Source organism: Salvelinus namaycush, chromosome 3 (assembly GCF_016432855.1).
Source record: "Salvelinus namaycush isolate Seneca chromosome 3, SaNama_1.0, whole genome shotgun sequence".
NCBI lineage: Eukaryota > Metazoa > Chordata > Actinopteri > Salmoniformes > Salmonidae > Salvelinus > Salvelinus namaycush.
Window position 1 is genome coordinate 4626183 of NC_052309.1, and position 127461 is coordinate 4753643.

At 45.8% G+C, this 127461-nt stretch overlaps 3 protein-coding genes across 4 annotated transcripts; 1 reads left to right on the plus strand and 2 right to left on the minus strand.

Moving 5' to 3' along the window:
- Nucleotides 1-18097: 18097 nt before the first annotated feature.
- Nucleotides 18098-20975, minus strand: LOC120044179 (G-protein coupled receptor family C group 5 member B-like). Its single transcript, XM_038988771.1, has 3 exons — nucleotides 19949-20975; nucleotides 19522-19634; nucleotides 18098-18274 (listed from the first exon to the last, which is right to left on the minus strand). Exons 1-3 carry the CDS (start codon nucleotides 20973-20975, stop codon nucleotides 18230-18232), a joined length of 1185 nt encoding a protein of 394 aa, XP_038844699.1. The 3' UTR covers nucleotides 18098-18229.
- Nucleotides 20976-62725: 41750 nt separating this feature from the next.
- LOC120044868 (coagulation factor X-like) lies at nucleotides 62726-72579 on the minus strand. 2 transcript variants are annotated; one of them, XM_038989563.1, is made up of 9 exons: nucleotides 72478-72579; nucleotides 71450-71759; nucleotides 66827-66996; nucleotides 66105-66129; nucleotides 65744-65857; nucleotides 65341-65475; nucleotides 65001-65116; nucleotides 64653-64770; nucleotides 62726-64386 (listed from the first exon to the last, which is right to left on the minus strand). In XM_038989563.1, exons 2-9 carry the CDS (start codon nucleotides 71538-71540, stop codon nucleotides 63851-63853), a joined length of 1305 nt encoding a protein of 434 aa, XP_038845491.1. In that variant the 5' UTR covers nucleotides 71541-71759; nucleotides 72478-72579; the 3' UTR covers nucleotides 62726-63850. The 2 variants fall into 2 exon arrangements, with proteins under 2 accessions (XP_038845491.1, XP_038845492.1); XM_038989564.1 differs by having other exon boundaries at nucleotides 71450-71632; nucleotides 72478-72548.
- A 10100-nt stretch (nucleotides 72580-82679) lies between these two features.
- On the plus strand, nucleotides 82680-105449 carry LOC120044180 (probable G-protein coupled receptor 139). The gene is made up of 2 exons (XM_038988772.1): nucleotides 82680-82830; nucleotides 104470-105449. Exons 1-2 carry the CDS (start codon nucleotides 82680-82682, stop codon nucleotides 105447-105449), a joined length of 1131 nt encoding a protein of 376 aa, XP_038844700.1.
- Nucleotides 105450-127461: the final 22012 nt, after the last annotated feature.

Genomic DNA, 127461 nt, shown 5'->3' on the forward strand with positions numbered 1-127461 from the left:
ACCCCTACATTCCTCCATGGCCCGGCTATGCTGTAGATGAATCAAATAAAATCACATTTTATTTGTCACATGCACCGAATACAACAGGTGTAGGTAGACCTTACTGTGAAATGCTTACTTACAAGCCCTTAACCAACAATGCAGTTCAAGAAGTAGGGTTCAGAAAATATTTGCTAAATAAACTAAAGTAAAAAATGTCATAAAAAGTAACACAATAAGATGACATAACAATAACGAGGCTATGTACAGGGGGTACCTGTACCGAGTCAATGTGGGGGGGTACAGGTTAGTCGAGGTAATATGTACATGTAGGTAGGGGTAAAGTGACAATGCATAGATAACTGACTATGCATAGCAGCAGTGTGAAAACATATGTAACTAGTCCGGGTGGCCATTTGATGAATTGTTCAGCAGTCTTATGGCTTAGGGGTTGAAGCTGATCAGGAGCCTTTTGGACCTAGACTTGGTGCTCTGGTACCACTTGCCATGCGGTAGCAGAGGAAACAGTCTATGACTTGGGTGACTGGAGTCTTTGACAATTCTTTGGGCTTTCCTCTGACACTGCCTATTATATAGGTCCTGGCTGGCAGGAAGCTTGGCCCCAGTGATGTATTGGGCCGTACGCACTACCCTCTGTAGTGACTTACGGTTGGATGCCGAGCAGTTGTCCTACCAGGCAGTGATGCAACCGGTCAGGACACTCTCGATGGTGCAGCTGTATAACAATCTGGGGACCCATGCTAAATCTTTTCAGTCTCCTGAGGGGGAAAAGGCGTTGTCGTGCCCTCTTCACGACTGTCTTGGTGTGTTTGAACCATGATAGTTTGTTGGTGATGTGGACACCAAGGAACTTGAAACTCTCAACCCGTTGATGTTAATGGGGGCGTGTCCGGCCCGCCTTTTCCTGTAGTCCATGATCAGATCCTTTGTCTTGCTCACGTTGATGGAGAGGTTGTTGTCCTGGCATCACACTGCCAGTTCTCTGACCTCCTCCTTATAGGCTGTCTCATCGTTGTCAGTGATCAGGCCGACCACTGTCGTCGTCAGAAAACGTAATGATGGTGTTGGAGTCGTGCTTGGCCACATATTCGTGGGTCAACAGGGAGTACAGGAGGGGACTAAGCATGCAACCCTGAGGGGCCCCGGTGTTGAGGATCAGCGTGGCAGATGTGTTGTTACCTACCCTTAACACATGGGGGCGGCCCGTCAGGAAGTCCAGGATCCAGTTGCAGAGGGAGGTGTTTAGTCCCAGGGTTCTTAGCTTAGTGAGTGATGAGCTTTGTGGGCATTATGACCAGCCGTTCAAAGCACTTCATGACTACTGACATGTGTGCTATGGGGTGGTAGTCATTTAGGCAGGTTACCTTGGCATTCTTGGGCACAGGGACTATGGTGGTCTGCTTGAAACATGTTGGTAGTACAGACTGGGTCAGGGAGAGGTTGAACATGTCAGTGAAGACACTTGCCAGTTGGTGTGAGTACACGCCCTGGTAATCTGTCTGCCCCGTGGCCTTGTGAATGTTGACCTGTTTGAAGGTCGGCTACGGAAAGCATGATCACACAGTCGTCCGGAACAGCTGGTGCTCTCATGCATGCTTCAGTGTTCAGGATGAAGTAAAGTCTCTGATCTCACTCTAACCCCCTTTCCTCTCCGCTTTATTCTTCTCCTCTCTTCTCCTCCCTTTTCTCCCACAGACTTGGACAAGAGCTCTGTCTCAGCTAGACCACCTGACAGAGAATGACACTTGGAATACGTGTGTGTGTGTGTGTGTGTGTGTGTGTGTGTGTGTGTGTGCATCTGTGTATCTTTGTGTCAGGTATTTATGTGGGTGTTTGTGGTTTTGTGTGTGTGTGTGCATGCGTGTGTACGTGTGTGCGTGTGTGTGTGCGCGCACGTGTGTGTGTGAACAGGTTTTCTTGGGAAGACTTTGACTTGGAGCGAGGATGCCAGTGGGGATTAAGTTGGATGGGGTCTCACTGTGCTTTTGGTGCTTATGCTGTGTGTGTGTGTGCGTGCTGTTTCACTCATTTATATAATCACGTTTGAAATGCCCATCCTTCACACATACCCAGGGTAGGGACAACTCATTCACGTGTTCAACTAAAATACACACAGACACACATACCCAGTGTAGAGACAACTCACTCACGTGTTCAACTAAAATACACACAGACACACACATACATCCTGACGTGCACACCAAAGTACACAATACACACATACTCAAAAGATTATTAGGAAAGGCGCACTAATGGTTTTTTGACACACAAAAACACTCATCCGTATGTAATGAAACAGACACGTGTACAGACAGACATGATGCAGTGCAAAACTGAATCCTTGATGCACTTCAGACATAACAAACCTCACCCTGGTTAACTAGCTATCTGCATTGATTTACACTCCCATCACCCATCCCCTTTCTTTCTCAAGTGCCATACTGACACACACACACGAACACGCACGCACGCATGCACACGTACGTACACAAACAACAGACTGCCCCCCTTCTGACACTCACCCCTCATTTCCATCTCTATGGTATCTCCCGTCAGCAGAGGGGGTTGTGCTGTGTTCTGACACCCACTGAATAAACCATGGCTCCCCCTCCCCTACCCCCCTCCACCCCAATGCCATGGTACGGCCTTACGTAACAGGCCCACTTTCACAGCCACACACTCCCATTTAGACTGCAGCTAGCTACGGCTAACCACTAACTAAGGCTATACTGGGGAGAGAGATGGAGGAGGGGAGAGACCGGGGGGAGGGGAGGCTGAGGAACAGGAGTGAGATGAAGGAATGGGAGCAAGGAGTGGGAGGGTGAGAGGAGGCAAAGAAGTAGAGAGAGGGGAGGGTAGAGAGAGTGAAAGGAGGGATGATGGGAGGAGGGGAGAGAGATGTAAAAGGGACACACTGGGGAGAGGGAGATAGAAATGGGAGCAAGGGGGAAGGGTGAAATGCGGGAGGGAGAGGCAAGAAGTGAGGTGGAGAAGAGAGAGGAAAGATGGGAGAGAGAGGAGGAGAGGAAGGAGAATTGTATAAAAGAAAAGGACAGATGGGAACAAGGAGAGGAGGTAAGAGAGTGGCAAACAGAAGTGTGTGTGGGATAGAAAGAAGACATGAACAAAAAGACAGACAGACAGACAGACAGACAGACAGACAGACAGACAGACAGACAGACAGACAGACAGACAGACAGACAGACAGACAGACAGACAGACAGACAGACAGACAGACAGACAGTAGGAGGGGTGAGAGGAGAATAGAGAGCAGGAGAAAACGGGTGAAGAGGGACTCTGAGACATAAAGATCTAGTCAGAGTGTAGGAAAGAGGGGGGCTGGGAGAGAGGAGGATTCAGGGACATGTTCTATTCAGCTACCCTGCAGCAGCTATTTGGAACCTCATTGAAAGCTTTGAGGCCACACAGAAACACAGGGAAAGGCCTCTGAAAGGCTCCAGGAAAAACATGCTCTCTCAGTATTCTGGATTTAGGCCCACCATCCACATCATCATCTGCATTATTATCCACATGATCATCAACATACAATAGCTGAAAGACCTGGCACTGCCACTGCCTTCAGTTTACTGCCAAACACGTTGTTTTATCAACACAGGAATCCTCATGAATATTAGTACTGCTAAACTACCCATCCTATTGCCTGCAGCGTACAATACACACACACACACACACTGCTGTATGGTATTCTGGAGGAAGGAATCTATATTCAGGTGTGCCAGCCCAGTGTGTTTCTCCTCCAGCTGCTTCAGATTAAAACACAGTAGGATTCTACCAGAGAGGATCTGGACCATCTAGGATACTGCCTGTTTTAGTTTGATTGACAATGTGGATTCAATCAAGGTCAAACACAAGAATAGACATTACAACTGTGTGTTTGTGTGTTTGTGTTTGTGTGTGTGTGTGTGTGTGTGTGTGTGTGTGTGTGTGTGTGTGTGTGTGTGTGTGTGTGTGTGTGTGTGTGTGTGTGTGTGTGTGTGTGTGTGTGTGTGTGTGTGTGTGTGTGTAGGTGCGGGCCCGTGCAGATGTGCAGGAGCTGCGCCAGTGGCAGAGGGAGCTTAGAGAGGATAACCGTGACATCACCAAAACGGTCCAAGAATTCTGGGCTCACCAGGAGAGCCGGGGTGAGTGAACACACACAGATAACTGACAAAATAATGGAAACAATTGAGTAAATGAGGTAGGGATGTGCACGGTTATTCAGATGTTCAAATGTCCGAATGGACAATTTTACGTCTATTTTAACAATGAAAAGGCTTTGTCTAAATGTAATTGTCTATCTGACATTGCTACACACAAGGATATGCCATGACATTTGAAATACTTAATTCAATAAAACTATCTTTTGAATGTAGTTTTATTGACATAAAGTACATACCATAGTAGCCTACACGGGTTTCATGTGTTTGTTATTGTCGGCCAATCAAAGTGGCACCGTCTACAGTCAGTGGCTCCATGTGTAGTAAGCAACGTGGGAGATCTCTAATCAATGCAAAATGGAATTAAAATGACAGAATTAAGTTAAATGAGAAGGAGTAGGCTACAACTACGAGCAACCATCAGGTAAGCTGTTGTTTAATCTGAATGGAGTTGCTGCTGAGGAGAGAGCGAGAGAGAGGGAAGGAGAGGGAGAGAATGAGAGCAGGAGAGGGAGGGGGAAGAAATATGGGAAGTGAAGGAGACAGAAGAGAAAATGTCTGCAGGGTTCAGGATGTCTTTGTGACACAGAGGAAAGAAGGAGAAAGAGAATGAGGGAGATGAAAATGTCAGCGCGGGTGTGTGTGTGTGTGTGTGTGTGTGTGTGTGTGTGTGTGTGTGTGTGTGTGTGTGTGTGTGTGTGTGTGTGTGTGTATATATATAGTGTAGAGCAGCTGGGAATGTAGGCCCTATTCCAGAGAGAAAACCCTGAGCCCTTAATGGTTGACTGGCTGGCATTCCTGGGAGAACGACACAGCTATGTCCTTGACAACACACACACACTTTACAAATATGCACACACACAAACATAACCACATGCTCAATACATACAGAAGCACAGATTACAATGCACATACATGCACAGAATATCTCTGTCACATACATACAAACAGATATGCTTAGACATACATACATACAAAAAGGCAGATGTTTTAACCGCCCTGCACGTCTACATTTTGTTTTAGACACACAGACACTCCACTCACACAGGCACATCGGTCTTTTCCACATGACCACCACATTGAGGCACGCATTCCAGAACAACAAAGGCACACACACACACACACACACACACACACACACACACACACACACACACACACACACACACACACACACACACACACACACACACACACACACACACACACATCCAAATAGCTGTGGAGCAGCGAACATTCTTACACGTCCTGGTACACGACACTCCTGCTGCGTGAAGCGAGTGCTGACCTGACATTCCAGCAGGGGGCCTGGGGAGGCTGTGGGAGCACAGAAACACACCTGACCTTATGTTCTCAATGGAGATGGAGAGGGACCTCTCTATCTCTCAGCATCAGCACCTGTTGTCAATGGAGACCTCTCTCTACTCTCTACCTCTCAACAGCAGCACCTGAATACAGTATTCTCAATGGGGAGGTACTTCTCTCTATACCTGACTATTGTGTTGTCAATGCAGACCTCTCTACTTCTTCAACATAAGCACCTGACTACTGTGTTCTCAATAGAGAGCCCTCTCTCAACATCAGTACCACAGCACTGTACAGTACTTGTGTGTGAGAGAGAGACAGAGAGATGCATATAGAAAGATAGGGGAAAGGGAGGAAGGGGTAGATGGTAGAGACAGAGAGAGACCTTGCTGGGCTGTTTTTGCTGAAGTTGCGGTTTGTTTTGTTGTTTTTGGGCGTAATGAACCGAGAGCAGAGCAGCATACAGTGCAGAGTGACGGATGACACAAACCACAGGACAGAGAGAGAAGAGGGGGAGTGTGAGAGAGATGGAGAAGAGAGACAGAAAGACCTGAAAGAGAGGCAGAGGAAAAGAGAGAAATTGAGATCGGAGGGAGAGAGGAAGAGGGAGACATGAAATGAGAAAATAAATGTTAACTTTGTGATACAGCAGCTGCTGCCAGGCTGATCTCATCTGACCCAGTACCATACCATACCCATTCACCATTACACACTTCACAGGCTGAAACACAAGCACTGGAAATGGCCTAAAAACCTCACAGGCTGAAACATTTAATGACCTCGCCATTACGGCTGTGACGGTCATGGAATGTTGGATGAGAGTTATTGGTCAGCCAAATGGCCGTGGTCACGTTATAATCATTTGAATAGCACATCTTCTCCTCTACTCCGCTCCTGACTGCTGCTGCAGTGAGGGGGACTCGTTTGCTACAACAAAGTTTCATCACGTTGTAAAGAGTCCATGTTACCACGGAAATGCCCGACCAGTCAGCTGTTCGTTCCACACACACACGTACACAAAATGGTTATGGTGGTTATGGAAATTACTTTTAAAAACTTCACCGTCTGAAACATAAGCCCTAGAAATGACTTAGATTGAAACATTATCACTGGAAATGGACTTAAAGACATTCTGAAACATAAGCACTGGAAACAAGCAGGAAAAACATTCATACTGAGGCGGTCTCATCTCTTGGTCTCGACAGGGTTCTCAGACATGGCCGCCACAGGTCAGGTCAGGCCTGGAGGTCAAGCGTCAGCTGACAGGTGCAGAGCTCAGCACCACATTAATCTATCTCCTCATGTCCTTGACCTCGTTTATCATGTGAGGAATGTATCTCTGATGACGGTTCAGTGAACACGTCAACATAACAAAGCTAGCTATCCCATAGCTCGGTAACTCAACAACAGGGTTGGGGTGAATTCCATTTACATTCAGGATGTAAACTGATATTCCAATTCGAAATAAAACATTTTCCAATACTTTTTGGGGTAACATTTTCATTTGCGTCCTGTTTACTTGATTGAATTGAAATTGACCCCAAACACCGTCATTAACCAACGTAAACATAGCAAACCATCATACCCAACATTGTGTCTGTGACGTCTACAACACAAATTCGTTTTTCTCTCTCTCTTTGTTTGAGTATTGTAACTGGTCAAATATAAAGAACTCAATTCTATTCAAGAAATCTTTGCATCTATGATGTCACGTCTATTGTCTATTACTGAGGCTAACAATAGAACTGGCAGCTGTCACCATGAGCTAGTCTACAAACCTCTGAATCGTGTGTGTGTGTGTGTGTGTGTGTGTGTGTGTGTGTGTGTGTGTGTGTGTGTGTGTGTGTGTGTGTGTGTGTGTGTGTGTGTGTGTGTGTGTGTGTGTGTGTGTGTGTGTGTGTGGATAAACTGTATGTTTGGTTTATTTTGTTTTATTCTTCCCTAGTGAGCTCGGCCCTCAATGACCTCAGGGGGGACTCCACCACCCCTCAGACCCCTCAGCCCGGCAGTGGGTACTCCAACTCAGACGTGTCCATCCAGGTGGTCTCCCCCACCCCCCAGAGCACCATGGTACACACCCCCACCTCCCAGATGAGTCCTGAGAGCACCGAGTCGCTGCCCCCCAGCCTGCAGGGAGTAGAGGAGCTGACCAGGCAGGAGAGGACACTAACTGACTCACTGACCCTGCCCGAGGCTGCTGCTGCTGCCGTCGCTGCTTTAGCCACCGCTATGGATACCTTTTCCCCATCCTTAGGAAAACACTGAAAGGCCATAGAGGCTGAGGCAATCTGTGTCCCAAATGGCACCCTATTCCCTATACCAGAGCTGCCAAATCCTGGTCCTGGAGGGCTGAAATACAGTGGCTTGCGAAAGTATTCACCCCCCTTGGCATTTTTCTTATTTTGTTGCCTTACAACCTGGAATTAAAATAGATTTTTGGGGGGGTTTGTATCATTTGATTTACACAACATGCCTACCACTTTGAAGATGCAAAATATTTTTTATTCTGAAACAAACTTGAGCGTGCATAACTATTCACCGCCCCAAAGTCAATACTTTGTAGATCTTTCTTGGTGTATGTCTCTATAAGCTTGGTACATCTAGCCACTGGGATTTTTCCCATTCTTCAAGGCAAAACTGCTCCAGCTCCTTCAAGTTGGATGGGTTCCGCTGGTGTACAGCAATCTTTAAGTCATACCACAGATTCTGAATTAGATTGAGGTCTGGGCTTTGACCAGGCCATTCCAAGACATTTAAATGTTTCCCCTTAAACCACTCGAGTGTTGCTTTAGCAGTATGCTTAGGGTCATTGTCCTGTGGAAGATGAACCTCTGTCCCAGTCTTAAATCTCTGGAAGACTGAAACAGGTTACCCTCAAGAAATACTTTCTATTTAGCCCTATCCATCATTCCTTCAATTCTGACCAGTTTCCCAGTCCCTGCCGATGACAAACATCCCCACAGCATGATGCTGCCACCACCGTGCTTCACTGTGGGGATGGTGTTCTCGGTGTGATGAGAGGTGTTGGGTTTACACCAGACATAGCGTTTTCCTTGATGGCCAAAAAGCTCAATTTTAGTCTCACCTGACCAGAGTACCTTCTTCCATATGTTTGGAGAGTCTCCCACATGCCTTTTGGCGAACACCAAACGTGTTTGCTTATTTATTTTTTTAAGCAATGGCTTTTTTCTGGACACTTCCATAAAGCCCAGCTCTGTGGAGGCTTAAAGTAGTCCTATGGACAGATACTCCAATCTCCGCTGTGGAGCTTTGCAGCTCCTTCAGGGTTATCTTTGGTCTCTTTGTTGCCTCTCTGATTAATGCCCTCCTTGCCTGGTCCGTGAGTTTTGGTGGGCGGCCCTCTCTTGGCAGGTTTACTGTGGTGCCATATTCTTTCATTTTTTTATAATGGATGTAATGGTGCTCCAACCCTGATCTGTACATTTCCACAACTTTGTTCCTGGCCTGTTTTGGAGAGCTCCTTGGTCTTCATGGTGTCTCTTGCTTGGTGGTTCCCCTTGCTTAGTGGTGTTGCAGACTCTGGGGCCTTTCAGAACAGAACATATACTGAGATCATGTGACAGATCATGTGACACTTAGATTGCACACAGGTGGACTTTATTTAACTAATTATGTGACTTCTGAAGGTAAGTGGTTGCACCAGATCATATTTAGGAGCTTCATAGCGAAGGGGGTGAATACATATGCACACACCACTTTTCCGTTTTTTTTAATTTATCTTTTGAAACAAGTAATTTTTTAAATTTCACTTCACCAATTTGGACTATTTTCTGTATGTCCATTACATGAAATACAAATAAAAATCCATTCAAATTACAGGTTGTAATGCAACAAAATAGGAAAAATGCCAAAGGGGATGAATACTTTTTAAGGCACTGTACTTGTGGTTTTCAGGACTAATTCAGACCTGGGACACCAGGTGTGTGCAACAAACTACCAGGTAGAAACTAAAACCAGAAATGTTTCGTGTTCCAGGATTGGGCCTGCCCTATATAGTGCACTACTTGACCAACTACCTGTCCCTCCATATTGTTTGTGTGGCTAGGGATCTTACCGACTACGCCAACTGGTCAAAAGTAATACATCTTACATGGTGCTATGGCAGAGCATGACATGTACATCATCAATATTATATCAACATCACCACCTCAGAGAATACACGTTTACACACTATTACTGACACACTACTGATGAAGAGCATAGGTTACACACTAATATTAGAAACCACATCGATACGTACTGTAAAGATGACTAGACACTCTGGTAGTCACTAGCACAATGGCTTTGCTTCTAATCACCTCTCCTCCATAGCGCATAGAAAGTTCCAAATATTTCCTGTATTTGTCACTTCCTTTTTCCACGAACAAGGTGATAATAATGCTTTGGCTCATGAAACAGACAAATGTTCCCACTCAAAACAGGAATTTAGGGCAGAGAAAATTATAAGAGCAGATGAACAGCACATTCTTTTTCCACCTTAGCCTTGTGTCCTGCAAGTCAGGAAGCTGAATGACCCTGTTGATGGAAAGAGGAAGAGAAAGTGAGATCTGAGAAGAGTGATCTCTGTGACTGAGAGCAAGCTGATAAACAGGACAGCAATAAAACACTGAGAATGACAAGATAGAGTGTGCTGTACTTTACTCCCTCGTGGACCTTAGAGACCATTGACATTCCATTGGTTTTGAGAGTGCAATTCAGTGTATTGGCATTATATCCACTGTTATATGTCTGAGGGACTTACCTGCAGAGACCCTGCTCATGAAGGCCTCACAGTTTTCAATTGGACCAAATCACAGAGCAGAACAGCGGGTTGGCCCTGTGATGGACAGCTGCTGGGCCAATCCTGACGCAGCAGCCTCCAGAAGGCCCAGGCCAGGGAAGGGAGAGAGATGTATCTCAGTCAGTAGGTAATTGGATGCCCGGGGCACAGCTGCCACTGGGTTAGGGTGAGGCGATAAAACAGCTCATTTCATTTCGAGGACATTTGATAGGCCTGAGCAACCAGCACTCCACAGTAGAGCTTGGCTGGCTGGCCGGAAGCAGTGGGTCCTGTTGCATGGTGAAACTGGATCACATTGCAGTGGGTAGGTAGCATTAGCCCAGCAGTTAGCAGGACTGCTCTACTAGTTTCAATGTTACTGCATGCACTGGCATGAAAGCTTTAGCTTGATCTCACATCTGTATGTGCTTTTGTCAACTCTGACTGGCTGAGGAGTAATCTGGGGAGAAGGTACATCTAGTTGAGGAGAGTCTGGGGTGAAGGTAACTCTGGCTGAGGAGTAGTCTTTGGAGAAGGTAACTGGCTGAGGAGTAGTCTTGGGAGAAGGGAGAAGGTAACTGGCTGAGGAGTAGTCTGGGGAGGAGGTAACTGGCTGGGGAGTAGTCTTGGGAGAAGGTAACTGGCTGGGGAGTAGTCTGGGGAGAAAGTAACTGGCTGAGGAGTAGTCTGGGGAGAAGGTAACTGGCTGAGGAGTAGTCTGGGGAGAAAGTAACTGGCTGAGGAGTAGTCTGGGGAGAAGGTAACTGGCTGAGGAGTAGTCTGGGGAGAAAGTAACTGGCTGAGGAGTAGTCTGGGGAGAAGGTAACTGGCTGAGGAGTAGTCTGGGGAGAAGGGAACTCTGGCTGAGGAGTAGTCTGGGGAGAAGGTAACTGGCTGAGGAGTAGTCTGGGGAGAAGGGAACTGGCTGAGGAGTAGTCTGGGGAGAAGGTAACTGGCTGAGGAGTAGTCTGGGGAGAAGGGAACTCTGGCTGGGGAGTAGTCTGTGGAGAAGGTAACTGGCTGAGGAGTAGTCTGGGGAGAAAGTAACTGGTTGAGGAGTAGTCTGGGGAGAAAGTAACTGGCTGAGGAGTAGTCTGGGGAGAAAGTAACTGGCTGAGGAGTAGTCTGGGGAGAAGGGAACTCTGGCTGGGGAGTAGTCTGGGGAGAAGGGAACTCTGGCTGGGGAGTAGTCTGGGGAGAAGGGAACTCTGGCTGGGGAGTAGTCTGGGGAGAAAGTAACTGTCTGGGGAGTAGTCTGGGGAGAAGGGAACTGGCTGGGGAGTAGTCTGGGGAGAAGGGAACTCTGGCTGGGGAGTAGTCTGGGGAGAAGGGAACTGTCTGGGGAGTAGTCTGGGGAGAAGGGAACTCTGGCTGGGGAGTAGTCTGGGGAGAAAGTAACTGTCTGGGGAGTAGTCTGGGGAGAAGGGAACTCTGGCTGAGGAGTAGTCTGGGGAGAAAGTAACTGTCTGGGGAGTAGTCTGGGGAGAAGGGAACTCTGGCTGGGGAGTAGTCTGGGGAGAAGGTAACTGGCTGAGGAGTAGTCTGGGGAGAAGGGAACTCTGGCTGGGGAGTAGTCTGGGGAGAAAGTAACTGTCTGGGGAGAAGGTAACTGGCTGAGGAGTAGTCTGGGGAGAAGGCGGAAGCATATACAGACCAGGCTATGACATCTTGGGGATCGGTCACAAACTAGGAAACTTTTTTCTTCTTCTAATCAAGGCCTCAACTATTATGGATATTAGTTCTTCTATACTGGGGATGTGAACGGGTGGAGGGTACTACTGCACTACTCTGAACATCTGTATTTCAACTTGGCCTATATATCTGTCAATGTCACCTCCCAGTGATGTCTTGACAAACCAACTGAACAGCTTTAACCCTTCCATGTTCAATGTCTGGAACAGAGAGTAAGGAGCAATGGACAAATCAGTCTCGATACCTGTCACTTTAGGGTCCCAGTAATTCACTTTGGACTCTATAGTGGTCGTAAATTACCACGGATGTGTCCCAAATGGCACTCGCACCCTATTCTATATATAGTGCACTACTTTTGACCAGACCTCTATGTAGGGAATAGGGTGCCCTTTGGGATGCCTTCGGACAGAGTTCCAGTGGGCCTGTTCTTGTTTAGAAATAAAAACATGATCCATCGAAAGGCGTTAACTACAAACATGACACTTTATTGAACGTTTGCCTGAATCGGTTACAGAAACTGAGAATTAACTGTTTGTTCTTCTAATCAGGGGAAACATAGTTCTATACATAGGCATGCTGCGTCACTGCACAGTCACAGCTGTGAAAACCAATAGCACCCCCGTCGGATGCCCCGGATGGAACAGTGTGAAGGCAAGCCAATTCAGGAGTGGACAAGTCAAGGACATGTCAAACCCAGACAGGAGGGGTGTTTACAAATGGGGCTGCCCAGGGGGGGAAAACTAACTTGACGGAACAGTAGTATGTGTAAAATCTCACCCTAATTTGTTCATAGCATCTTTATAAACACAGACATGAAGATCTAGATTTTTAGTCATTTCATATAGATTTCCTTCCAAACTGGCAGGGGGTACAGTATTTGGGTAATCTGATGATGTCACAAGCAAATCCGATAGGTTATTTGTGGGCCCTTTGGCCTGTTTTGGCCCCTATCCCCTGACATCCCCTACAGTTCTCCACCGTGTCTCTCTTTTACAACCGTCTTTATCTCTCTCTCGTGTTCAAGAAAGCACAGACATAAAACTGTCATCTGATATACGCTAAAAAATATGATTTGTCACATGACCTTCACAAATATAATTAGTATGTAACAGTACGTCTGAGAGAAAGGTACTTACATGTATATAAATGGTGATGAGCATGCACAGATAGGTAGTCATCGACGAGTGCAAAAATCTACTAAGTAACAGCTTTTGACTTTTTTTTGTACTCCACATTGAGTGAAAACATCACAAGATTGAAGAATTGAAACCCGCCCCTCTTCGGTTCTGGGAGGGTGAATCTCCACAGTTGTTCCTTGCTTGTTGTCCACCCACAGCCCTGAGGACAGGACCCGTATTCACAAAGCGTCTTAGGGTAGGAGTGCTGATCTAGGATCAGGTCTCTCCTGTCCATATAATCTTATTCATTATTATCTAAAAGGCAGAACTGATCCTGAGCCAGCACTCTGAGGCCTGTAGCCTGTCCCACTGGAGCCTGGCACAGTGCAGTCAGAACGGGCCTGGGTCTGGCCCGGAGAGGCCCGAACAAAGCCTGCCTTGGCATGCAGCGCTGTGGGTTAGGGCCATATACAGAATAACCAATCTAGTAATTATATTTCTATGGTTAGGCCTACATGTAGTGCCTGCCTACATACCCACCAGTGGAGGCTGGTGGGAGGAGCTATAGGAGGACAGGCTCATTGTAATGGCTGGAATGCAATACATGGAATGGTATCAAACACATCAAACATATGGAAACCACGTTTGACTTTGTTCTATTAATTCCATTCCAGACATTACACTGAGCCTGTCCTCCTATAGCTCCTCCCACCAGCCTCCACTGCTACCCACCCCCAGTGAAGAGACATCCTGTAACCCAATGACCCAGGATTACACCAAAAGACCCTTGGGGTCATACCATCTCTGGCCATTGGCAGGGGTCATAGATCAGAGGTCATTCTACCATCACTGCTCTACTCTCTGCATCACTCTATTATATCACAGACACAGTAGTCATTATCTATCAAGTGCAAAACAACAAGTCTTTTTGATTAGCATTATGCAACGAATGTCATATCTCTGAAAAATGTATTACGTTTCCCCATATAATATAACTGTTACAGCAGACAGTGAAACATGTTTTGACAGAGGATACTGTATAGGAGATTTCCAAGGTTGTCGCAAGTAGGAAAATCCACACCCAGAGTTAGCTAGATCCCTCACAGACAGATCGTTGTGTTTTTCAACGTTAATAATCTAATCAAATGAAATTAAAAACATGGCTAGCATCTTGAAATATGTTTTAAAATACAAATTAAAAAGAACAAAGAAAGACACCAGCAAAGAGCAAAATAAAAAAAATGAAATAATAACAACAAAATCAATCCAGTCACAAATCTGATCAAATGAAAATCAAAGCATTACTACACTAGTCAGATGCCCCGTGGTTTATATAATAATATATTAGGCTGGTGTCTAAAACAAATCATCCTCTACAGTCAAAAAGAAATCTAACCAAAGCAAGCTATACAGCACTACTATATACAGTACACAGCATGTCTCTCTCGTAAGGGGAGAGCTGGTAAGTATGTAAGGGAGAGGGAGACTGAAAACAGACACCTTGCTGTAACACAAGAGTCTTTCTTGGCACAGAAAACAGTAGTTACCAGCACAGACGGACGAGAGGAGGGAGAGAGGCTTCTCAGATAAGGAGGACAGCACAGGGCAGTGCTGCCTTCCCCACACACACAGACACAGACACACACACACACACACTGGGGAAAGAGCCATTTTGTCACACAGATACGTTTTCTGATTGGGAGGAAGCCGTCACATAGACTATTGTAACCCCTCAGGACAGACTCCTCCCTTCCTCTCTCTAGCCACCCATCCCCCTTTTCTTCTCCAGTCCTCCCCACAGGCTTATAGCTGATCTCACAGTATACTATATCTGATCATTCACAGGGGCCAGGACAGGCAGTTCCAGACCCCAGTCAGGGCTTGTCTATATATAGGCTGACAGTATGGGGTTATGTATCTGGAGCTGACCAAGATGTCTGGTACTCTGGATCCATTTCTCAGGCTCACTGGAAACCAGTCTGGAGGAAATGGGAGAGGCACAGCCAGGACTGGAACAGGACTGGAGCTGTGTATTGCACAGTTGTTGTATATCCTCCCAACACTGATCAAATCAATAACACACACACACGCACAAGCGTGTGCACACACACACACACACACACACAAACAGATAGAACATGTTTTTTTTATCTCTATGCACACACGCACACACACTTTTGAAAAAACAAAACAGTAAAAGGGAAGTCCATCTCCTCCCCGCCGACCCATTTCTCTCTGATATAAAGGGACAGTTGGTTCAGTCCTGCTGGTTCAGAAAGTCTCTGTGGTCACAGGAGAACGTGATGGGAAAACGCAGCCTGTCTGACCTACATACACAGTCCCTGTCTGACACCCTGTCTGTCCAATCAAGATCCCCTCCTCACTGACTGACATCCTGTCCATCCAATCAGGTTCCCCGGATTCTCCCGGTTCCTACTGTTCGTCCAGAAGAAGCTTAGCTCTGTCCGCCAGGTGCTAGGTGAGCTGGATAGGTGTATAGTAGTTTGCGGTCATATTGTCATTATGGTTAGTTGGACCGCAGTCTGAGTGGGTTCACAGTTTGGGGTTAGACAAGTGGAAAGGAAAGACAAGATGAGTAGAAGTGAGTCCATGTTACTCAGTAGAAGTGAGTCCATGTTACTCAGTAGAGGTGAGTCCATGTTACTCAGTAGAGGTGAGTCCATGTTACTCAGTAGAGGTGAGTCCATGTTACTCAGTAGAAGTGAGTCCATGTTACTCAGTAGAGGTGAGTCCATGTTACTCAGTAGAGGTGAGTCCATGTTACTCGGTAGAGGTGAGTCCATGTTACTCAGTAGAGGTGAGTCCATGTTACTCAGTAGAGGTGAGTCCATGTTACTCAGTAGAGGTGAGTCCAGGTTATTCAGTAAAGGTGAGTCCAGGTTACTCAGTAGTAGTGATTCCAGGTTACTCAGTAAAAGTCAGTCCAGGTTACTCAGTAGTAGTGATTCCAGGTTACTCAGTAAAAGTCAGTCCAGGTTACTCAGAGGGGGGGGGGGGGGGGGGGGGGGGGGGTTGGTGAAGCAGAACACAGTGTTTAAACAAGGAGTATTTTGTTTTTTGGGGTCCAGAGTCTTGGAGTAGAGCCAATATAGATGAGGTACACACACACATATATACACAGGTAACTGACAAAATAATGGAAACACTTGAGTAAATGAGGTAGGGATGGGCACGGTTATTCAGATATTCAAATATCCGAATGGACTTTAGTATTTGAATACTTGTGAGAGTATTAATTTGTTGTCTATTTTAACAATGAAAAGGCTTTGTCTAAATGTAATTGTCTATCTGACATTGCTACACACAAGGATATGCCATGACATTTGAAATACTTAATTCAATAAAACTATCTTTTGAATGTAGTTTTATTGACATAAAGTACATACCATAGTAGCCTACACGGGTTTCATGTGTTTGTTATTGTCGGCCAATCAAAGTGGCACCGTCTACAGTCAGTGGCTCCATGTGTAGTAAGCAACGTGGGAGATCTCTAATCAATGCAAAATGGAATTAAAATGACAGAATTAAGTTAAATGAGAAGGAGTAGGCTACAACTACGAGCAACCATCAGGTAAGCTGTTGTTTAATCTGAATGGAGTTGTTGTAGACAAGGACGGGAAGCACAGCAAAATAACCTTAAGTACTTTTAGCCTAGCTAGCTGGCTAACATAGCTAGCTTCTTTAGATTGATTTGATGCATACAAGACAGGCACTACCAGATGGGATGATGGATGACCTATGGAATCTACAAATTTGTTTAACTAGTCTGTATGGCTACTCTCTCTCTCTCATAAAACTCACTGGCACCTGCCAATCACACTGCTGCAAGCAACCGGGATGCAAGCAGCACAGGCTGCACAGCAATCTAATTCCCAAGTTTAAACAACTCGACTATCCAGATATACCCCACAAAAATCATGATATTATTCGAATAGTGAAATTATTTCAAATGCCCATCCCTAAAATTAGATATTGAAAGCAGGTGCTTCTACACAGGTGTTGTTCCTGGGTTAATTAAGCAATTAACATCCCATCATTCTTAGAGTCATGTACAAAAATGCTGAGCAGGCCATTATTTTGGCGACCATAACTATGCCCCCTTAGGATGACAATTCCCCCATCCACAGGGCACGAGTGGTCACTGAATGGTTTGATGAGCATGAAAACGATGTAAACCATAAGCCATGTCTGTCTCAGTCACCAGATCTCAAACCAATTGAATACTTATGGGAGATTCTGGAGCGGTGCCTGAGACGGCGTTTTCCACCACCATCAACAAAACAACAAATTATGGAATTTCTCATGGAAGAAAGGTGTCGCATCCCTCCAATAGAGTTCCAGACACTTGTAGAATCTATGTCAAGGTGCATTGAAGCTGTTCTCATGGTGGCCCAACGCCCTATTAAGACACTTTATGTTGTGTTTCCTTTATTTTGGCAGTTACCTGTAGGCACACACTGGCTAGAGAGGTTGGAGTTTAAGCCATACTTGTCCGTGTGTTATTCTATTGTGTGCTGTGTGATGGGCTGTGGTGAGGTACAGGGCTGTAAGGTGTCTGTACCATACCTACAGGAGGATGGAGGACAGAGCAAAACATTCTGATTTAGAAGACTTTCTCCCAAAATAAACAACAAAAGAGCAAATATCTCAAAAGGGAGAGAGGTTTCACAGTTTTTCAGAAGTTATACAGTGGCTTAGTAGTCTCATGGGAGTAAACTTGACTCATACAAAAGAAACCTGACTGTCAACATTTCAAATCTCACATCTCCCAGATGAAAATGGTCTCCACAGCATTTGCAACCAAAATAGGGTTATTTTTAAGTTGAATATCTCCTACAGTGATTTAACTTCAAAACTACCCGTAATGTGTTGATCTGTCCTCCATACCTGCTCTCCCCCTCAGTCACACTCATTCAGTGGTTGGTTGGTGTATTTGATTAACACAGGGTGGGTGGTGTGTGTAAGCCCTCAGTAAGTTATCTGTTCAACTGTCTGTCCCCATACACACATAGAGATCGGTGGGGGGGGGGGGGGGGGGGGTTCCTGATGGTGTCCATGTTATAGTTATCCTCACTGGGTTATTCCTCTGTCCAAGGACCCATCCTCCCTTCTTCATCACCCCATTCTTCCTTCCTCTTCTTCTTCATTTCTGTCCTTCACCACAGCTGCCGCCCCGTATAGGTCGGGGGTGCGGAGGGGACCTGTGAAAAGGAGGAGAGAGAGAAAGAGATGGAACGTCAGTTTGGTAATATACAGTGTTTGAAGTTGAGAGACACCCATGTAAACACACACACACCGCACACACACACCACACCACACCACACACACCACACCACACGGTCCTGATAAGAGGTTACATTTTGAATGTTGCCTGTATCACATCTTCTAAAACCCCTTCTTTCCTCCTCTCTCTTTCTCCTCCCTCTTCCCCTTCTCTCTTCCCCTCTCTCTTCCTCCTCCCTCTTCCTCCTCCCTCTTCCTCCTCCCTCTTCCTCCTCCCTCTTCCTCCTCCCTCTTCCCCTTTTCTCTTCCCCTCTCTCTTCCTCCTCCCTCTTCCCCTCTCTCTTCCCCTCTCTCTTCCTCCTCTCTCTTCCTCCTCTCTCTTTCTCTTTCTCCTCCCTCTTCCCCCTCTCTCTTCCTCCTCTCTCTTCCTCCTCTCTCTTCCTCCTCTCTCCCCTTTTGTCTCTTGATTCAGTCTCAACAGCTAATCCTGCTCTGTGCAGGAGAGAGCATCATTTCCAGACCTCCCCTCCCCTTTCCTTCCCCTACTCCCTACTAAAGTACAGTAATACCACTCTGATGTAGGTGGCAGGTCTATGAGCATAATACTAGGAAGGAGACCATTTGGTTCACAGGTAAACGTTCCCAGAACGTAAGCTGAAAGTTGGCTCAGCGATTTTCTGGACGCGTGGCTCCAGATTCTGCCAGGTCAGCAGCGTTTATTTATAGCGAGGTGATTGGAGGTTAGTCACATGCGCTAGGGAGCTCACCCATCCATCCTGGGGCTAAAAAGGGCGTGACTGGGCCAGGGACACAGCTGCATCACTCACACTGGAGAGATGGCTCTAGTCTGCAGCCCAGGGAACCCACTCCCTCATTCACACACACACATGCACGCACGCACGCACGCACGCACACGCACACACACACGTATGCAAGGTGTGTATATGTGTTGTGTATATGTGGCTTTATACCTAATATGTGTGGCTTTCTTGCGCAGAATAATAATTTGAGTTTGTATACCTGTGAATGGTAGTGTGTGACAGGGGTGTAAACGTGGGTGTAAATGTGTGTGTGCTCACTGCCCAGGTGAGTGACAGTATGTTTCTATATATGTGTAAGTGTCTACACTGCTTTCTTGCTCAGGATCATAATCAGAGTTTTAATAGAGTTTGTGAATGGATGTGAAGCGTGGTCGGATGTGTAAACGTACAATATGAGAACTCACCGCTCCCCCATTCAGGATCATGGTCATCTCAGTGGGCTGGTACACGTTGCTGCGGAAGGGGGCACTGGGTCTGGGCGCTGTGTTACCATTATGATTACCTGCACTTCTCAGACCTGGCACAGCAGAGGAACAACGTTATTCTCTTATGCAAACACATTCATTCATGCATTTTACATTAAGATCGACACAGGAACAGATGCCTAATCTGTACTTTTAACACACATGCTGTACAGGTACTGTTTGTACCACTACAAGAACCACTGCTCTTATGTAGTTATTTTTAGCCCAGTACGGTAATATCACTGAGTCACTATGTTCTACATCCAACCCCATACACAGAAACATGCATGTAAAACCTCAGTAGCGCTGTACTGAGCTTGTAAGCATGAATTTTAATACACATTTGAAAGTCAAAGTCTCTCGTTACCTGCAGTGTTTTCGTCAAAGCCGTAGCTCTGGTTCTCCGGAAACTGCCTGTGTGAGAGGGGGATGTCCTCGTCGAAGCTGGTCTCCCTCATGCGGGACGGGGCCTGGGACGTGTCAAAATAGTCAGGGGCGGAGGGTTGTGGCGGGGAGCAGAGACAGGAGTGTGCCTCGGGCACGGCGTGGAACAGGAGGAGGAGCCAACCCTGTGCCACCAGTGCTATAGCCAATGCTGGATCGTCCCAGTCCGGGGACCGCCCCAGCCAGGCGTTACCGTAGAGATAGAAGCCCACCCAGGCAACCCAGAGGAGGAGGGACAACAGACAGGCGGAGAGGAGCCAGATCGCGTTACAGCGCCACTGCCGGGTCTTCCCACAGAGAGCGAAGGAGGCCGCCCCCAGCGCGGCTAGCAGTAGCGCAAGCACATAGCTACAGGCTAAGGAGAAGTCCAGAGGCAGGTACTGGCAGGCCGCTCTGCCCTCCCTGAGCACCGTGAGCAGGAGCCACTCGGCGGCGATGATCCCCTGGACGGCGCTCAGCCCCAGGGCCAGGCCGGTCAGAGCACAGCCCCCCGGGCTCCGGCGCTCTCGGCCCAACCTCCGGAGCCGCACACCCTGCACCAGCAGGCAGGAGAAGCACAGGGCGAAGAGCAGGCCCCAGAGGGCACGGCGCAGAAGACACAGCTGTTCGTCACGCTCGATGAGGTAGGCGAAACTGAGGCCGAACAGGCCCAGGATGCCCAGAAGCAGGAGGAGAATGGGTCCCACGCCGCTGCGCTTCTCGGCCTCGCTCACGTGGTGTAGTCGGCAGAGGATGATCAGGCCCAGTAAAATGGCAGCCAGGGCTCCGCTGGCCGCTGCAGATTCGACCGCCACGCCCCAAACAGAGTCCAGGTCGCAGAGGAGGGTGTAGGGGCGCACCAGGCCCCAGCCACACCCCCGGGGCACTGCCAACGAGTCCTCATCAGGGTCCTGGGAGGAACCACGATGGAGCACGGAGAGGAGGAGGAGGAGGACAGGGAAGAACGCCATCTCTAAGAGGAGGAGGGAGGAGAGAGAAACAGTGAGTCATTTCTGGATCAAAATGTGCAAAGTGAAACAAAATGTGACTAGTAAATCGTCTACTGTAAATCTGGCTGTGTTTTTTTATGAAACACAAGTGATCACTGTGTGAGTGACAGTGTATGTACATGGAAGCGTTATCCAATGGCACGCACGCACCCACACCCACACTTCCTGTATCCGCAACAACAGGAGCACAGTGACTCTCTCCTTCCATCCTGTAAATGGCCAGAGGTCAACACACAGCCAAGAGGCTCCTTACCAACATCACACACTGATAGCTTCAACATACATACACATACACTGACTACACCAATGCATGCATGCACACACACCCACACAAATGCATATAGACACACACAAAATGATGAGCATCAACTAGATACTTCCTGAACAAGAGCAGAACAAGTAAACAAACCATTCATATGGCTTTACCATGAAGCTGAGAGTCGGAGGTTGGAAATGTACTTTGAGTTACCGGTAGTCTTTATAACATCAGTATCCACAGACAGAGTCATACTCAGAGAAAACACTGCTGACTGTCTGAGCGGACACAGGAAGGCATGTAGAATCATATTAGTGGAGGCTGGTGGGAGGAGCTATAGGAGGACAGGCTCATTGTAATCGCTAGAATGGAATTAATGGAACGGAGTCAAACATCAATCAAATTTCAAATCAAATGTATTTACATCAGCAGATGTCACAAAGTGCTATACAGAAACCCAGCCAAAAAACCCAAACCCCAAGCAATGCAGGTGTAGAAGCATGTGGTTTCTATAAGTTTGATGTGTTTGACTCTGTTCCATTGATCCATTCCAGCCATAACAATGAGCCCGTCCTCCTATAGCTCCTCCCACCAGCCTCCACAGGATCATATATATAACAGGAATATAAGAACAGGGATCCTCCTGTCCAGACACAGGAGCTGACAGCATCATGTTGTTGAGGTAAGACACTGAGACGAGGCATATTGCATAGGTAAACACACACACACACACACACACACACACACACACACACACACACACACACACACACACACACACACACACACACACACACACACACACACACACACACACACACACACACACACACACTTTTAAAGTGAAGAGCTTCAGAAAGCACTGACAGCCAGAGTAAGGCTACTGAGGAAATCAATATTACCTCATAGTGACTGTCTGTTTCTCCATCACATTAACTCCCTATCCCATTCTATCCTATCCCATCTCATCCTATCCCATTCTACTCTATCCCATCATATCCTATCCCATCCTATCCCATCCTACCCTATCCCATCCTATCCCATCCTACCCCATCCTATCCTATCCCGTCCCATCCTATCCTATCCCATCCTACCCTATCCTATCCGACCCTATCCCATCCTATCCCATTCTACTCTATCCCATCCTATCCCATCCTACCCTATCCCATCATATCCTATCCCATCCTATCCCATCCTACCCTATCCCATCATATCCTATCCCATCCTATCCCATCCTACCCCATCCCATCATATCCTATCCCATCCTATCCCATCCTACCCTATCCCATCATATCCTATCCCATCCTATCCCATCCTACCCTATCCCATCATATCCTATCCCATCCTACCCTATCCCATCATATCCTATCCCATCCTAGCACATCCCACCCCATCCTATCCCATCCTACCCTATCCCACCCTATCCCATCCTACCCTATCCCATCCCATCCTATCCCATCCCACCCTATCCCATCCTACCCCATCCCATCCTATCCCGTCCCATCCTATCCTATCCCATCCTATCCCATCCTACCCTATCCCATCCTACCCTATCCCATCATATCCTATCCCATCCTATCCCATCCTACCCTATCCCATCATATCCTATCCCATCCTATCCCATCCTACCCTATCCCATCATATCCTATCCCATCCTATCCCATCCTACCCTATCCCATCCTATCCCATCCTAGCACATCCCACCCCATCCTATCCCATCCTACCCTATCCCATCCTATCCCATCCTAGCACATCCCACCCCATCCTATCCCATCCCACCCTATCCCATCCGACCCTATCCCATCCTATCCCATTCTACTCTATCCCATCCTATCCCATCCTACCCTATCCCATCCGACCCTATCCCATCCTATCCCATTCTACTCTATCCCATCCTATCCCATCCTACCCTATCCCATCATATCCAATCCCATCCTATCCCATCCTACCCTATCCCATCCTACCCCATCCCATCCTATCCCGTCCCATCCTATCCTATCCCATCCTACCCTATCCCATCATATCCAATCCCATCCTATCCCATCCTACCCTATCCCATCCTACCCCATCCCATCCTATCCCATCCTACCCTATCCCATCCTACCCTATCCCATCCGACCCTATCCCATCCTATCCCATTCTACTCTATCCCATCCTATCCCATCCTACCCTATCCCATCATATCCTATCCCATCCTATCCCATCCTACCCTATCCTATCCCATCCTACCCTATCCCATCATATCCTATCCCATCCTATCCCATCCTACCCTATCCCATCCTATCCCATCCTACCCTATCCCATCATATCCTATCCCATCCTACCCTATCCCATCATATCCTATCCCATCCTACCCTATCCCATCATATCCTATCCCATCCTATCCCATCCTACCCTATCCCATCATATCCTATCCCATCCTATCCCATCCTACCCTATCCCATCCTACCCTATCCCATCCTACCCTATCCCATCCTAACAAAACAAACACACATAAACAAAACAAACACAAACAAGACGATCCCTCATAAGCCTCTAAAGAGACAACGAACACACTGTAGGATCAGTATCTAAGGCTGTATCTAAACTCACAAACACACACACACACATTCACACTGACACACCAGCCTGTTTTTAAACCAGCCTAGTAACAGTCAACAACAACTGTCCGGTCCCTTCACAACACGTCACACACTGACCTTTCAGACATACTTTCCTATCTGCCTCATACAGTCAATAGCACTGCATTCATTTAAACCATCACCACACGCCACTCTAATACACACAACCACACAAATACAACACAGACCCACACAACCCTTTCACCCTGTTCACACTATCATGCCCACCCAAACCAAACTGTGCTGGTTGACATAACAACACAGACCCTACACTACCCTTTCACCCTGTTCACACTATCATGCCCACACAAACCAAACTGTGCTGCCTGACATAACAACACAGACCCTACACAACCCTTTCACTCTGTTCACACTATCATGCCCACCCAAACCAAACTGTGCTGCCTGACATAACAACACAGACCCTACACAACCCTTTCACCCTGTTCACACTATCATGCCCACCCAAACCAAACTGTGTTGCCTGACATAACAACACAGACCCTACACTACCCTTTCACCCTGTTCACACTATCATGCCCACCCAAACCAAACTGTGCTGCCTGACATAACAACACAGACCCTACACAACCCTTTCACCCTGTTCACACTATCATGCCCACCCAAACCAAACTGTGTTGCCTGACATAACAACACAGACCCTACACAACCCTTTCACCCTGTTCACACTATCATGCCCACCCAAACCAAACTGTGTTGCCTGACATAACAACACAGACTCTACACTACCCTTTCACCCTGTTCACACTATCATGCCCACACAAACCAAACTGTGCTGGTTGACATAACAACACAGACCCTACACAACCCTTTCACCCTGTTCACACTATCATGCCCACCCAAACCAAACTGTGTTGCCTGACATAACAACACAGACCCTACACAACCCTTTCACTCTGTTCACACTATCATGCCCACCCAAACCAAACTGTGTTGCCTGACATAACAACACAGACCCTACACTACCCTTTCACCCTGTTCACACTATCATGCCCACACAAACCAAACTGTGCTGGTTGACATAACAACACAGACCCTACACAACCCTTTCACTCTGTTCACACTATCATGCCCACACAAACCAAACTGTGTTGGCTGACATAACAACACAGACCCTACACAACCCTTTCACCCTGTTCACACTATCATGCCCACCCAAACCAAACTGTGTTGCCTGACATAACAACACAGACCCTACACTACCCTTTCACCCTGTTCACACTATCATGCCCACCCAAACCAAACTGTGTTGCCTGACATAACAACACAGACCCTACACAACCCTTTCACCCTGTTCACACTATCATGCCCACACAAACCAAACTGTGTTGGCTGACATAACAACACAGACCCTACACAACCCTTTCACCCTGTTCACACTATCATGCCCACCCAAACCAAACTGTGCTGGCTGACATATTGTCTTTGCACATTGTCCTTTTCAGCATGGTTCCTGCAACTACAGAATGTTGGATGTGTACACAACCCAGCTCAGTACAGTTTGGTTAGGCTCAGTAATGGGAAAAGCCCTGTGGTTAGCCTTAATTAGGTCTGGCTCATGGAAATAACCTGGGGGTCGCTGATAGTGGTAGTGGGATCCAAAAGAGAAAAAGACCCAATTTTGGATTCATGAATGTTGGCATTAAACCCCTCCATCATGGTGTTGGTTCGCTCCAAGGCAGCTTAGACTAATTCAGATTACAGACAGCTTTATGAGTGTGTCGAGGATATCTGGTGCAGCAAGGCTTCCAGCCATCGTCTTTATCTGTGCTATGCTATATCTGTGCTGTGCTATATCTGTGCTATGCTATATCTGAGCTATGCTATATCTGTGCTGTGCTATATCTGTGCTGTGCTATATCTGAGCTATGCTATATCTGTGCTATGCTATATCTGGTTCTAGGTGCCATTAATAGAGAGTTACATAATATTTACATCAGTGGCAGTCGGTGCCATTTAAGATTAGGGAGGACAATTTATTGGCCTTATTTATATTACAGCATATTGGATGACTGTCATTCATATTCTATTCACCCAGCTCAATGTAACAGCAATAGGTTTAGGCTACTAGCCTACATAACTCACATTTCCCTATACCCATCATGAGGTTGCTACATCCTAGCTCATGAATGAAAGTTTACAATGTAGATGCACAGGTTGATAGACAAATTGGAGTAATCAAGGTGACAGACACACACATTCAATACCACCTTGCGCGCTCTTGCCTGCATCTAGCTGATCTAGGGTGGAATCATTCGTCCAAACAGTTGCCAACAAGAGTTTCTATTGGACAAATTCCGGTAGCTTTATCCTCATTTCATTCCGTTTTCTTCCATTTAAGAAATGTTTTTCAACAGAATCGGCAGAATGAATACACCCCTGATCACACAGTTCACCTTCATAGCAGCCACATACAAACAGCAACATCACTTGCTTGTTGTTGTATAATTCCTTCTCGCATCAACACGCTCTCCTCCTCTCACCTTTTCCCTTCGCTTGTGCACATCAGTGCACAGCACGTCAGCTGTCTGTCGCCAGGCGAAAAAATCTTTCCAAGCTAAACCTTCCTACCATAACCGCTCCATACAGCCTACATCGTTGTCAATGTTACCATATTAGCTAACGTCGTAGGCAACATAGCTACTAGAACTAACATGTTAGTAAACCCGCTACAATCATGCAGTACAGTGTCCAACAAGAAGTTTAGCAGTTACACCGGCGGGCCCTGGTGGCAATAAATTAATACAACCGAAAGCTTACCTTGACGTGGAAGAGTTCCTGTGTTGGCTAGCCTTAGCCAGCTAGCTAACACAAATAGCATTCCTCTCTTTGAGCCCGGTGTTGAGTAGGCTAAATTATCTAGCTAAGTAAGTGAAAGTGGAAAAAATACAGCTATCTCTCCCTCTCTCTGCTGCTTCTCCTTAATTTTTTAAGAAATTAATTTGTTCAAAACTATTGTCTTTCTCTCTATTTGAGTCAACTACTCACCACATTGAATGCACTGCACTGCAGTGCTAGCTAGCTGTAGCTTGTGCTTTCAGTACTAGATTCATTCTAGTACTGATTTGATTAACACTAATGGGAGATTCTGGAGAGGCGCTTGACAGCGTTTTCCACCACAATCAACAAAACACCAAATGATGGAATTTCTCGTGAAATGGTGTTGCATCCCTCCAATAGAGTTGCAGACACTTGTAGTGTCACGATCGTCGTATGAGAGAGACCAAGGCGCAGCGTGGTATGCGTACATTCTCTTTAATGAATGAACACTGAACAAAAACAACAAACTCAACGAACAAAATGTGAAGCTATACAAATAGTGCAGACAGGCAACTAAACATAGACAAGATCCCACAAACACAAAAGGGAAATGGCTGCCTAAATATGATCCCCAATCAGAGACAACGATAAACAGCTGCCTCTGATTGGGAACCATATCAGGCCACCATAGACATACAAATTCACCTAGATAACCCACCCAAGTCACCATCACACCCCAACCAACACAGAGAGAAACAGCTTACTATGTTCAGGGCGTGACAGTACCCCCCCCCCCCAAAAGTGCGGACTCCGACCGCAAAACCTGACTCAATATGGGAGGGTCCGGGTGGGCATCTAGGATGGATGATGCAGGGCGCCGGGGGCAGCTCCGGTGCGGGGCGCATCGCCGGAAACTCCGGACAGTGGATCGTCGCCGGAGGAACCGGACCGTGGATCGTCGCCGGAGGAACCGGACCGTGGATCGTCGCCGGAGGCTCCGGACCGTGGATCGTCGCCGGAGGAACCGGACCGTAGATCTTTGCAGGAGGCTCAGTACTGAGAACACCTGCTGAAGGCTCCGGACCGCCGACCGTCGCTGGAGGCTCCGGACCGCAGACCGTCTCAGAAGGTTCCGGACCACCGACCGTCTCAGGAGGTTCCGGACCGCCGACCGTCTCAGGAGGTTCCGGACCGCCGACCGTCTCAGGAGGTTCCGGACCGCCGACCGTCTCAGGAGGTTCCGGACCGCCGACCGTCTCAGGAGGTTCCGGACCGCCGACCGTCTCAGGAGGTTCCGGACCGCCGACCGTCTCAGGAGGTTCCGGACCGCGGACCGTCTCAGGAGGTTCCGGACCGCGGACCGTCTCAGGAGGTTCCGGACCGCGGACCGTCTCAGGAGGTTCCGGACCGCGGACCGTCTCAGGAGGTTCCGGACCGCGGACCGTCTCAGGAGGTTCCGGACCGTGGACTGTCGTCGGAGGTTCCGAACCGTGGACCGTCGTCAGAGGTTCCGGACCGTGGCCGTCGTCGGAAGCTCCGGACTGAAACGTCGCCGGAAGCTCCGGACTGTGAAACGTAGCCGGAAGCTCCGGACTGTGAAACGTCGCCGGAAGCTCCGGACTGTGAAACGTCGCCGGAAGCTCCGGACTGTGAAACGTCGCCGGAAGCTCTGGACTGTGAAACGTCGCGGAAGCTCTGGACTGTGAAACGTCGCCGGGAGCTCTGGACTGGGAACTGTCGCCGGAAGCTCTGAACTGGGAACTGTTGCCGGAAGCTCTGGACTGGGAACTGTTGCCGGAAGCTCTGGACTGGGAACTGTCGCCGGAAGCTCTGGACTGTGGAGGCGCACTGGAGGCCTGATGCATGGGACCGGTACAAGTGGCACCGGGCTGATGACACGCACCTCAGGGCGAGTGCGGAGAGGAGGCACAGGACGTACTGGACTGTGGAGGCGTACTGGAGGTCTAGAGCACAGAGCTGGCACAACCCTTCCTGACTGGATGCTTACTCCAGCCCAGCAAGTGCGGGAAGCTAGCACAGGACGCGCTGGGCTGTGAAGGTGCACTGGAGACCTGATGCGTGGGACCGGTACAGGTGGCACCGGGCTGATGACACGCACCCCAGCACGCCCGCTCTGCAGCGCTCTCAATGCCAGCACCTCTCACCGGAATCTTGCGTCGAGCTCCTCATCCGACTCCCTGACTGGCTCTGGTTCACTCCTCGGCTCCGCCGACTGCTCCATGTGCCCCCCCCCAAAAAAATGTATTGGGGTTGCTTCTTGTGCTTGCTCCGTTGAGCTATCACCTCGTATCGTCGCCGTTCCGCTTTCGCTGCCTCTATCTCCTCCTTAGTACGGCGATACTCCCCGGCCTGCGTCCAGGGTCCTTTGCCATCCAGGATCTCCTCCCAAATCCACTCCTTTACACGCTGCTTGGTCCATTTTTGGTGGAGTCTTCTGTCACGATCGTCGTATGAGAGAGACCAAGGCGCAGCGTGGTATGCGTACGTTCTCTTTAATGAATGAACACTGAACAAAAACAACAAAATCAACGAACGAAGCGTGAAGCTATACAAATAGTGCAGACAGGCAACTAAACATAGACAAGATCCCACAAACACAAAAGGGAAATGGCTGCCTAAATATGATCCCCAATCAGAGACAACGATTAACAGCTGCCTCTGATTGGGAACCATATCAGGCCACCATAGACATACAAATTCACCTAGATAACCCACCCAAGTCACCATCACGCCCCAACCAACACAGAGAAAAAACAGCTTACTATGTTCAGGGCGTGACATGTAGACTCTATGCCAAGGTGCATTGAAGCTGTTCTCACGGTGGCCCAACGTCTTATTAAAACACTTTATGTTGGTGTTTCCTTTATTTGGAAGTTACCTGTAGGTAGAAGTTGTTCCTAACCACCCATTCATGGTCAATGTTATCGTTCATCAATTGGTTAAGGTTAGGAGTGGGGGCTGGGTTAAGGTTAGGAGTGGGGACTGGGGATACTTCTACCTTGAGCCCTCTCTTGCAGGCAGGCACATTTCAAACCAAGGTCGAGTGTGTGAGGGACAGGAGGCGTGCTTGAGGTAAATCCTGGGCTCAAGGCCCACAGGGGTCACTGGGGTCAGGGGTGAGAAGTCATGCCTTGACACCCGGCCTGCAGCTCTGACTGATTGGCTTGAGATACAAGTTGCAGCTTAACCACAGATCTAGGATCAGATTACCTAACCTCCAATCCTGACCTTAACCATTAGGAGGGTGAGGAATAGATAGATCAGTGGGTACCTCACCTGTAGCCCTGAGTGTCTGGGCAACAACAGCCCATATGTTTGCCATAGTGTAGGCCTAGTAGGTAGTTCTCCAGCTCACACATTTTAGTTCCCAAAACATTCAGGGAACATTGTTTTTAGGCTGTGGGAATGTTCTATGTTAGCTGGGCTAATGTCCCAAGAGGCATTCCAATCAGAAATGGTAGTTCTCAGAACATTTTGGGTAAAAATATGTTGGTTGTGGAAACGTTCTGTGTTAGCTGGGTGAACGTCTCAAGAGGGTTCACAGTCATTATTTAAGCAATGCTATTTTTGCATTTTTAAAAACACAGGACTTGTTTACGACTTTGGTGCATTGTGATTTGCCAAGTATACCCAGGGCTCAGAGAGTACAGGTGAAACCTGAAATCCCTTTATTTTCCGCCGCTGGTTACCACTGGTTTACATTAACAGCAATCAGCGCTTCCACAAGGATGAGTCAACTAAGCATGGCGTTAGCTCTATTCGCACGCACGCACGCACACACACACACACACACACACACACACACACACACACACACACACAGACACGCACATGCAGGCAAACACACACACCCCTAAACACGTTGCTAACTCTATTCATACACACGCATGCATGCACACACACGTACGGATATAAGGACACACAGACAGCTCTGGGTGTTGTGTTCAGTCCTCACACAATGTTTTGTTCTGGCAGAGCCTCTGATAACCATGGTTACGCCCCATCTCTGAAAAGACAGGAGCGAGAGAGGGAGGGCGGATAGGACAGAGGGGGTTCACTCATCCCCACACAACCCTGCAGACTGCTGTTTCCTCTCTCTCTCTCTCTCTCTCTGGCTCTGCTTTGTGACAGGGAATGGAAACCACATTGCGTAGCTGCAGTGTGGAGTACAGACTCAGAACATAGAGTAGCAGACAGGTAGTGACGCTGAGTTTCAACACACATACAGTACTGGAGAGATATCAAGAGTGCCTCATCACCATGCTCACTCCAGTCATCCATCTATCAATTCATCCATTCATTCATTCATTGACCTGCTCAACCAACCATCTATACAATCAGTCTTTCAGTCGCTTCCTCTCTCACTTTCTCAGTCCCTCACTCACCTCCACACTCAGTCCCTCTCTTGTCCGTTCACTCACTCACTCATTCCCTCACTTACTTACTTACTTACTCACTCAATCTGGCACAGATGGCTTCCACTCTGTGTAGGGGGACTGTCTGATAGGCTGGAGATGGTACACAGAGTACTGACAGAGACAACCACCCAAACACTCTCTCTCCCTCCCTCCCTCCCTCCCTCCCTCCCTCCCTCCCTCCCTCCCTCCCTCCCTCCCTCCCTCCCTCATATGAGTAATGTGAAGTAGAGCCCCCCAGCTTCCCTCACTCTCTCTCTCTCTCTCTCTCTCTCTCTCCCTCCCTCCCTCCCTCCCTCCCTCCCTCCCTCCCTCATATGAGTAATGTGAAGTAGAGCCCCCCAGCCTTCCTTCCTCTATAGCAGAAAATAATCTTCAGTGTCTTCATCCCTTTTATCTCTCTATATCCGTCTATTTATCTCTCTCTGCCCCCTCTCTATATCCGTCTATTTATCTCTCTCTCTGCCCCCTCTCTATATCCGTCTATTTATCTCTCTCTCTGCCCCCTCTCTATATCTGTCTATTTCCCTCTCTCTCTGCCCCCTCTCTATATCTGTCTATTTATCTCTCTCTCTGCCCCCTCTCTATATCCGTCTATTTATCTCTCTCTCTCTGCCCCCTCTCTATATCTGTCTATTTCCCTCTCTCTCTGCCCCCTCTCTATATCCGTCTATTTATCTCTCTCTCTGCCCCCTCTCTATATCTGTCTATTTATCTCTCTCTCTGCCCCCTCTCTATATCCGTCTATTTCCCTCTCTCTGCCCCCTCTCTATTTCCCTCTCCTTGCCCCCTCTAAATCCATCTATTTCCCTCTCTCTGCCCCCTCTCTATATCCGTCTATTTCCCTCTCCTTGCCCCCTCTAAATCCATCTATTTCCCTCTCTCTGCCCCCTCTCTATATCGTCCATTTCCTCTCTCTGCCCCCTCTCTATATCGTCCATTTCCCTCTCTCTGCCCCCTCTCTTGCTCTCCCTTAGCTGCCACTCCTCTCTCTATTTCTCTCTCTCCATCCTTCTTGTCTTTCGCTCCCTTTGCCCCCTCTTATCTCTCTGTTTCTCTACCTCTGCCTCTCTCTCTGTGTAGCCATTTCTGTCCTCCCCTCAGTTGAAATCTTCTATTTATGTTGAATCTGCTCTCCCTTCCCTGCTGTAAAGAGAGTAGCATTTTCATCTCTCTGCCACATTTGAAGATGGGATGTGAACCATGTGCCTTACCCCCTCCCTGGCACTCTCTCTCTCTTCCTCCCTCTCAACACCCAACCACACGGTACTGCAAATCCCCTTCCTTACCCTACATCCCTCTCTTTCTTTACTCACTCGCACTACCTCCCTCTTCCCTTTCTCAGCTCTCTCCCTCCCTGTCTCCCTCTTTCACCCAACACCCGATCATATGGTGCAGCAAAACCCCTGCCTTACCCCACATCTCTCTCTACCTTCCTCCCTCTTTCCTTTCCCCTCTTATGCTCTCCCTGCGCTCTCTACCTACTTCTCTCCCTCTTTCTCACCATCTCCTCACGCTCTGTTTGATTTTCTTCTACCCCTCTATCTCTCCCTCTCTCTTATGTAATGGGGAAGGAGGGATCCAGAATCCAGCTATTGCCAGTTCTGCTGCACTGCCTGCACTGTCTGCCTGCTTAGGCATCCTGATCCTCCTCACAGTTACAGACAGGGAGGCAAGAGCTGCAGCTGAGGGATCTATGGTACACAGTGTTGTTATGTGTGAATAACAATGACTACTGTTCCCACAATGCATCTCATTCTCTTTACCTATGCACACTAAATATTTGTTACCCTAAATGTTTAGTGTATGTATGTAAAGATAAGTGTGTGTCAATGTATAATGCACAGTGTCAAAACACACATTGTGCATTCAGAAAATATTTAGACCCCTTGACTTTTTCCACATTTTGTTATGTTAAAGCCTTATTCTAAAATTGATAAAATAAATGTTTTTTCTCATCAATCTACAGACAATACCCCATAATGACAAATGACATTTTTAGAAATAACTTATTTACATAAGTATTCAGACCCTTTGCTATGAGACTCGAAATTGAGCTCAGGCTTTATTTAGACAGCTCAATTTGGATATTTTTTTCCCACTAATTGTTTTTTTGACCAATCACATCAGCTCTTTTCACATCATGTCTTTTTCAGAGCTGGTTTGATTGGTCAGCTCTCAAAAACAACTGTTCTGCCTGTGTAAACGCAGCCTTACTATCTTACTCCCCAATAGCTCTCACTGCACACGGGTTCTATGCACCATGTATGTACACACCAATGTATCATTTACATACATAGTATACAACTTCACATCAATGTTACAAAATACTACACTACAATTAATACCAACACATTGCAACTGCATTTATAAGGCCTACACATAATGCAATTGCTCATGGCTACGACAGCAAGAACCATCTTCAGTTCCTCAAGTCAAAGACAGAAACCTACAGAGCAATCCTCTACAATTATCCTCCTCTACAATTACCCTAGACAGTGCACTACCAGATGCTGTGTAATTACCATAACCATAATTGGGTAGATGATCACATTTTCTGACTAGGATCTCTCTCAACTCACTCTCCTCTCCTCAGTCTTTTAGCAATTTTGTCATTTATTCGATATGGATAGAGATGATAAATAATCGATTTTGTGTGTTTGTTTGTGGAGGGGGGGTGTGCATATGTGCATGCGTTTAGATGTGTGTGTGTATATATATATATATGTATGTATGTGTGTGTGCATGTGTGTGTTTCTAAAAATCTGTTTTTACTTTGTCATTATAGGTTTGTGTGTAGATTGATGAGGAAATGTTTTTATTTAATCCATTTTGGAATAAGGCTGTAACATAACAAAATGTGGAAAAAGTCAAGGGGTCTGAATACTTTCCAAATGCTCTGTATATGTGTGTGTATATGTGTGTGCACATGCATGTGTGTGTGTCCTAACCCTAGCCCGTGCAGGGCTCCAGATGTGGAGATAGACAGATGTTTTTGGGGTCAGCAGGTCAAATCGGGGAGATGGACCAAAGCTTGCCTCACATCTGCCTGTTCTGTTCTGGTCCATGCCACATTAGTCATCATGTCGTAAGGTAGCCATAATAATTCATTACTAATTAGCCTTCCTGAAGTACTGTCGCCCCCGACCAATGCTGTAATGTTGTCTACAAAATCGGGGAGGGGACTGTGAATCTCTCTCTGTCTGTTCGTTCATACATTAGTCACAAGCGATATCTCAGATTTTGACGAAACTTGGATGAACGATGTGTCTTGCCATAGAGACCCGGCATTTACTAAATGACACTGATTGGCCCAAGGCGGGAGCTGTAGTCATTAACTGAAATGAATTGTCCCAGGGGGAGGGACGCTGCATCATTTGTAGGGGACGACATGTTTACATAAATTGATTCATTTATTGAATATTTTTGAGGATCAGCAGCAGTACTGTAATGAAGGTGTTTCATTAAGAACAAGATACTGTTGTTAGCATTGCATCGACCATTTTGCATCGACCATTTTGCATCGACCACGAAAGTTGGTAACTAATCACCATATTGGATGACACTTAAAAATACTTTTTTGTATGATTCTCTCTCAATGCATTTAAAGGCATTGGACTTGTGCAAGCATGGCTGGCCAAGTATCAACAATATTCCTTGACCTGTCTATTTCTTTTAAATCCATGAGGGGGGGTTTACGAGTGTACACTTGGGGAAAAGTGGAAGAATGACAACGCAGCCAGAGCCCAAGGGCAAATGAAGGGGTCAGAGGAGAGATGGAGAGGTCAGGGAAGGATGGGGACCTTGGGGGGCTTTAATCTGTCTTCAGAAGAGATGCTAGACTGGCAGGTTGGCAGGACTCCATACTACATCATCTAACTCTCTTTAAAGACCTGTTTTCTAGACTGGCAGGTTGGCAGGACTCCATACTACATCATCTAACTCTCTTTAAAGACCTGTTTTCTAGACTGGCAGGTTGGCAGGACTCCATACTACATCATCTAACTCTCTTTAAAGACCTGTTTTCTAGACTGGCAGGTTGGCAGGACTCCATACTACATCATCTAACTCTCTTTAAAGACCTGTTTTCTAGACTGGCAGGTTGGCAGGACTCCATACTACATCATCTAACTCTCTTTAAAGACCTGTTTTCTAGACTGGCAGGTTGTCAGGCCTCCATACTACATCATCTAACTCTCTTTAAAGACCTGTTTTCTAGACTGGCAGGTTGGCAGGACTCCATACTACATCATCTAACTCTCTTTAAAGACCTGTTTTCTAGACTGGCTAGTTGGCAGGACTCCATACTACATCATCTAACTCTCTTTAAAGACCTGTTTTCTAGACTGGCAGGTTGGCAGGACTCCATACTACATCATCTAACTCTCTTTAAAGACCTGTTTTCTAGACTGGCAGGTTGTCAGGACTCCATACTAGCTCTTTTTAAAGACTGGCAGGTTGTCAGGACTCCATACTAGCTCTTTTTAAAGACTGGCAGGTTGGCAGGACTCCATACTAGCTCTTTTTAAAGACTGGCAGGTTGTCAGGACTCCATACTAGCTCTTTTTAAAGACTGGCAGGTTGTCAGGACTCCATACTTGCTCTTTTTATACCTGTTTTCTAGACTGGCAGGTTGTCAGGACTCCATACTAGCTCTTTTTAAAGACTGGCAGGTTGTCAGGACTCCATACTAGCTCTTTTTAAAGACTGGCAGGTTGTCAGGACTCCATACTAGCTCTTTTTATACCTGTTTTCTAGACTGGCATGTTGGCAGGACTATACTAGTTCTTTTTGAATATCTGTTTTCTAGACAGGCAGGTTGGCAGGCTCCATTCTAGCTCTTTTTAAAGACCTGTTTTCTAGACAGGCAGGTTGGCAGGCTCCATTCTAGCTCTTTTTAAAGACCTGTTTTCTAGACAGGCGGGTTGGCAGGCTCCATTCTAGCTCTTTTTAAGGACCTGTTTTCTAGACTGGCTGGATGGCAGGCCTCCATACTAGCTCTTTTTAAAGACTCGTTTTTCAGAACGGCTAGTTAGCAGGACTCCATACTAGCTATTTTTAAAGACTTGTTTTCTAGACTGGCAAGTTGGCAGGACCATACTAGTTATTTTTGAATATCTGTTTTCTAGACTGGCAGGTTGGCAGGACTCCATACTAGCTCTTTTTAAAGACCTGTTTTCTAGACTGGCAGGTTGGCAGGACTCCATACTAGCTCTTTTTAAAGACCTATTTTCTTTCCTCCATCTCACAATAACACCATGTTCCTTCATTGACGTCATCGGTCTTCCACAGCTGTGTGTCAGATAAATGGAGGGAGTGACAGAGAATAAGATAGAGAAAGACTGAGGAAGAGAGAGGAGACCGGTGGAATAGAGAGAGTGAGAGAGCAGTGAGAGAGAAAGAGAGAGGGTTGTGGAGAGAGAGAAAGAACGAGATGGAGATAAATAAATAAAGACTATGCCAGAGAGACAGAAAGAGATGGAGATAAATACATAAAGACTATGCCTGCGAGACAGAGAGAGATAAATAAATAAAGACTATGCCAGAGAGACAGAGAGAGATAAATAAATACAGACTATGCCAGAGAGACAGAGAGAGATAAATAAATAAAGACTATGCCAGAGAGACAGAGAGAGATAAATAAATAAAGACTATGCCAGAGAGACAGAGAGAGATAAATAATTACAGACTATGCCAGAGAGACAGAGAGAGATAAATAAATAAAGACTATGCCAGAGAGACAGAGAGAGATAAATAAATAAAGACTATGCCAGAGAGACAGAGAGAGATAAATAAATAAAGACTATGCCAGAGAGACAGAGAGAGATAAATAAATACAGACTATGCCAGAGAGACAGAGAGAGATAAATAAATACAGACTATGCCAGAGAGACAGAGAGAGATAAATAAATAAAGACTATGCCAGAGAGACAGAGAGAGATAAATAAATAAAGACTATGCCAGAGAGACAGAGAGAGATAAATAAATAAAGACTATGCCAGAGAGACAGAGAGAGATAAATAAATAAAGACTATGCCAGAGAGACAGAGAGAGATAAATAAATACAGACTATGCCAGAGAGACAGAGAGAGATAAATAAATACAGACTATGCCAGAGAGACAGAGAGAGAGAAATAAATAAAGACTATGCCAGAGAGAGATTGAATGGAGTGATTGAAGAGAGACTGTCCTCTCTGAGGTCTGGTGTGTCAGTGCAAACAGCCTGCCAGGCAGACAGAAAGGCATCCATCCAGCCAGGCAGCTAGACTGACTGGCCACACAGACTGGCTGATAATCAGACAGACACACTGATGATCAGACAGACACACTGATGATCAGACAGACAGACAGACAGACAGACAGACAGACAGACAGACAGACAGACAGACAGACAGACAGACAGACAGACAGACAGACAGACAGACAGACAGACAGACAGACAGATGATCAGACTGATGATCAGACAGACTGATAAACTGATGATCAGACAGACAGACAGGGACAGTTCTGTGCCTCCCTCCATGGTCCCCAGACCTCTCCAGGCATCCCAGGCCTGGATAATTAGGCCTCATTAACATGTGACTGGGTCTCACAGCATGACCATATGCTAATTGACTTGGCAATTAAGTCAGATTTTTTTATGATCAGAGAGAGTGAGAGAGAGTCAGAGAGCATGTCGGGGTTACATGATAATAATCAGAGAGAGAGTCAGAGTGCATAACTGGGTTACATTATAATGATCAGAGAGAGAGTCAGAGAGCATGTCTGGGTTACATGATAATGATCAGAGAGAGAGTCAGAGATCATGTCTGGGTTACATGATAATGATCAGAGAGAGAGTCAGAGAGCATGTTTGGGTTACATGATAATGATCAGAGAGAGTCAGAGAGCATGTCTGGGTTACATGATAATGATCAGAGAGAGAGTCAGCGAGCATGTCTGGGTTACATGATGACGATCAGAGAGAGAGTCAGAGAGCATGTCTGGGTTACATGATAATGATCAGAGAGAGGGTCAGAGAGCATGTCTGGGTTACATGATAATGATCAGAGAGAGAGAGTCAGAGAGAATGTCTGGGTTACATGATGACGATCAGAGAGAGAGAGAGAGTCAGAGAGCATGTCTGGGTTACATGATGACGATCAGAGAGAGAGAGTCAGAGAGCATGTCTGGGTTACATGATGATGATCAGAGAGAGAGTCAGAGAGCATGTCTGGGTTACATGAAGACGATCAGAAGAAGAATTAGTGGGGTGGGTTGTGCTGGGGAGTGGAATGGAGAGAAGATAAGAGAAGAGGACCAGAGAGCAGGATGTGCGGAGGAAGCTGTAGCGTGGAAGGGATTGTTGTGTGATGAATCAAGCTGTTGCCTCTGAGCACAGACACACGTGCACACAAGAGGAAACGCAGGCGTTGATGAAGATATGACATGCTCATACGTTCTCTCTCTTTTTCTCTGTCATACACACAGCTCTACCAGATATACACATGGTTGGCATAAGGTACATATGGTTGAGAGAGAGGAAGGCCAGAGCGTAAAACATCAGGTGTTAGAGGTTTGAATGATGACTAACTCACTCTGTGACACCAAAGACAGGACCTCAGAATAATATTGCATGTTTGTATGTAGTCTACTTCTCCATTGCAGTTCATGTCCAGCTATACACTCTTAGAAAAAAGGGTTCCAAAAGGGTTCTGCAGTTGTCCCCATAGGAGAACCCTTTTTGGTTCCAGGTAGAACTATTTTGGGTTCCATGTAGAACCCTCTGTGGAAAGGGTTTAAAATGGAACCCAAAAGGGTTCTATCTGGAATCATTATTGGGGACTGCCGCAGAAGCGTTTAAGGCTCTAGATAGCACCTTTTTTTCTAAGAGTCTATTGCCCCTTGTAGGATAAACAAAGTAGGCATTTTGAATGTAATTTAAACCGTCCCTGATCTGTTTCATTAAGTACATTCTAGAACACAGAACACACTCAGAGACACCCATGGGCTTTCTAACCACGTACAAGTAGGGATGGGCGATATATCAAATTCATTTTAATTTATGTTTTTGCACGATATTTCAAATGCCAGTATCGCAAGAATGTAGTTTTTACTGTTTACATTTTTTCCAGAGCATTTATGTTCTCTTATTCTCATGTTGTCTTTTTGGTCTCGTCTCCTTCTCTCCTTTTGCTGTGACCAACCCATCGAGCCCCTCCCCCACCCACAGAGCCCCTCCCCCATCCACAGAGCCCCTCTCCCACCCATCGAGCCCCTCTCCCACACACAGAGCCCCTCCCCCATCCACAGAGCCTCTCCCCCAGACACAGAGCCCCTCCCCCAGACACAGAGCCCCTCCCCCACACATAGAGCCCCTCCCCCACACACAGAGCCCCTCCCCCACACACAGAGCCCCTCCCCTACACACAGAGCCCCTGCCCCACATACAGAGCCCCTGCCCCACACACAGAGCCCCTGCCCCCCACACAGAGCCCCTCTCCCACACAGAGCCCCCCCACACCGAGCCCCTCCCCCACCCACAGCGCCCCTCCCCCCCACACCGAGCCCCTCCCCCACCCATCGAGCCCCTCTCCCACACACAGAGCCCCTCCCCCACACACAGGGCCCCTCCCCAACCCATCGAGCCCCTCCCCCACCCACAGAGCCCCTCCCCCATCCACAGAGCCCCTCTCCCACCCATCGAGCCCCTCTCCCACACACAGAGCCCCTCCCCCATCCACAGAGCCTCTCCCCCAGACACAGAGCCCCTCCCCCACACACAGAGCCCCTCCCCCACACACAGAGCCCCTCCCCCACACACAGAGCCCCTCCCCTACACACAGAGCCCCTGCCCCACACACAGAGCCCCTGCCCCCCACACAGAGCCCCTGCCCCACACACAGAGCCCCTGCCCCACACACAGAGCCCCTCCCCCACACACAGAGCCCCTCCCCCAGACACGGAGCCCCTCCCCCTTTCTAACCCTTTATATGTCTCAAATCCTCAGATTGTGCGCAGAGCAGACACTACCAAAACAGGAGTATCAATTTTAAGTTTAGTTTAATTTATTTGCACAAAGAAAACAAGTGATAAACAACAGTACAGATTGTAAAATAATAATAATAATATGGTTTGCAGGTGTGGTTGGAAGTCCAAGGGCTTATATGAAGACCACACCAGAAAAATACCAGATACAATACATAAGTAGAAAAATAAAAAGAGTTTGTTAAAACAGATAACAAAACCTACTAATATATAATGTAATGAACATTGATTCTGGAAAATTCATGCTCAGTTTGTCACGCGTGGTGCCACATAACGCTAGTTGCATTTTAGCCAAAGACTGTTATACTAGCTGTCTATTCTGTGTTTTATAAATGTGCAATAAGCATCAAACACAATTATTTAAGGAATTGGCAACTCGTTTTCATTCTGAGAAATAAGGTAGGCCACTTGATTTCAACATTTGAACAAAGTGGACAGGCTAACATGCTGTTTAAACAGTTGGAGACGGACATAACAATTCAACTGTTCTAATTGTTAGCTAGCAAATAGATACACGTTGGCTCAACTTGAAATATAAATATTAGCTGGCTACTCACTAACACGTGGGCTTGTGCTTGAGAGATTGTTTCTGAGTACTGTGTTCATTTTCTATAAGGCCTGCTGCAAGATGTTCACGACAAGCATCTCGCTACACTCGCATTAACATCTGCTAAACATGTGTGTGTGACCAATACAATCTGATTAGAAGTCAGTCATTATTAGTGAATGTGCATTATGCTTGGTTCTGGTTCTGGTTACATTGGAACAAAAAGGGCACTTTCATAGACAGACTTGAAAGTCAAATCAGTGATTATTGTTAAAAAGCAGGTTAAACTGAAAGCAGGTTAAATCATTGAATGATTAGTGTGTCTTATGGTTGTGGAAGGCTTGAATTTAGTCTAGGTATAATTTCACAAGCCCTGAATTCATTAGATTATTGCAGACTGTTTGAAATGCAGTGTGTTAGACCTTTAATTGTACAACAAAGCTAATGTATATATATATGTTTTATTTATTTATATGATTTTTTAAAATCAAATATATTGTGAATCGCCCATAAGTTAAAACAAATAAATAAATAGAGACAGTATTTTTAGGCCATATCGCCCAGCCCTACGTACAATCATCAACATGACTACACCACAGCACCAGAGAGACCAAGTACGGGTAGGTAGACCAAATAACTTTCTCGTCTGACACCGTTCACTCACTGCCAATGACACAACAAAGTTCAAGGCAAGGAAGAGCATGTTCTGTACATGTATGCTGGAAGAATCCCTCTCTCATGTTCCACAACAAAGTTACATTGATTCAGTCGTTATGACCTAGTAATAAAGTGCATCATCATTGATGTATGAACAGTCAGCAGTGGTCACTTACCCAGTATAGTAGAATCGTAGCCCTGGTTAGGTCAGTGTTCTGGCTAGAGGCCAAAAATACTCTGGTCCTAAGTGTTGCTGGCCTTGCCTTGAACTTTTTCACTGACCAAGTCCCTGCTTTAGGCAGATACCTATTTAGAGAATGTTCTTTTTACAGGCTCAGTCCCCCCCTCTCCCTTAAACAATACTGACCACATGGGAGGGTCCGCAGGGGTTTCCAGAAAGGATTGTTAGTGGGGGGACCCGGGCCCACCCATTGTTAGCTTGGCGGGGGTGATCTCAATTCCTAAATAAAGAATATAATCTCACCTTGAATGTTTCCAAATATAGAGAAGGGAGGGTGTTTGAGGATGAGAGAAAATCAGTGCCTCCCCTAAGATTTTGTTCAGCAGCTGAGGTTTCTCAGATGATCTGATGTTTTAACTCTGGTGGGTGGGGGGGGGGGGGGGGGGGGGGGGGGGGGGGAGTTCAGTGGCTGCAACATTTGCAGCGTATAGGGGAAACACAGAACATCCATGGATATGATTGGAAATGTGCATTTACATGAAATCCCAAAATGGTGTCAACCACCATGGAGACCTTGCTGCTCATATTATACACTGTGAGCTATGACATCAATGGCAGAGCACAGAAGAGGCATCATTCGTGTACAATGACTGGGTTGACATATGATTCTGATGTAAACAGAATCTAACTCAAGATTAGATGTTGTTCTTGATGTTATGCTTGGTCAAGTGGCAGGTGGTCCTTTTCATCAATTACCCTTGAGGTCAAGGCCACGAGCATCCCATTGGTTCAAGCATGAAATGTGGGTGAGGGAAACTGTCTACCGGTGTACAGCTAGCTACCATTGTCGCCCCCAACCCTTCTTGTTGGGTTTATTGGCGGTTGGCATCCAACGTTATTGTGCATTACTGCCACCTACTGTACTGGAATGCCCCCGCCTCTCCTAGTTAAAAAATGAACCAATGTAAGTATATTGAGGGGTTCCTGCAAATGCAGGAATGCCCACATGCAGGAACGGCCCGAATTGCGGCAGCAATTGCACTCTTCTCAATGACAGACAGCCTTCCCAACAACGTGCCCAACGACAAAATACCAGACCACCGGGCACGTTTACACATTAGAACCCCGCATCTGGTGCAGCCACATAACCAGCACTCACACAACACTGTTAAGGGGGCCACTTCTATCCCTGTGAATGACGAACCCTACAGTAGCCAGTGTCCAGTGTAACCACCGACACCGCACTAGCTGATGAATTCGAAGCATCAATAGTGTCGTGCTAAAACTACCAATTGGCCTTTGACAATGATTAAACCACGTTCACAGAAAACCATGCACGTATACCAATCGAATCTCTCTTGAATCACTCCCCTCCCTCTCTCGTTTATATCGATCGATACTCGAGGGGAAATCGAGGGAACTTACCTTGAGCGACGTAAACAAATCCGATGGAAACGATTGCAGAATGCACGTGTCACTTGTATAGCGGGGGTGTATTGGAAAAAGTCACATTTTAGGGTTGAAGCCCTCCTGCTTCGTTTGCGTTTACACTCTCCACCCACATTCCCACGGCTGTGGACCAGCTCTGCGTCCCCGACCGAATTATTCAACCCTCTCCTGGGTTAGGAACCAGAGAGAGAAAACTCTGTGTTCAACCCTCTCCCGGGTTAGGAACCAAACAGAGAACACCCTGCATTCAACCGTACTTGTTCTCTTCTGGTAACGGTCCCGATTTGACACGCCAGCAGGGAGACGCACTCGGAATGGCAGAATTGGGTTACAGTTGTCGTTTCTCCTAGAATCCTTTGTTCAACGGTGCGTTTCCCCAACGAACCCCCTTCTGCGATGAATAAATTAGGAATAATCTTAATAAATAAAAGACATGAATGCAACTTTAATATCCCCGCTGTTCACAAAATATCGTGCGTTAAATCCAGTCACTGCTGCGCACCTTTACAATGTCCACTGCCCAGGTCGAGGCTCAGCTCCCCCTGCTGCACATCTCCCGACTGACTGCATCAACGTGTATGACAGCTTGGAGCTCTGCATAACATGCGTAATTGTAATCCCTCTTTGAACAGCCAGCGAACATGACAGCTCTACGTGGAGCAACGGGAGAAACCACAATCTACTCACTTCACTGCACTCCGTCCTCCCTCTCTCTCTAACTCTCTCCAGTCCGCTTCTGCTCTGTAGCCAGTCCTATATTCTCCCCTCCAATAAATTGGTGTGTTGACCGCGGGTTTGCCCGTCAATTCCTCTTTAGCACCACGTCCATACACCTTTCACCCAAATCTGTCTATTGGCCGGAGATTCAGTACACTCTATTTCGGTTTAAAATTGAAATGATAATCAGTGGTTCATTTACGGTTCTTGGCATCAAGGTCTTCCCTTCCACATTCGGTCTGTGGTTGGTTCGGAGCTATGAGTAAAACGGTGTTGTGATGCTGGTTTCTCCTTCTGCTTGAACACCCGCGTCCTCAGCCCTTCGATTCGATCTATTCAGGGAGGCGTGGAGTGAGTGACACATAACTCGCCCCGTGCCAGACCTGCGCGGCCTACTATGGGCGCAATCAACCCACTAGGATTGGGGGGTGATTTGTTGTTGTTACCCCTCTACACCGCCTGAAATTGTATCCAACTGCTTCTGCTCGGGATATTGCCTCTTCACCGATATCCCACGTAACCAGCGGGTTAGTCGGATACCGCTGCTCTGTTTCCGAGGACAATTTGAGTGACAGTCACATTGATTTCTGTCCAGAGAGTCGCGCCTTCGTAATCCTCGTAATCACAGTCTATCTGTCAATATCCCCATGTCATTGCCACACAGACAGAAGATAAAAGAGAAACGCTGCCTTCGTCAAAGCATGGAGCCTTTGTTGTCTGCTCTAATGTTCCAGTGGGATTGTATTTAATCTGAGATTTGGAGTATTAGTACAGGAAACTCTTTGGCGTCCTGACCTGGCCCCAGGCCAAATCCTTTAGCATGACCATGGAGGTAATGGACATAATGACAGCACAGACACAGATCTGACACACTGACATACACACACTTAGACACCTAAATGCAGACACACTCGCACACACACGGGCATAATGTACGTACACACACATTCACACACACACACCATTAACATGTGCATTGCATGTTAAACAAATGCTCAGAGCTATAACACACCTGAACTCTTTATGCAAACTCATATAGGCTACATACAGATGCAATGCATTCTCTCTCTCGCTGATTGATGTGACAATAGAGTGACCTCATTGTGTTAACGAGGCAGCCATGTGCACCACACACACATGAGTATGCACATTGAGGCAATCATATGGAGCTGTGGCTGAAGACAGGGGCCTAACCTGACAGTCTGGGAGAGTGACAGGAGGGAGAGAAGAGGGGGGGGGGGGTAATAGAGGGAGAGGTGAACGTTTCACCCCTCAGAGAGGGGCTCACTGCAGCCTGAGGTGAAAAGGAGTACTCTCAGATTACAGACTTTACCCTCAGTTAAATGTCACTCATATTCATTACCATCATCTGGGGTGTATTCATTAGGAACCAAACAGAAGAAAATGGACTGAAACAGAGAGGGACTATCAGGACTTGTGCAATAAGATACATTCCTTTTGATTTTCTGTTGCAAAACATTTTAAAACGTAAGGCACTAATTAATAACCCTAATTTGCTCCAGGGGCGCCACACTACTACAGTATGACTGACCCTGTAAAACAACACATTTCACTGCACCAATCCGATGTATGTGACAATAATTATAAAATATATATAATAATAATATAAAATAAATAAATATGACCCCCTTTGTTATAGCGTTCCCTCCCAGTCAAATTACTTAAAAAATATCAAATATGATATACACTGAGTGTACAAAACATTAGGAACACCTGCTCTTTCCATGGCATAGACTGACCAGGTGAATCCAGGTGAAAGCTATGATCCTTTATTGATGTCACTTGTTAAATCCACTTCAATCAGTATAGATGAAGGGGAGTAGATTGGTTAAAGAAAGATTTTTAAGCCTTGAGACAATTGAGACATGGATTGTGTATGTGTACCATTCAGAGGGTGATGGGCAAGACAAAAGATTGAAGTGCCTTTGAATGGGGTATGGTAGTAGGTGCCAAGCGCACCGGTTTGAATGTGTCAAGAACTACATACTGTTGGGTTTTTCATGCTCAACCGTTTACTGTGTATATCAAGAATGGTCCACCACCCAATGGATATCCAGCCAACTTGACACAACTGTGAGAAGCATTGTAGTCAATATGGGCCAGCATCCCTGTGGAATGCTTTCGACACCTTGTAGCGTCCAATCCCGACGAATTGAGGCTGTTCTGAGGGCCAAAGGGATTGCAACTCAATATTAGGAAGGTGTTCCTAATGTTTTGTACACTCACTGTATTATTTCATCACTTCAACATTGCAAATTAGTATGTCTATAAGTCATATAGATACAGATATTGCTCAGTGTAAGAAGAGGTTGTGTAATACTGTAAAATTCTATGTGGTTCTTGGAAGTGCATGGTGCAGCAGCGTCTCGCTGGTTAGGTGTCCATATGGCGCCCTGCATTAGGTGATTAAAGGTGTTAGAGTCAGCAAGCTCTCACAGTCTCTCGTCAGAATTAGACATTCATCCATTACCACTTTAAGAATCATTCTTTTTTTAGGCTTTGCCAATGCATTGATATTCAAATTATTATTACATTCTAAAATATGTGAGAATAATGTGGACATTGCCTGACTAAATAGATTAGACGCAGGCAATTTATAAATTGTCTGGCTGGGCTGATGAGACAGTGGATTGCGCAGTGAGATGGAACAACATCATAGCTTTAGCCAGTGGTAAATTGTGGATTATACAACAGGTGGGTCTAATACTGAATGCTGATTGATTAAAACCGCAATCCAGCTGGTGTCTATTCGCCAAGTTACCACCTTAAAATGCCTATTTCCTCTGACTGCGCAATCCATTGTCTCATCAGCCCAGCCAGGCAATTTATAAACTTGATCTCCACAATAAAAAGCATATAGACATTATCTCAAGTGAAATTGCGTCTCATTAGCTCATTGTTATGGATGTATCCAAATAAATGTCACTAGAAAACAGCTTAAACAAATGGAAATGCAGCTACTTTGTTGTTATTCTGGCTGCACTGTTTGACATGACAAAGTTAGCCGTAGTTGGCTAGCTAGCAAACAAGGGATAAGAACTTTGCCAGCCAGTATGGTAATAGAACATTTAGAACAAACAACTAGGTCACGTCCACAGATACAGAACAAAAAGACCTAACAACACCCGTGCCAATATATCCTCCAAACTGGCATTATCACTTAAAGAGACACTGGCTGGAATGCAGTTTTAACCAATCAGCGGCCAGGATCAGACCCACCCGTTGTACATCCTAAGGAAATAAGGGCCGACGCAGTGGTTCTAGGCGGAGCCCCACCTGCCCTAAATGACTGGTCGCCATTAACTTCAAAGAATGAACTCCGCGCTGTGGCTGGGGCTCAGCTCTGCCTCGTCCCGCTGCGTCGGCCATTATTTGAGCCCCACAATTTTAACACAAAAAAAATATATATATATCACACTTTTTGGGGGGGCTTGCCTGTTTTGCATGTTATTTTGGTATTAATACGTGTCACATATCAGTTTGCAAACAATAAAAAAAAATATATATATAATTGAGTTAATAAAGCCACATACAAACATGGTCTCTTTTTTGTTTTCTTGAGTAAGGCAGCTCCAAAATGTAGGTGTTTCATCCTAGCTCAGTGCTTTCTGTGGTGGTGGGGCAAGCCAGCTGAAAATACGGAGCGCTGCGCCGTGATTGGCTCAGTGTTCTGTCACTCATGGGGACACTATGTCACCGCCAAGTCTAAGGGTAGACTTGGGTATGCTGCCATAGAGTTACGTTAGAAGTGCCCATCCAAGAAGGTTCAAGGCCATTGGCCACAGATAAAATTACGTCAAATCATGTTATATGTACAGTAGCTTTGATTGGACTGATCATGTGAACATTCTTTCAATATCTTAGCAAGCAGTCATGATCATGAATCAAGTTGACAATCTATTGGCAAATCATTTTTAATCCTTGTCATATGAAGAGAAGTAATGCAGAGAAATTATAGATAAAATGTATCAGTGCTCATCGACCATTGGACATTACACAACAAGTTGGAAATCGCAAATTCCACAATGAGTGGTTTGTAAGGAATCAGTGACAGTAGCTAAATGCAAGCATTACAAAGCAATCACTAGCCTGCTATTCAGTGGAGTGGCTTTGTGGTCCCAAATCTGGGATTAAGGGGCTATTTTCCAAGTTTAAAATTATAAACATTGAAGCATGATTTGTGCCATGCTGAAAACAACTGTTAACTCAGAACTGCGAAAACTTGACTTCAGTGAGTTCAAGACAATTGGGAAGTCAGGAATAAATGAGCTCCGACTGGGAAAATACGTTTTGAACGGTCATCCAACTCAGAATTGTAAATCCGGCCTCTTTCTAGAGCTACGACCTGAAGATCAACGACGTCATCATGATTCAACCTTGTTTTTTTTCAGAATTCCCAGTTGTTTTGAAAGCACCATAAATCCAGAGAATGCCACATTTTGATGGCAACATTTTCCCACGAAGGACCGCCGCACCACCTTCCTGTTCAAGTGAGCACAGCACAACAAGGTGAGTCCAAAAATGTATTGTATTCTGCTGCATAAATTATGTAATATGCCAGGGAGATATGTATACTGTAGCTAAGAAAGTAATACTAAGTGAATGTTGTGTAGTAAGATGTTAGTAGCCCAGTAACCCTAATGATTTGGTCTATTTACCCCTCTTAATTTTGACAACTGTTCTGACTTGGTGGTGCACATGTAGCCTATAACCTGTTTTAGATAAATGTAATCATCGAATATTGTAAGAGCTTTTGTTGTCTGTTTATATGCCTCCTTTATTTATCCTACGGTTCTGACTTAAGTGTACAGGGAGAACACTGTAAGAATGGCTCATGCTCTGAATTCTGTCGCTGTACATAATGGCACCGGAGGAGATGGCTGCCGTTTACCAATTGCTTTATTGTGTGAGTTTTTTTTGCTTTGTTTGTAACTTATTTTGTACATAATGTTTCTGCCACTGTCTCTTATGACCGAAAAGAGCTTCTAGATATCAGGACAGCGATTACTCACCTCTTACTGGGCGAAGATTTTTTCTTTAACGAGTCGGACGCAAAGGATTTACTTCAGAAATCCGACAAGGCCCAAATCCCTGTGATTCGCATGAGAAAGAGACGGAGAAATCGGGGACGTAGGGCGGTGTAACTTGTAAGAATCTGACGGCGAGTGGGTAATCTGCCTCTACCATCAGTCCTATTAGCCAACGTACAGTCATCGGATAAGAAAATAGACAAACTACGATCATGAATATTCTATCAACGGGACATTAAAAACTGTAATATCTTATGTTTCACTGAGTCGTGGCTGAGCGACGACATGAATAACATACAGCTGGCGGGTTTTATACTGCATCGGCAAGATAGAACAGCCGCCTCCGGTAAGACAAGGGGTGGCGGTTTGTAAACAACCTATTTGTAAACAACAACTGGTGCACAAAATCTAATAGTAAGGAATTCTCAAGGTTTTGCTCGCCTGAGGTAGAGTATCTCATGATAAACTGTAGACCACACTATTAACCAAGAGTTTTCATCTACATTCTTTGTAGCTGTCTATTTACCATCACAAACCGATGCTGGCACGAAGACTGCACTCAATGAGCTGTATAAGGCCATAAGCAAACGGGAAAACACTCATCCAGAGGCGGTGCTCTTAGTGGCCGGGGACTTTAATGCAGGGAAACTTAAATCCGTTTTACCTAATTTACACCAGCATGTTAAATGTGCAACCAGAGGAAAAATAACTATAGACCACCTTTACTTCACACACATAGACGCGTACAAATCAAATCAAATGTATTTATATAGCCCTTTGTACATCAGCTGATATCTCAAAGTGCTGTACAGAAACCCAGCCTAAAACCCCAAACAGCAAGCAATGCAGGTGTAGAAGCACGGTGGCTAGGAAAAACTCTAGGCTAGGAAACACTTTTTGCAGCAAGTGATTTCCATTTTTACAATTGACCATCGTGTTCAACTATTTGCAATGCTTCAATGCAACAATGTTATCATATCTGGCCAAAAGTGATCACACCAATGCACTTCTCCTCAACTTTCCCCAAATGCATTTTCTATGCCGTAGGTTGTATCAATAGTTTCTGCGTTTTGCTTCCATGTTTTAAAATAATTGGAGAATTAGGTGAATATGGTCTGATACACCACGGCTTTCAGCCAATCAGCATTCAGGGCTCAAACCACCCTGTTTATAATTCTAGATCTGTGATGCCTGTGATCATAACATTACAGTCCGTTTACTAAAGGAAGAAACCAGTAAATTGTGTATACTGTACAGTACATTTATGTCTTAAAGCTGATTATTCTTTCCTAACACAACGCAGACTGTATTGCAATTTAAATATAAGCAGCATATGCCTTGTATAATATAAGCCATTTAGCAGACATTTTTATCCAAAGTGACTTACAGTCATGCGTGCATACATTTTGGGTTTGGGTGGCCCCGGGAATTAAACCCACAATCCTGGCATTGCAGCGCCATGCTCTACTAACCAAGCCCTACCTTGTGCAGGCGTTCTTTCTTTATTCATAAAATCTGTTATATATGGTCCTCTCAAAGACACTTTGGTGACACTATACCTCCCTATACCTCTCTCAAGACACTATACCTCTCATTTTAATATGTGCCCCCTCTCTCTCTCTCTCGCTCTCTCGCTCTCTCGCTCTCTCGCTCTCTCTCTCTCTCGGTCTCTCCATTCAGCCTCTAAGCTCATTTCCTCTGACACCTCCACCTGGCAGTCAGGGCTCTCCCTGTCACCCTGCTGTTCCCCAGGCTGGCACTGCCATCCATTCCTATGCCACCCTCCAACCCCTCCCCTTGGAGGACTCCTCACCACTCCAGGACATGGCCGGGCTTCCTCTCCACAGGATGCTGGCTCCATCGCTGTGATACACTGAGACGGTTCCCCCAGTCCTGTGAAACACTGAGACAGTTCCCCCCAGTCCTGTGTTACACAGACTATTTCCACAGTCCTGTGTTACACTGAAATGGTTCCCTCAGTCCTGTGTTACACTGAGACTGTTTCATTTACATTTACATTTAAGTCATTTAGCAGACGCTCTTATCCAGAGCGACTTACAAATTGGTGCATTCACCTTATGACATCCAGTGGAACAGCCACTTTACAATAGTGCATCTAAATCTTTTAAGGGGGGGGGGGGGGGGGGGGTCAGAAGGATTACTTTATCCTATCCTAGGTATTCCTTAAAGAGGTGGGGTTTCAGGTGTCTCCGGAAGGTGGTGATTGACTCCGCTGTCCTGGCGTCGTGAGGGAGTTTGTTCCACCATTGGGGTGCCAGAGCGGCGAACAGTTTTGACTGGGCTGAGCGGGAACTGTACTTCCTCAGTGGTAGGGAGGCGAGCAGGCCAGAGGTGGATGAACGCAGTGCCCTTGTTTGGGTGTAGGGCCTGATCAGAGCCTGAAGGTACTGAGGTGCCGTTCCCCTCACAGCTCCGTAGGCAAGCACCATGGTCTTGTAGCGGATGCGAGCTTCAATTGGAAGCCAGTGGAGAGAGCGGAGGAGCGGGGTGACGTGAGAGAACTTGGGAAGGTTGAACACCAGACGGGCTGCGGCGTTCTGGATGAGTTGTAGGGGTTTAATGGCACAGGCAGGGAGCCCAGCCAACAGCGAGTTGCAGTAGTCCAGACGGGAGATGACAAGTGCCTGGATTAGGACCTGCGCCGCTTCCTGTGTGAGGCAGGGTCGTACTCTGCGGATGTTGTAGAGCATGAACCTACAGGAACGGGCCACCGCCTTGATGTTATTTGAGAACGACAGGGTGTTGTCCAGGATCACGCCAAGGTTCTTAGCGCTCTGGGAGGAGGACACAATGGAGTTGTCAACCGTGATGGCGAGATCATGGAACGGGCAGTCCTTCCCCGGGAGGAAGAGCAGCTCCGTCTTGCCGAGGTTCAGCTTGAGGTGGTGATCCGTCATCCACACTGATATGTCTGCCAGACATGCAGAGATGCGATTCGCCACCTGGTCATCAGAAGGGGGAAAGGAGAAGATTAATTGTGTGTCGTCTGCATAGCAATGATAGGAGAGACCATGTGAGGTTATGACAGAGCCAAGTGACTTGGTGTATAGCGAGAATAGGAGAGGGCCTAGAACAGAGCCCTGGGGGACACCAGTGGTGAGAGCACGTGGTGAGGAGACAGATTCTCGCCACGCCACCTGGTAGGAGCGACCTGTCAGGTAGGACGCAATCCAGGCGTGGGCCGCGCCGGAGATGCCCAACTCGGAGAGGGTGGAGAGGAGGATCTGATGGTTCACAGTATCGAAGGCAGCCGATAGGTCTAGAAGGATGAGAGCAGAGGAGAGAGAGTTAGCTTTAGCAGTGCGGAGCGCCTCTGTGATACAGAGAAGAGCAGTCTCAGTTGAATGACTAGTCTTGAAACCTGACTGATTTGGATCAAGAAGGTCATTCTGAGAGAGATAGCAGGAGAGCTGGCCAAGGACGGCACGTTCAAGAGTTTTGGAGAGAAAAGAAAGAAGGGATACTGGTCTGTAGTTGTTGACATCGGAGGGATCGAGTGTAGGTTTTTTCAGAAGGGGTGCAACTCTCGCTCTCTTGAAGACGGAAGGGACGTAGCCAGCGGTCAGGGATGAGTTGATGAGCGAGGTGAGGTAAGGGAGAAGGTCTCCGGAAATGGTCTGGAGAAGAGAGGAGGGGATAGGGTCAAGCGGGCAGGTTGTTGGGCGGCCGGCCGTCACAAGACGCGAGATTTCATCTGGAGAGAGAGGGGAGAAAGAGGTCAGAGCACAGGGTAGGGCAGTGTGAGCAGAACCAGCGGTGTCGTTTGACTTAGCAAACGAGGATCGGATGTCGTCGACCTTCTTTTCAAAATGGTTGACGAAGTCATCTGCAGAGAGGGAGGAGGGGGGGGGGAGGGGGAGGAGGATTCAGGAGGGAGGAGAAGGTGGCAAAGAGCTTCCTAGGGTTAGAGGCAGATGCTTGGAATTTAGAGTGGTAGAAAGTGGCTTTAGCAGCAGAGACAGAAGAGGAAAATGTAGAGAGGAGGGAGTGAAAGGATGCCAGGTCCGCAGGGAGGCGAGTTTTCCTCCATTTCCGCTCGGCTGCCCGGAGCCCTGTTCTGTGAACTCGCAATGAGTCGTCGAGCCACGGAGCAGGAGGGGAGGACCGAGCCGGCCTGGAGGATAGGGGACATAGAGAGTCAAAGGATGCAGAAAGGGAGGAGAGGAGGGTTGAGGAGGCAGAGTCAGGAGATAGGTTAGAGAAGGTTTGAGCAGAGGGAAGAGATGATAGGATGGAAGAGGAGAGAGTAGCGGGGGAGAGAGAGCGAAGGTTGGGACGGCGCGATACCATCCGAGTAGGGGCAGTGTGGGAAGTGTTGGATGAGAGCGAGAGGGAAAAGGATACAAGGTAGTGGTCGGAGACTTGGAGGGGAGTTGCGATGAGGTTAGTGGAAGAACAGCATCTAGTAAAGATGAGGTCAAGCGTATTGCCTGCCTTGTGAGTAGGGGGGGAAGGTGAGAGGGTGAGGTCAAAAGAGGAGAGGAGTGGAAAGAAGGAGGCAGAAAGGAATGAGTCAAAGGTAGACGTGGGGAGGTTAAAGTCACCCAGAACTGTGAGAGGTGAGCCGTCCTCAGGAAAGGAGCTTATCAAGGCATCAAGCTCATTGATGAACTCTCCGAGGGAACCTGGAGGGCGATAAATGATAAGGATGTTAAGCTTGAAAGGGCTGGTAACTGTGACAGCATGGAATTCAAAGGAGGCGATAGACAGATGGGTAAGGGGAGAAAGAGAGAATGACCACTTGGGAGAGATGAGGATCCCGGTGCCACCACCCCGCTGACCAGAAGCTCTCGGGGTGTGCGAGAACACGTGGGCAGACGAGGAGAGAGCAGTAGGAGTGGCAGTGTTATCTGTGGTGATCCATGTTTCCGTCAGTGCCAAGAAGTCGAGGGACTGGAGGGAAGCATAGGCTGAGATGAACTCTGCCTTGTTGGCCGCAGATCGGCAGTTCCAGAGGCTGCCGGAGACCTGGAACTCCACGTGGGTCGTGCGCGCTGGGACCACCAGGTTAGGGTGGCCGCGGCCACGCGGTGTGAAGCGTTTGTATGGTCTGTGCAGAGAGGAGAGAACAGGGATAGACAGACACATAGTTGACAGGCTACAGAAGAGGCTACGCTAATGCAAAGGAGATTGGAATGACAAGTGGACTACACGTCTCGAATGTTCAGAAAGTTAAGCTTACGTTGCAAAAATCTTATTGACTAAAGTGATTAAAATGATACAGTACTGCTGAAGTAGGCTAGCTAGCAGTGGCTGCGTTGTTGACTTTGTTAGAAAGTGTAGCTGGCTAGGTAACCTCGATAGCTAGCTAGGTAACCTCGGTAACTGGCTAGATAATTAGTCTAAACTACACAATTGTCTTAGATACAAGGACAGCAAAGACAACTATGTAGCTAGCTAACACTACACTAATCAAATCGTTCCATTGTAATGTAATAGTTTCTACCGTGCTGCTATTCGGTAGAAGTTGGCTAGCTAGCAGTGTGACTAGGTAGGAGAACGGCAGCGCGGCGGACGAAAATAGCTGGCTAGCTAACCGATAATTACTCTAGACTACGAATGTAATAGTTTCTACAGTGCTGCTAACACTACACTAATCAAGTCGTTCCGTTGTTCCGTTGAATGTAATAGTTTCTACAGTGCTGCTATTCGGTGGCTAGCTGGCTAGCTAGCTAGCAGTGTTGACTACGTTACGTTACGTCAAAAGAACGAAAATAGCTGGCTAGCTAACCGAAACTGGCTAGCTAACGCAACTATCTTAGATACAAAGACAGCAAAGACAACTATGTAGCTAGCTAACACTACACTAATCAAGTCGTTCCGTTGTTCCGTTGAATGTAATAGTTTCTACAGTGCTGCTATTCGGTGGCTAGCTGGCTAGCTAGCTAGCAGTGTTGACTACGTTACGTTACGTTAAAAGAACGAAAATAGCTGGCTAGCTAACCGAAATTAGTCTAAACTACACAATTATCTTTGATACAAAGACGGCTATGTAGCTAGCTAAGATCAAGCAAATCAAACCGTTGTACTGTAATGAAATGAAATGAAATGTGATACTACCTGTGGAGCGAAGCGGAATGCGACCGGACAGCAAGGTGGAATCAGGGGCAGACTGTTTCCACAGTCCTGTGTTACACTGAGATGGTTCCCTCAGTCCTGTGGTACACTGAGACTGTTTCCACAGTCCTGTGTTACACTGAGATGGTTCCCTCAGTCCTGTGTTACACTGAGACTGTTTCCACAGTCCTGTGTTACACTGAGATGGTTCCCTCAGTCCTGTGTTACACTGAGACTGTTTCCACAGTCCTGTGTTACACTGAGATGGTTCCCCCAGTCCTGTGTTACACTGAGACTATTTCCACAGTCCTGTGTTACACTGAGATGGTTCCCTCAGTCCTGTGTTACACTGAGACTATTTCCACAGTCCTGTGTTACACTGAGATGGTTCCCTCAGTCCTGTGTTACACTGAGACTATTTCCACAGTCCTGTGTTACACTGAGATGGTTCCCCCCGTCCTGTGATACACTGAGAAGGTTCACTAGTACTTATTGCTGCTGCTATACAGTATGTTGACTGTGTGGTTACTATCCACTGCAAGTCCAGCAACAGTTATGTCACTTGGGGATAAATATAATTTATTGAATTGAACTGAATTGAACAGTGCACTGCTCGATGAGACAGCCTAATTAAGAGCTACCCATGACACGTGTTCAGAGAGTCAGAGACAAACAGTGGAAGGGTTATATCCAGAGGATGATAGCCAATCCTGGGTTGTATTCATTAGGTAACAAACGGAAGAAAACAGGCTGAAACAGGGAGGGATCTGATCTGGTGAGGACAGACGAGCACACCGGTCGCACGCCTGAGCTGTCCTTATTACGAATGTCCTGATGCGAGTCCATGACCTCACATAGGAAGTAATCACTATGACAGGATGCAGGTGTGTAAGGCTAGCAGGACAGGAAGAGAGCTAATTTTAAGACTGAATGGTGAGTGGAAGGACACGACATCAACACTCCTCTTAAACACAGTGGAATTATATGACATCCCCTCTCCTCCTTAATACAGTGGAAGGACATGACATCCCCACCCCTCCTAAACACAGTGGAAGGACATGACATCCCCACCCCTCTTAAACACAGTGGAAGGACATGACATCCCCACCCCTCCTAAACACAGTGGAAGGACATGACATCCCCACCCCTCCTAAACACAGTGGAAGGACATGACATCCCCACCCCTCTTATTAAACACAGTGGAAGAACATGACATCCCCACCCCTCCTAAACACAGTGGAAGGACATGACATCCCCACCCCTCCTAAACACAGTGGAAGGACATGTCTTCCTCACTCCTCCTAAACACAGTGGAAGGACATGACATCCCCACCCCTCCTAAACACAGTGGAAGGACATGTCTTCCTCACTCCTCCTAAACACAGTGGAAGGACATGACATCCCCACCCCTCCTAAACACAGTGGAAGGACATGACATCCCCACCCCTCCTAAAGACAGTGGAAGGACATGACATCCCCACCCCTCCTTAACAAAGTGGAAGGACATGACATCCCCACTCCTCCTAAACACAGTGGAAGGACATGTCTTCCTCACTCCTCTTAAACACAGTGGAAGGACATGACATCCCCACCCCTCCTAAACACAGTGGAAGGACATGACATCCCCACCCCTCCTAAACACAGTGGAAGGACATGTCTTCCTCACTCCTCCTAAACACAGTGGAAGGACATGACATCCCCACCCCTCCTTAACACAGTGGAAGGACATGACATCCCCACTCCTCCTTAACAAAGTGGAATGACATGACTTCCTCACTCCTCAACACAGTGGAAGGACATGACTTCCTCACTCCTCAACACAGTGGAAGGACTTGTCTTCCTCACTCCTCCTAAACACAGTGGAAGGACATGACATCCCCACTCCTCCTTAACACAGTGGAAGGACATGACATCCCCACTCCTCCTTAACAAAGTGGAAGGACATGTCTTCCTCACTCCTCCTAAGCACAGTGGAAGGACATGACATCCCCACTCCTCCTTAACACAGTGGAAGGACATGACATCCCCACTCCTCCTTAACAAAGTGGAAGGACATGTCTTCCTCACTCCTCCTAAGCACAGTGGAAGGACATGACATCCCCACTCCTCCTTAACACAGTGGAATGACATGACTTCCTCACTCCTCAACACAGTGGAAGGACATGACTTCCCCACTCCTCCTTAACACAGTGGAAGGACATGACATCCCCACTCCTCCTTTACACAGTGGAAGTACATGACTTCCTCACTCCTCCTTAACACAGTGGAAGGACATTAATTCCTCACTCCTCCTTAACACAGTGGAATGATATGACATCCCCTCTCCTCCTTAACACAGTGGAATGATATGACATCCCCTCTCCTCCTTAACACAGTGGAAGGACATGGAAGATGGGCTGTTATGGCACTCTGGCTGTTATGGCACTCTGGCAAGAAGGAAAGTTACACACATTAACAGTTTCATTCTATGTTATGGAATATGAAATAATTGTATTGTCCTTATATATATATATATATATATATATATATATATATATATATATATATATATATATAAATATATATATATATATATATAGATATATATATATATAATATATACTATATACAGTGGGGAGAACAAGTATTTGATACACTGCCGATTTTGCAGGTTTTCCTACTTACAAAGCATGTAGAGGTCTGTAAAAATCCAGAAAATCACATTGTATGATTTTTAAGTAATTAATTTGCATTTTATTGCATGACATAAGTATTTGATCACCTACCAACCAGTAAGAATTCCGGCTCTCACAGACCTGTTTGTTTTTCTTTAAGAAGCCCTCCTGTTCTCCACTCATTACCTGTATTAACTGCACCTGTTTGAACTCGTTACCTGTATAAAAGACACCTGTCCACACACTCAATCAAACAGACTCCAACCTCTCCACAATGGCCAAGACCAGAGAGCTGTGTAAGGACATCAGGGCTAAAATTGTAGATCTGCACAAGGCTGGAATGGGCTACAGGACAATAGGCAAGCAGCTTGGTGAGAAGGCAACAACTGTTGGCGCAATTATGACGGCCAATCACCCTCGGTCTGGGGCTCCATGCAAGATCTCACCTCGTGGGGCATCAATGATCATGAGGAAGGTGAGGGATCAGCCCAGAACTACACGGCAGGACCTGGTCAATGACCTGAAGAGAGCTGGGACCACAGTCTCAAAGAAAACCATTAGTAACACACTACGCCGTCATGGATTAAAATCCTGCAGCGCACGCAAGGTCCCCCTGCTCAAGCCAGCGCATGTCCAGGCCCGTCTGAAGTTTGCCAATGACCATCTGGATGATCCAGAGGAGGAATTGGAGAAGGTCATGTGGTCTGATGAGACAAAAATAGAGCTTTTTGGTCTAAACTCCACTCGCCGTGTTTGGAGGAAGAAGAAGGATGAGGTCAACCCCAAGAACACCATCCCAACCGTGAAGCATGGAGGTGGAAACATCATTCTTTGGGGATGCTTTTCTGCAAAGGGGACAGGACGACTGCACCGTATTGAGGGGAGGATGGATGGGGCCATGTATCGCGAGATTTTGGCCAACAACCTCCTTCCCTCAGTAAGAGCATTGAAGATGGGTCGTGGCTGGGTCTTTCAGCATGACAACGACCCGAAACACACAGCCAGGGCAACTAAGGAGTGGCTCCGTAAGAAGCATCTCAAGGTCAAAATCAAGGTCAAAATCCCTGCTGCAGTGTGTGCAAACCTGGTCAAGAACTACAGGAAACGTATGATCTCTGTAATTGCAAACAAAGGTTTCTGTACCAAATATTAAGTTCTGCTTTTCTGATGTGATATGTCATTCAATAAAATGCAAATTAATTACTTAAAAATCATACAATGTGATTATCTGGATTTTTGTTTTAGATTCAGTCTCTCACAGTTGAAGTGTACCTATGATAAAAAATTACAGACCTCTACATGCTTTGTAAGTAGGAAAACCTGCAAAATCGGCAGTGTATCAAATACTTGTTCTCCCCACTGTATATACACACACACACACACACACACACACACACACACACACACACACACACACACACACACACACACACACACACACACACACACACACACACACACACACACACACACACACACACACAGCGTCCTGTCCTGGTATTCTCTCCTTCTCCCTGCTGGTGAAATGTGCTGACTTGCTGATTGAGGTAAGTAACGTAACCCAGGCTACAGGGTAAGAACAGGGGTTATCCTGACATCAGCTGTCTGTGCAGCTCCAGCCCATTCTACAGGCCTTATTGCCATGGTGACTTAAGCCCTCCGGCTGTCGAGAGGTCATGACCTTTAGACATTTAGGGGAGGCCTGCCCTCTGATGCTAATGGCATACACTAAAGGTCAGCTGAGCGTGACCTCATTATGTGCCAATGTACAGGTAACTACTAAAATAAAGGAAACACTTGAGTAAATGAGGGATACAAAGTATATTGAAATCAGGTGCTTCCACATAGGTGTGGTTCCTGAGTTAGTTAAGGAATTAACATCCCATTATGCTTATTTTGGCTACCATGGCTAGAATAAGGGATCTCCGTTACTTTGAAAGAGGGGTCTCTAAGGAGCGTAAGGTTTTAACGTGTGTGTGTGTGTGTTTGTGTGTGTGTGTGTGTTTGTGTGTGTGCATGTGTCTCAGTCACCAGATCTAAACCCAATTGAACACCAATGGGAGATTCTGGAGAGATGCCTGAGACAGTGTTTTCCACCACCATCAACAAAACACCAAATTATGGAATTTATCATGGAAGAAAGGTGTCGCATCCCTCCAATAGAGTTCCAGACACTTGTAGAATCTATGTCAAGGTGCATTGAAGCTGTTCTCATGGTGGCCCAACGCCCTATTAAGACACTTTATGTTGGTGTTTCCTTTATTTTGGCAGTTACCTGTAGATCTACACACAGGCAGGGAGTAACACACACACACACACACACACACACACACACACACACACACACACACACACACACACACACACACACACACACACACAGTACATACAACCTTAATCTGTCCCTCTTCAAAAGCAGCCACATGGACCCCATTACATTCTATCTTCCTTCACAGAGCCTTGAAGAAGGTTATCTGTTAACTGCTCAGGTTGCTCTATGGGGCTGAAGGGGTCTTAACCCATTAACCCTTTGTGGGTTATGGACAGGTTAGCAGAACAAAGGCCAACTCAGGATTTACTGTTCAATGTCATCCAAACAGAGGCCTGGATAGGGACAGGTAACAACACTGTTTTGATGTATCCTCCTGAGTGATTGGATTGCGTGCTTCATGTTGGGTAGGATCAATTATAGACTTGACTTGAATGTGATCAATCATTATATACTGAAGATCTGGGCATGTGTGTGTGTTGTGGTTTGTGTGACTGTGTGACTAACCGATTGATTTATGACTAATGTAAAAGTCTAGTAGGCCTGCATAAACAACATCAACGACTGCTCTGTCTCTTTCTCTCTCTCTCTCGTTCTCTCTCTTTCTTTTTCTGTAAAGGAGAAGCCTTCATCTGCGTCTGCAGTTTAAAAAATATTTTATTTATAAATTTTCTGTTTTCAAACAGCTATTGCTTCTGCAGTTTTGAAATAAAAACTGTCCCCCAACCCAACCTCAGACCCAGGCAGTGGCCCCTGGAGGAGCAGGGTTACCTCCACACTGCTGCACCATTACCCAGCCAAGTGAAGTCTGACGCTGTCTGAAGCTCAGCCTGCACCACCCAGCTCAGTGGAGAGCATCATCTCTGGGCCAAGAGTGAGAAGTCTGGGCTGGGGGCTGGGTGGGTGGAGCATGAACGGAGAGAAAGAGAGAGGTGATATCAGATGGGGATTATGGTATAATCATAGATATGCCATCATAGACTACTGCCCTTCCATTATAACACATGCACAATAGCGCGCGCACACACACACACACACACACACACACACACACACACACACACACACACACACACACACTTTCACTCTCTGACATATGACCTCATACACAGGCTCAGACATATTGCAGACAGATAATCCTTACAAAGACAGGGTCATTTGATGTTACCCCGAGCCCCCCAACACACACACACACACACACACAATCATATCCTCAGCAGGAGACATGGTGGATTTGAGGTCACAGCATGTGGCTAGTATAGGGGGTTATGGGGTAGCTAGTGGATTACAGTTTTGTAGGGCAGCAGTCCGATTTATAGTTAAGTACACCGACAGGATCGACCACCAACCTACACATCCCCCCTAAACTCTCTCTCTCTCTCTGAAGATGAGTACAGCTATGTAGATACTGGCTTTGTCCTGAAATGACACCCTATTCCTTTTACAGTGCACTACTTTTACAGACCCTGGTCAAAAATAGTGCACTACTTAGGGAATAGGGTGCCATTTGGGGCGTAATCACTGTAAACTATATTCCCCAGCTGTCTCTATCACATTGCAATGTTTTTTTCTGTCAGCTCAAAGTGAGAGCACTTTATATTAACTTCTCTCTGTCACATCAATAACAGGCTCTCTCATGTTCCTCCATTCTCACCTTTTCATCAAACCCAGTGAGTCTCATTCCCTTCCTAAACCGCTCTCTCTCTCTCCACCTCCTTGTTTCATTCTCTACATTAGAGTTGTCATATTGGGGTATTTTTTTCCATCTTACAATTTGACTACTTTGGCTGTGTTTACAGCCCAATTCTGATATTTTTTCCACTAATTGGTCTTTTGACCAATCATATCAGATTTCTTTCACATCAGATCTTTCTCAGAGCTAATATGATTGTTCAAAAGACCAATTAGTGAAAAAAATATCATAATTGGGCTGCCTGTGTGAACGCTGCCTTATAGTAGATTTGGTGGGAATTTTGCTCAGTTTCTGTGTGAATGTGTCAATTAAATCTGGCAACACTGCTGTGTATCCACCTGAAGTGTCCTCGTTGTTTTCTACATATTGCCCATTTCCCTGCAGGGCTGGGCAGTACTGGTGTGCTTGTCTCAGGACTGCGGTGCGAAAGGATGTGGCAGGGCCAGCACACGGGGCCAGGCACAGGAAGGAAGGAGCTCCACTCAAATGCATCTCTATTGGACAGAGGCTAAAGGAGCTGGGAGCATATTTTGGAGCCAGGAGACATCTCCTAGGAGAATGCCATGGCAACCAGGGCCCCAAAGCGGCGAGGGCCCCCAGGCTTTGGCAGGGGTGTTCCGACTCCCTTTTCAAGTGCCCGATCAAAAGTGTCAGGAAAGGTTCTGTTATTGGCAATTTGGCATCTCTCCTTTCTTTTCTTTGTCTTTCTTCCCTTGCTCCGCCTCTCTTTCTTGGGTTACACAGGAGGCTGGGAGCTGTCCCGGACCAGGCCGAGGTCGCCAAGGAGGCTGGGAGAAGTTGGAGAGTAGTGTCTTTGCAATGGATTGTGGGAAAATGTTGCCAAACAACACTAGGGGGGAATGTGGCTGTGATGGTAGCTTGATATTGGACACAATAGTGAAATGATGTAGCGTCTGTTGCAGTGGGAGTAGAAGTGATCATTCTAGACTCAAATGCCAGCTATTACAGATAAGATCCCCACATCTGTGTGTGAGTCTCCTGCTTCTTGCTCTCGGCATGCCAGTGAAAGTCATTTACACCACCAGGAAAAGCAGTGGTTCTGATCCATATAACAGCTTTGAGAAGGTGCTGGAGATCAAAGTAGGCTACAGTTGACGGCATTACAAAGTCATAGACGGCTTCACTCGTCGTCATTGTGACACATTTACTTTGACGCAGATGCTCCTTAATGCACTGCAGAACAGAGAGTCTACCTGTAGTCTTCCCTCTCTTCTGTTCTTCCTTCTCTTCAATTGACCCATATTCCTCAGAAATTAATTAAACTGACACCAGATCAGAGGTGAACTTTTATTAATACATTCTTAGTAAAGTGATTAACATTAAAAGGTATACAGTGCAATTACCAACCCTTCTCTCCAAAAAAAGAACATCAATTAAGAGTAAGACAAGAGCAACAGAACACGCATGCTGCATTATTTAATGTTCCCCTAGTCTATCTGCAGTCAGCCAGGTACTATATTTGGTAGGACATGATACAATAGTATTTGAATGAAAAGACCGCCACCTTGTGGGATAAACAGAGAACTACACAGATGTGGGTTGTGTTCATTAGGGCAGTGGTTCCCAACCTTTTTCGCTAACTGTACCATCAACAGAATTTTACTTTGCCTAGAGAACCCCTGAAATACCCCTGCATGTACATTTTACCAGTAAGCCTATGGTCTCATGAGTCTTCTCAAGTACCCCCAACTCATATACTATACGATAGGTGGAATTCAATTTATAGGCCTAATTATATATATTTTTTAATTAAACGACAACGGATAATTTAAGCAAAAGACATCAGTCATATGGACAACCAGACCCTTCCAATGAAAAAAGACCTAAGATAAGAGTAAGGTATGTTACACAAACAGAATGCATCTCAATTTCCCCCTTTTTCTCTGGCCCTCCCTTTACGTTGTGTTTTCCCTTCATCATGCTCCCTGTTCAGATTTCTTCCCTCCCTCCTCTTCTCCTCCCACATGACCCCTATCCCTTTCCACCTCTATCCAATATTACAATATCCTCCATTTATTTATTTCCTTGACAGTGTCACCTCCGTTCTCCCTGTCTTGTCTTCCCTAATTCCTATCCATTTAAGCATTTGTCCAATACCATCAACCCTCACAATTATTCTCCTAACCCACTCAACCTCTCACTCTCTTCCCTGTACCCTCCCTCCCCCTGATCACTACCCCTGAATCCCAAACCCCTAGTCCCTAGCCACGAAGCACTTACATAGATCTGAGAGGATTGGACCGGTATAAGCAATATGGTGGTAGCTCCATCTGGCCTTCAGATAGGCCAGACGGGAATTGGCGCCATATAGCTTAAAGGACATCTTTCCAATCCTCTCAGATCTACCCTACTGCATAGGGGGTGGGGGCTAGGGGTTGATTTGGGATTCAGTGCCCCCTTAGCGTGAGTCCATGAGGGGCTGCAGCCAGAGCAGGAAACGGGACACCTTCTGGTAGATGTAACCCTGACTACAGTCTGCCCCTGCTGGTCTGGAGACTACCCCGGTCAGATAGAACACCTCCCTGTGGAGAGATAGGATGGGACTCCCCGGCCCCAGGATGCAGTCACCCTTGGGTCTCACCGTCGTACAGCCCATCTTGTTGGTGACCAACCCTGGGTGCCTCTCCACACACTGGGGCAGACGCTCATACGCCAGATGGTTGAGAGTGAGCGGGCCTTGGACCTCCGTGGCGTCTACGGGGTCCTTCCAGCCAGTGACCACGGCCGGATACTCGCCAGTCATCAGGACGACCTCTGCAAAGTCGCGTTCGGGCAGGCAGGCAGCAACCACGTGTTTCTTATAGACGATGCGCTCGCGGAGCTCGAGGACGGCCAGGTCGTTGTCAGGGCGACCAGGTACGTAGCGGGGGTGGACGTGGACGACTTGGACATAGATTGTCTGTTCGCCATCTTCAGATGCGGTTTGGCGCTTGCCTGGGAGGGGAGGGACGAAGTACTCAAAATTAATGAAGGAACACATACTGTAAAGCAAATCAAAAACATACCCTCGCACACACACACACACACACACACACACACACACACACACACACACACACACACACACACACACACACACACACACACACACACACACACACACACACACACACACACACACACACACACACACACACACACACACACCAGTGGAGCCTGAGCCCGTAGACTGGACATGATGCTCCATGATGAGCACTCACCAACAGCCACCTGGAAGTTGACGTATTTCTGGGCACACTGGGCTGTAGTTAGAACCAGGTTCTCCTTCAGAATGACACCACTACAGAACCCTACAGACTCTGTACTCTTCAGAATGGCCTGCACAATGACAACACAACAGTTACAATAAACAGCAGAAATGACACAGCAAAATACATTATCACAACTATGGGAATGTTGGGTTAATGTGCTGTAGCTTTGATAGTGAGGGGTTGACTTCATGAGAAAAATGAATGGAAGAGCATCATAGCGCCTGTCAGTGGACAGTGTGTACCTAGTTTGAATTGTGTGTGTGTGTGTGTACCTCATAGTGGTGTGTGTTTTCCTACCTGCCAGGGACACTCTCCAGAGTTGCAGGCTAGTCCCTCAAAGTTGCTGGCGATGTTGGCTGACTGTCTCTTTGTCCACTGGCTTAGGCTGTTCACCTTCCCACAGGGGAATGTCACTGAGAGAGGGATGGAGGGAGAGAGAATTACTGAGTATAGTTTAGTATCTAGTATAGCATAGCATTAGCCTCGTACGAACCATCCTGATCTAGTAAGCTTACATTCTGTTTCACTATCCGCTAGCGAGATCAGGATGAGGCTAGAATAGCATAGTACAGTACAGAATCGCTTAACATATAGGATAGCATAGTATAGTGTAGCATAGTAGTATATGGTCACTGACCTGCAGGAATACACTTCACCCTCTCCTTCTCCTCTAGTTTCCAGCCACGGGCACAGGAACACTCATAGGACTGGTATCCTGGCTTACAGAACTGACTGCAGCCCTTGGTCTTATCCAACATACACACTGTCTGATCTACAATCACACAGAGAGAGAGAGACAGAGAGGGTGAGAGAGAAAGGGGGAGACAGGAGGGAGAGATGAGAGGATTAAGATTAGGCATATTTCAAATTTCGACAGCACAGTTAGTGGATCCATAGAAAGATTAGAAATAATTACGGATTTGTTGAATTTGTTATTTTGAAACTTAATTTAAAAAACATGTAGGCTTCTTCACTGTTGATGTTTTTTTTACAACATGAGTTCCCCATCAACTCGGTGTTGGGTCCTTCACGTCTCTCACCTGTCTCGCAGTGGACTCCAAAGAAGCCTGACTTGCAGACACAGTCATATCCCCCCACGCTGTCTGAGCACATGGCTCCATTCTTACACGGCTTCTCTGCACACTGGTCCCCATCTGTACACACACAGGGTTAACAACACAGCCTGTCAAATGGTACATTTACTAACACACATGTTCTTGGGTGAAGCTATTTTAACTGTCACACCAAATCACATGGATTTCAACTGAGTGGTAACCTAAAAGACTAAGTACTCTGATATGTTCCAAGAGAACGTCAGTCAAAATCTTTACACTTACCTATGTAGACTGACCAGAATCATTACACTTACCTATGTAGACTGACCAGAATCATTACACTTACCTATGTAGACTGACCAGAAGATATCCTGAAAGATCAAAACAAAGTCCACTGTCAGTTTGATTCAACATGTCTACAGAATCATCAGGAGTCCACTGTCAGTTTGATTCAACATGTCTACAGAATCATCAGGAGTCCACTGTCAGTTTGATTCAACATGTCTACAGAATCATCAGGAGTCCACTGTCAGTTTGATTCAACATGTCTACAGAATCATCAGGAGTCCACTGTCAGTTTGATTCAACATGTCTACAGAATCATCAGGAGTCCACTGTCAGTTTGATTCAACATGTCTACAGAATCATCAGGAGTCCACTGTCAGTTTGATTCAACATGTCTACAGAATCATCAGGAGTCCACTGTCAGTTTGATTCAAAATGTCTACAGAATCATCAGGAGTCCACTGTCAGTTTGATTCAACATGTCTACAGAATCATCAGGAGTCCACTGTCAGTTTGATTCAACATGTCTACAGAATCATCAGGAGTCCACTGTCAGTTTGATTCAACATGTCTACAGAATCATCAGAAGCAAGAAGAGAGATTAAAAAAAGGAGATGAGTGGAGAGAGACAAGGAAAGGAGGAAGGTTTGGAGGTTGTTAAAGAGGACGTCTGAGGTGAGAAAAGGAAGGATGAGCTGAAGGAGGTGAGGAAAGAAGGGAGTCTAATAGAGGGAGGTGTGAGGAAAGAAATCTGCTCAGTGGGAAGAGGGAGCATTGGCCCACCGTGCGGTAGGAGTCCTGGAAGATCTCTCTGGCCTCCTCGTAGTTGCAGACCTCCTCCAGACACTCCCTCTCCAGGTTGGCAGGGAGCAGGCTCTCCTCGTTGCCCACGTTGGCCCTCTTCTGGCGGGACAGGGTGATCACTTCACTGGCCTCCTGCTTGTCCAGGAACACTGGGGGGGGGGGGTGTTTAGTCGTTGTACTTTCGACACTCATTCACAAAAAAAACTTTTTTTTATCTCAATGGATAGTCTATTTTTCATATAACCTGATTCCACTTTGAAAATAGTTTAATACAGATTCTCGGCCTAAATCTGTCGAATCTATGTAGTAGAGTACAATAGTAACACTCTTTGTTACTAATTAACTAAGGCCTAAACCCAGTGCCAAAAAAGCACAGAACTACACCAATAGACCTAAACACTCTTCACACAGTACCTTTGACTCTACGGATCCCCACTCCCAAAAAAGGGTCTCAGATTCCATTAAGAATGTAGCCTAATGGCTCCATGACAAACTCTCCTTGTCTAATGTCATCCTGCCCCTTCCCATGTCCTGGTGTCCTGTCTACTGGATAAACAAGCCCCTTACCATGTCCTGGTGTCCTGTCTACTGGATAAACAGGCCACATCCCTGTCTTAGTGTCCTGTCTAGTGGATAAACAGGCCCCTTCCCTGTCCTTGTGTCCTGTCTAGTGGATAAACAGGCCCCTTCCATGTCTTGGTGTCCTGTCTACTGGATAAACAGGCCCCTTCCCTGTCCTGGTGTCCTGTCTAGTGGATAAACAGGCCCCTTCTCTGTCCTGGTATCCTGTCTAGTGGATAAACAGGCTCCTTCCTTGTCTTGGTGTCCTGTCTAGAGGATAAACAGGCCCATTCCTTGTCTTTGTGTCCTGTCTAGTGGATAAACAGGCCCCTTCCCTGTCTTAGTGTCCTGTCTAGTGGATAAACAGGCCCCTTCCATGTCTTGGTGTCCTGTCTACTGGATAAACAGGCCCCTTCCCTGTCCTGGTGTCCTGTCTAGTGGATAAACAGGCCCCTTCCCTGTCCTGGTGCCCTGTCTAGTGGATAAACAGGCCCCTTCCCTGTCCTGGTGTCCTGTCTAGTGGATAAACAGGCCCCTTCCTTGTCCTTGTGTCCTGTCTACTGGATAAACAGGCCCCTTCCCTGTCCTGGTGTCCTGTCTAGTGGATAAACAGGCCCCTTCTCTGTCCTGGTGTCCTGTCTAGTGGATAAACAGGCTCCTTCCTTGTCTTGGTGTCCTGTCTAGTGGATAAACAGGCCCCTTCCTTGTCTTTGTGTCCTGTCTAGTGGATAAACAGGCCCCTTCCCTGTCTTGGTGTCCTATCTAGTGGATAAACAGGTCCCCTTCCTTGTCTTTGTGTCCTGTCTAGTGGATAAACAGGCCCCTTCCCTGTCTTGGTGTCCTGTCTAGTGGATAAACAGGCCCCTTCTCTGTCCTGGTGTCCTGTCTAGTGGATAAACAGGTCCCCTTCCCTGTCCTGGTGTCCTGTCTAGTGGATAAACAGGCCCCTTCCCTGTCTTGGTGTCCCGTCTAGTGGATAAACAGGCCCCTTCTCTGTCCTGGTGTCCTGTCTAGTGGATAAACAGGCCCCTTCCCTGTCCTGGTGTCCTGTCTAGTGGATAAACAGGCCCCTTCCCTGTCCTGGTGCCCTGTCTAGTGGATAAACAGGCCCCTTCCCTGTCCTGGTGCCCTGTCTAGTGGATAAACAGGCCCCTTCCCTGTCTTGGTGTCCTGTCTACTGGATAAACAGGCCCCTCCCCTGTCCTGGTGTCCTGTCTAGTGGATAAACAGGCCCCTTCCCTGTCCTGGTGTCCTGTCTAGTGGATAAACAGGCCCCTTCTCTGTCCTGGTGTCCTGTCTAGTGGATAAACAGGCCCCTTCCCTGTCCTGGTGTCCTGTCTAGTGGATAAACAGGCCCCTTCCCTGTCCTGGTGTCCTGTCTAGTGGATAAACAGGCCCCTTCCCTGTCCTGGTGCCCTGTCTAGTGGATAAACAGGCCCCTTCCCTGTCTTGGTGTCCTGTCTAGTGGATAAACAGGCCCCTTCCCTGTCCTGGTGCCCTGTCTAGTGGATAAACAGGCCCCTTCCCTGTCCTGGTGCCCTGTCTAGTGGATAAACAGGCCCCTTCTCTGTCCTGGTGTCCTGTCTAGTGGATAAACAGGCCCCTTCTCTGTCCTGGTGTCCTGTCTAGTGGATAAACAGGCCCCTTCCCTGTCTTGGTGTCCCGTCTAGTGGATAAACAGGCCCCTTCCCTGTCCTGGTGTCCTGTCTAGTGGATAAACAGGCCCCTTCCCTGTCTTGGTGTCCCGTCTAGTGGATAAACAGGCCCCTTCCATGTCTTGGTGTCCTGTCTAGTGGATAAACAGGCCCCTTCCCTGTCCTGGTGCCCTGTCTAGTGGATAAACAGGCCCCTTCTCTGTCCTGGTGTCCTGTCTAGTGGATAAACAGGCCCCTTCTCTGTCCTGGTGTCCTGTCTAGTGGATAAACAGGCCCCTTCTCTGTCCTGGTGTCCTGTCTAGTGGATAAACAGGTCCCCTTCCCTGTCCTGGTGTCCTGTCTAGTGGATAAACAGGCCCCTTCCCTGTCTTGGTGTCCCGTCTAGTGGATAAACAGGCCCCTTCTCTGTCCTGGTGTCCTGTCTAGTGGATAAACAGGCCCCTTCCCTGTCCTGGTGTCCTGTCTAGTGGATAAACAGGCCCCTTCCCTGTCCTGGTGCCCTGTCTAGTGGATAAACAGGCCCCTTCCCTGTCTTGGTGTCCTGTCTAGTGGATAAACAGGCCCCTTCCCTGTCCTGGTGTCCTGTCTAGTGGATAAACAGGCCCCTTCCCTGTCCTGGTGTCCTGTCTAGTGGATAAACAGGCCCCTTCTCTGTCCTGGTGTCCTGTCTAGTGGATAAACAGGCCCCTTCCCTGTCCTGGTGTCCTGTCTAGTGTATAAACAGGCCCCTTCCCTGTCCTGGTGCCCTGTCTAGTGGATAAACAGGCCCCTTCCCTGTCCTGGTGCCCTGTCTAGTGGATAAACAGGCCCCTTCTCTGTCCTGGTGTCCTGTCTAGTGGATAAACAGGCCCCTTCTCTGTCCTGGTGTCCTGTCTAGTGGATAAACAGGCCCCTTCCCTGTCTTGGTGTCCCGTCTAGTGGATAAACAGGCCCCTTCCCTGTCCTGGTGTCCTGTCTAGTGGATAAACAAGCCCCTTCCCTGTCTTGGTGTCCCGTCTAGTGGATAAACAGGCCCCTTCCATGTCTTGGTGTCCTGTCTAGTGGATAAACAGGCCCCTTCCCTGTCCTGGTGCCCTGTCTAGTGGATAAACAGGCCCCTTCTCTGTCCTGGTGTCCTGTCTAGTGGATAAACAGGCCCCTTCTCTGTCCTGGTGTCCTGTCTAGTGGATAAACAGGCCCCTTCTCTGTCCTGGTGTCCTGTCTAGTGGATAAACAGGTCCCCTTCCCTGTCCTGGTGTCCTGTCTAGTGGATAAACAGGCCCCTTCCCTGTCTTGGTGTCCCGTCTAGTGGATAAACAGGCCCCTTCTCTGTCCTGGTGTCCTGTCTAGTGGATAAACAGGCCCCTTCCCTGTCCTGGTGTCCTGTCTAGTGGATAAACAGGCCCCTTCCCTGTCCTGGTGCCCTGTCTAGTGGATAAACAGGCCCCTTCCCTGTCTTGGTGTCCTGTCTAGTGGATAAACAGGCCCCTTCCCTGTCCTGGTGTCCTGTCTAGTGGATAAACAGGTCCCCTTCCCTGTCCTGGTGTCCTGTCTAGTGGATAAACAGGCCCCTTCTCTGTCCTGGTGTCCTGTCTAGTGGATAAACAGGCCCCTTCCCTGTCCTGGTGTCCTGTCTAGTGTATAAACAGGCCCCTTCCCTGTCCTGGTGTCCTGTCTAGTGGATAAACAGGCCCCTTCCCTGTCCTGGTGTCCTGTCTAGTGGATAAACAGGTCCCCTTCCCTGTCCTGGTGTCCTGTCTAGTGGATAAACAGGCCCCTTCCCTGTCCTGGTGTCCTGTCTAGTGGATAAACAGGCCCCTTCTCTGTCCTGGTGTCCTGTCTAGTGGATAAACAGGCCCCTTCCCTGTCCTGGTGTCCTGTCTAGTGGATAAACAGGCCCCTTCCCTGTCCTGGTGCCCTGTCTAGTGGATAAACAGGCCCCTTCCCTGTCTTGGTGTCCTGTCTAGTGGATAAACAGGCCCCTTCCCTGTCCTGGTGTCCTGTCTACTGGATAAACAGGCCCCTTCCCTGACCTGGTGTCCTGTCTAGTGGATGTGAGTTCCTCCTTTCAATGTTAAGTGCTTTGAAACCCAGTGAGCCCTCTAAATAATCCGTTTTCATTACTGGCTGGATTGGCCATCCAGGGAAAATAACCATCCAAGGAAAGTCCCTCTGTGCCCTTTTGTTGTGGGCGGCAGGAAGCCTAATGGTTAAGTGAGTTGGGCCAGAAACCTAAAGGTCGCTGGTTTGAATCCCCGAGCCAACTAGGTGAAAGTGCCCTATGGCAAGGTACATAACCCTACTGTAATTACTCCTGTAAGTCACTCTGGATAAGAGCATCTGCTAAATGACTAAAATATCAAATGTGTTGCTCAGGGCCATCAGCCAGCAGCACCTGGTCCCTTACCTGTCTTGGTGTTTTTAGTGTCCAGTCTGGCCGTCACAGCTCCCAGTAGCAGTAAGGAAAGCAGGGTGGCAGTGGTGGCTAGGTAGCCCATGGTGGCAGCTAGAGGATAGTCTGTCTGAGTCTGTCTGGCTGTATGTCTGTCTAATCCTGTCAGCTCACCTCAGCAGAGTTCAAAGTTCACAACTAAAAACAACAAGGACCAGAGTTCAGAGATTCCCACATTCTGACATAGACATCACAAATGACATAACTTTCTGCCAGGATGAGCTTCAAAGAGACCGGGTCATTTTATGTGCAGGATCAGAGTAACCTACAAAACAAGAGGATGAAGACTAATTGTTGTTAAAAGCTTTTGGATCTTGGGATCATCATTAAAATCTTAAACTTCAGTCTTGCAGCTTCCTCTCTCTCTATGTAAAAATACCTCAAAATCAACAACCTGTTTGTTTAATAGAGTTAAGACATCAAATGATCCCATCAGAACAGTGACAACGCATTTCCTAAAGAACCCCTGGACTTGGTTACAATGCTGCCATCGTGTGGTACTATACCCAGTTTATTGTTGTTTCATCCATTTACAATCATAAACAACAAAGAGGGATAACATCAAACACCCAAAAACAAACCACGTTCATTGGTATTTAGCCTAATCACGTAGTTATTTTAATAGATTGACTGTAACAGAACAAACAACACAAAACAGGCCTGTGTGTTTATATTTAGTCCAACATGAATATGAACTGGTTGATGTTGTGGATGATGCTGCTGTCGGCTATAAAACAACATATGACACGACCAGACTAATCTGACATGATGCTGGAAAAGCTTGGGCTACCACAAACTGCTAAAAACATAGGAATGTATGGATCTTAAACGACACTTAAAAATATAGAGGCCTATCATGCATCCACGCTATATTATGCTACCTAAATCGCAACGCGTATCCCATTATTGGAGAGATGGACCGCTATTCAGGGCGCGGCAAAACGCATGATGATTAGAACGGTAAAAAATGCACGGTAACCTACCGCGTCGGACTTCAACCGGGGCTTTGGCGGAATGAGAAGGATGACAGATGCCTGTTCGGTTGGTTCTCTCTCTGGTCCCGACACGCAGTTCACCGTGTGGATCCTCGGCTCTGAGATCGCAATAGAGGTTGACAGCATCACACTCCAATGTTGCTTTTTCAGGCCACTGCGACGTGTGTAATCAACCACGTGAGGGCGGTCTTGGATACTTTATTCAAAGCCATTAATACAAATACTGTATGTAGGCTACTATATACTGTATTGGTCCGTTCTACTGTAACCCGTTCTACTGTAACCCGACCATGGATTGTTGATGCTACTGTATGTACTGGCCATTGAGAGTACCATATTGGTACTCCAATATGCAGTTCTCCAATGCTTCAAGGACAAAATTACATGCATTCGTTGTTTTTTTTCTAGTTGGGACAGTAACATTATTACTCTCTAAAAAAAATACTTTATTTGTATGTTTAGTTCACATAATATAATGTAAAAGTATGCATTAAGGTGTCTGTAGTAGAATATACATGGCAAAAATGAATGTAAACGTTAATACATGCATTTCTATAGCTTCCAAAATCTTATTTTTTTACACTGGAGGAGAAATACTAATTTTACACTGGAGGAGAAATACTAATTTTACACTGGAGGAGAAATACTAATTTTACACTGGAGGAGAAATACTAAAATGGATTCGTAGTCGCTTCAAAACAGCGCCCCCTGTCAGTCATCCAGTGTTTATACACATCGTTAATATTATCCTATGGTTCTATGTAGGCTTCTTCACTGTTGATGTTGAGACTGGTGTTTTGCGGGTACTATTTAATGAAGCTGCCAGTTGAGGACTTGTGAAGCGTCTGTTTCTCAAACTAGACACACTAATGTACTTGTCCTCTTGCTCAGTTGTGCACCGGGGCCTCTCACTCTTTCTTTCTATTCTGGTTAGAGCCAGTTTGAGCTGTTCTGTGAAGGGAGTAGCACACAGCGTTGTACGAGATCTTCAGTTTCTTGACAATTTCTCGCATGGAATAGCCTTCATGTCTCAGAACAAGAATAGACTGACGAGTTTCAGAAGAAAGTGCTTTGTTTCTGGCCATTTTGAGCCTGTTATCGAACCCACAAATGCTGATGCTCCAGATACTAAACTAGTCTAAAGAAGGCCAGTTTAATTCCTTCTTTAATCAGCACAAAATGATAAACTTGGATTAGCTAACACAATGTGCCATTGGAACGCAGGAGTGATGGTTGCTGATAATGGGCCTCTGTACGCCTATGTAGATATTCCATAAAAAAAATCTGCCATTTCCAGCTACAATAGTAATTTACAACATTAACAATGTCTACACTGAATTTCTGATCAATTTGATGTTATTTTAATGGACAAAAAATGTGCTTTCTTTCAAAAACAAGGACATTTCTAAGTGACCCCCACTTTTGAACAGGAGTGTATATGGTTGACAATGTTTAGCTTTCAACATGACTTTTGAAATTAAGCATCACTTCCATGAATCCTCGACCTTGTCCTCAGTAACACACACCCTTTGGTGTTGAATTCTCCAGTCATTGGTTGAATGCCCAAACGACACAGGGTTTTCAAGCCTTGATTGGTTAATCACTGCGGTGGTTACCTTGCTGTCTTCTCCCCCTCTCTCTTCATCAGGGTTGGGGAATAACTGATAACATGTTATGGAGTAACTGATTACTGTTTTATCTTTTCTTTTATATGTAATGTAAGTGCCTTGATGTGTTTGGACCCCAAGTAGAGTAGCTGCTGCCTAAGGCACAGTTTTAAGTTTGTTCCACCTGAGTGAGTCTGACCACAAGTCAGAGACCACTATGATGACACACCAAATGCGTTAATTACTTTTGTCTTCTTCTAATAATGCCTCTTAAAGGGAAAGTAATCCAAAAGTTATCAGATTACGTTATTGTGTTTGGGTAATCCAAAAGTTATGTTACTGATTACAGTTTTGGACATAACTAGTAACTATAATCGATTACATTTAGAAAGTAACACACCCAACCATTCTCTCTATCCCCTCCCTCCCTCGCCTCTTCCTTCCTGCATCTCATAATATATAAACATATATTTAGCCGAGGTTTTTATCCAAATAAACTTACAGCCATGCATTTTACGTATTGGCGGTCCTGTGAATCAAACCCACTATTCTGGAGTTATAAGCTCAATGTCTACCAAATGAGATAGAAAGGACATCAGGACAACTCTCCCTCTTTGCCTCCTTCTCTATCTCCCTGCCTCCCACCCTCCCTTTGTCCCATTAGTTTGCCCTCTGTGTTAGGGAGCTCTCCGTTCCCCCACCCCACCTCTACCCCAGCCCACCCTGACCTTCTCTCCCGACTCTCCCTGGTGCCAATGATAATTCCATTTTACTTCGCCGGTGTGATCGGAATCATAATCACAGCGGCTTTGAAGTCGGGCATCAAACGAGATGGAAATCCGTCCATTATAGATCAATGTGAGAGGGCAAATGCACACAGACCCAGACAGCAGCAGCAACAACAAGAACACCAAGGGAGAGAGGAAGGGCGAGATAGAGAGGGAATAAGAGAAGAGAGGGAGAGGCAGGAAGGAAGAGGAGAGGGAAGGCAGGCAGGTGGAAGAGGAGAGGAGGAAGGAAAGAGAGAGAGAGAATATTAGTAGGGAGATGTTTGATCACTTGTCAGCTTGGACAAAAGTTCTAACTTAAACAGGCGACATGGCAAACAAGAATTGAATCTCAAACCAGAAGGACTTCACCTTTATCTGTATGAGTGTGTGTGTATGCACACGTGTGAGTGTGTGCAGTATTTTAGGACCTCAGGGCTATAGGGCTGCAGACTGCAATGTTAAGTGTTGATCTACTTCCTCCAGTCCAATAACAGAGGCATTATAAAGGCCTGCTTCACCAGCTGATCCCCAGAGCTGGCCTGGTCTGCCAAGCTAGTTTAGCCCAGAGAGGGTCACTGTGGCTGGGGAGGGGGAGAGGGAACGTGCCCCGGCCTGCTGGATCTGGAGGTGGTGGTGGATATACAAATTATCAGGATATGGAGATTTCCCATCGGACGGCGTTCTGATTAGAAATATGTATAAATAAATAACTAGTTATAATACAGTACCAGTCAAAAGTTTGGACACACCTACTCATTGCAGGGTTTTTATTTGTTTTTACTAGTATCTACATTGTAGAATAATAGTGAAGACATCAAAACTATAAAATAACACATATGGAATCATGTAGTAAACAAAAAAGTGTAAAACAAATCAAAATATATTTTATATTTGAGATTCTTCAAAGTAGCCACCCTTTGCTTTGATGACAGCTTTACACACTCTTGGCATTCTCTCAACCAGCTTCATGGGGTAGTTACCTGGAATGATTTTCAATTAACAGGTGTGCCTTTTTAAAAGTTAATTTGTGGATTTTTTCCCTTAATGCGTTTGAGCTAGTCAGTTTTGTTGTGACAAGGTAGGGGTGGTATACAGAAGATGGCCCTATTTGGTAAAAGACCAAGTCCATATTATGGCAAGAACAGCTCAAATAAGCAAAGAGAAACGACAGTCCATCATTACTTTAAGACATGAAGGTTAGTCAAAACGGAACATTTCAAGAACTTTGACAGTTTCTTCAAGGGCAGAAGCAAAAACCATCAAGCACTATGATGAAACTGGCTCTCATGAGGACCGCCACAGGAAAGCAAGACCCAGAGTTACCTCTGCTGCAGAGGATAAGTTCATAAGAGTTACCAGCCTCAGAAATTGCAGCCCAAATAAATGCTTCACAGAGTTCAAGTAACAGACACATCTCAACATCAACTGTTCATAGGAGACTGCATGAATGAGGCTTTCATGGTCGAATTGCTGCAAAGAAACCACGACTAAAGGACACCAGTAAGAAGAAGAGACTTGCTTGGGCCAAGAAACACGAGCAATAGACATTAGACAGGTGGAAATCTGCCCTTTGGTCTGATGAGTCCAAATTTGAGATTTTTGGTTCCAACCGCCGTGTCTTTGTGAGACGCAGAGTAGGTGAACGGATGATCTCCCATGTGTGGTTCCCACTGTGAAGCATGGAGGAGGTGGGATGGTGTTGGGTGCTTTGCTGGTGACACTGTCTGTGATTTATTTAACCAGCATGGCTACCACAGCATTCTGCACTGATATGCCATCCCATCTGGTTTGTGCATAGTGGGACTGTCATTTGTTTTTCAACAGGACAATGACACAACACACCTCCAGGCTGTGTAAGGGCTATTTGACCAACAAAGAGAGTGATGGAGTGCTGCATCAGACGACCTGGCCTCCACAATCACCCGACCTATTGAGATGGTTTAGGTTGAGTTGCACTGCAGAGTGAAGGAAAAGCAGCCAACATGTGCTCAGCATATGTGGGAACTCCTTCAAAACTGTTGGAAAAGCATTCCAGGTGAAGCTGGTTGAGAGAATGCCAAGAGTGTGCAAAGCTGTCATAAAGGGGGGTATAGGTGTGTGTGTGTGGGGGGTGTTTGATTGAGAGAGAGAGAGAGAGAGAGAGAGAGAGAGAGAGAGAGAGAGAGAGAGAGAGAGAGAGAGAGAGAGAGAGAGAGAGAGAGAGAGAGAGAAGGGCAGTAACACAGTAAATGGACATGACATGCAGGGTAAATGGTGTGTTTCATCTTTAATGATCCATTTCCTTCCCTGCTTTCTGTTTCTTTAAAGATGTCCGCTCAGAGGGGCACCTCTCTCTCATCTTCTGTTTCGATGAGAATGAGAAGAAAAGAGGTGGAGAGCAGGGTAAGGAGGGGAATTGAGTGGGAGGGAGGGAGGGAAGAAGGAGTGGAAGAAGAAAAGGAGAAGGAGCAGGAGAAGAAAAACAAAGAGAGAGAGAGAATAATAGAGAGAGACCTGGGTCCCCCTGCATCAGTGAATCAAGCAGCTGATTATGCCTGCATACCAAACCAAAGGCTATTATACTGAACATCCATCATAAATACAGCCTGTCGCTCACGGCAACGCTGATGGATAGAACACAACAGGCTGCAGAGGGAAGGGATCCCTGGGTCTCCCTCCATCTCCCCATCTCTCCCCCATACCTCCAGCTCACTCACTCACTCTGTTATTTTCCTTCTCCTATGTTCCCTTACTCCTCAAACATCATTATCATCCCTCTCGTTCCCTCTATCCCTCTCCAAGATTCCTTCTCCCTCTCGTTCCCTCTCTCCCTCTCGTTCCCTCTCTCCTCTCCCAGACTCCTTCTCCCTCTCGTTCCATCTCTCCCTCTCCAAGAATCCTTCTCCCTCTCGTTCCCTCTCTCCCTCTACCTCTCCCTCTCCCAAACTCCTTCTCCCTCTCGTTCCCTCTCTCCCTCTCCCAGACTCCTTCTCCCTCTCGTTCCCTCTCTCCCTCTCTCCCTCTCTCCCTCTCTCCCTCTCCTAGACTCCTTCTCCCTCTCGTTCTCCCTCTTTCCCTCTCTCCCTCTCCCAGACTCCTTCTCCCTCTCGTTCCCTCTCTCCCTCTCTCCCTCTCCTAGACTCCTTCTCCCTCTCATTCCCTCTTGTTCCCTCTCTCCCTCTCCCAGACTCCTTCTCCCTCTCGTTCCCTCTCTCCCTCTCTCCCTCTCCTAGACTCCTTCTCCCTCTCGTTCCCTCTTGTTCCCTCTCTCCCTCTCCCAGACTCCTTCTCCCTCTCCTTCCCTCTCTCCCTCTCCTAGACTCCTTCTCCCTCTCGTTCCCTCTGTCCCTCTCTTCCTCCCACAGACTCCTTCTCCCTCTCTCCCTCTCTCCCTCTCACAGACTCCTTCTCCCTCTCCTTCCCTCTCTCCCTCTCTCCCTCTCACAGACTCCTTCTCCCTTCCCATTTTGATTCCCTCACTCTCACTCCTTTATTTTTCCTGTTCCAACTGTGACAGCATTGTACGTGTGTGTGCACTATCCCATAGGAATGTGTGCACTATCCCATAGGAATGTGTGCACTATCCCATAGGAATGTGTGCACTATCCCATAGGAATGTGTGCACATGTGACACTTGATGAGACTTGTGGTGAGTTAGGCCATAATGTCCATCCCAATCTGTGCCTGTGTTAAGTACCTGAGTATACCTACATATGTCAGTGTGCCTGGGTAAGTCTGACAGTGATACTGTGCATATATGTGTGTGGGTGTGTGAGTCTACCTGTGTGTGTGTCTGTGTGCGAGCCTGCGTAAGAGTGTGTGTGTGTACCTCTCCTAATGGCGTGGGTAATGAGGATGTAGCAGGTGTGTTAACGACACAGACAGTGGGAAGATAGATGTCACTGCAGCCCTGGGGAGACCTATCGATAGGCCAGCCTGTCAGGCAGGCAGGCAGCCAGGCTGTCACTACAGGGGCCAGAAGAGGTAGTGGCAGCCGATAGGGACCACACAGTGACACAGAGTCTCTTAATGCCCTGCCCTGACACACCACCACCAGCCGTCACGACTGACGAGAGATGCCGTAATACCTCCCAGGATGTGTTGAGGTCAACGGTGTGATAATGATGTGTGTAGTATTTTTATGCAGGGTGTAATGGACATCACGCTGCTTTCTTAGTCGTACCACTTGGTCCTGCTCCAGCTCACAGCAGGACTAGAACCTGGGACCACTGCCTCGCAAACACACCTGACCGGCACCCTGAAATGTTCTTACCCAGTTGCACCACCGAAAAGCTAGCAATTTGGCTCTTTGAGTGAAGACATTTCAGGCTGATAGGGTTGAGTGTGTAATGATGATGTCTATAACACTATAGACCAGAGTGCTCCTGACCCTCTGGCTGTTCCAGAGCTCTGCTAGCTGCTGAGAGTATTACATTACCTTCCTCTCCCTCTCCCCATCCGTCTTTACCCTCTCTCCATATCTCTCTCTCTCTCTCTTTCTCAATTTCTCTCTCTCCCTCTCTCTCTCCCAGCTCCCTCTCTCTCTCCATCCACTTCTCCCCATCTTTCTCCATGATCAATTAACATCTTCTAGTCTATATTTTATTTAACATTTCATTGTGCTGTTGGTGCGGCCCCCACCCTAACTCCTCCTGCCTTTGTAAATGTTCCATGTTGGAGAAGAGAATTAAGGGCATGTGAACCACACCCCTTCTCTTCCTCAATCCATTTATCTCTTATCCATCCCTCCATCCTCACTTTCTCCACCCCTTCATTATTATAAATCAGCTGATTATGCTGGCATACTAAACAAACAGCCTGGCTATTACACTAAACATCCATAATTAATACAACCTTTCACTCAGCGCAAATCTGATGGATAGAACACAACAGGCTACACCTCTCCATCCCTCCCTCCATCTCTCCGTTCATCTCTCCGTTCATCCCTCGCTCCATCTCTCCCTCCATCTCTCCGTTCATCCCTCGCTCCATCTCTCCCTCCATCTCTCCGTTCATCCCTCGCTCCATCCCTCCCTCCATCTCTCCGTTCATCCCTCGCTCCATCTCTCCCTCCATCTCTCCGTTCATCCCTCGCTCCATCCCTCCCTCCATCTCTCCGTTCATCCCTCGCTCCATCTCTCCCTCCATCTCTCCGTTCATCCCTCGCTCCATCCCTCCCTTCATCTCTCCGTTCATCCCTCGCTCCATCCCTCCCTGATTCCTACCATGTTCCTTTTCCCTTCAGCCTCTCATCATCTGTGCTGAGTCCCCCCCTCCCAAACATCATCTTCTCTCTCTCTCTCTCTCTCTCTCTCTCTCTCTCTCTCTCTCTCTCTCTCTCTCTCTCTCTCTCTCTCTCTCTCTCTCTCTCTCTCTCTCTCTCTCTCTCTCTCTACTCTCCCTTGTTTTATTCCTCCCCTCTTTCCCCTTTCTCCTTCTCTCTTCTTCTCTCTCTCCCTGTCTTTTCCCTCCCACTCATCTCTCCTTCTCTCTCTCCTTCTCCTCCAGCTCTTCTCTCTCTCTACACCTCCCTCCCTCCCGCCCGCCCCCTCCCTCCTCTCTCTCTCTCCTTCCCTCTCTCCCCTGCCCATAGGTTCCATTCTGTGAAAGCTTGGCGGGTGAGTGAGTGTTATATTTTATTCAGCAGTGAGCCAGCCTCCCCCTGTATAATGGATGCGTCCCAAATTACACATTATTCACTACATTGTGCACTACTTGACCAGGGCCCATAGGAACATAGGGTGCCAATTGGGATGCATACAGTGTTATCCATTTAATCAGGGCAGTGGGGGCCTAACCCCTAGCACACGAAACCACTCTTGTGCAAAGTCATGCCTGATATCACTGAACATTGATTTTATGTCCACACCTGCAACTACAGTGAATATATTATGTTTGTCATATGTTCTGTATGTATTCAGTTCAGCTGACAACAATGTGAATCGATTGTATTCTGTAATTCAATGTACACATTGTTATGAACAAATTTTCACTATTCACTCACGATGTAGGACCCGCAAACAATGTAGTGCTAAGATGTTATTCAAATGTAGAGAAAGAGGATTTGTATGCAGAGGATTAAGCATAGAAATAGAATGAATAGATTGTATTTGTATGCAGAGGATTAAGCATAGAAATAGAATGAATAGATTGTTCTATGGAATCAAGCAAAGGTATGAAGTAGAGCAACACATACGTGTTATGAACAAACAAATACCTTCCACCCATAGGACCCTAGTACAACAATGTCCTTCAATGTAGAGACAAAGGATTTATTGCACTAGATTAAGCATAGAAATAGAATGAATAGACTATATTCCCATGGGATTAAGTAGGGCAGTAGAGGCACATAGGGATCAACAGGCACAGATGCTGAGGGGTGAACACTTTGTACGTGTCACAATGACACTGATTCACTGACTCACTGATTTACACAGATTACTTCACAGTTTACACTGTAGGCAATCAGGATATCTAGTTAACCATGCGCACAGGTGTTCCCACACATGTACACAACACGTGTACACATGCATGACCATTGAACTTGTTGGCACACAAGCAATCACACACAATCACACACGAGATGACAGATGGGAGTTCAATGGTGTGTGTACATGTGTGAGAACACCTGTGCGCACACACAACTGTTGAACTTGTTGGCACACAAGCAATCACACACAATCACATGCACACACACACACACACACACACACACACACACACACACACACACACACACACACACACACACACACACACACACACACACACACACACACACACACACACACACACACACACACACACACACACACACACTACTCCCATCTGTCATCTCGTCTTCCCCCCAATTTGATATGTTCTTTGTGTAGACTATACTAAAACATAACCACTCCTCCTCCTTCCTCCTTTCTCTGCTCCCTCACTCTCACTGCCTTCCTGTCTTTTCCTCACTCACACATATCCAAATAATCTTTATCCCTCTCTCCTCTCTCCTCTCCTTCCCGTCTGCTTTTCCCTCTTTTGCTCCCTCACTTCTCCTTACTCACTCCTATAGTGTGCCCTGGCTCTCTCTCTACCCCCTCCCTCCTGTCTCACTCACACCATCTCTCTCTTTCAATTTCTCTCTCTCTCTCTCTCTCTCTCTCTCTCTCTCTCTCTCTCTCTCTCTCTCTCTCTCTCTCTCTCTCTACCTCTCTCTCTTAACCCCCTCCCTCTTTAAATCTCTCTTTTTCTCTCTCTCCATCCTCTCTGTCTTAACCCCCTCCCTCTTTAAATCTCTCTTTTTCTCTCTCTCCATCCTCTCTGTCTCTGTCTTTCTCTCGGTTCATTCTGATTCTCTCTCAATCACACATGCATGCAGCATCTTCCCTCCCCACATACTTTCTCTCTCAACTCTCCCTCCTCCTCTCTCCCTCTGTCACACACACATATCACCTCTTATCTTCCCGTCTGTGTCGTCTGTGTCTCAACATCTGTCTCTCTCACACAGACACTTACAGCCTCTTCTCCCCTCTCTGTCTCCCTCTCTCTTCTTCTCTCTCTCACTCAGACACGCACAAACGCTCGCGCAACCCCAGCTTCAACACATACCACACACTCATGCCGACTGGCACCCAAGGACAGAGCACCCTCTCTCTCTCTCCCTCTCTCTCTCCCTCTCTCCCTCCCTCCCTCCCTTTCTATCTCTCTCTCTCTCTCTCTCCCTTTCTCTGTCTCAGTCCTGCTGTCTGGGTCTGTGAGAGTGTGTGTGTTTCTGGGCTTCCCCGACTCCGAGCCGAGCTCACACACTCCTGAGCATTTGAGGACGAGGACCAGGAGGAAGAGGAGGGCCATGGAGCACAGCCACATCTTCACCCTCCTTTCCCCCCCCAACAGCAGTGCCTGGAGCCCGGGGCAGCAGCCGGCCGACACTCCCCAGGGTTGCCCCCTTGGACCACTGCCCGTCATCTACTACAGCGCCCTGCTCTGCCTCGGCCTGCCCGGTAAGAGGGACAGGGGGGAGAGGATGGATTAGAGAGAGTGTGTGTGTGTGTGTGACTGTGTGTGCATTGTTTGTGTGTGTGTGTGTTGTTCCTGTCTTACTATGTATATGTATTTTTTGTGAATATGTATTTGTTTGTGTTTGTATGACAGTGTGTGTGTGTTTGCTCTACTCTAAGTGAGTGTGTGTTTGTGTTGGAAGTCTGTGTTTTGTGCTCAGCTGCTCTAGTCATTAATTTATATCTCACATTGACCTTGTCTTATCTGTGTGCTCGAGTGTGTGTGCATGTGTCTGTGCCAGTGTGTGTGTGTGTGCCCATGCCGCACACACAAACACAGAACTACTTGTGTGTGTGTGTGTGTGTGTGTGTGTGTGTGTGTGTGTGTGTGCGCGCCTGCACGTCGGTCTGTTGGATCAACAGAGATAAAAAGCCAGACAAATGAAAAAAAGGGATGAAATGTTATTTTCTGTTACTCAGCTCAAATTTCACCTCTTTTAAATCATCCGGCTTCTATTCACCCAGTGAATTACAATGATGTGAAGGATTTATCCAGGTGATGACTGGTCCTGAAATGTGACTATTTCCTACGTAGACGTGACCTCTAGGACATAATGTAGGACTGTCTTTCGTACGCAGATGCCAACTCTAGGACATAATGTGGGATTGTCTTTCCTACACAGACACGGCTCTCTGACCTCTAGGACATACTGTGTGTTAACCGGCTCTCTGACCTCTAGGACATACTGTGTGTTAACCGGCTCTCTGACCTCTAGGACATACTGTGTGTTAACCGGCTCTCTGACCTCTAGGACATACTGTGTGTTAACCGGCTCTCTGACCTCTAGGACATACTGTGTGTTAACCGGCTCTCTGACCTCTAGGACATACTGTGTGTTAACCGGCTCTCTGACCTCTAGGACATACTGTGTGTTAACCGGCTCTCTGACCTCTAGGACATACTGTGTGTTAACCGGCTCTCTGACCTCTAGGACATACTGTGTGTTAACCGGCTCTCTGGCCTCTAGGACATACTGTGTGTTAACCGGCTCTCTGGCCTCTAGGACATACTGTGTGTTAACCGGCTCTCTGACCTCTAGGACATACTGTGTGTTAACCGGCTCTCTGACCTCTAGGACATACTGTGTGTTAACCGGCTCTCTGACCTCTGAAAGGTATTGATGCATCCCAGTCATGTCTGATCCAAAGACGTATGTGACAGTTCAGACCTGGGCAGATAGCTTGACTGTAATATGTGTTTAGAGTAAAACACATTGTGCCTGGAGAACTACTTGTCTGTGTTATAGCTGCGGGTAGACACACTTAAATGAACACACTGTACCATTAGTCTGGACTGAGACTGCCGTGGCTTTCAGCTGCATAGCCTACGAGCCATCGTGTTGTTGGGTTACTTACAGTACTTCATCGTTTCTGTAAAGACTTATTGGTGAGTTCATTCACAAGACAGATTTTATATGTCTGCTTCCCTACTGTGTGGTCTATGGATGGACACTTACCCAGTCTGGGCAACAGGGTCTCATTAGAATGTGTCAAAATAGTGACATGTAACCACTGTAATTACAGTGCATTCGGAAAGTATTCAGACCTCTTGACTTTTTCCACATTTTGTTATGTTATTATTTTAAAATGTATTTAAAAAAATCCTCATCAATCTACTCACAATACCCCATAATGACAAAGCAAAAACATGTTTTAAGAAATTGTTGTAAATGTATTAATAAAAGTATTCAGACCCTTTACTCAGTACTTTGTTAAAGCACCTTTGGCAGCGATTACAGCCTCAAGTCTTCTTGGGTATGACGCTACAAGCTTGGCACACCTGTATTTGTGGAGTTTTTCCCATTCTTCTCTGCAGATCCTCTCAAGCTCTGTCGGGTTGGATGGGGAACGTCGCTGCACAGCTATTTCCAGGTCTCTCCAGAGATGTTCGATCCGGTTCAAGTCCGGGCTCTGGCTGGGTCACTCAAGAACATTCAGAGACTTGTTCCAAAGCCACTCCTGTGTTGTCTTGGCTGTGTGCTTAGGGTTGTTGTCCTGTTGGAATGTGAACCTTCGCCCCAGTCTGAAGTCCTGAGCACTCTGGAGCAGGTTTTCATCAAGGATCTCTCTGAACTTTGCTCCGCTGAAAAAAACATCCCCACAGCATGATGCTGCCACCACCATGCTTCACCGTAGGGATGGTGCCAGGTTTCCTCCAGACGTGACGCTTGACATTCATGCTAAAGAGTTCAATCTTGGTTTCATCAGACCAGAGAATCTTGTTTCTCATGGTCTGAGAGTCCTTTAGGTGCCCTTTGGCAATCTTCAAGCGGGCTGTCATGTACCTTTTACTGAGGAGTGGCTTCGGTCTGGCCACTCTACCATAAAGGCCTGATTGGTGGAGTGCTGCAGAGATGGTTGTCCATCTGGAAGGTTCTGCCATCTCCACAGAGGAACTGTGGAGCTCGATCAGAGTGACCATCGGGTTCTTGGTCACCTCCCTGACCAAGGCCCTTCTCCCCCGATTGCTCAGTTTGGCCGGGCGGCCAGCTCTAGGAAGATTCTTGGTGGTTCCAAACTTCTTCCGTTTAAGAATGATCGAGGCCACCGTGTTCTTGGGGACCTTCAATGCTGCAGACATTTTTGGTACCCTTCCCCAGGTCTGTGTCTCGACACAATTCTGTCTCGGCGCACTACAGACAATTCCTTCGACCTAATGGCTTGGTTTTTGCTATGACAACTGTGGGACCTTATATAGACAGGTTTGTGCCTTTCCAAATCATGTCCAATCAATTTAATTTACTACAGGTGGACTACCATCAAGTTGTAGAAACATCTCAATAATGATCAATGGAAACAGGATGCACCTGAGCTCAATTTTGAGTCTCATAGCAAAGGGTCTGAATACTTATGTAAATAAAATATTTTTAATACATTTGCAACAATTTCTAAAAACCTGTTTTCGCTTCATCATTATGGGGTATTGTGTGTAGATCGATGAGGGAAAAAATGTGAGAATAAGGCCGTAACGTAACAAAATGTGGAAAAAGTGAAGGGGTCTGAATACTTTCCGAATGCACTGTATATGTCACATATTACCTCTGGTCTGGTTCTATGTGTTGTGGCGGCTACAGAGCGAGAGGGAGAGAGAGGCTAGGGGTCAGGACAAATGCTGATGTCCAATCTATGATTAAAGTCTATGTTCTGCCCTTGAGGCGATAGCAGATATATTCACTCTGCTTCAGCTGCAGACCAGAACTTCACCTCAATTTGTTTCAACAGGGGAAAAAGATTGTAACCCTCAATTCTAAAGCTATTACCCTACGTTCTTTAATGTATTATATTGCAGTTTTATTTTCAACATTGCATGTTTTAAATGCGTTCACTAAAAGAGGTTATTGCACTCAGTGCTAGTTTTAAGTAGAGTGTGGAGTGAATTGACTGGCCCTTATTCTGAGCAGAAATACTGTGATCTGTGTTTGATAAGACTTTCATAAGGGATGTCCTACTTTCTATTACAATGGATCAGGAGTAAGAGATTTCAAGATGTACACTCTGTTCTCAATAAGGGAATCTGCAATGCAAAGTAATACAAGTGCTTTGTATGCCAAACTATCATAAAAATGGTTCCTGCACGTCTCCTGCTGTCTTGAAGAAAGAAAGCCCCCTTTACCTTCTCAGGCTCCATCTTTCTGTTGGAAGGTAAATCTATACTATAGTAGCTGACCGCAATCAGTTATGTTTGCAGCCCTGCATGCTGAATCCTTGGAGGATGGAAGGAGTTGGAATATTCTGATTTTTAAATGCTTGATTTGTACTTGTTCTACTACAGTAGTTTTGCTGACATATCATTCCACCTGACCTGGACTGATGCTTGACTGTGATGTTCACTAGGAGTAATAGTATTGCTGCCTAGATACCTATTTGTCTGTGTTGTAGCTTGGGGTTAGTCACACTCCCACTGAACACAGATGTCAATTCAACATCTATTCCACGTTGGTTCAACGTAATTTTGTTGAAATGACATGGAAACAATATTGATTCAACCAGTGTTTTCCCAGTGGGATGTAATGAACACACTGGGCCATTAGTCTGTTCTGACACTGCTGTGGGCTTTGGGTACGTATGTAAATCATCTGGTCTTCAGGTTACTTACAGTGACCTCGATGTAGAAAGACATAAAGAGAGAGGGATGGATAGATTTGAAGATGGAGGTAGAGAGAGAGTGCATGATGAGACGATGTGAGAAAGAGAATGTTATTTCTAGGACAAAGAGAAGAAGTGTTGAGGAAAAGATGTGCAAGTGACTTGAGGGTGAAACGTGAAACCGAGAATGAGAGAGATAACGAGGAAGAAGTTTAAAGAGAGAGGAAGATCAGGAGAGAAAGAGATGTGAGAAGGGAGAGAGAGGTAGATCAGGAGAGAGAGGTGAAGAGCCAGAGAAGGAGAGTGAGAGAAAGAGAAAGAGAGAGATGAAGAAGGAGAGAGAGGTGAAGTTGGAGGGAAAGAGAGAGAAAGGGGTGAAGAGGGAGAGGGAGAATGACAGAGCGATAGAACGACGTAGTGAGAGAACGACAGAGCGATATAACGACGGAGTGAGAGAACGACAGAGCGAGAGAGGTGAACATGGAGAGCAAAAAGAGAGAAGTGAAAAAAAATGGATAGAGAAATTAGAAGAGAAAGAGAGAAGTGAAGAGAGAGAACGACAGAGAGAGGGAGAGAGATTAATAACAGCGGAGTCAGTGAAGTGGCACCCTGAGACCTGAGTGAGGAAGCCAGGCGACAAAGCTATGACGAATTGCCACCTATTTAATTAATCGCTCACCCGTTCTTAACGGGCGCTCTCTCTCTCTCTGCCTCACGAGGCTGCTGCTCTATGGGAACAAAACCAGCGTCTTCGGGTTGTCGTGTTCAGGCTGCAGCAAACATCACAGTACCCTACAGTACCACAACACTGGGCCGGGGAAGTGTTATAGTCTGTGTCTATGCTTATGTGTGACTAACAGGAATGAAACTTTTCTGTTGTTGTATTGAAGTTATGGTTTGTAGCCTAGGCAAAGCAATGAAACACACACATAAGTCTAGGTATAGTTACAGCATAGTTAGGTGTCATAAAAATTATTCAGGACTTTTATTATTCAGGACTTTCCACAACCACCACTTTTTGTGGTGGTTGTGGAAATGAAATAATGTCTTCTTATACCATAGATAGTTTGACCGTCTCTACTGCATGTTATTGAGAGGGCATCATTTTTGGGGGATTCGTGTTTATGGTTGGTGTTACCTAGCCTGGCTAGACCACACAAAAGCACAATGTTCAGTCCTGGTGTAGCCAGGCTAGGTCATACCATGAGGAATATCTGAAACAGTGTTCAGTCCTGGTGTAGCCAGGCTAGGTCATACCATGAGGAATATCTGAAACAGTGTTCAGTCCTGGTGTAGCCAGGCTAGGTCATACCATGAGGAATATCTGAAACAGTGTTATACTAGGTCCTACAGCTATACACTCTTAGAAGAAAGGGTTCCAAAAGGGTTCTTCAGCTGTCCCCATAGGAGAACCATTTTGGGCTCCAGGTACAACTCTTTTTGGATCCAGGTAGAACATTTTTGGTTCTAAAAGGGTTCTTCAAAGGGTCATCCTATAGGAACAGCTGAAGAACCCTTTAAGGTTTTTTAAAGAGTTTATGCATGCACCATTGCAGCTGTTCTACTGCTGTTGCTCTCCAATGCCAATAACTCTTTATTCACAACCAATTAACCAACGTCTCACCAGGGAGCAGCTCCTGTGCTTACTGTTAACAGAGTCCTGATGCATGTGTGTAGTCACTAGTTAGGTTGCCTACAATCTTGTATACTGTATGTATACTGTATGTAGTCAGGGAGTTTGGTGTATGTATACTGTATGTAGTCAGAGAGTTTGGTGTGTGTATACTGTATGTAGTCAGGGAGTTTGGTGTATGTATACTGTATGTAGTCAGGGAGTTTGGTGTATGTATTCTGTATGTAGTCAGGGAGTTTGGTGTATGTATACTGTATGTGGTCAGAGAGTTTGGTGTATGTATACTGTATGTAGTCAGAGAGTTTGGTGTATGTATACTGTATGTGGTCAGGGAGTTTGGTGTATGTATACTGTATGTAGTCAGGGAGTTTGGTGTATGTATACTGTATGTAGTCAGGGAGTTTGGTGTATGTATACTGTATGTAGTCAGGGAGTTTGGTGTATGTATACTGTATGTAGTCAGGGAGTTTGGTGTGTGTATACTGTATGTAGTCAGGGAGTTTGGTGTATGTATACTGTATGTAGTCAGGGAGTTTTGTGTATGTATACTGTATTTAGTGAGGGAGTTTGGTGTATGTATACTGTATGTAGTCAGGGAGTTTGGTGTATGTATACTGTATGTAGTCAGGGAGTTTGGTGTATGTATACTGTATGTAGTCAGGGAGTTTGGTGTGTGTATACTGTATGTAGTCAGGGAGTTTGGTGTATGTATACTGTATGTAGTCAGGGAGTTTTGTGTATGTATACTGTATTTAGTGAGGGAGTTTGGTGTATGTATACTGTATGTAGTCAGGGAGTTTGGTGTATGTATACTGTATGTAGTGAGGGAGTTTGGTGTGTGTATACTGTATGTAGTCAGGGAGTTTGGTGTATGTATACTGTATGTAGTCAGGGAGTTTGGTGTATGTACTGTATACTGTATGTAGTCAGGGAGTTTGGTGTATGTATACTGTATGTAGTCAGGGAGTTTGGTGTATGTATACTGTATGTAGTCAGGGAGTTTTGTGTATGTATACTGTATGTAGTCAGGGAGTTTGGTGTATGTATACTGTATGTAGTCAGGGAGTTTGGTGTATGTATACTGTATGTAGTGAGGGAGTTTGGTGTATGTATACTGTATGTAGTCAGGGAGTTTGGTGTATGTATACTGTATGTAGTGAGGGAGTTTGGTGTGTGTATACTGTATGTAGTCAGGGAGTTTGGTGTGTGTATACTGTATGTAGTCAGGGAGTTTGGTGTATTTTTACTGTATGTAGTCAGGGAGTTTGGTGTATTTTTACTATATGTAGTCAGAGAGTTTGGTGTGTGTATACTGTATGTAGTCAGGGAGTTTGGTGTGTGTATACTGTATGTAGTCAGGGAATTTGGTGTATGTATACTGTATGTAGTCAGAGAGTTTGGTGTGTGTATACTGTATGTAGTGAGGGAGTTTGGTGTGTGTATACTGTATGTAGTCAGGGAGTTTTGTGTATGTATACTGTATTTAGTCAGGGAGTTTGGTGTGTGTATACTGTATGTAGTGAGGGAGTTTGGTGTGTGTATACTGTATGTAGTCAGGGAGTTTTGTGTATGTATACTGTATTTAGTCAGGGAGTTTGGTGTATTTTTACTGTATGTAGTCAGGGAGTTTGGTGTATTTTTACTGTATGTAGTCAGGGAGTTTGGTGTGTGTATACTGTATGTAGTCAGGGAGTTTGGTGTATGTATACTGTATGTAGTGAGGGAGTTTGGTGTATGTACTATATACTGCATGTAGTCAGGGAGTTTGGTGTATGTATACCGTATGTAGTCAGGGAGTTTGGTGTATGTATACTGTATGTAGTCAGGGAGTTTGGTGTATGTATACTGTATGTAGTCAGGGAGTTTGGTGTATGTATACTGTTTGTAGCCAGGGAGTTTGTGTATGTATACTGTATGTAGTCAGGGAGTTTGATGTGTGTATACTGTATGTAGTCAGGGAGTTTGGTGTATGTATACTGTTTGTAGCCAGGGAGTTTGGTGTATGTACTGTATACTGTATGTAGTCAGGGAGTTTGGTGTATGTACTGTATACTGTATGTAGTCAGGGAGTTTGGTGTATGTATACTGTATTTAGTCAGGGAGTTTGGTGTGTGTATACTGTATGTAGTCAGAGAGTTTGGTGTGTGTACACTGTATGTAGTGAGGGAGTTTGGTGTATGTATACTGTTTGTAGCCAGGGAGTTTGGTGTATGTATACTGTATGTAGTCAGGGAGTTTGGTGTATGTACTGTATACTGTATGTAGTCAGGGAGTTTGGTGTATGTATACTGTATGTAGTCAGGGAGTTTGGTGTATGTATACTGTATGTAGTCAGGGAGTTTGGTGTATGTACTGTATACTGTATGTAGTCAGGGATTGTGGTGAATGTATGTATCTCTAATAAAGAGATTTTATATTTGGGTCATTGATCTGCTTGCCCCACTGGGTAGGTGTGCGTTGTTTGTGTGTGCTTGTGTGCGTGTGTGTGCCTGTGTATTTATGTGTGTGTCTGTGTGTGCATGACTGCGTGTGTGACAGGGAGAGAGGAGGATATGATGGAGGGAGAGAGAATGATAGGATGGAGGGATAGAGTAGGATAGGATTTAGAAAGAGAGGAGGATAGGATGGAGGGAGGGAGGAGGATAGGATGGTGGGAAGCGACGGTCATAGTGGATGAAGAACAAAGGGAAGGAAAAGTGACAGAAGGGATATCAGACGGGAGGGAGAAGACTCTCTTGTGTACTGCTGAAATGAAGAGAATGGAGGGAAGGAGGAGGAAAGGAGGATGTAGGGACCGGAGTTGACAGAGGGAAGGGACAGTGGCTTTGGGGACGGTCTCAGGAAGGGAGGGAAAGAGGTGAGGCGTTGTCTGGGGAAATGATGGAGGGAGGAAGAGGAGGAGGAAATAACCAGTGTTATATCCACCAGGCAGCGGCCTGTCAGGGAGGAGATGAGCCAGAGATGACAGGGGAGGAGGGAGGAGGGAGAGAGGGAAGAGAGAGGTGGGAAGATAGGTGTTTTTAATGCTGTTGACACAGTGACAGTTCTGACTGGTGTCGAAAGTGTATCCGTTACCCACATAAAAAACAACTAGGCAGTGTTAAGCTGTGAGAAACACTGAGGAAGGTGTACAGTATCCTTAAGGCTCGTTCAATACTGCACAGCACTGTTTAATAAAGGAGGACTTAGATCTCATTTGTCAATGTTTATGACTTAGAACTAATCATTAGGTAGTTGTGGAAAAGCTCTCAGGAACTGACATTCATCTCCCAATCTGCCGGCCATACCCCTCCTCTCATCCTACTCCTCCCATTATTATCCTCTCTTTACATTCTCCCTCTCCCCCCTCTTCTTGTTGTTTACTTCCTGGTTTCTCCCTCATCCTCCCCTACAAAACTCTGTCTCCCTCTCTGGTTCTATCATCTCCTATCCATCTTCTTGGTCTCTCTCTCTCTCTCTCTCTCTCTCTCTCTCTCTCTCTCTCTCTCTCTCTCTCTCTCTCTCTCTCTCTCTCTCTCTCTCTCTCTCTCTCTCTCTCTCTCTCTCTCCTCATCTCCAGGTTGCTATAGAGCTTCTATAGACAGTGGGAGCAGAGCAGGAGTTGAACAACAAGGTTTGGTTCAATAGACTGTGCTCTGAGGAATCTAAAGGTCTCATCAGGCAGTAGCACAACACTGCAGTGGCATCAATACAAACCTGGCCCAGCATCTCTTTCTCTGTCTACTCTCTCCTCTTCTCTCTTATTTGCTTTCTCTCTGTTTCTCTCTCTACAATTATTCTTAGCTTTTTTTCTCGCTCTCTGCCTCTTCTCACCCTCCCTCTCTCTCTCTCTTTCTTTCTCTCTCTCTCTCTCTCTCTCTCTCTCTCTCTCTCTCTCTCTCTCTCTCTCTCTCTCTCTCTCTCTCTCTCTCTCTCTCTCTCTCTCTCTCTCTCTCTCTCTCTCTCTCTTTCTCTTTCTCTCTATCCTAGCCCCCTCTCTCTCGCTCTCTCTCTCTCTCTCTCTCTCTCTAACTATCCTAGCCCTCTCTCTCTCTCTTTCTAGTTTGCCCTCTCTATCTCTACCTCTATTGTCACTCTCTTTTTCATTCAGTATCTCTGTCTTCACCCTCTCTCTCCTACTCTAAAATATTTATATTCTCCACCTCCATATCTCTCTAAGTGTATAGCCAAGATTGGATTGTAGATGTACAACATAAATAGACTGAATGGATTGGTGGATTGGTTGCTCAGTCTAATCAGACTCTTTGATAAGACAAAAGGGCAAATGTTTGTCATAAGGTTCATAAGGTTCATAAGGTGCGTGTGACCTTTGAAACTGCCTTTTGATATTTCAATCATGCCTCTCTTTTCCTCCCACTCCCTTACCTCCTCCATCACTACCTCTCTTTTCCTCCCACTCCCTTACCTCCTCCATCACTACCTCTCTTTTCCTCCCACTCCCTTACCTCCTCCATCACTACCTCTCTTTTCCTCCCACTCCCTTACCTCCTCCATCACTACCTCTCTTTTCCTCCCACTCCCTTACCTCCTCCATCACTACCTCTCTTTTCCTCCCACTCCCTTACCTCCTCCATCACTACCTCTCTTTTCCTCCCACTCCCCTACCTCCTCCATCACTACCTCTCTTTTCCTCCCACTCCCTTACCTCCTCCATCACTACCTCTCTTTTCCTCCCACTCCCCTACCTCCTCCATCACTACCTCTCTTTTCCTCCCACTCCCTTACCTCCTCCATCACTACCTCTCTTTTCCTCCCACTCCCTTACCTCCTCCATCACTACCTCTCTTTTCCTCCCACACCCTTACCTCCTCCATCACTACCTCTCTTTTCCTCCCACTCCTCCATCACTACCTCTCTTTTCATTCACATCTTCTCTCTCTCCATTAAACTATCTGCCTCTCCTCTCCCCTTTGCTCTCAATCAACCTCTCACCTAACCTTTACCTACCTCATCTTACACTCCTTCAACTTCCTCTCCTACTTTCTTTCTAACCTTCTCTCTATTCTGCCCCTCCCCTCTTATTTCTCCCTCTCTCTCCTTCTCTCCTTCTCTCTCTCTCTCTCTCTCTCTCTCTCTCTCTCTCTCCCTCTCTCTCCTTCTCTCCTTCTCTCCTTCTATCTCTCTCTCTCTTTCTCCCTCTCTCTCTCTCTCTCTCTCTCTCTCTCTCTCTCTCTCTCTCTCTCTCTCTCTCTCTCTCTCTCTCTCTCTCTCTCTCTCACACACACACACAACACGTCCACCAGACTGATTAAGCTGACTCCCTCAGATATGCAGCCTGAGTCAAACTTCAATTTCCTCATCATCCCAAAAATGTAATTGCAAGTCTTTTCTCTCATTTCATTTCTCTTCATTTTCTTCATTCCTTTCTCTTTTCAAATTTTGACTCTCTTTTTCTGTGTAGCAATACCAGGCCCGGGGTGTAGATTGCGACATCTGTCTGACAGAAGACTGCATGAAATAGGGTGCTATTTGGGAGGCAGCCATAGTGTGGCATCACCTAATGTATTTACCTCTTCTTTCTGCGGGGTTAAACTGTGCCTCTCCTGTCTTCTCCTCCGCCGGACCAAGGGGGGTTGTTTCTACACCTCCTTTTTAGGGGGGATGACTCAGCATCATTACACACCTCGGGGAGCACTATGTGTCTCAGTCTGGGTGTGTGTGTGTGTGTGCATGTCAGTGTGTGCATCAAAGTAGGTTTGTGTATCAGAGTGTGTGTGTATCGTTCCCCCCCTCCTCCTCCCCCAACTATGTCATTGGCCTCGTCCCCTGTTATATTAAAGAAGCAGCAGAGTAGAGAGACGCACAAACACATGTGGCAACAGCCCCCATTCTCTCTCTCTCCCTTTCTCTCTCTCCCATTCTCTCTCCCCCATTCTCTCTCTCCCATTCTCCCCCCCCCCCCCCCCCCCCCCACACACACAGGTCATTCTAATCCCAACTCAGTTGGAGACAGCCCAAGCTGCCCTCATCTCCAGCCTATTTCTCCCAACGTCATGGTTACACATCAGGGGAGATGCGACAGAGGGAAGAGAAAGGTGAAAAGGGAGAGAGACAGAGACATAGAGAGAGAGAGGCAATTGTTCTTAGATTTTTATTTGATTTTAATATTTTGAGAGAGTTTGAATTTGAGAATTTGAGAGAGAGAGAGAACCACAGAAAGAGACACCGTGGGAGAGAGAGAAAGAAAGAAAGGACAGGGGAAGCACTTTGTGGTTGTTGTCTGTTTTATTCCCAGTCTGTCATCATCCCTCCCTCCCCTGGTAGAGATGGTTCCCTCCTGGACCGAGCCGCATGTCGAGTAGAGCCACCCTGCTGCCCAACCCTGCTGCCCAACCCTGCTGCCCAACCCTGCTGCCCAACCCTGCTGCCCAACCCTGCCTGCCCAACCCTGCTGCCCAACCCTGCTGCCCAACCCTGCTGCCCAACCCTGCTGCCTAACCCTGCTGCCCAACCCTGCTGCCCAACCCTGCTGCCCAACCCTGCTGCCCAACCCCAGCTCCATATGCACAGGCTGCATCCCAAATGGCACAGGGCCCCGTTCTAAAGTAGTGCACTATACAGGGGATAGGGTGCCATTTGGGATGTACACAGAGACAGAGAGCAGCAGTCAATTGAAATGAATGGGCCGTCCAGTGGAGGCTGGCTGTGGCTAAATGGAAATGTCAAGCGCACATCCGATTCCCTTTGTCCGTCTGTTCAAGTCCCTGTCTCACTAGGGAGTGCCTGTCTTTTCACTGAATAATACCATGGCCATGGAAAAACACCCCATTTCAATTCCGCATATGGTCATCCCTCTTTAGAGGTAGATGGAGAAAGAGGGCTGGAGAGAGAGAGAGAGGGAGATAGATGAAGAAAGAGGGCTGGATAGAGAGAGAGAGGGAGATAGATGGAGAAAGAGGGCTGGATGGAGAGAGAGAGAGGGAGATAGATGAAGAAAGAGGGCTGGATAGAGAGAGGGAGAGGGAGAGGGAGATAGATGAAGAAAGAGGGCTGATAGAGAGAGGGAGAGGGAGATAGATGAAGAAAGAGGGCTGGATAGAGAGAGAGAGGGGGAGATGGAGATAGATGAAGAAAGAGGGCTGGATAGAGAGAGAGAGGGAGAAGGAGATAGATGGAGAAAGAGGGCTGGATAGAGAAAGAGAGGGAGAAGGAGTTGGATGGAGAAAGAGGGCTGGATAGAGAAAGAGAGGGAAAAGGAGCTGGATGGAGAAAGAGGGCTGGATAGAGAGAGAGAGAGGGAGAAGGAGATAGATGGAGAGGGAGAGGTTAGAGGATTATTATGTGAGGAATCCATTGCGTGGGATTTGCTGGCATCTTCTAATGTCTCTCCCCAGGTGGCTCAAGGCTTAGCGACACACTTTGATACACATAAACACACAGAGACTCAGAGACACACAGGAGCAAGGAGAGGAACCACCTGGTTATGCTTTCAGGTACTACAGACAGACAGACAGACAGACAGACAGACAGACAGACAGACAGACAGACAGACAGACAGACAGACAGACAGACAGACAGACAGACAGACAGACAGACAGACAGACAGACAGACAGACAGACAGACAGACAGACAGACAGACAGAACACACACATACACAGAGAGTGTAGGATGAGATAGTAGAGCGAGAGACAGACAGACAGACAGACAGACAGACAGACAGACAGACAGACAGACAGACAGACAGACAGACAGACAGACAGACAGACAGACAGACAGACAGACAGACAGACAGTACACACACATACACAGAGAGTGTAGGATGAGATAGTAGAGCGACAGACAGACAGACAGACAGACAGACAGACAGACAGACAGACAGACAGACAGACAGACAGACAGACAGACAGACAGACAGACAGACAGACAGACAGACAGACAGACAGACAGTACACACACATACACAGAGAGTGTAGGATGAGATAGTAGAGCGAGAGACAGACAGACAGACAGACAGACAGACAGACAGACAGACAGACAGACAGACAGACAGACAGACAGACAGACAGACAGACAGACAGACAGACAGACAGACAGACAGACAGACAGTACACACACATACACAGAGAGTGTAGGATGAGATAGTAGAGCGAGAGACAGACAGACAGTACACACACATACACAGAGAGTGTAGGATGAGATAGTAGAGCGAGAGACAGACAGACAGTACACACACATACATACACAGAGAGTGTAGGATGAGATAGTAGAGCGAGAGACAGACAGACAGTACACACACATACACAGAGAGTGTAGGATGAGATAGTAGAGCGAGAGACAGACAGACAGTACACACACATACACAGAGAGTGTAGGATGAGATAGTAGAGCGAGAGACATTTAACTTTCCACTCTGGAACAACATACGTAGCATAATCAAGTGAAGTTCAACAACAAAAACAATTGAGTGGCTAGATGATTGTCCGGGAGGCTGACTGGTGAGTGATCAGCAGCACACAGGATGGGATCAGCTGGATTATCCCATTACACTTGGAGAGGAGAGAGAACCTGAAATGCTGCAAAGCAAACTGATCTCTCTCCTTCTATCTCTCTCCCCCCACCTCTCTCTCTCCCTCTGTCTCTCTCCTTCTATCTCTCTCTCCCCCTCTCTCTTTCTCCCAGTCTGTCTGGTAATAGACGTGGGATTGGATTAAAGATGGCAGCTCAGAGTCTGGTCCATCACATGTCACACCTCTCTGCTATCAGCTGATTACTAATGACAAAGCAGGCTCCAGATAATGACTAAAGATGTCCTTGTCAGATGCAGGCGGAGATGCCCAGGCACATGAGCATGCGGGCACACACACACACATATGCATACACACACACACACACACACACACACACACACACACACACACACACACACACACACACACACACACACACACACACACACACACACACACACACACACACACACACACACACACACACACACACACACACACACATACACACAGTTGGTTTTGCCTTAGTAACAGCAGGCTAAATCATATTGACCCCTTTGTGTCCACGTTTCTCCTACTACTGGCAGAGAGTCCCAGGAAGAGGGGAGGGAGGGAGGGAATAATAGAAAACTGTGATTGTCCCAGCACGACAGAGGGAGGGAGGGATGCAGGGAGGGAGAGATGGAGGGAGGGAGAGAGGTAGAGAGAGAGGGAGGGGGCCGAAGTTATAGAAAACTGTGATTATCCCCCACATCTTGCTCATGAACAATTCACCATGGCCCAGCACGACCCTTAGGAAGGGTGGGAGGCAGGGAGTGAGACTGGGAGAAAATTATAGAAAACTGTGATTGTCCCTCCATGTCCCCTGAGTCATTCCCCATGCTCCATCAAGGACAGAAGGGAGGGACAGAAGGAGAGAGGAAATAAGGAATGTGAGGGAGGGAAGAAAGAGGCGAATGAGGAGGGAAGGAGAAGTGAAAAGGGAGAGAAAAGATGGAAGAAGAAGCAAGGAAATGTCACGCCTTGACCTTAGAGATCCTTTTGATTGTCTATTTGGTTAGGTCAGGGTGTGACTAGGGTGGGCAATCTATGTTTTCTATTTCTTTGTTGGCCTGGTATGGTTCCCAATCAGAGGCAGCTGTCTATCATTGTCTCTGATTGGGGATTATACTTAGGCAGCCTTTTTCCACCTGTAGAGTGTGGGATTTTGTTTTTGTACTGTTGCTTTCCAGCCCTACAGAACTGTGCGGTTCGTTTTGTATTTGTTGTTTTTTTTCGGTGTCATCAATAAAAGAAAGATGTACGCCTACGGCGCTGCACCTTGGTCCGATCCTTCCATCGACGAGCGTAACAGGAAAATAAAAGAAAGAGTGAAGGTGTGAGGAGAGGAGGAAGAATCAAGAGGGGGATGACAATACAGAGGGAGAGAGAGGGTGGTGTCCTTGGACTGTTTATCTGGGCCAGCCGGAGCCTCAACGACTCAGCAAGGCCGTGACGGTGCGCTGTCATTGTTCCCTGGTTTTGTTGTGGCACCGTATATTATTATTTAATCGGGCTAACTAACAGACCCGCAAGTGCCACCTTGCAACTCAGCAGGTGGAGGGTGGAGGAGGTGAAGGATATGGGGAGAAATGGATGGAGGGAGGGAGCGAAGGATGAGGTTGAAAGGGGGAAGGGAGGAGGGAGGGAGAGAGGAGAGGAGAGGAGAGGAGAGGAGAGGAGAGGAGAGGAGAGGAGAGGAGAGGAGAGGAGAGGAGAGGAGAGGAGAGGAGAGGAGAGGAGAGGAGAGGGAAAAATGGTCACAGGCAATATTTTACCACATATTGAGTGTCTTGGTCTTGTCTTGGTGTCGGATACATTTGTACTCATCATTTCTTCCAGAGACCAGCTGAGACCAGCGGAGTAAAAAACTCCTAATTATCAGCTTCCATTCAGTCAGTGCATAAAACCACTTCAGGCCAAATATATACACTCCTTCCTTGAAACATGAATATCTTTTATTAACTATAATCTATATCTATAATAGACATGTTTGCGTAGTGGTGAACCTATAGGCCTTCAGTGTGTGACAGGTTTGTGATTCTGACAGGACAGCAACTGTAATACCAGAGCTCTCATGTAGGAGAGTGCACTTTTTGTAAAACACAAAGGGCCAGTGGTGTACTGGAGGGTAAATGCAGGTATAAGCATATACTCACTTCTTAATCCCTACTGATACAACGTATCAATTATGTAGTACAATAGAGAAATCCTGCACAAAGTAGCCTACACAATCGCAAAGGACGTGAAATATATTCACAGGCGTGCTGCACACATAGCCTAGTTTATGTGGAATATATTCACAGGCGTGCTGCACACACAGCCTAGTTTATGTGGAATATATTCACAGGCGTGCTGCACACATAGCCTAGTTTATGTGGAATATATTCACAGGCGTGCTGCACACACAGCCTAGTTTATGTGGAATATATTCACAGGCGTGCTGCACACACAGCCTAGTTTATGTGGAATATATTCACAGGCGTGCTGCACACACAGCCTAGTTTATGTGGAATATATTCACAGGCGTGCTGCACACACAGCCTAGTTTATGTGGAATATATTCACAGGCGTGCTGCACACACAGCCTAGTTTATGTGGAATATATTCACAGGCGTGCTGCACACACAGCCTAGTTTATGTGGAATATAATTTGCAGGCAGCAAGAGCGTGCATCTCTCAACTGGTTTTGGCATGGAGCAGCTCACAGAAGAATGACATCGGTAGCTGGTAGGGTAGGACAGACGTTTCAACATATGATATCTACCAGTATATGCTAACTAAGGCAACAATGGGTATGCAAACCAGGTATTGAAAAATGTTTGGTTGGCAGGCTATTTGTGATGCACAATTTTCATCATGTGCTGTTTGCATCAGGGGCGTAGACATGGACCGGCCTGGGTGGACAGAGGCCCACCCGCTAGGGAGCCAGGCCCTGACAGGCCCACCCAATCAGATTGATGGAGTTTAAACATTGTTGTGTATTTAGACCATCACATTTTTTTTCATTTTTCTGTTAAAAAAAGTGTGATTTTGAGAGTGACAATTTGAAAAATCTTCAGGAAAACTCATTAAATGTAAAAAAATAGGAAAACATAGGATTTTTAGGACCACTGCATAGGGCCGATGGAAAGACAGCAGTCACACACAACATGATGTTAAATGACCACTTCACCACTGCATAGGGCCGATGGAAAGACAGCAGTCATACACAACATGATGTTAAATGACCACTTCACCACTGCATAGGGCCGATGGAAAGACAGCAGTCACACACAACATGATGTTAAATGACCACTTCACCACTGCATAGGGCCGATGGAAAGACAGCAGTCACACACAACATGATGTTAAATGACCACTTCACCACTGCATAGGGCCGATGGAAAGACAGCAGTCACACACAACATGATGTTAAATGACCACTTCACCACTGCATAGGGCTGATGGAAAGACAGCAGTCATACACAGCATGATGTTAAATGACCACTTCACCACTGCATAGGGCCGATGGAAAGACAGCAGTCACACACAACATGATGTTAAATGACCACTTCACCACTGCATAGGGCCGATGGAAAGACAGCAGTCACACACAACATGATGTTAAATGACCACTTCACCACTGCATAGGGCCGATGGAAAGACAGCAGTCACACACAGCATGATGTTAAATGACCACTTCACCACTGCATAGGGCCGATGGAAAGACAGCAGTCACACACAACATGATGTTAAATGACCACTTCACCACTGCATAGGGCCGATGGAAAGACAGCAGTCACACACAGCATGATGTTAAATGACCACTTCACCACTGCATAGGGCCGATGGAAAGACAGCAGTCACACACAACATGATGTTAAATGACCACTTCACCACTGCATAGGGCTGATGGAAAGACAGCAGTCATACACAGCATGATGTTAAATGACCACTTCACCACTGCATAGGGCCGATGGAAAGACAGCAGTCACACACAACATGATGTTAAATGACCACTTCACCACTGCATAGGGCTGATGGAAAGACAGCAGTCATACACAGCATGATGTTAAATGACCACTTCACCACTGCATAGGGCCGATGGAAAGACAGCAGTCACACACAACATGATGTTAAATGACCACTTCACCACTGCATAGGGCTGATGGAAAGACAGCAGTCATACACAGCATGATGTTAAATGACCACTTCACCACTGCATAGGGCCGATGGAAAGACAGCAGTCACACACAACATGATGTTAAATGACCACTTCACCACTGCATAGGGCCGATGGAAAGACAGCAGTCACACACAGCATGATGTTAAATGACCACTTCACCACTGCATAGGGCCGATGGAAAGACAGCAGTCATACACAGCATGATGTTAAATGACCACTTCACCACTGCATAGGGCCGATGGAAAGACAGCAGTCACACACAACATGATGTTAAATGACCACTTCACCATTGCATAGGGCCGATGGAAAGACAGCAGTCACACACAACATGATGTTAAATGACCACTTCACCACTGCATAGGGCCGATGGAAAGACAGCAGTCATACACAACATGATGTTAAATGACCACTTCACCACTGCATAGGGCTGATGAAAAGACAGCAGTCACACACAACATGATGTTAAATCACCACTACACCACTGCATAGGGCTGATGAAAAGACAGCAGTCACACACAACATGATGTTAAATGACCACTTCACCATTGCATAGGGCCGATGGAAAGACAGCAGTCACACACAACATGATGTTAAATGACCCCTTCACCACTGCATAGGGCCGATGGAAAGACAGCAGTCACACACAGCATGATGTTAAATGACCACTTCACCACTGCATAGGGCTGATGGAAAGACAGCAGTCACACACAACATGATGTTAAATCACCACTACACCACTGCATAGGGCTGATGAAAAGACAGCAGTCATACACAGCATGATGTTAAATCACCACTACACCACTGCATAGGGCCGATGGAAAGACAGCTGTCATACACAGCATGATGTTAAATCACCACTACACCACTGCATAGGGCCGATGGAAAGACAGCAGTCACACACAACATGATGTTAAATGACCACTACACCACTGCATAGGGCTGATGGAAAGACAGCAGTCACACACAGCATGATGTTAAAGGATAAGCAGTCCATAAACGAGGACATAATAAGCCAGTAGGTCCCAATCATAACAATACAAAAACACAACCATTAACAATTTCCCAATCGAAATGTACAACTTTTAATTCCCATTCAAAAAACACTTCACGTTTAGCACACAAAGTAACCAGTGACCTAAAGTTTAACGTGGAACTGGCAACGTTTAACAACTCTGCAGATATGAAACAAACAGACAATCATAATATCAGTCAAAAATATACAATTCCTGGTTTATGCTGCAAAACCAACTTTAGAAGACGTTTTAAAAATAGGTTCTATTTGACTCAACGTTCCATGACGTACACTAAGGCATTGTTGGCAGAATAGATGGATGCAGTTCAGTATATGAATAATATAATTCACCAATACATTTCTTGGTAGTCCAAAAAAGTATTGCTATCAGGTTGTAAATCACAGCTGGCCTGGTACATTGTTTGCTGCCTCCACATGCACTGTTTCCGTTTCAATTACTCAATATTCTGGACAAAAACGGACGAATGTAATTAAGGCTGGGAATGTCAATACAATCAAACTAGCTAAGGCAATGATCCCAATTCAGTCATAACGTGGCTAATGGGCTAGCTTATATATTTATGTAGCAAGCTAAAAACACAGAGCCTAATGTTAGCTAGATAACTAGCTAGCTAGCTAGCTGCTAGGTGGATGTCATTTCATGCCATTGGAAGAGTGGGTGTGACTGACTTTTTCCCCTCATAATTTTGTTTTTTGGTGGCTATACACAGTTAGAGATGCAGGTTTCATTTGGTTATCTAGCAAGAACTTGAACGACTGTTATACAGTTAGCATATCTTTTGTGTCGCAAATTCACGCTACCTATATTCTCCGATTTCAGAGCACTTACGTCCGAGTGCAAAACAACTAATGAATTTGAAAAATCCGAAACACCTGCTGAATATGACCAGTGTCAGTAAATATAGGGGAAAAAAGTCATAGTTATTCAAGACCTAGACTACATAACACTCTAGATAACATGTAAACAGCCTAACCAGCTCTGCTACAGCGAGAAAAATGGTCAGAGTGAGGTGTTCTCTCATTTGTGTCTCGGAGGAGCTAGCTCGCAAGCTAGCCAATTTTAGCCAGTTAGCTTGAGTGCTTGGTTGGGACAAGCATGCATTGGCAGGCAATCTGCAGAAGTACTAGGAGGCTACAACTCCCCATCATTTATCAGTGCTGACGGCCAACTAGCTGAAAAAGTTTGAAAGGGTTTATCTAATGTTCCTTCGTTATAATACTAATTTTGAACTCTTATTATGGTGATGATTTGTCAAAATTACAACATAGTCTTGAATTGGACATTTTTCTGTTCTCGGTCTTGACTCGTCGCGGAACCCTTGTCCCCCTCCAGATCTCAGTCTTGACTCGGTCTCGCCCTCCTCCGTTCTTTGGTCTTGACTCAGATTCGATTTGCTCCGATCTTGGTCTTGAATCAGTCTCGCTTTAAGTGGTCTCGAACACAACACTTGTTAGGGTTATGTAAAGGGTTGTTATTTGGTCCTCTTTATGCCAATAAATGGAAGACAAATTAAACTTTGTGTAGACGTGTGTGTGTGTGTGTGTGTGTGTGTGTGTGTGTGTGTGTGTGTGTGTGTGTGTGTGTGTGTGTGTGTGTGTGTGTGTGTGTGTGTGTGTGTGTGTGTGTGTGTGCATGTACATGTACATGTGTGGGAGTGCTCTATATAGGTAGAGTGTGTGCTGTTTCTGATTGGCTGAATGAGTGTTGTTCCTTGTCAATGACCTCCCCAGTAAAACTAACTCTCTTCCTCTCTTTCATTTTCCTCTGGCATAACCCGTTTTCATTCCACTTTCAATTTCAACCTCTCATCATCATTTTTTCTTCACTTCCATGCTTTTACTCTCATGTAATTTCCCCATCACTTTCCTCTCCTTTCTATCTCTGTCTCCATTCATCTCCCCATATATCTGACCCTTGGCTCATACTCTCCCCCCTCACATCCGTTCCTTTCTTTCGTTGCAACAACTTGTTTCCACTCTGCTTTCTATCTCTCCCTCTCGTCTTCCTTTCTCAACTCTCACCTATTCAATTTCTCGGCCACTCTCCTCCTCTCCTCTTCTCTCCTTTCATTCCCTCCATAAACCACCCATCTGTGCCTCCCCATCCTATCCCTTCATCTCCCAAACCTATTCCCTTGTGTCACCCTCATAACCTTCCCCCTCCCCCTCATCCAGCCAACATACTCACTGTCATCATCCTCTCCCAGCTGGTGTTACGGCGTCAGAAGTCCTCCTATAACTACCTTCTGGCGCTCGCCGCCGCTGACATCCTGGTCCTCCTGCTCATCGTCTTCGTCGACTTCATATTGGAGGACTTCATTTTGGGCGCGCCCCTTCCCCCCTCCCTCAACAAGGCAGTCCAGGTCCTGGAGTTCTCCTCCATCCACACCTCCATCTGGATCACGGTCCCCTTGACCGTTGACCGTTATATTGCAGTCTGTCACCCGTTGAAGTATCATAGCGTTTCCTACCCGGCCCGCACACGGCGGGTCATCATGGGCGTCTATATGGGGTGTTTGGTGTCTGCGGCGCCTTACTACTGGTGGCCTGAGCTGTGGCATGGTTTACCTGGAGGTGGTACAGGAAGTGGAGGAAGGGGGAGTAGTAGTAGTGCTGCGCAGCATGTGCTAGTCTGGGTGCACTGCGCGACTGTCTATCTCCTCCCCTGCTCCGTCTTCTTCTCCCTCAATGCAATGATCGTCAGGAAGCTCCAGCGCCGTCGCAGCTGCTTCCGCCTGCGCGGCTACTCCACGGGCAAGACCACCGCCATCCTGCTCGCCATCACTTCCGTGTTTGCCGTCCTCTGGGCACCACGCACCGTCGTGATCCTTTACCACCTGTACACGGCGCCGCCGGCTTCCCCGGGTCCCGCCCGCCTTCTGCACCTCCTAACCGATGTGGCGAACATGCTGGCTCTCCTCAACACCGGGGTCAACTTCTTTCTCTACTGTTTCATCAGCAAGCGTTTCCGGACCATGGCGGCCACGGTTCTCCGGACGTTGTTCCGATGCCGTAAGCAGCCGCCGCCGTTCTACGCTGGACACAACTTCTCTATCACCAGTAGCCCCTGGATCTCCCCTGCCAACTCCCACTGCATCAAGATGCTGGTATACCAGTACGATAAGAATGGCAAGCCCATCTGCATCTCCTCGTGAGGGGGGAAGTGTGGAGGGTTTCCCTGACGACCGACCTTGATGATGACCCGATTCTGGGACTCTTTGAGCTTTTCATGTCAACAGACATCTAGAGTGGAGGGCTGGAAAGGTGGAGGAGAGGAGAGTTAGAGGAGAGGTGATGAGAGGTGGAGGAGAGATGGAGGAGAGGTGGTGGAGAGGAGAGGTGGAGGAGAGAAGAGTTAGAGGAGCGTCTGAGAAGAGGAGACAGAAAGGTATGTGGTTGGTGTATGGATACGCAACAATCTATCTATCTGAAGTGAGAGAAAGAATGTTTGAGAACAAGAAGAAGAAAAGTTGAGAAATCAAGTAGGAATGTTGCTGAGCACAAACAGCAGAACAGAACTCATAACCCAGCAACAGAGTGTTGAGAACCATCTCTCCACTCGTTCATGCGGAAAAGCAATCTAACAGACTGATCATTCAGCCTGGATAACTGCCTGTCTTTTTGGCTGTATTACTGCTCCGACAGTGTCTGACGATGAGCTTTGCCTGTGATCAGGGACTGATAAACGAGCATCATGGCGGCTGCTTATTACTGGGTTTAATAGCTAGCCATTTGTAAATGGGAATGGAGAGTGACAACTGAGGAATTCCTCTGTGACATATCAACCTCGCTTTGACATTGGGACGTTTTTGGTACTGTCTCTGTTATACTGCTGTCGACGGATGGGGAGGAGGTGGTGATGGGGGAGGGACGGTGGGAGGATGAGGGGATGAGGGAGGCTCTGAATCTGAACAGATGGCCATCATCCAAGGGGAGCCCTCTCTAGTCAGCGAGAGAAACCACTCACCTTTGAAGAGGTATCCGTGGCATTGATGCTCAAGTCTTAGATGTCCTTGTCCTTAGTGGTGGCCTTAGATGATGTGATTCTCAGTCACTACCATGTCCCCTGACGTGTTTTGAAACCCTGCTGACATTTCCTGTTAATATATAGTGGGTCTCAGAGGTGCATTAGACATTACAAGAGACTTTTTATTAAAAAACGGATCTGTGGATGTTAAGATGTTCTCAGTGAGTGAATTCATCAAAGATGGAAGGGATCGGGAAAGATAACCATCCAATCAGGAGCAGTCTCACAGGTGTTAAGGATAAGTAGGAGCTGCCTGTTGTTGTCATGGTGAAGGATTATGGTAGACTTGACTGTTAGATCAGTGTTCTTTAATACCGATCTTGAAGACACACACGTGCAGGTTTTTGTTCTAGCCCAGTACTAACACACTTGATTCAGCGAATCAACTGATCATCAAGCAATTTGAGAGGTTGAACCAAGATGTGCTAGGTGTGTTAATGCTGGGTTAACACAAAAACCTGCACACTTTGTGTGTCTTCAGGACCAGGATTGAAAGAGATTGTTGTAGATGCACAAAAATAAAGCAAAAAAATGACAATACTTTGTTGTAGAGGTTCCATAGGATCAGTAATCTTGTCACCATGGATTCCACCATTTTAAAAGGAGGACATTTCTACCATTTAAAGAGTCTTCAAATAAGTATTGGTTGTCTTTGATGATTGTCTTAGTCACATTAGAATGAATGTATTTGTGCAGCTCCTCAGACCCTTAACTTTATATCACTGACTAGATAGTGTGTGTGTGTGTGTGTGTGTGTGTGTGTGTGTGTGTGTGTGTGTGTGTGTGTGTGTGTGTGTGTGTGTGTGTGTGTGTGTGTCTGTCTGTCTGTCTGTCTGTCTGTCTGTCTGTCTGTCTGTCTGTCTGTCTGTCTGTCTGTCTGTCTGTCTGTCTGTCTGTCTGTCTGTCTGTCTGTCTGTCTGTGAGAGAGCAAGAGAGGGAGAGAGAGACAGGCAGAGAGAAAGAGAGAGATAGAGAGAGTAAACAAGAGTTAATGAATCAATAACGCCAGAGGAGGTGTGGTATATGGACAATATTGGGTTGTTCTTATGCACGAGGCAGAACGGAGTGCCTGGACACAGCCCATAGCCCCTTAGCCATGGTATATTGGCCATATACCACATACCCCTGAGGTGCCTTATTGGTATTATAACCAGGTTAACCTCTAATTCCTCCCAAACCCGGATCCGGGAGCACCCCCATCAGTAAAAAAGCTGACTAGCATAGCCTAGCATAGCGTCACAAGTAAATACTAGCATCTAAATATCATTAAATCACAAGTCCAAGACACCAGATGAAAGATACACATCTTGTGAATCCAGCCATCATTTCTGATTTTTAAAATGTTTTACAGGGAAGACACAATATGTAAATCTATTAGCTAACCACGTTAGCAAAAGACACCACTTTTTTTACTCCACCAGTTTTTTACTCCATCAGTAGCTATCACAAATTCGACCAAATAAAGATATAAATAGCCACTAACCAAGAAACAACTTCATCAGATGACAGTCTGATAACATATTTATTGTATAGCATATGTTTTGTTCGAAAAATTTGCATATTTCAGGTATAAATCATAGTTTACATTTCAGCTACAATCAGAAATTGCACCGAAAGCAGCCATAATATTTACAGACACCAACGTCAAATACCTAATTACTCATCATAAAACATTTCTGAAAAATACACAGCGTACAGCAAATGAAAGACACAGATCTTGTGAATCCAGACAATATTTCAGATTTTCTAAGTGTTTTACAGCGAAAACACAATATAGCGTTATATTAGCTTACCACAATAGCAAACATCACAACAGCATTGATTCAAGCTAAAAATAGCGATAACGTATAAATCACCAAAATATATTAATTTTTTCACTAACCTTCTCAGAATTCTTCAGATGACAGTCCTATAACATCATATTACACAATGCATATAGAGTTTGTTCGAAAATGTGCATATTTAGCGGCACAAATCGTGGTTATACAATGTGATTAGTGGCCAAAACTTCAAGCAATCTGTCCGGCGCCATCTTGGAGAGGCACCTAATCTAATCGAAAACTATTCATAAACTTGACTAAAAAATACAGATTGGACAGCAAATGAAAGATAAATTAGTTCTTAATGCAATCGCTGTGTTAGATTTTTAAAATTAACGTTACTGCGCAATACAGCGTGCGCTAAAGCGAGACCGCACCATAATTCATGGCGGAATTATTATTTGACATTTGTCAACATAAGTACGAATTAACAGCATAAAGACTGCTTACTATTAGCTGAGCTTCCATCAGAATCTTGGGCAAGGTGTCCTTTCTCCAGAACAATCGTCTTTTGGTTGAAAGATGTCCTCTTGTCCTGTCGAAATAGCCGCTAACGTTAGCCACCCACTGGAGAGGTGTCCAACTCGTGAAAGCGCATCACAAAGAAATCCAGGAAAATCGCAATAAACTGATATAAACTGCTATAAATCGGTTTAAATTAACTACCTTATGATGTCTTTAACACCTATAACGAATAAAAACATGACCGGAGATATAGAACTGCTAAAACGAAAGCGTTTGCAGGACGCCATTGTGATGTCCTCTTGCGCCAGATGTCCCGTTGAAAAGAATGGTACTTCCGTTCCATGATCATTTATAGTGGCCCAGATTGCGCAATCCACTCCATTCAAATTCTCCCCGCTTACTGACATCTAGAGGAAGACGTATGCAGTGCATGTAGCCCGATGGCTTACATGGGGACTTATAAACTGACCTCAGAACAGGGACCTCAATTTCTGAAATCTCACTCCCTGACAGGAAATGTGCTGCAGAATGAGTTCTGTTTCACTCAGAGAAATAATTCAAACGGTTTTAGAAACTAGAGAGTGTTTTCTATCCAATAGTAATAATAATATGCATATTGTAAGAGCAAGAATTGAGTACGAGGCAGTTTAATTTGGGAACGAATTTATTACAAAGTGCAAATAGCACCCCTATTGCCAAGAGGTTTTAACAATGTAATTAGAACAGTAAAAAAACAGTTTATTCTCGCTCTCACCCTCAAAGTATTTTCCTATTCTCTCTTCAACCCTCCTCTGTCTGCCTGTCACGAGGGTGAGAAACCAGATGACTGAGAAACAATGAATCTATGAAGCCACGACAACTCATACATCAACTGTGTTCTGTCCTGCCCAGAAACAACAACCTATAAAACCAGCCAGGTTGCTCACGATTGACTGCGAAATTCGAAGTCCGTCCAGGTAAGCAGGACGTCGGTAGAAGACTTCAAAACCGTCCACTAGGGGCAATGGTGAGCGCTATTACCATCATGTAGGCTTGGGTTTTGCAAGGGCAATATGGATGGGGATGGGGGATGGCCGTGTTCGATCCAACTGCTAGGTTTTAAGCCTATCCCAAACCTTAACCCTTACCTTAACCATTTGGAATTAATGCCTGAACTTAAAAAACTTCTTAGGGCTAGGCGTACCGTCAGCGGGACACCTGTCGACAATTTCCGGTGAAATTGGAGGGTGCGCAATTCAAATAAATAATCATAAAAATTATGGATATTAAACATCTAGGTACATACAAGTGTCTTTTATCGGTTAAAAGCTTAAATTATTGTTAATCAAACTGCATTATCCGATTTACAATAGGCCTTACAGCGAAAGCATGCCATGCGATTGTTTGAGGACGGCGCCCCACATCAACATATTTTTCAAACAGCACAGGCTTCATAAAATCACAAATAGCGATTAAATAACCACTTACTTTTGAATATCTTCCTCTGATTTGCAATCCAAAGGGTCCCAGCTATAACGTGCATGGTCGTTTTGTTAGATAAAATGCTTCTTTATATCCCAAAAAGTCAGTTTAGTTGGCGCCATCGATTTTAGTAATCCACTCGTTCAACATGCAGACAAAGGAATCCAAAAACCTACCAATAAACTTTGTTAAAACAAGTCAAACTACGTTTCTGTTTAACTTCTTATGGCTGCAAGGGGCAGTATTGAGTAGCCTGATAAAATGTGTCCATTTCAAACGGCCTCGTACTCAATTCTTGCTCGTACAATATGCATATTATTATTACTATTGGATAGAAAACACTCTCTAGTTTCTAAAACCGTTTGAATTATTTCTCTGAGTGAAACAGAACTCATTCTGCAGCACTTTTCCTGACCAGGAAGTGGAACGTCTGAAATCGATGCTCTGTTCTTCTTCATGCCTATACATGGGCACAAGACCTATTAGTATACATACACGTCATACACCTTCCTCTGGGTGTCAAGAAGGCTGTGAGAGAAGAAATGAGGTGATTATCTCGATCTGGGATGGAATAAATCCTCTTGGAATGACGTGTACCCAATTTCCGGTACTCTGAAGAACGCAATTTGGACAGTGGGGTTGCCTTTTGTTTTGCTGACGTTATATGCGACTATTATTTCCGGCTTTGATTTTATTTGATACATGTCACCATGTCATCGTAAAGTATGTTTTTTCAATATAGTTTCATCAGATTATTGAAATTTTTTCGGGAGTTTTGCCGTGTTCCGTTCTCTTCCGTTTGTTTACATGGAGAGATCCGTGCAACCCGGCTAGCGCGCTTGCTAAATGGAGAGAGAAAGTTGCCATTCTGAATCCAAACAACGACTCATCTGGACAAAGGACACCTTGTTCAACATTCTGATGAAAGATCAGCAAAAGTAAGACCCAATTTATGATGTTATTTCATATATCTGTCGTAGTCGCCGGCGCCCAAGTGTTTCTGGCTATTGTGCTAAGCTAATATAATGCTACATTTTGTTTTCGCTGTAAAACACTTAATAAATCGGAAATATTGTCTGGCATCACAAGATGCCTGTCTTTCATTTGCTGTACACTATGTATTTTTCAGAAATGTTTTATGATGAGTAATTAGGTATTTGACGTTGGTGTCTGTAAATATTATGGCTGCTTTCGGTGCAATTTCTGAATGTAGCTGCAATGTAAACTATGATTTATACCTGAAATATGCACATTTTTCGAAAAAAACATATGCTATACAATAAATATGTTATCAGACTGTCATCTGATGAGGTTGTTTCTTGGTTAGTGGCTATTTATATCTTTATTTGGCCGAATTTGTGATAGCCACTGATGGAGTCAAAAACTGATGGAGTAATAAAAGTGGAGTCTTTTGCTAACGTGGTTAGCTAATAGATTTACATATTTTGTCTTCCCTGTAAAACATTTAAAAAATCGGACATGTTGGCTGGATTCACGATATGTGTACCTTTCATATGCTGTATTGGACTTGTTAATGTGTGAAAGTTAAATATTTTAAAAAAAATATCTTTTGAATTTCGCGCCCTGCACTTGAAGTGGCTGTTGTCATAAATGTACCGACGTCGGGCTTGCACGCCAAACAGGTTAATCCTCAGCTACCCTAAAATGTAATTACACTATAACATTTCATACGGAAAGAAGTATGTTCAATAGAAAAGTAAAATTAGCAACTGATCCTCTTCGTATCGCGCCCACAGACTGATTTCCAACTGTGACTCCCAGTACCAAAACTCAAAATTCTTCCTCGTTTGGGAAGAAACAAGCCTGAAACCTTGAACAAAGACTGTTGACATCTAATGGAAGCCATAGGAATTGCAATCTGGGAGCTGGAATTGCATAGGACCCATAGACAGTTTACTTTGGGCATGTCAGTCAGGCTGTGGAGTTCCTTTTGTTTTAACCCTATCCCAACCTTAACCCTAAACTTAACCATTCGGAATTAATGCATAAACTTAACCTTAAAAATCTGACGTTTATAGACAAACGTTGGATTCTGCAGTAAGACTGTGAGAGGTTGTTGTATAAAACACATCTCTGTTATTTTCTGTCCACTGAACATCCACACACACACTTTGTGGCCCTTAGTCCTCAGGCAAAACATGTATTCATCTATCCACTTTGGGTGAAACTAAGCCAGAGGGCAAAATACACAAAACATTTATTTTGAGGGATTCAGCGTGACATGACTTCATAAATCGTGTATTAAATGCATTTTATATCTGATGAATGGTAGAAATATAGCTCCACCTCTCATATTTGATATCTCATTGTAGGCTATTACCCTCTCAAAGTTGTCCACTGGCCTCTGGAGGGCAGCACACTCAGGCCGGTCACCCGTGATACAAGTCAGTACTCAACGTTCCTCCATCTCTGAGGATGTTGGGAGATGATGTGGAAACCAGCCACTAGAGGCACCAGTGAGCTCTGTTACCTTCAAGCATCTGCCTCCGGTTCCAAAGGTTGCATGTTCGAATCCAGGGATAGAACGTTGTTTTAGATTTTTTTTAAAGAAGCCTATCCCAAACCTTAAACCTTACCTTAACCATTCGGAGTTAATACCTAACCTTGCGAATACGGAGTTAATGCATAGACTTAACGTTGGAACAATAAAGAGAAATAACCAAACACTTCAAAATTTGACGTTTGAGAAACATGGATGAACGTCTAATTCTGACGTGAGACTTTGAGAGCTTTCTGGATACACTAGCCCCCATAGAGGGTGTCCACTGCCAGAGCTTCACACCCCCATCTGAACAACCATCAAAAACAGGTTGTTTACTAACCTGTTAACCTGTCAACATCACTCTTATCACAGGCTTTAGCAATTATCTTTCCAATTACACACACACACACTCATTCGTTAAAAATAACTACTTCCCAGTAAGGAACCTTCGGAGCATGGAAGGGAGGTATGTTAGAGCTATATAATGAAGATAGTATACCTCAGCTGAGACACTGTCAACAGTCATTAATGACCCAGCATGTTCTCTGCCTTGACTTGAACCCTGTCCAATCAATGTTTATTGGTCAGATGAATGTTGTTTTTTGGTGGTTTCCATTGGTCATGTTAATGCAATTTTTTGTTGTTGTCCATTGGTCATGATTAGCAATATGCATCAATACCACAACAGACAGTTCAGTACCACTTTATTGACCAGTTACAGTGTCATAACATCGTCATATTGTCATAAACATGACATAACAAATTATATAAGTTATCCTGACAGTTTATGTCACTGAATGTCGAGTGACAATCAGCAATAAAATGTCAAACAGGACTTCATAACTATCCCAGAAAATGCAATGGGATTGTATCTAAGCAATTATGGATTTTCTTTATTGAAAGCATCCCAACATTGCTAGTGTGACATTAATTTATAACCCTCGTCAAAGGTTCCCACCAACATTAATTAGACTGATTACAGTCATTTCATTTGTGAAATAGTAAACTACTACTGAAAACACCAGGGGGGTGCAGTCCTTGCCTGAGCTGTGGTTGGAAAACAGATTCAATGAATACGACCCAGGTGTCCTCTCCATTTACCACGTGGGGGACTCTGAAGCAGGTGGGAGGGAGTAGTAGTTGCTATGGTGATGACTAGGGAACACCCACTGTTGGTGACATCAATAACTCATAACCGGATAATCATAATAGGAAACTCTTATCTCTGGAGGCTTCACGCTTTTCTCAAACAGATACTGTAAACCTGTATATAAAAAAGGGCAAGAACAAATAGATCATATAAGAATATAATATTTTATTTTCCTCCACTCTTTCATTTTCTCTCTCAGAGTATGTCGGTATGTTTGTGTGTGTGTGTGTGTGTGTTTGTGTGTGTGTGTGTATGTGTGCATGCGTGCATAAGTCTTTGTGTGCTTCCACGTGAGTGCGCATCTGTCTGAGTGCAAAAGCTTTCAAAAGTGCGTAAAATATCAAGTCAGTTAAGAGAAAAAATGTGTACAGTAAATGAAGCAAAATATCTCTGTACTCTAAATTATTAAACAGCTTATTTATGCTCCTTGGTGTAGATGACCAGTCAATACACAGAACATTATTATTATACATTAGCATATCTGAGATTGTATTTCCCTCTGCTTACAGTATGGCAGTCTACTGATAGCTTTTCCATTGTGTGTTTTCTACATGTCAGGCTCTTTTTAAATCATAAAAAGACGTGAATTGATTGAATGTAATGCATTGATTGTTTTGGCTTGCATAATTAAGGTACAATATGCGGAAATCGCTCTGCCATTTCCTGGTTGCAAAAATTCTAATAGTTCGCCTAATGTCAGTTTATGTGACAAAACAAGCAGTCATTGTGTAGAGAATCATTGTACCATCTAAACTGCTGTGAAATATATATTCCATAACCACAAAATATTGTATTTTTAGCTGTTTGAAGCTGGTGTCCAAAACCGAAAGTAAAACAAGCAAAAACGAAACATAAGAATGGGAAGCATAGAAATAGTGCATATAAAACAGATCTACAGCTTCTCAGACTCGCTTTCAATGAGAATGACAGATCTATAACTCAGATTTCTATGTAAATTTGGTCAGGTCACCCAAAAAGTTACATATTGCAGCTTTATCTAATGAATTTAAATGAATATAATGTATGTACAGTATGTATTTGGTTATTTCCTGTGAGAAGGCATGTTGAGAAGGATTATTCCCCTCTGATATTTTATAACTGAGAATAAGATAAAGATACCCTCTAATAATCAAAGATGTCTGCCTGGTCTTGTTTGTCTCTGTCAATTGTTTTTAACACATTCACACATGAAATAACATAACACAGTTGAAGTTGTATTAATTTTCCTAATATTTTGTGACACACATGGCATGATTTGACTTGTAAACTAAAATCCTGATCCTTATTCTTTATTTTATAATGTTCCTAATGATGAATAGAATACGTGTACCAAGTTTCATGGTTGTATCAGAAAGTGCACAAATTCAGTATTTTCTTGGCACTTATCTGCGTATTGTGCAAATCAAAAGGTTTTCAAAGTGTTGTAACACCCAATGAATATCATAATATCACAAAGTACATACCAAAATACTCAAAGAGTTGTCATATCCTAAATGAATCTGACTGTTCATGGTTTGACCATCAAGTGATACTTCAAACAACAAGGAGGTCAAAGACACTCACTGAATGTGTCCCAAATGACACCCTACTCTCAATACAGTGCACTACTTCTGACCAGGGCCCATAAGGTTCTTGTGAAACGTAGTGCACTATGTAGGGAATTGGGTGCCACTCACCCACTGTCACCACTCACCATGAGAGTTGTGCAAATGTTTTTCCATTGTTACAAAATCATTGCATCATAATGAATTGTAATGCTTTGTACAACCTGTGAGTTGGTGTTCACGTCATAAACAAGTACAACGTTCATCGTGGGGGAGAACAACTGCCTTTCACCATCTGCGCCCATTCAATATTGCCTAGATTTGCATAGCTATAACAAAATACAACTTTTGGGGTTCTCGTAAGCTTACAATGTTGTTTTGATTATTGTTTGAACAGTCGCTAAGATTATATGTGACCCGTTTCAAGAAACTAGATGTATGTCGCGGGTCACTATTTCACAGGAGAGCCATTTGAACATAATTTTTTTTTAATCAAAATGTGTTTTTTTGCAGAAATGCCTTCTCGAACATGTGAACTTTCATGTGCCTTAATAATGCACTTGTATGCCATATGTAAATATGAATAACACTTTTCAATTACGAGCCTAGTTGGTTTAGCCAAAGAAAAAGTCAGCAACCTTCCCTCTAGCCATTATTGGCTGAGATAATGAGGGGGCTAGACATGCCGAGAGATGAGTTTCGATTGGTCTGCCATATATCACGCTTCTGTTTATTTGAGTTGGTCAGTATGTCTAGGTAATCCTGTCTAAAGCAGCTTTTAAAAAAATGAATTGTGTATTAAAACTGCAAGTGTTGCTTTCCACTTTCTGGAGGACTGAGTTTTGAAATCAGTGGAATTCGAGTTTGATAGCTAAGGAGATGGAGAAAACACCTGTCTCCAGATTACATCTTCAAACTAAGGGCAACCATGGCATCCGACAGGAGACGTGTCCAACCATGAATGATGTATACGGGTAAGATAGTCTAGCTAGCTGTATTTTCAGATATTACACGTTTCTAATTTTGACAAAAAAAGCTATTTGCTTGCTTAGCTATAGCCTAATTTTAGCTAGCTAACATTGAACCTGGTTGGTTAGCTACCTGCAGATTCATGTAGGGTAGTAACGTCATGAGTTGTGATTATGGTTGATTGTTTACCTAGCTAGCTAGCTAACGTTAGCTGTCTGGCTCGCTAGCTAACGTTACACGTATGACCTTATTATTTGTATCTCAGAGCCATTTGCTTGGCTAGCTATAGCCTAATGTTAGCTAGCTAACATTGAATCTGGTTGGTTAGCTACCTGCAGATTAATGCAAGGTAGTAACGTCATGAGTTGGGATTATGCTTCATTGTTTACCTAGCTAGCTAGCTACACGTCTAAACAAAATACTCCACTATGCAAGCAACCATTTCAGGTGCTTTCCTAATTAAATTGTTGCCTGCAGCACAGTTACAGTCACCAACTCTCTGGATAACATGAAAACATGGACGCAGAAGATGTTAGCTAAAATGCTAACGCTCATTGACATAGGCTGGTAGCAAAGCAACACTACTAGGCAGCAGGACATTCATAAAAGCCTTACAATTCAATTATAATCCAAAATTATAATTTTGACAATGACCCAACACACCTCCAAGCTGTGTAAGGGCTATTTGACCAAGAAGAAGAGAGATGGAGTGCTGCATCAGATGACCTGGCCTCCACAATTACCAAACTTCAACCCAATTGAGATTTGGACCGCAGAGTGAAGTAAAAGCACGTGTTCAGCATATGTGGGAAGTCCTTCAAAACTGTTGGAAAAGCATTCCAAGTGAAGCTGGTTGATAGAATTCCCTAGCGTGTGCAATGCTGTCATCAAGGCAAAGGGTGGCTACATTGAAGAATCTAAAATCTAAAATACATTTTGATTTGTTTAACACTTTTTTGGTTACTACATGATTACATGTGTGTTATTTCATAGTGTTTATGTCTTCACTATTATTCTACAATGTAGAAAATAGTAAAAATAAAGAAATACCCTTGAATGAGGAGGTGTGTCCAAACTTTAGACTGGTACTGTATACTTTCACACATGTTTTCAACTGGTACCGGGGGACCTTCAGATGTACGTGTTCTTGAGTCTCACCTTTACACAGAGTTGTCGTATTAATGCATAGCCCAAACTGTTCGGACACTACAGACAGAAGTTGGCAGATCGGCTGTACCGACTTCAGACGAGTCCCAATACGCTCGTGTTTGTGAGAGTCTCATCTTTCTATAGAGGGGTCATAATAGTTTGTAGGCCTAACCGTTCGGACGCTACAGACAATTTTGTGAGAAGACCGATTTTCTGGATGTCTCATGGTCTGACAAACACCTCTCTAGCTCTGTCACCTTTCACCACAGATGCAGAAGTGTTACATAGGCGGATGCGGTGGATTGAGACGCATTCTATGCAAAAAAACATATCTCTAGCTTAAATTGACAGATTTTTATGGGGATTTTGTATTATGTTAATTAGATTTCCTCCGGTGCACGGACATCGACCTTAAGGGGTTTAAACCTGTCTCCTCCCTTTCATCTACACTTATTGAAGTGGATTTAACAAGTGACATCAATAAAGGATCATAGCTTTCACCTGGACTCACCTGGTCAGTGGACAGAGCAGGTGTTCTTATTGTTTTGTATACTCAGTGGAGCTAGATACTAATGGTAATAGCAATCAATAATCAGTAGTGATAGTAATACATCTCTAGAGCCTTCTGGTCGAGGTGCAGTTGCCATACCAGACTGTGATACAACCAGTCAGAATGCTCTCCATGGAGCAGCTGTAACAGTTCTTAAGGATCTGAGGTGCCAAATCGTTTCAGCCTCCTGAGGGAGAGGACGCACTGCTGAGCCTTCTTCATGACTCTGCTGGTGTGAGAGGACCATGATAAGTCCTCAGTGATGTGGACACTGAGGAACTTGAAGCTCTTGACCCTCTCCACTGTGGCCCCCTTGATGTGGCTGTAGGTGTGCACCCGCCCTGTTTCTTGAAGTCCACTATCAGCTCCTTGGTCTTTCTGACGTTGTGGGAGAGGTTGTGGTCCTGGCACCACACCTCCAGGTCTCTGACCTCCTCCTTGTCGCCATTGGTGATCAGGCTGACCACCGTTGTGTCGTCAGCAAACTTGATGACGGAGTTGCAGTCGTGCGTGGCCACACAGCCATGGGTGAACAGGGAGTTCAGGAGAGGGCTAAGCACACACCCCTGGGGGGAATAACGACTCAGAGTATGTTCACCCCTAGTGTGTACATGGCAATGAGGTACAGAGTGTTCATGCTGCAGTTGAAAGTCGTGGTGACATGTAATTGGCCACTCGTTGGTGATGATCACACAGTTAAGGTTCTACAGGTTACACCTCTGTAATTGCAAACTGCGCAGTATTTTAAGATACACACACACACACACACACACACACACACACACTTCTGGATGAATTCTGCTGTAATTGTACATACCGTATTGATCCTCAACAGCAACACTCGGGAGGTAATGTGACGTTTGACTGATGATCCGTGACACTGATCGCAACCTCGAGGGAACGAATGATCAGTCCATCACTTCTACCCTATAACCTGCCAGCCACTAAAACAGTACAGTACCAACCCCCTCTCGCTCACCGTGGGTAGACTGCAGAGCTGTGGGACAGCACCCCTGGGTTGATATTCTGTTCAAAATCATTCAAATACTTTGAGCGTTTGCTCTACCCTGCCTGGAGTGCCACGATGGGCCGGGTTTGCAGTTGTGGGATGATTATGTTGGTCCATTTTGCCAGGCAAGCTCAATCGAGCACAGATAAAAAATAAAAAATAATGTTGAATAGTATTTGAACCCAAGTCTGGTGTGGGTGGGCTCCCATATAGTGGGTCGCAGGGAGATATTACGATGCAGTGACGAGCACCACTCTGCAGTTACACAGCACTGCAGATACCAGCTGGGCTGATAAAAACACAGGCAATAACCGCATGAATCTGCCTCTCCGACTGACGCACTAATACGGGTCTCTGAGAGAGGTGAGGATGGCAAGATGTCTGAGTGTGTGACAGAGAAACTGGGACGGGGGGGACGGGGGGGTTGAGGGAGGGAGAGAGAGAATGAGTGAAAGAAAGAGAGACAAAGAGAGAGAGAGAGGGAGTGAAAGAGAGCGATAGCACAAGAGAGGAGTGAGGGGGAGACATAGAGAGACTTGGCTTATAAAACCTCTATCCCCCACTGCCCCAGATGACCTCTATAGCTGAGAAGTGACACACACACACCTTTTGAATGAAAGAGTAGAGGCAACTTTACACCTTTACAGATTTGAACAGAGAGGGTTCACCCAACCAGACCCCACACAGAGAGGGCTGTGCTCGCCAATCACTGTCTCCTCCTCACTTACAGAAGACACAGCTAGCTAATCAATGCCTGTCTCTTATATAATACTGTTCAGCAGTGGAGGCTGGTGACTTGGACAATTGAGGAGGATGGGAGATCAACGGTATAGACGACAAAGTGTTTCATAAATCGTCAAAGACAAATTATTTTAACCTAAAACATTTAATAAAGACATTTAAGGTCAAATATTATGGGGAATGGGAATGAGAGGACTACTTACACAGTGGAAGGTATCACAGCAGTGATTGAATGAGGGTATTGCGCATGAGTTGAAGTGTTCAGAGGCTTGACTTCAGTGCAGGACAGGGGTTGAGGTGTTCAGAGGCTTCAGTGCAGGACAGGCTCACCATGAGGGCAGGACAGGATTTGACTGGGAAGACAAAAAACAACAACTCAACACAGTTAGTCATAGGAGCTAAGAACGAGTAAGTCCAAGCAAGGATTAAAATCACATTGATGTAAATGTAACAATAACGGGATTGTGTTTGTGTGTGTGTGATTGACTCTACATACAGTAATAAGTGAAAATTGACATGAGCTACTCACGGTGCTTGCAGAGGGAACATTCAATGTGTCAGTGGATTAGAGGACACATCAGACATGGCTTCAGTTCATGTCAGCAGAGAGTTGACACTGGTAGTGGAGTGGTCATCACCTCTTAATCAGGTAACAGGAGGGCATTTAGCTGTGAATACAAATAGCAGATACATTCCATTACAGCAGCGCCATCATCGGTTTAGGCAACACGTTTTTTTCTCCATGAAGTTAAACTCAGACATTTCAGGTCAAACACATCTCGCACAGACTGTGCATCTCGCCCACTTGACACATGACACAAGTAGCCCAAGATTCACGAAACGTTCCTGGAAAAAAGCCCTAATCATCCACATACCTGTTGATAACGGAGAACTGCTAGCGACAGCTGATGTCTGTGGTTTCATCCATTTGCCATGTGAAAAAATTTGCTGCGTCAACTTTTCTTTTAATCTTACTTTTAATGGATGATTAAATGGAAGCTTTCAAATCATTCTGAGTTGATTTGACATTCAATAGAAGACAGTAGAAACTTCCACTTGCTCAACAAGCAAAGCATCGTAATGTGCAATTAACTCTGCAAGCTCTTTGTAGTTGCCCTCGTTAGCGGAACTTCCCGCTCGTCATGCCCCCTAAAAGCCAACTCTTATATGCCCAAAAAATGCAGAAGTGTCAATAAGCTGCTTGAGACCATACCTGTTTCTTCTTACCTTCTCGTTGTGTTAGGCATTGTGAATATGCAGACCTTCGTCAATTACATGATTGATTCAACTTTTCCCCAGAACCTTGACTCTGTTGTGGGCAATGAAGGGGTTCTTCAACAAAACAAATCACTACGTTGTCGTTAGCGTTAGCTGTCAATTCTGGCAGAGAGAACTGAACTCCGATAGAAGCAAAGGTCATCAAAATTGTTAAAAGGTTATCAAAACAATTTAAAGAAATGCAACATTGGACAATGGAGGAAGACACTTCAAACATTTTGCATTTTTATAATCCATCAGATATTAAATGAATTATAGCACATAAAACATTTGACTGGCACGGACAATGTTGTTGTCAAGTTTTCTTGTGGCAATAGCAGGATACCCTTGGATAAAAAAACACGCTTGGCTCTAGATTAAATGTTTCTAAACATACTTTAAATTGTTTGCAAGATCAGACATAATATCACTATAATCCGAGTTTTAATTTTCGGAAGTTGCTTTCATTTCAGCACATCTAATTTGTAAATATTTCAACTGTATTAAATTATAATTTTTTTCAATTCCACAAAAAATGAACACCCATTCTTCTCTTTCTTGTGATGTAAGTGTTGAGACAGTGCGTTAAATCCCTTACGAAGCTTTAGCGTTCTTATTGTTTCAATGGAAAGACAATGTATTCCACTGAGCTCATTTCAGCCATTACCGGGGTGTGTTCGACAGGTCATTACAAACATTTCCGCGCTTATAACGTTAATGGGAAAAAAACGTCAGGCACAAGCAAGAGTAGAATGAAAGCAATCAATCCAGTGAGATTTAAGTGACAAGTGAATTTTGCACCCCTCAAACACAGGAAATACATGGCTGAAAATGACAGATTCTCAGGTGGGAGGGGCATGTTAGCAAAGCAAATTGAAATACATTACAGTAACTTGACACAAAAATAAAGTTTTAAAACCAAGAAAACAATATATAATCTACTTCCTCCATTTCCTGTAGTTTCAATAAACTAATTTGAATTATCACTGTTCACTGTCTCAAACTCAATCTATCCAATAATGTTACCAACTCACCAAGCTTCTAAATTACACATGCATAATATAAGATCCCGAGGCAGAACGTTCCTAGGCCGTCATTGAAAATAAGAATGTGTTCTTAACTGACTTGCCTCGTTAAATAAAGGTAAAATAAAGGTGTAAAAAAAAATATATATATATATAATAATAAATAAAAAAATATATATAAAAAATCGGCAAATCGGCGCCCAAAAATACCGATTTCCGATTGTTATGAAAACTTGAAATCGGCCCTAATTAATCGGTCGACCTCTAGTTGAAACTACTGTAGACCATTGCAAAAATCAGTTTTAATCAGATATTTGGTGACGTGAATATATTTAGTATAGTTTTACCTAAAAATAATAACTTTTTTAAGGGGCCCTCCCTTTCCTCCTCTGAGGTGCCTCCACTGCTGTACAGAGGGCACCGTTATATAGACACAAGACATATTGCAAAAATGTGTTTTCATAACGTATTAGGTGACATGTGAATATATTTAGTATAGTTCTATCTGCATCAGAGTGTGCAAAGCTGTAATCAAAGGTGGCAACTTTGAAGAATCTCAAATATAAAATATAACATTTCATAGTTTTGATGTCTTCACTATTATTCTACAATGTAGAAAATAGTAAAAATGGACCCCTGGAATGAGTAGGTGTGTCCAAACTTTTGACTGGTACTGTATATAATAATATATATATATATTTAAAAATATATATTTCCTTTATTATTTTCCCCTAACCCTACCACCCCTTCCTTAACTGGAGTAAACTAAAGGACAAAAACACTTAGGCTTCTACTTCCAGCTTATACATACTATGTATATTTTATGGACGCAGTATATTTTAAATGAGTTATCTTGTTGTTTTTAGTCCCACCGTTCAGCTCCCATCAACCCCTCCCATCTGTCTCAGAAGAACATCCAGTTTGGATTTCTAGCTGCCATATATATTTCAACTGTGCTGTGATGTTTCACAAAAGTTCTGAACCTTTCTATTCTCATAGTTTATACAGATTGTAAATTAAAGATAAACATTTTTGCTAAAACTATTATTATATTATTGATCGATAGAATATGACTCTTCAAATCACCCAGTAGTGCTATTTGCAAAGTTGGCTCCAGGTAAATGTTGCAATTCTTCAGCCATTCCTGAACCTGCGACCAAAAACAAGCTACTTAAGGACAGTAACAAAACAAATGATCTAATAATTCTCTTCACAGCAAAATCTACAGAGCTGGGAAAGTTGTAAATTGTAATGTTAATTCATTATCTACCTAGCAACTCATTTGTTGCTAATAATTGTTTGAGCAAGAACAGGAAGTAGTTAAGTCATGGTTGTAACTGTGGTCAGTTCATCATTAAATCTGCCCAAGAGTAATTGCTCTCCATTGATGTGTTTGTCTACATAGAGAGTCATGCTTCCATCATCTAAAGGTTACTCCAAACTACACCACTTATTGGACAGGATCATCTTCATCAGAACATTATTGGACTGGTGAAATTCACCTTGCATGTCATCATGTCAGCACACTGTAGAAAAACAAAATCAACTATTTCTGATTGGGCAAATTCAGGTGTCCCTCCCCGTTTCGTCCCGTTTGCTTCTGTTTGCTTCTTACTGTAAATACATTCCAGCATTCAACTTGAAGACATATCATAGAAAGCTTCTGCTATCATCTTTTAAGAGAAACTGAGGACATCAAATCTTTTGTTTGAAATTATTGAAATTTGTATCTGGCAATGTCACACTCCTGTATTGGCCCTACAGGTAACTTAGTGTGGGACACTGGGAGGTTGTTCCTGCAGGTAACTTAGTGTGGGACACTGGGAGATTGGCCCTACAGGTAACTTAGTGTGGGACACTGGGAGGTTGTTCCTGCAGGTAACTTAGTGTGGGACACTGGGAGATTGGCCCTACAGGTAACTTAGTGTGGGACACTGGGAGGTTGTTCCTGCAGGTAACTTAGTGTGGGACACTGGGAGATTGGCCCTACAGGTAACTTAGTGTGGGACACTGGGAGGTTGTTCCTGCAGGTAACTTAGTGTGGGACACTGGGAGATTGGCCCTACAGGTAACTTAGTGTGGGACACTGGGAGGTTGTTCCTGCAGGTAACTTAGTGTGGGACACTGGGAGATTGGCCCTACAGGTAACTTAGTGTGGGACACTGGGAGGTTGTTCCTGCAGGTAACTTAGTGTGGGACACTGGGAGATTGGCCCTACAGGTAACTTAGTGTGGGACACTGGGAGATTGGCCCTACAGGTAACTTAGTGTGGGACACTGGGAGGTTGTTCCTGCAGGTAACTTAGTGTGGGACACTGGGAGATTGGCCCTACAGGTAACTTAGTGTGGGACACTGGGAGGTTGTTCCTGCAGGTAACTTAGTGTGGGACACTGGGAGGTTGTTCCTGCAGGTAACTTAGTGTGGGACACTGGGAGATTGGCCCTACAGGTAACTTAGTGTGGGACACTGGGAGATTGGCCCTACAGGTAACTTAGTGTGGGACACTGGGAGGTTGTTCCTGCAGGTAACTTAGTGTGGGACACTGGGAGGTTGTTCCTGCAGGTAACTTAGTGTGGGACACTGGGAGATTGGCCCTACAGGTAACTTAGTGTGGGACACTGGGAGATTGGCCCTACAGGTAACTTAGTGTGGGACACTGGGAGATTGGCCCTACAGGTAACTTAGTGTGGGACACTGGGAGATTGGCCCTACAGGTAACTTAGTGTGGGACACTGGGAGATTGGCCCTACAGGTAACTTAGTGTGGGACACTGGGAGATTGGCCCTACAGGTAACTTAGTGTGGCACACTGGGAGATTGGCCCTACAGGTAACTTAGTGTGGGACACTGGGAGATTGGCCCTACAGGTAATTTAGTGTGGGACACTGGGAGATTGGCCCTACAGGTAACTTAGTGTGGCACACTGGGAGATTGGCCCTACAGGTAACTTAGTGTGGGACACTGGGAGATTGGCCCTACAGGTAACTTAGTGTGGGACACTGGGAGATTGGCCCTACAGGTACGTTAGTGTGGGACACTGGGAGATTGGCCCTACAGGTAACTTAGTGTGGGACACTGGGAGATTGGCCCTACAGGTAACTTAGTGTGGCACACTGGGAGATTGGCCCTACAGGTAACTTAGTGTGGCACACTGGGAGATTGGCCCTACAGGTAACTTAGTGTGGGACACTGGGAGGTTGGCCCTACAAGTAACTTAGTGTGGGACACTGGGAGATTGGCCCTACAGGTAACTTAGTGTGGGACACTGGGAGATTGGCCCTACAGGTAACTTAGTGTGGCACACTGGGAGGTTGGCCCTACAGGTAACTTAGTGTGGGACACTGGGAGGTTGTTCCTGCAGGTAACTTAGTGTGGGACACTGGGAGATTGGCCCTACAGGTAACTTAGTGTGGGACACTGGGAGGTTGTTCCTGCAGGTAACTTAGTGTGGGACACTGGGAGGTTGTTCCTACAGGTAAGTTAGTGTGGGACACTGGGAGATTGGCCCTACAGGTAAGTTAGTGTGGGATACTGGGAGATTGGCCCTACAGGTAACTTAGTGTGGGACACTGGGAGATTGGCCCTACAGGTAACTTAGTGTGGGACACTGGGAGGTTGTTCCTGCAGGTAACTTAGTGTGGGACACTGGGAGATTGGCCCTACAGGTAACTTAGTGTGGCACACTGGGAGATTGGCCCTACAGGTAACTTAGTGTGGGACACTGGGAGATTGGCCCTACAGGTAACTTAGTGTGGGACACTGGGAGATTGGCCCTACAGGTAACTTAGTGTGGGACACTGGGAGATTGGCCCTACAGGTAAGTTAGTGTGGGATACTGGGAGATTGGCCCTACAGGTAACTTAGTGTGGGACACTGGGAGATTGGCCCTACAGGTAACTTAGTGTGGGACACTGGGAGATTGGCCCTACAGGTAAGTTAGTGTGGGACACTGGGAGATTGGCCCTACAGGTAAGTTAGTGTGGGATACTGGGAGATTGGCCCTACAGGTAACTTAGTGTGGGACACTGGGAGATTGGCCCTACAGGTAACTTAGTGTGGGACACTGGGAGATTGGCCCTACAGGTAACTTAGTGTGGGACACTGGGAGGTTGGCCCTACAGGTAACTTAGTGTGGCACACTGGGAGGTTGGCCCTACAGGTAACTTAGTGTGGGACACTGGGAGATTGGCCCTACAGGTAACTTAGTGTGGGACACTGGGAGATTGGCCCTACAGGTAACTTAGTGTGGCACACTGGGAGGTTGGCCCTACAGGTAACTTAGTGTGGGACACTGGGAGGTTGTTCCTGCAGGTAACTTAGTGTGGGACACTGGGAGATTGGCCCTACAGGTAATTTAGTGTGGGACACTGGGAGATTGGCCCTACAGGTAACTTAGTGTGGCACACTGGGAGATTGGCCCTACAGGTAACTTAGTGTGGGACACTGGGAGATTGGCCCTACAGGTAACTTAGTGTGGGACACTGGGAGATTGGCCCTACAGGTACGTTAGTGTGGGACACTGGGAGATTGGCCCTACAGGTAAGTTAGTGTGGCACACTGGGAGATTGGCCCTACAGGTAACTTAGTGTGGCACACTGGGAGATTGGCCCTACAGGTAACTTAGTGTGGCACACTGGGAGATTGGCCCTACAGGTAACTTAGTGTGGGACACTGGGAGGTTGGCCCTACAAGTAACTTAGTGTGGGACACTGGGAGATTGGCCCTACAGGTAACTTAGTGTGGGACACTGGGAGATTGGCCCTACAGGTAACTTAGTGTGGCACACTGGGAGGTTGGCCCTACAGGTAACTTAGTGTGGGACACTGGGAGGTTGTTCCTGCAGGTAACTTAGTGTGGGACACTGGGAGATTGGCCCTACAGGTAACTTAGTGTGGGACACTGGGAGGTTGTTCCTGCAGGTAACTTAGTGTGGGACACTGGGAGGTTGTTCCTACAGGTAAGTTAGTGTGGGACACTGGGAGATTGGCCCTACAGGTAAGTTAGTGTGGGATACTGGGAGATTGGCCCTACAGGTAACTTAGTGTGGAACACTGGGAGATTGGCCCTACAGGTAACTTAGTGTGGGACACTGGGAGGTTGTTCCTGCAGGTAACTTAGTGTGGGACACTGGGAGATTGGCCCTACAGGTAACTTAGTGTGGCACACTGGGAGATTGGCCCTACAGGTAACTTAGTGTGGGACACTGGGAGATTGGCCCTACAGGTAACTTAGTGTGGCACACTGGGAGATTGGCCCTACAGGTAACTTAGTGTGGGACACTGGGAGATTGGCCCTACAGGTAACTTAGTGTGGGACACTGGGAGATTGGCCCTACAGGTAAGTTAGTGTGGGATACTGGGAGATTGGCCCTACAGGTAACTTAGTGTGGGACACTGGGAGATTGGCCCTACAGGTAACTTAGTGTGGGACACTGGGAGATTGGCCCTACAGGTAAGTTAGTGTGGGACACTGGGAGATTGGCCCTACAGGTAAGTTAG

What these genes read in the sequence shown, in the direction of transcription:
- LOC120044179 (XM_038988771.1), bottom strand. Translation starts at nt 20,975, where the DNA reads ATGGCGTTCTTCCCTGTCCTCCTCCTCCTCCTCTCCGTGCTCCATCGT. An exon ending in CTTTGACGAAAACACTGCAG is followed by an intron (nt 19,635 to 19,948) that starts GTAACGAGAGAC and finishes CTGCTGTGCCAG; the next exon opens with GTCTGAGAAGTGCAGGTAAT. An exon ending in TGATCCTGAATGGGGGAGCG is followed by an intron (nt 18,275 to 19,521) that starts GTGAGTTCTCAT and finishes TCCTTTTCACAG; the next exon opens with GTCCCCTCCGCACCCCCGAC.
- LOC120044868 (XM_038989563.1), bottom strand. Translation starts at nt 71,540, where the DNA reads ATGGGCTACCTAGCCACCACTGCCACCCTGCTTTCCTTACTGCTACTG. An exon ending in CTTCTGGTCAGTCTACATAG is followed by an intron (nt 65,858 to 66,104) that starts GTAAGTGTAATG and finishes GTGTGTGTACAG; the next exon opens with ATGGGGACCAGTGTGCAGAG. An exon ending in GGTGAAGTGTATTCCTGCAG is followed by an intron (nt 65,117 to 65,340) that starts GTCAGTGACCAT and finishes TCCCTCTCTCAG; the next exon opens with TGACATTCCCCTGTGGGAAG.
- LOC120044180 (XM_038988772.1), top strand. Translation starts at nt 82,680, where the DNA reads ATGGAGCACAGCCACATCTTCACCCTCCTTTCCCCCCCCAACAGCAGT. An exon ending in GCTCTGCCTCGGCCTGCCCG is followed by an intron (nt 82,831 to 104,469) that starts GTAAGAGGGACA and finishes CCCCTCATCCAG; the next exon opens with CCAACATACTCACTGTCATC.